Here is a 144,179-nt window from a genome sequence, read left to right as displayed (position 1 = left end):
CCTGTGTTGTGAAACCACCATACTTTTTTTCTTTTTCTTTTTACCGACCTCGGTGGCGTCATGGTTAGGCCATCAGTCTACAGGCTGGTAGGTACTGGGTTCGGATCCCAGTCGAGGCATGGGATTTTTAATCCAGATACCCTGAGTGAGTGCTCCGCAAGGCTCAATGGGTAGGTGTAAACCGCTTGCACCAACCAGTAATCCATAACTGGTTCAACAAAGGCCATGGTTTGTGCTATCCTGCCTGTGGGAAGCGCAAATAAAAGATCCCTTGCTGCCTGTCATAAAAGAGTAGCCTATGTGGCGACAGCGGGTTTCCTCTAAAAAACAGTGTCAGAATGACCATATGTTTGACGTCCAATAGCCGATGACAAAATAAAAAATCAATGTGCTCTAGTGGCTTCGTTAAATAAAACAAACAAACTTTACTTTTTTCTTTCTTTTTTCACAACGAATCCCCTTTGTGGACCCATTCTCTGATTGCATTGTTTTCCATCCTGCTATAACTCAGTTCTTGTTTTTTCACCACCACGATCAGTAATTCGATCATTCCAAAATGGCATCCCAGTAATGAAAACTGACACAACCAAAAATACACCTAACACACTTTCACCTGCACTCGAGATACCCAGGACACTAGTGCATGTTCTAGCCATGCCCTGTGGCTTTCCAAGAAGTTTTAGAGCTTGGCTTTCTCGCCTTAACGGTGAAGAGATGGGGAAACAAGATGATTAAGTTGGCCGTCTGCTGTCTGGCCGTATAACAGTGATATTTGGTGGTAATTAGGTTTTATCGTGAACATATATCAGAGATAACACACATGATGAAGATGTGTGACCTGAATAACATGGACATTTGTCTTAACAAAGTATAAGAAGTCTTCTGTGAAGTAGAACATTAGGATGTAGAGGGCAATTAGTGTTTGCCATACTCGTAAAACAAATCCCACTATATATATACTCAGAACATTCAATTAATTGGCCACATGTATATGTAGGCCTATGTAACTTCTACCATTTGACCACTTAATTAAATAAAAGATTCATGATTTTTTTTTTAACGATTTTAAAGTCAGTCATCAAGTTACTGAATTCCATGTAGTGGGTCAATTGATTATTATTAACCATGGTTTATGGCTATTAACTAGCATCTGTGTCTTTAGGAAATTAAAAGGTGGACCAAACTGTTATTGATTTATTTCAGAATGGCTGCCACCCAGCTGAGTAAAACGCGACACGTTGGGTTCCGCAGCGCTCCTCGTCTGCCGAGTCTGAGGAAACCCAGTAACACTAACCACACGGCCCTCCATGTTCCACACCCACCACATAACCCACGACAGACGGCCACGAACTCTAGACGATTACTCAGACCTTGGTTGCCTTAAATCATTTATAAACAGATTTAATATCATTTGTAGTCAGTAAAATAGACAGTGGATATATCTGTATGTAGACATATTTCAAATGTGCCAGTGTTAAATACTGGCAGATGGTGTACACATGTATATATTTTGCCATTGTTGAGCAGCTTTACTGACGGCGCAAAAGTGCCGTTGGTGATGCTTTCCACCTATGGCAATTTATATCTCAACGATGACAATATTAATTGCTGTCGATGCCGTCATTAAGTTCAAGCCCTGCAATATGCCCTCACGAGTGGAAAGAAAGAAAGAAATGTTTTATTTAACGATGCACTCATCAGATTTCATTTACGGTTATATGGCGTCGGACATATAGTTAAGAATCACACAGATATTGAGGGAGGAAACCCGCTGTCGCCACTTCATGGGCTATTCTTTTCGATTAGCAGCAAGGGATTTTTTATATGCATTATCCCATAGACAGGATAGCACCTAGCCTTTGATGTACTAGTCGTGGTGCACTGGCTGGAACGGAAAATAGCCCAATGGGTCCACCAACGGGGATCGATTGATATTTTGGTCGTAGTATTGAATCCGCTAGCTCCCTGGACCAATTTGCTGAATGTGTTTTTTTCCCACCCCAACCCACAGGTACCCCCAAACATAAACCCCAAGTACTAATACTATAGTTACATATAAAAAGTATTATTATATAACGTAACTATAACACATTCAGCGTTATTGGTTAACTATAACACATTCAGCGTACATGTGCCCCAATCAGTGTCCCACAAGTGGTATATCAAAGTCTGTGGTAAATGCTATCCTGTCTGTGGGAAATTGCATATAAAAGAATTCCTTAGTGCTAATGAAAAAAATGTTGCGGGTTTCCTCTCTAAGACTATATGTCATGATAATGACATGTTTGACATACAGTAGCCGTTGATTAAGATAAATCAGTGTGCTCTAGTGGTGTCACTAAACAAAACAAAATTAACATTATATGCCCGTATGAAATTGCAGTTTATCTTCCAGGGGATGGGACATAGCCCAGTGGTAAATCGTTTGCTTGATGTGCGGTCAGTTTGGGATCGATCCTCATCAGTGGACCCATTGGGCTATTTCTCGCTCCTGCCAGTGCACAACGACTGGTACATCAAAGGCCATGGTATGTGCTATCCTGTCTATGGGATAGTGCATATAAAAGATCCCTTGCTGCTAATAAAAAAAAGTACCTCATGAAGTGGCGACAAAGGGTTTTCTCCCTCAATATCTGTGTGGTCCTTAACCATATGTCCGATGCCATATAACCTTAAATAAAATGTGTTGAGTGAGTCATTAAATAAAACATTTCCTTCCTTCTACAAACTCAGGATCGATATAGTCCTTTTAAAACTTTCCACTTAATCTCCGTTTGTGTTCAGATCTTGTCTTGATGTTTTGCCGTAGTCTTCCTTATCAGTTAGATTAGGTAGTATTTGGGTTTTTGAAGAAATAAAAAAAGGTGTTACCTTCAGGGTCGTACCCAGATCAAAATCCTTGGGGGAGGGGGCACTACTTTTTATAAACAAATGAAACACTATACAAATTAAACCCTGAGATGTGTATGCTATTTTCTGGAGTAAAAAAAAGAGGAAAAAAGTGAGATTCTCAAGGGGGAAACTGCCTTCCTTGCAAAGCCCCCCCCCCCGAAGGATACGGACCTGACCTTTCCAGTGTTAAGTTTTTGTTTTTAGCTCCATTTCCAGTCCTAGTTTATGGTTGCATGCATCTATGTATGTTAATTTGGTTTTTTAAATTTTAAATTTTAAATTTTTAATACCCCCCCCCCCCCCCCCAAATATGCATATATATTCTTGTCATGTCTACACAATAATTATATCTGTTGTCTATATAATTATATATACATGTGTATATAGAGAGTAACTAGTTAATGACGTTGGATATTGGCTTTATTCTGTGAAGGTAAGAATGGGAAATTCAGCGAGGCACTGCCGAGCGGAATTTCTCATCCGGCTTTAACTGGATAAAGCAGATATTCGACATCATTAACTGGTTATTTTCTTTATCCTGAAGACCATAAGCTATTATATCTGTTATTTCAGCTACATGTACATTGTAAAATGACCTAGAGGTCAAATCATACTCAAATAAGCAATTTTGTAATGTAGTTAAATGCATGTAACATCACAAAAGTGACGTCAAAAGTCACATCCTGCTACCATACATTTATGACTTTATCCGTCCTTGTAATCTGTCAATAAAAATAGTGGTTGCAGGATAAATACCAGTATATATAATCTGAATCATGTTTCCCAGTAAAATACATGTCATTGCTTAAGTAGAGCCTAAGATGATACAAGATATTAATTTCAAAGATCTAGGCCATATAGTTTGTGAACTAATAGGCAACCAGACTTTATACTGAAATGGTTCAGGTTACCGTTTTTTTGACAATCAAACATTTTATATCAAACACAAGGCATGCATCGACTTGTGGCCTCATCTTAATTTACATCCATTTACATTCATTCATTTAAACTGAATGTATCACGTTCTTGTATAGTATAGCAATCTAAGACTGCAATAACTTTAAATAAATTTAAAACCCCCATCTCCTTCAGTCTTCTGCTATGAGTAAAATCATGTCGAGCTGAAACACATTTTTATGCGAGCAATCACATATAAAATTTCCAATAATTTTTTTTAATTTTTAATAAACTGTATTGCAAGGTGATTAATTTTGTTGCTCACCTAAACCATTACAGATGTACTGGGCCCTATTTCACAAAACATCGTAAGTTACGTCTGCTACTAGCAGTTACACTGGCCGTGCGTTTACACGTGTTTGGCATCAATTTCACGCAGAAACTTACATCATTACGGAAGCTGGAGTATTTTAAAGACAAAAGAAAATGAAATATGGGCTCTTCTAACTATATTTGTTGAACTATAATAGTAATAAGAATCGTAGATTTACATTTACGTTCAAAACGTAACTTACGATGTTTAGTGAAATAGGCTCCTGGTATACTGTAAATGATAAAATGTTAGTGATCTTAAAATTTAGCGAAATCCAAATAAGTGCCATATTAGCGACATACAACTTTAGCGAGGTCATCATATTAAAAATTAAAAAACCCAATAAGCGTAAGTTGTAGGATCAGCTGAAATAATGTTTTTGACATATCTTGATGTTATGCAGCTTACAGACATCTTGAATTTAGTGGAAAATTGCAGTAATGTGCCTGCTAACTAACTATTGTTTGCTATCCTTTTGGTTTCACCAATAATATGTGACCATTGTTGTGTGTTTAGTTAATCACAGACAAAACAATTGTACACAAGTTTTTTGGAACAGTCTGTTACATGTCTCTTTAAATTTATTGTCATGAAATATTAGCGTATTGCATGGCCTTGCTAAATTCGCTAACATTTTATGCTCACTAACATTTCCTGATTTACAGTATATGAAAGGAAACATGAGTAATCACTCACCTTTCCTGGTGAAGCGTGTCCTTGGTGAACTCCATAGAAAAAATTCAGCAAACACAGGCTGACAGTGTCATTCAGAACTGGTTATGTTCACTCTTTGTGAAAACAAAGAGTAGGTATATTCCACTATTTCATTTTTTGTTTTTAATAATGTTGTTTTTTTGGTGGGTGTATGCGTTGGAAGAGACATGCATGTAATAGCTAGGACTCGTTAGGAGTAATGCAAGGCTATATAATTTGAATAAATAAAATTGCTTAATTTTTCTAATTTTTCTAAATAAAAATTAACTGTTAATATTTTCTTCTTCTGAAAACCAGGATAGAGATTTTCGAAGCTAGCTTAGTGCTACAATATTGTAAAAGCATCATAGACTGACGTCATAGTATAGTGACATGATAGCTTACGATGATTTTACAATATTGTACCTTAGTGCTAAAACAGCTTTGAAAATATGGGCTTATGCTTAACTTCAGACATACATTGTACATGTAACGTGTTCAGGGCCCCGTTCCACGAAGTGATCTTAACCCTAAGATCACCTTAAGTGCATAGCTGCCTTACACACTAAGGTGATCTTAGTGCTAAGATCGCTCTATGGAACGAGGCCCTGGTAATCAACCCTTAACATGCAAGTTAACAGTTCAGTTCTAGCTACCTAGTACTTAGTGGAACTAAAATATTTATTTACACCACTCATACAGAATAAAAATCACTTTGGATAAACAAAATTATAAAAATGTGCAGATTCTGAAAAGAAAGGTGTTGCTGTCACCATACATAAAAGAATATGCATAGAAACAGTTTTCAGCTGTGGCTATAATACATGTATTTGGAATTCCATAAAAAATGTGGACGATTTTCATTTCTGCTCTTGTAAACTGTGATTTATTTAGTTACGGTTATAGTCTGTTTTTCCATTCTTGTATGAAATAATACATTGCCATTAATTATAGAAGATACTTCACTTGAACTTGAACTTTTAACTGTTTTATCATGCCCCTATACCTCTAGGGTTTCAGGCATGTTCATCACGGACGTGATCTCTGGATAGCCAGAGATCTGACTCGGGACATGAGATACTTCACTGTTTTTTGGAAATTCAAGTTCTTTATTTGCCTTCAGTTAAAAAAACTTTTCAACTTAAATACATACATATATATTCACAATATATATACAAATATACAAATACAGGTGGAGAGTGATTTAAGAATTAATGGAAAAATTAACATAGTATACTAGTAATAGTGGTGGGATGTACATATATATGTGCACTATAAACATTATCGTGGCATAGTAATAATTCTAAATATATATATAGAGGTTATTACCAGAGTGTTTTTCGGTATCGTCAATATCATATATTAGGAATAAAAATTGTATTATGCGAGCTTCTGGCAAGCATAATACATTATTTTTATTCCTAATATATGATATTGACGATACCAAAATACACAAGGGTAATAATCTCTTTATCATATAAGCTCAAGCTTAATACAACGTGTTTTTGTAAACTGTACACACAACTTTAATTCCAGTCCGCCATTACTAGATATTCAAATGACGTAAGAATATGTGGCGCGGTGTATTTTTGAATGGAAATGACGTCAAACTCGAATGATGTCATTTTGGATATCCTTACATCAAAATAAAGTTATGCCTAACGTTTTTTGTTTTCTGAACACTGGACAGGTTTCAGTGTCAAGTTGCCATTGAAATGTTTTTATTTGATGACTATAAATGCATACATCAATCATGGAGTGTCACCCAAGTACGTTTGCTTAAATGTCAATAAACCAAGTGCCGAGACCTCGACTAATTTACATCTAATTTGCAAAGTTATCAAATTCTCAAAGTATGTGATCTGAAAAATATCACATACTTTGATTGCACTGAAATTATATGATATGTATATATATATATATATATATATATATACACACACACACACACACACACACACACACACTCATGTATATATTGATGTATACCAGATGAAATATTAATATACTAGCTAATGAAACGGCAGGTTTATGGATGTCATATTTTAAGTAAGCTGCAATAAGTCATCTCTAACTTTATTTGCCAAAACTAAATATTTTCCCCGGTTATTGATGTCTTTATTGCTTTCAGTATAATAGCATTTTGCATACTATTTACAGCTGGTTTCTTTGTAATGATCACATTACTTACTGGTATATAACATATTATGTGCAACACACACCAGCTGATGGTCTGCACTAGTGCTAAGGTGCACAGAACACTGAATGTTTAAAGTTTGTTTTTTGTGTAACAACACCACTAGAGCCCATTGATTTATTAATCATCCGCTATTGGATATCAAACATTTGGTAATTTGGACATATAGTATTAGAAGGAAACCAGCTACAAGTTTGCAATAGTAGCAAGGGATCTTTTATATGCACCATTCCATAGACATGGTAGCTAGCCAGTCATGGTGATATTGGCTGGAACAAGAAATAGCCCAGTGGGCTTACTGACAGGGATTGATCCTACTACCTAAGTATCGTAATGGGTTATTTAAATTAGTTTAATATAAAAATCAGGAATTTTTTTCATTGAACTCATTTGTATGGGTTATTGTACAGTAAAATGTATATTTCATAGTACACATTACAGAAAACAATTTTATAGGTCACATTACAGCAAATTGTATTTTATAGGTCACATAACAGCAAATTGTATTTTATAGGTCACATAACAGCAAATTGTATTTTATAGGTCACGCAACAGCAAACATTTCACAGGTCATATTACAGCAACGACATACTTTTATTGGTCAGATTTACATCAAACAGTATATTTTAATAGGTCACAATACAGAAAGCAGTATATTGTTATAGGTCACATTACAGAAAACGGTATATTGTTATACGTGTGTAAGTCATATTACAGAAAGCAGTGTATTACTATAGGTCGCATTATAGAAAGCAGTATATCGTTATAGGTCACATATTACAGAACATATTATATCGTTATATACCCCTGCGTGTGCTGTAACCTCACCGTGGTGCAGGGGTGTAACATTCTCTTTGAGAATGGCCAATACAGCACAAATTGAAGTTTAGAGTAAAATTCGGTGTCCGTAAAATTCTGTGTTATTTGTATTTGTATTTTTGGCACAGTTCTTTACACTGTTTTTGTTTAAACCTTGAATTTTTATATTGATGTTGATCATCACTTTATTTATTTGCATTACCATAGTTTGACACCCAATAGCCGATGTATTTTTCGTGCTGGGGTGTCGTTAAACATTCTTTCATTCATATATCGTTACATAGGTCACACATTACAGAAAGCATTATATTGTTATATGGCAAATATTACAGAAAACAGTAAATATCAATAGGTCACATTACAGAAAACAGTATATTGTTATAGGTCATACATTATAGAAATCAATATATTGTTATAGGTCACACAATACAGAAAACAGTATATTTTTTATAGGTTATGTCACACATTACAGAAAACAGTATATTTTAATAAGTCACATTACAGAAAACAGTATACCATTATAGGTCACACATTACAGAAAACAGTATATATTTTAAAGTATGCATGGCCTATAAACTAATAGTTTTCTGATTACTTGCTTCTTGGTTGAACATTTATGAACGGTTGTGTAGATTGTACTGATCCGTGTGTACTCTATAGTCATTGAGTGTGATGTCATACAGCTGTGACACACTCCTATCTTAATGAGGAATTGGATTTTCCTCACTGGTAGAGCATCTGCCCCTTGAAACTAGATAACATTTTTTTTTATCAAGCTAAAATTGTTCCGAAACAGAAAAGAAAAAAATACCTTAATAATTACTAACAGGTACCATGGAAACAAAGAATTGTTGTCACTACTACACTGTTTGTTTATATTTTAATACAGATTAATGTAGCATGGTGGGGTTGTGGGGACTGACTAAGATCCAGGGGCCCTATTTTCGAAGCCATCTTAGCGCTACGAAATCGTAAAACCGTCGTAGGTTGTGACGTCACTACAGAGCACGCCATAGTGACGTCATAGCTTACGATGATTTCACGATTTCGTAGGCTAAGATAGCTTCGAAAATGGGGCCCCAGGGTATGAAGCACCCAATTTGTTTGTGCTTTTTTGTTTGTGCTTTTTTTTGTTGGGGATTTTCATTAGCCATAATGAAAATGTTTTAGCCAAAATTGTTTTGTGCAGTACTGTATAGAATATTTATACATGAATATGGGCGGGACGTAGTCCAGTGGTAAAGCGCTTGCTCGATGCACGGTCTGGGATCGATCCCCATCAGTGGGCCCATTGGGCTATTTCTTGTTCCAACCAGTACATCACTACTGGTATACCAAAGGCCGTGGAATGTACTAGCCTGTCTGTGGGATGGTGCATATAAAAGATCCCTTGCTGCTAATCAAAAACAGTAGCCCAACTTGGGGTTGGGTGCATGCTTCCTATGGAAACGTTTGAAAATTGGATGTCCTGAAATGCATATTTCTGCATTCTGCGTGTATAATTTCATCATGACAAAACTTACAAGGTATATGCCATGCCTGATTGACAGGACTTTAAATGTAGTATACGTAAATGTTATTTTATATGAAAAGGTGTCTTTTAATTATAAAGTGCCCGCTGGGGTGTTGTTAAACACTCATTTATTCATTCATTATAAAGTGCCCGCTGGGGTGTCGTTAAACACTCATTTATTCATTCATTATAAAGTGTGCCCGCTGGGGTGTCGTTAAACACTCATTTATTCATTCATTATAAAGTGTGCCCGCTGGGGTGTCGTTAAACACTCATTTATTCATTCATTATAAAGTGTGCCCGCTGGGGTGTCGTTAAACACTCATTTATTCATTCATTATAAAGTGTGCCCGCTGGGGTGTCGTTAAACACTCATTTATTCATTCATTATAAAGTGTGCCCGCTGGGGTGTCGTTAAACACTCATTTATTCATTCATTATAAAGTGCCCGCTGGGGTGTCGTTAAACACTCATTTATTCATTCATTATAAAGTGTGCCCGCTGGGGTGTCGTTAAACACTCATTTATTCATTCATTATAAAGTGTGCCCGCTGGGGTGTCGTTAAACACTCATTTATTCATTCATTATAAAGTGTGCCCTTTTTGTCTTGCTGGGGGGCGAGATGTATCCCAGTTGTAAAGCATTCACTTGATGTGCGGTCGGTTTAGGATGGATCCCCATTGGTGGACCCATTGAGTTGTTTCTTGTCCCAGCCAGTGTTCCACAACTGGTGTAACAAAGGCCATGGTATGTACTATCCTGTCTGTGGGATGGTGCATATAAAAGATCCCTTGCTGCTAAAAAAAAGAGTAGCTCATGAAGTGGCAACAGCAGGTTTCCTCTCTCAGTATCTGTGTGGTCCTTAACCATATGTCTGACGCCATATAACTGTAAATAAAAAGTGTTGAGTGCATCGTTAAATAAAACATTTCCTTCCTTCCTTTTGTGTTGCTGGAGAAAACCCTATATGCAGGATCTACATGTAACTCAGTTGGTGGAATCCTTTTGTGTTGCTGGAGAAAACCCTATATGCAGGATCTACATGTAACTCAGTTGGTGGAATCCTTTTGTGTTGCTGGAGAAAACCCTATATGCAGGATCTACATGTAACTCAGTTGGTGGAATCCTTTTGTGTTGCTGGAGAAAACCCTATATGCAGGATCTACATGTAACTCAGTTGGTGGAATGCTTTTGTGTTGCTGGAGAAAACCCTATATGCAGGATCTACATGTAACTCAGTTGGTGGAATGCTTTTGTGTTGCTGGAGAAAACCCTATATGCAGGATCTACATGTAACTCAGTTGGTGGAATGCTTTTGTGTTGCTGGAGAAAACCCTATATGCAGGATCTACATGTAACTCAGTTGGTGGAATCCTTTTGTGTTGCTGGAGAAAACCCTATATGCAGGATCTACATGTAACTCAGTTGGTGGAATGCTTTTGTGTTGCTGGAGAAAACCCTATATGCAGGATCTACATGTAACTCAGTTGGTGGAATCCTTTTGTGTTGCTGGAGAAAACCCTATATGCAGGATCTACATGTAACTCAGTTGGTGGAATCCTTTTGTGTTGCTGGAGAAAACCCTATATGCAGGATCTACATGTAACTCAGTTGGTGGAATGCTTTTTGTGTTGCTGGAGAAAACCCTATATGCAGGATCTACATGTAACTCAGTTGGTGGAATCCTTTTGTGTTGCTGGAGAAAACCCTATATGCAGGATCTACATGTAACTCAGTTGGTGGAATCCTTTTGTGTTGCTGGAGAAAACCCTATATGCAGGATCTACATGTAACTCAGTTGGTGGAATCCTTTTGTGTTGCTGGAGAAAACCCTATATGCAGGATCTACATGTAACTCAGTTGGTGGAATCCTTTTGTGTTGCTGGAGAAAACCCTATATGCAGGATCTACATGTAACTCAGTTGGTGGAATCCTTTTGTGTTGCTGGAGAAAACCCTATATGCAGGATCTACATGTAACTCAGTTGGTGGAATCCTTTTGTGTTGCTGGAGAAAACCCTATATGCAGGATCTACATGTAACTCAGTTGGTGGAATGCTTGCCTAAAGTGCTTGCATTGTAGGATTGAATCACCTCATTCTAATTTTTTCCCGTCCCAATCAGTGCACCATGACAGGTATATCAAAGGTTGTGGTATGTGCTGTACTGTCTGTGGGAAAATGCATATAACAGATCCCTTGCTACTAAAGGAAAAAATATAGCATGTTTCCTCTCTAAAACTGTTTTGTTTGTTTTATTTAATGACACCACTAGAGCACATTGATTTATTAATCATTGGCTATTGGATGTTAAAGACTATGTCAGAATTACCAAATGTTTGACATCCAATAGCTGATGATTAATAAATCAATGTGCTCTAGTAGTGTTGTTAAACGAAAGAAACTTTTACTTTGATTCTTTCATATTGTACCTACTCACCACCCCACAATTATTTTAAGCTTGTTACAGCCCTGACCAAGTTTCGTTTTTGATTTGTTTCCCTTTTTTCTGCATTAATAATATCTGTTAGGTACAAATGTATACACTTGTTAAAATGTATTGCTGTTTTATTTTTTCAACATTTATTCTATTACAAATATTTTGAATGTAATATTTCTCATTATTGAATATGTCTGAAAAGATGATATCTTTATATGTTTATTCTAATACAGGTACATACACCTACTATTTATATTTTTATTGTATTTTCCAATATTTTACTGTGATATTGTTTTCTATGAACTGTTACTTCAGGGATATTGTTATTTTATAATCAGGGATATTTTGAACACATTGAATTTTTTGCTCAAATATGTGTGTACACATGTATACATATTTTCGTGCAATAAATTGAATAAACTCCTCAATGTTTCACTCTCCCCCCTCCAAATATACTGCATATTACAGTCACTATACTGAAGAATATATATTGTTGCTCATCTACAGTTATATTTGTTAATGCTGTTAATTGTTTTATGATTATATATATACAGTCAACTCCACGTATTTGCATATCGGTTTATAGCATAATTCGGTTAATCGACTAAACTGCATGTGTTAACTATAATACTTCCGGTATGAAGTACACTGCACAGTGCTAGACTGTCTCCCATGCTTTTTTGTAGTTGGATGGCTGTTACAAAGTGAAAGTCGGTACTATCGGTTAATCAATTAACTCGGTTAATTGCATATGATTGATCTGCATCGTGGGTATTCAAATAAGCGGGTTATATATATATATATATATATATATATATATATACAAGATAGGTTTCTGAATCCTTTATATGTTGTTTATCCTGTTAATTTAATATATTGTATACTCAGGATCTCATGGAAGAACAGTACTTTTACTGAATGGGTTTTCTTTCTGAATATTTTCACTGTGATATTGTTTGTTTATATTTGAATAAAAATTATTGTAACATCAGTTTTACAAATTCTGTTATGTATATTGTGTTATTTATTAAAGATATTATCAGCCATTGTGTGATATTTCCAACTTTAGAACCTTTTTAATAACTTAAATGGCATGTTAATACAATCATTTTTAAAATTTAAAATATAAATGTTAGTTTATACAAAGTGGGTTTTTTTTTAGGTTGTCGTAATGTTTGTAGTAGCTTAAAGTTGATTACTTCCTAATATACTCTGTGTGGTCCTTAACCATATATCTGATGCCATATAACCATAAATAAAATGTGTTGAATGTGTCATTAAATAAACCATTTCCTTCCCTCCTAATATACATTTTGCGTACATGAACATACAAAATTAATAATATGAAAAATCTAGTTTAAGATACTACAAAGATTAGGATCATCAGGTATCAGATGGCCCCAAAAACCAATAACCCTACTGAATGTAGAATTATTTTAAAAGTATGGGAACTGTAACTTTAACTATAACTTTTATATTTCACACCCATTACTATATGGATATTTGCCACCTACTTTAAAAAATTTATGCCCACACTTTTAAAATAATTCTATATTCAGTACAGTTATCGTGTTTGTTTGTTTGTGGGGTTTTTTTTTGGTGTGTGTGGGGGATGGGGGGTGGGGGGTGGCACCTGATATATATAGTGACAGCTGCTCCAAGTTCAGCCAGCTAACATTTCACTAACATTAGCAAATTATTTGACTGGTTCCCGACATAACCATTTGGTTTACTTTGAAGCACATACATCAGTCTAGCAGACTTTTTTCTGCTCCGTCTGGCTGAACTTGGGGCAGTTTGACTGGTTCCCAGTATGGTTATTAGGTTTAACATGAAACATAAAAATCTATCTAGCGAACTTGGTCAAAATATTCATTGTATTTACAAACACTGACATTATAAAGACCATTTAAAAAAATTTAATATGTAATTTTTATTGTTAAAAATGCGCTATAAGTCAGAAACATGTTACAGTGTCAGACAACTGCAGCAAGTCTCTGTAATGTAAGTCATTGTAGTAATCAGCTAGTACATGTAGTAAAGGATATTCTGGACTAACAGTATTTTCTTGTCATTCATCTTTTATACTGTGGTGTACATTATGATTTTCATAAACTTCTAATTATATTCCACAAGTAACATAATTAAAAGTCAGATTTAATGTTGTTGACTGTGGGGATGCAGAAATCGAAAATATCTCACCAATCCACGGACCAGCATCATCAAAAATATACTAGTTCACCACAATTTCTAGTAGTCAATATGAAAGAGTTAGATATCTTTCTTACACACCCGTTGGTGAGAACGTACCTGTGTTAACAATTTCAAGACATATGACTGGCTGCTCCTAGGTGATGATCAGGTCACCGATGCCATACGTCCAATAAAAAAACAGCATGGTGGAAATCGATTACATTGTGACATATAGTTAACCTGGCAATCATGTTTCTGTGATGTGTAAGTCAGCTCCAAGTGCAAAGGGTTGTAAATATCTTTTAGTCAATAAAGATGTTAAAATTTGCTTAAAACCTGGTTTTTGAGGATATGTAAGAAATAGAATAATACATTCGTGTCCGCTATATACCATATATCTCACAACTCGTTGTTTAAAAGTGTATCAAACTCGCCTTTGCTCATTAAATATATTTTAAAACAACTCATTGTGAGATAAATGATATATAATGCCCACTCATGTATTATTCTTTCTATATATATAGTATACAATAACACAAATGTTAACGAATGCAAGCACTTTTTGCACCTCAGGAAATACCCCTTTGCCCAAAGAATACTACACATCAGATGGATCTGCAAGAAAGAAACTGAGAATTAACCAGACAAATGCTAGTTTCCGAGACATAATGATCCACACACTTGCATGCCATTGTTATTTTGCAAACAACCAGTATTGTTCAGATTGGTTAAATTGAAATAAAGTGATACTGCCTCTGTAGCATTCCTGCTGGGGTGTCATTCCTGCTGGGGGTGTCATTCCAGCTGGGGTGTCATTTCTGCTGGGGTATCATTCCTGCTTGGGTGTCATTCTTGGTGGGGTGTTGTTAAACATTCATTAATTCATTAATTCATTCATTCATTCATTCATGCATCCATGCATCCATGCATCCATGCATTCATTCATTCCCTAGCATTACTCATTTTCCTCCAGTGTAAACTGTAACTATGGCAAGAAACAGCAAGATGTCAAAGGTTGCCTTATGATTTCTACAACATCAAAATGCCAAGAATCATTGGTTCCCTGGAATCGATACCACTTGTAAGTATTTATATATTTTTTATATCCTCTGGTTGTTAAAGATTTAAATGTGAATTTCAGTGGGAAATGTTGATTATTATTACATTTGTGTATCATTATCTTGTCTTGTTATAGCAGTAAGAATTCTCCACAAGCCAAAACAGAGAAACCATCCATACTGTTGCAGTTGTATGAGAGCAAGGTGAAGGTCAGCACTGCCAAAGAGATTTATTCCAAAACAGCCAATCAAACTAAAGTATGTATTAGAATCATAGCTAATTAAAGGTACTGACCCTGTAGTCCATTTGTGTCAAAAAGAGATCTGTTGAATTGGCATGTTACTCTGTAATGCATAATACTAAAAGTTGTACAAAAACATATTATTAACTTTTAAACCCATACCAAATGGAATACAAAAATGTTCAAACTATTTTGGTGTACTATCAGTTTACAGAAGGATGAAATAATAGCATCAGATAGAACAACAGGCAATTGCAAACAAAGACCTTTAGCCTCTATATATGGTATTATCATTTACACAGTGGAGAATGAAAAATAATTAATGAGCCTCGTTAGGGCAAGTTAAGTTTTATTCATGAATCCATATTTGTGAGTGCATTTTCCAACTTAATCCATATATTCATTAAACAAAATTACATGACTGCTAAATTAACTTCTATTTTATATTATTTAATAAAAATATTCATTAAATTGGCAAAGAATATTTATGTGAAAAAAATTATATGTATTATAAGAATTTCTCAAATTGGTGGATCAAATTTCCATTATTCACTAAATGTTTTTAATTCATCATTTATTATTTTAAATTTTCAGATAACAGACTTGTCACCAGCTATTTCTAATTATGATAAGATTGGTACACATGTCATAACAGAATGTGATGTGTGTATGACACCACTGGCCAACAGTGATGACACAGCAGGCAGTTATATTATGCTGGAACCATGTCGCCATGGATACTGCCAAAAGTGTTGGCAAACCTATCTGTTTGAGAAAATTCTCTGTGGAACTACTGTCATTTATTGTATGGTATGTAGCTCTGTTATGGTTATATTTAAAAAAAAAAGGTCCATATTGTAAAATTATTATCTTAAAGAGTAAGGCCCTGTTCCACGAATCAATCTTAGCACTAAGATCACCTTAAGTCCATAACCACCTTATGCATCGTGGAATGGGGCCTATATCTTAAATAGCAAGAATGCAGTGGTGGTGGTGGGGTGGGGGCTGGGGTGATGGAGTGAGGTGGAGGAGTTGCCACTATAGATAATACAAACTGCCATTTTATTAGTTTAGGAGAATCCTGTTTGTTTAGCAAGGAAAGACAAAATATTACTGTGGCCACATTCTTTTGTGTACTTTAACCCCATTCACTTCGACTTGAAGAGTTGTATTAGTCTGTTTAATTATTTGGGGCAGAATCTAGCCCAGTCAGTAGAGGGCTCGCTTGAGCTGCTTGGGTCATAGGATGAAAGTTCCTTGGTGGACCCATTCTCTGATTGTTGTTTGGTATAACAAAGAAACAAATGTTTTATTTAATAACACACTCAGCACATTTTATTTATGGTTATATAGCGTCAGACATATGGTTAAGGACCACACAAATATTGAGAGAGGAAACCCGCTGTCGCCACTTCATGGACTACTCTTTTTTGATTAGCAGCAAGGGATCTTTTATATGCACCATCCCACAGACAGGGTAGTACATACCACGGCCTTTGATATACGAGTAGTGGTGCACTGGCTGGAATGAGAAATAGCCCAATGGGCCCACTGACAGGAATTGATCCCAGACCGACCGCGCATCGAGTGAGTGCTTTACCACTGGGCTACGTCACACCCCCTTGGTATAACAAAGGCTGTGGTATGTACTATCCTGTCTGTGGGATGGTGCATATAAAGGATCCCTTGCTGCTAATCAAAAAGAGTAGCCCATGAAGTGGCAACAGCGGGTTTTATCTCTCAATATCTGTGTGGTCCTTAAAGGAGAGGACAGTTAAGGCATTTGGCCTGGTATGCATATTCAACGATATATAATGCACATTATTGCTTAATATCAACACGTATAATCTTATAGTTAATTAATAAAATGGTTAAATGTGACGGCTATTATATATAACGGGCGCAGCCATTTTGTACCATCTCAGTGAGTACGCCCTCTGGCGAGCTGGTGGTTACGTAATACTTATCGCGTAACGTCAGGAATGAGCCTTAGAACTAGAGAAACACAATCTACCTGGTTTTTGCGGGATGATAAATAGTCATACATTGCAATGTTCTGTAATAATACACATCCCAGTAAGCCAGCAATAAGTATATCCAGCACTATATATATTATTCAATACAAACTAAAATACCATTGTCAAAGTGGCTACACAACAAGTCGAAACAATTAACAATGTTTTGCCCATGCATTAACCTACGTACTGAAATGATACACAGAGTGTTTTCTTAGTTAATTGATCTATGCTGTTAATTGCTACCTGTGATTCCTGATTGGCAGGTGTGTATTTGATTGGTAACCAGACGAGCCAATTAATTGACGCTGTCTAGACACAAAAATACATACCTGTATTGTGGAATATTACCTGTCGTCCCTAAAATGGTAATGGACATGGTTTATTACTGTTGATAATGATAACTAGTTTAACGTGCCCATATACCACTAGGGTTTTGAACACGTCCATCCCGAGTCCGACCTCCGATAAGATCGGTGGCCTGACTCGGGATGGAGGGGGGGGGGGGGGGGGGGGAGGGGGTGAAATGGGCAGAATTTTGAAAATAGCAATTAGTAAAAAAGTTAATAGAATAAATAAAAAAAATGAAAAGGTTACAAGCCAAAAATAAAAAGAATTGACTGCTCGGCCGAATATTTACATAATTTGGAGCATTTTAGAAGGACAGTCCAAAACTAAATAAGAGAAAGAAGAGAGGATCGGACTATTTAATAATATTAAAAAAAAGAAAGAAGTAATTTCGACATAAAATTTTGAACGCAGATCTAAAAGTTTAAAGTCCGATTGATATGTCCACGCGAGTGGCCTCGTTAAGGCCGTTTGGGTGCACAGCTTAAAGGGACGAGATGGGTTGCATCCCGTCAAGAAAACCCCTAGATTGACAGTCGATAGACGTTGAAGGTTTAGTGCTGTGCTGAAATACAGATCTTGAGAAGCCGGATCCATCTGAACGAGAGAGAGTATCAGACTAGGGTATAGTCCAGTCGTCATGGGTTGGTATAGTGGTGCAGACGGGCCCGACTCTGGAGGATACGAGATTATATCACTATAAAGCAAGGTAAAGTCTAGAAAAAGAGTAGTAGGGGCCGACCCCGCTTCCTATTTCTTCTTAGAGTGGGGCGGTCAATCTTCCAGTGCTGCTAGGACAGGCTCGGACATGTAGAGACTAAACGCGAACAACCGTGGCGTTCTGCAGAATGGCCATCATACAAGTCACAAAAAAATACCAAGTCGACAGTCAGACGGAGAAATGACGTGGAGGCAAGGAATCTCGCTAAAAAAGAATCCATCCAGGTGGTGCAGACTGTCGAAACGAGAAGCGTTCAATCAGTTCCAATGGCCGCATACATCCCAGTAGTAAACTTCATTTCGCTGACAAAAACAACGAAATGAAGGACCCCCAAGTCAAGCACACGAAAGCACGTGCAGTGTGCACAAGTGAAAGGGGGTATTACTGTAAATAGTTCTGTAAAACTATTGATTAAGTAGACTTTTCCATCTAAAACCATAGAACTGACCAATTACGTAGTCCCAAAGAAAAGAAAATTATCACTTGGGTATCGTGGGTTGTTGTTTTTGCTCCAACGTAGCATATCAATAGGCCTAATAGTGTACATTTTTCCTTTGGATTATTAAACAGAGAAAAATACTATAACCCCATTTTGTTCCGTTAATGCGACTCGAAATATATTTAGTTAAATAGTTTATTATATTATTACGTCATTTATGCTATTTTACAAGTCAGGTTGGTCAAAGAGAAGTGCCTTGTCGAAAATTACTGTCAGGAGCTGACGTCACTTCGCCCCAAGCTATCCCACCGGACGTCACAAAAACGAAACAAAATGGCTGCCCCCAGTTAGCAGGAATAATCATGTTTTTTTATTAACTCTAAAATTACGCGTTTTTCATTTGCTAAAGTGTCAGAATGTGTTGGTTGTCCGGGTATGCATCTTTCCAACACATACGGCTCTTGTTTGAGTTGACCCGACCTTTAACCATATGTCTAACGCCATATAACCATAAATGAAATGGGTTGAGTATGTCATTAAATAAAATATTTTCCTTCCTTCCTAATTGTTGTTTTTTCTGTCCCAACACGTGCCTCATGACTGGTGTATTAAAGGTTGTGGTTTGTGCTGTCCTGCCTGTGGAAAAGTCATTATAAAAGATTCCTTGCTACTAATGGGAACATTTAGCAGGTTTTCTCCGTAAGACAGAGTTGCCAAATGTTTGACATCCAATAGATGATGATTAATAAATCAATGTGCTATAGTGGTGTCCTTATTAAAAACTGTTTACTTGTCGATGGGACAAATTAAGTGATGTGTGATGCTATCTTTAATAGTGTGCTTGAATTTTCATTTTTTTTCTTTACTTTGGAATTTGTTGCAACACTGAATACAAAAAAAGTTATTTCAAATGTTCCTGTATTGATCTGTAGAGTCTGCATAACTAAAGTTTAATAATATTGTATGTTTGTTTTCTGGTTTTGTTTCCACAGGGTTACAAGTGTAAGATAGAGGTTGACTTTGTGACAGTTGCCTCCCTTATGCCACTGACAGTGTACCAGAGATGGCGCCGGTTCTGTCATGAACAAGTCGTGCTAGCAGACGGCAGCTGGAAGTGGTGTCCTTCACCTTTGTGTTCATACCTCATTCAACAGTCACAAAGTAAGAAGTTTTCCTTATTCAGTGTCTGTCTTTAGATGCCAGTCTTTCTGTGAATCTAGGATCGATCCCCGTCAGTGGACCCATTGGGCTATTTCTCGTTCCAGCCAGTGCTCCACAACTGGTGTAACAAAGGTCATGATATGTGCTATCCTGTCTTTGGGATGGTGCATATAAAAGATCCCATGCTGCTAATTGAAAAGAGTAGCTCATGAAGTGGCGACAGCGGGTTTCCTCTCTCAATATCTGTGTGGTCCTTAACCATATGTCTGATGCCATATAACTGTAAATAAAATGTGTTGAGTGCATTGTTAAATAAACCAATTTCCTTCCTCTATAAATACAGGTGTGGGATGTAGCCCAGTGGTAAAGAGTTCGCCTGATATGCCATTGGACTATAATCGATCCCCATTCGTGGGCCTATTACTCCACAATTGGCCTAACAAAGGCCATGATATGTACTATCCTCTCTGTGAGATGCTACATATAAAAGTTCCCTTGCAGCTAATTGAAAAGAGTAGCCAATGACATGGTGGCAGTGGGTTTTATCTGTCATTATCTGGTTTGGTCTGTAACCAAATGTCTGGCTCTATATAACTGTAAATAAAACTGTGTTGAGTGCATCGTTAATAAAACATTTCTTCCTTTTTTTCATAGAATGCATATCTGTCTATATGTATGCATGGTTGTCTTTCTGTGTCTGTCTGTGTATGTATGTTTGTGTGTGTCGGTGTACCTGCCCACTTGATTAAAATACACAATATGCTTTGTGATAATCAGGTTCATGAGCATCTTTTGCTTCCCATCTTTTCTGTAGAATTTATATCAATACCTGTAAATAAATATGTGTTCTAGAACCGCTTCTCAATTTATAGCTTTTACTTCCAGATTAACATTTGAGAAGCTAAGATTACTTTTATGATTATTATGATTGAGAAGATCTAGGGTCCTTGAGAAAATTCATCAGGTGTGTGTGCAGGAAATTATGCAAAGTGGGTCTAGACTACCATGCATGTTTCTAGGGGGTTCGAGTCATGCTCCCTGGAAAATATATACTAGTATATTAAAACAAAATCCCTTTGATCAAGAGGCTTTCGACCCAGAACCCTCCTCCACCTGCACTTGCACTTGTTGACAGATTTATAGAATTCATCACCTGTTTGTTTTGTATTGTAGATGACCGGCCCGCTGACAGCATCGTCCAGGCAACGTGCCGCTGTGGATTCAGATGCTGCCTGCAATGTCAGAAACCTGCTCACTGGCCTGCATCCTGCCAACAAGCTGACATCTATTACAAGATGCTGCTTCAAAATGGTTGGTGAAATTATTTAAATTTTCAATTCAAGATGTAGCCCAGTGGTAAAGCGTTCACTTGATGCATGGTCTGTCTGAGGCAACGTGCCGCTGTGGATTCAGATGCTGCCTGCAATGTCAGAAACCTGCTCACTGGCCTGCATCCTGCCAACAAGCTGACATCTATTACAAGATGCTGCTTCAAAATGGTTGGTGAAATTATTTAAATTTTCAATTCAAGATGTAGCCCAGTGGTAAAGCGTTCACTTGATGCATGGTCTGTCTGAGATCGATCCCCGTTGGTGGGCCCATTGGGCTACGGTATATCTTGTTCCAGCCAGTGCACCATGACTGTTGTATCAAAGGGTGAAGTATGTGCTGTCCTGTCTGTGGGAACGTGCTTATAAAAAAGATCCCTTGCTGCTAATGGAAAAATGGAGCTGGTTTCCTCTCTAAGACTTCATGTAAAAATTACCAAATGTGTGACATTCAATAGCCGATGATTAATAAATCAGTGTGCTCTAGTGGTGTTGTTAAACAGAACTTTAAAAAAAATTATTTGTGAGTAGTGTGGGATTTAGCTCAATCAAGTTGGTAGAGCTCTGACTTGAGGTGCTTAGGTCTTAGGATCAAAACACCTTGGCAGACCTTTTTTTATTTTTTACTGTCCCAACCAGTGTTCCATGACTGGTATATCAAAGGACATGGTATGTGCTGTCCTATCTGTGGGAAAGTGCAATATAACAAGATCACTTGCTACTGACAGAAAAATGTAGCATGTTTTCTCTAAAGACTTAAATGTCACAGTTACCTACATTTTTGATGTGCATTAGCGTTTGACTAATTAATCAATATTAATACTCTGGTGGTGTCATTAAATTAAACAAAACTTTTCTCCTTTTTTTAACAAAGAAATTAAATACTTTTGTAATCATGCCTAATGCGTGGTCAATTTAGGATTGATCCCCGTTGGTAAACCCATTGGGCTATTTCTCATTCCAGCCAGTGCACCATGACAAATGTGCAACAGAGAAATTAAATACTTTTGTAATCTTACCATATCATACTGTTACTATTACTTTATTAACGTACCTATATCCGAGAGAGGTTCAGGCAATGTGTATCGTACTGATCTTATTTCACATTTGATATTTTTAGGTGATGAACATGGAAAACCAATGCCAGCATCGGTAACATTCTTTGTAAATGTAAAACCGTGTCCCAAATGCCACTACCCCATGGAGAAGGATGGAGGCTGCAGTCACATGACCTGTAAATGCACCTATCACTTCTGCTGGGAGTGTCTGGGAGACTGGAATGACCACATGCAGGGAGGGCTGATTTGTTCTGCATCAAGGAGGAAGCCACTGCAGGTGAATATGAGCTACTATTTGGCAAACTAAATCAAAATTGCTCGCTTGCTCCATTTTTTTTTCTTTCGATGAACCGTTCCAAATTATGCGTCAAGATTACCTCGTGAAAATTGCGCAATCTTTTACTTTTTGACTTAATCCTTACGGCGAGGCATGGGATTTTTAATCCAGATACCGACTCCAAACCCTGAGTGAGTGCTCCGCAAGGCTCAATGGGTAGGTGTAAACCACTTGCACCAACCAGTAATCCATAACTGGTTCAACAAAGGCCATGGTTTGTGCTATCCTGCCTGTGGGAAGCATAAAAGATCCCTTGCTGCTAATCGGAAAGAGTAGATTAGTCCATGAAGTGGCGACAGCAGGTTTCCTCTCAAAATCTGTGTGGTCCTTAACATATCTGATGCCATACAATCATAAATAAAATGTGTTAAGTGCATCATTAAATAAAACATTTCTTTCTTTAATCTTTATGGAACATTCAGAATTCAATAGCACCAAAAATGCCCCCAGCCTGCTACCAACCCTGTTTTGGCTGCTGGTGCTCTCTTGCACCTGCCAGCGCGGGAAGTCCATCCTCCCACCCACCCCAAACCCTTTTTCTGTCCTGAACAGAGGAGCTGGCATGGGCCGACACCTGTGCCCATGAAAGACATGCACTACAACAGCTTGCTCTGAATGTGCTCGTTAAACCCTATGACCTGACCTGACTGCAGGTGACCTCTGCTATTAGGGACTGGTCATAGACCATTTTTGTTAGTGGGTACTGACCATTCCATGAGGGAGTACGGTACTATGCTCACTAGATACCACGAGGAACAGGGGCGGGATGTAACCCAGTAGTAAAGGCTTAGCCTGGTGCACGGTCAGTTTAGGACCAATCCCCGTCGGTGGGCCCATTGGGCTATTTATTGTTCCATCCAGTGCATCATGACTGGTATATCAAAGGCCCTGGTATGTGCTATCCTGTCTGTGGGATGGTGCATATAAAAGATCCCTTGCTGCTAATCAAAAAGAGTAGCCCATGAAGTGGCGACAACGGGTTTCCTCTCTTAATATCTGTGTTGTTCTTAACTATATATCTGATACCATACAATCATAAATAAAATGTGTTGAGTGTATCATTAAATAAACCATTTCCTTCCTTCCATGAGGAACAATTTGGGGCACCACACTTCAGTTAACTTGTTGCAGGAGATTCTGGGCATGCTATCTCAAGATAACTTTGACTTTTAGGTGTTCAAATACAGAATTCCCAACCCGAGCACAATAATGGAAAAGAGAGGGAGGGAGGGTATAGCATCTTTTGGAATCTGGTGGTTTCGAAAAACGACTACTACATTTATAAATATAGTGCCAGAATTTTTTTATGTTAGCCATGGACGATTTAGGCACAGTACAAATATAAGATTTAATAAAATTAATAAAAGATATATATTTTTAAAAAGTGTATAAAATGCATTACAGTCTACTCCACGATCCCTCTGGTGTCTACAATTGAAGACAGAACAAAAGTTGTGACACATTCTGAATTATTTTATTCATTTTAAAAGAAGAAAACATCTCACATCCCATGTTGGTTAATGACAAAAACAGTTCGTTTACAACACCCATCCTCATTTTCATATACTTTAGCAGGTGAACTCTGCGAAGAGGTATATACAAACATTGCTACTACGAGCAAGAAAAACTACATGCAATTTGAATTGTGAAAACATCTCTGTAGCAAAAACATTTTACAATGTCTGTAAAGTATACCGAGTGAAATTAAAAACTTCACAACCGTTTCATCTTGGCTAATTAGCAAATATGACAGAAGAACGTGTTAAATAAGGTGGGTTTTTTTTTATTGTATGACGTCCAAAGAAAGAATGGGAATGAATGTTGAGTCAAAAAATACCCACAGCATTCGTCAAAACCACAAACAGTTAAAATGGTAATTCACAAGCAGGGTCGTCTGATGAAATCACAGGTTCAGTAGCGTGTATGCCCTCCATGTGTACCCACAACTGCAAGGCAAGGCCTCCTCATTAACTGTCTGGTGCGTGTAAAGACTGCATTAGGGATACGGTACCATTGTTCCACTAATGAGGCACCAAGTTCCTGTGGAGGGTTCCAGTACGCAGGCGTCTTCCCAGCACATCCCAGATATGCTCGATAGGATTCAGGTTGGGCGACCTTGAAGGCCAATCCATGACATTGATGCCCGCGTTCCTCAGGTAATCCCTTGTCAAGATGGCCGTGTGGTGTCTGGCATTCTCATGCTGAAAGATCAGGCCTGGACCATGAACTGCCATGAAGGGCACAAGTTCCTGGGCCAGCACCTGGTCATGGTATGCAGCAGCGTTGTAGTTGCCACGGATGACAAGAAGTTGAGAATGTCCATTTCCACAGAAAGCGCCCCAAACCATTACACTTCCACCACCGAATCTGTCAACTTCACTGACACAACACTGAGTATGACGTTAACCACATTGTCTCTGCCTGCCATCGGCAAATCTCAGTGTGAATCTTGATTCATCGCTAAACACAACTCTATTCCATTCCCTATGAGTCCATCACAAGTGGTGTTGTGCCTGCAGTTGACGTTGACGCCAATGAAATTGGGTCAAGATGAGTCCAACATATGGGCGCCGTGCGTGGAGGTGAGCAGTTCGCAGCTGATTTCAAATTGTTTGTGCGGACACCCGATGTCTGAAAAGTTCATTACTGGTTGCTGTAGCTGTCATGAAATGGTTGCGGAGGTAACATAACACAATATGACAGTCATCTGCCTGTGACGTCACATGTGGTCTACTCGGTCGGGGGAAATCAGGCTGTGGTGCACGTTTGTTGTACTTGTGTCCACAGATCATAAATTACCCGTCGACTGCAACTCAGTGCCCTTGCAATGTCAGCTACTGATGTTCGTGCATGCAACATGCCGACGGCGTGTTCACATTTTTGAGGTGTGGCATCGAAACAGGTCGTAACAAATATCGTTTTAATGTAGGTTTTTTTTGTTGTGTCAGACTACTGTGAGCAAGTAACGATGAAAACATGTGTGCTATTTTAGTCACGTGACTAGTGGCACGTGCAAAACCACTTTTGCCTCAATGGTGCTGTGCACGTGCTATGGATCGGATCACGTGGGCTGTGATGGGCTTCAAATGGAGTGTAGACATTGCCATTACAATATTTATTCCTGAAAAATACTTGCTTTCAACTCTCATTTACTTTATTCAAATTTTAGATTTTAATTTGACTCAGTATATGTTAAGGAATGTCCCTTTTAATATTACAGAACTGGATGCTGGAAGACTCAATGACATATACTCTACGAACACTGTACTACAAGAAATCAGTTCATCACAGACACAAGAGACTGACATCTCCAAAGACATTTTCTGTGGAGCAAATTTCTACATATGTCCAGCTTCTAGCTGCAAAGAGGAAGCCAAATCATGTAATTTGAGCTTTAGATGTTTATATCTACTAATAGAAAAAAGATAGATATTTGTATTTAGAAGTAGAAAAAGAATACAATATTTGATTCTTTTATATAATAAGAAGATATATATTTTCACGTGCTACTAGATGAGATATTATCTAAAAGAAGTATATAAATAGGAAAGATAGATATTTGTATTTAGAAGTACAAGAAGTCCACAAATAGGAAACATAGATATTTGTATTTAGAAGTACAAGAAGTCCACAAATAGGAAAGATAGATATTTGTATTTAGAAGTACAAGAAGTCCACAAATAGGAAAGATAGATATTTGTATTTAGAAGTACAAGAAGTCCACAAATAGGAAAGATAGATATTTGTATTTAGAAGTACAAGAAGTCCACAAATAGGAAAGATAGATATTTGTATTTAGAAGTACAAGAAGTCCACAAATAGGAGAATTGTATTTCAGGGATAGATATTTGTATTTAGAAGTACAAGAAGTCCACAAATAGGAAAGATAGATATTTGTATTTCAGGGCTAGCTCTGGGTGAGCAAAACAATTCACTACATTGACTATTAAATTTCAAAAATTGCAGAAATTGTCAGTTATTTTCTTTAAAAATGTCAATTATTACATGAAATTATTTCGCCAAACTAAAATAAAATTCGCCAACTGCTTTCATAATTCGCAATTGGTGAATTTGGCGAGTGCCAGAGCTAGCCCTGTATTTAGAAGTAAAAGAAGTCTACAAATAGAAAAGATATATATTTGTATTTAGAAGTAGAAGTAGTATATATTTTAATCTTCTGCTAGAAGATAGATATTTTCACCTGCTACTAGATGAGATATTATGTAGTAGAAGTTGTCACTTGTACCATTTTCTTATCATGCATGAAACTCGGAACCAAGCTGATGAAATGAATATTGCATTAAAGTTAGAGGTCAGATTTATGTATGAAAGAAAATGAAGAAAACTTTTATAATTTCTCTTTTCATCAATACTTCAAAAACCCATTTCCTGTCTTGATCCACCAGGGATCCTTACTTTCATATTTCGTTGGTAACTTCAGGAAGGAAATTGAGATCATATGATCCTAAAGAGGTACCCTTGACACAGTGGGTGATTTAAGCCACTTGATTGGCTGGTGAGATGTTTGAACCAGTCCATAAGTTGGGGTTAGTGGTGATGGAAATGCATAAAGCTTGAGGTTAGGTTAAATATTTGTGAGATAATAAATAATTGTATTTTGATATTTTGATTGTCTTATTATTGTCTTTTGATATTTTGATTGTGTTGCAATTGTCTTTGTAGATGAATTTCTTCATGTCACTCTCTGGTATCCAAGCAGACTCTGAACTTCCATTTAAAGTATTTAAAATATTTAACGAGGCTGTGATATATGTCAAAGAGGTAAGAAAGAGTTTTACTGTTAACATTTTCTTTAAAATTAACAAAAATCTAAATTTATATAAAAAAATAATTTAAAACCCATGTGATATATAAAATATCCATTTTTAAAGCATTTCACTAGAGGCATTTAAAATTACATTATCTATGAATTCAATAATTATGAGTTAAATAGTTTACAATGAGTTTTGGGCAAATGCAATCCACTTTATTTAGTGGAGTTAAAGATGCCATTTATGTCTATCTAAAGCAAAAGTTTACTTTGTTTAACGACACCACTAGAGCACATTGAATCTATCTAAAGAAGACCATATATTACTCATTCTGATTAAAATTAGCTCTGCTGGTCTCACCAGTAGATTAACAGCATTACGTGGACTCCCATGTCCATGTGACATTTCATCTATAAATAACAATTTAAATATCGACCAATTACACTTCGCCTTTTATAGCGTTATTTGGGAGCATACAAATTCTAAAAATATTGGGCGAGACTATTTATGCAATAGGCGAACTTGTTGGTCTATTTCAACATTGAAAAACAGGTGTAAAAGTGCAGTAATAAACTCTGGATTGTATACTAGTATAAACACATTTTATGGCTATACCATCACATTTTGTTTTTTTTCGTCTTGAAATGAATTTTATATAAAATTTTATATTGAAATTAGTTTCTGGCATACTTCATAATTCACCTGAATCATTTTGTATACCCTCGGCATAATCACGAATGTTTTCAAATTCTTTTCAAATCACTGGCATGATTTTGCAAGTAAGGTTTTGATTGGTCGAATGAAAGGTCAACTGAACATGATCTCCAACGGGCTGCTGTTAGATCCACATGTAATAGTGGAGCTAATTTTAATTAGATTGTATATTACTGTACTCTGATTTGCTTTTTTTTTTTTTTTTTTGCAGTACCCCAAGTTATTTTAGAACAGTACCAATCATGTATGTGTATATAAATAGTTTATCTCACATTATAAAGCTTTATAAAATTCAGTTGCTTGTTCTTTTTTTGCAGATTAACATGCTACTTGAGAATGTGTTTGTTCTTCTGTCCAACACAACTCGCAGCATGAACTGTCGCAGTTTCTTAGGCTGGATCTCCCGACTGCAGTTTGTCTGTGCACAAATTGAAGAGGTAATTATCTCTCCAGCAAGTATGAAAAATGGGTTCTACTTTTGAATGCCTATAGCAAGAGATTATAAAAATAAATTCTTTCTTGCTATTATAATAAGGTTAAATTACAGGCCAAAACATTTTCTAGTGTTGTTTTTTGTTTTTTTAATCCATCTAATCTTAATGTGTGAACTCCTCATTTCAAATTACTCTGGCACTTTTATCTTCCATTCTTTTATTCCTGTCCACATCCAAATTCAAATTTACATCCCAGTCCTTGTCTCGCCAATTGTAATAGGTGCTATTTGCCAGTCTTCCTCTTCAGTTTTTGCTGTGAATTTTAGTTTAATCACTTTGAGAGCATTCAGTGATCACTTCTGGCATTGTTAAATGGTACACGCTTTCACTTTGATAAACTAAAACAAATCTCGATCAAAAATAAATAAATTACAATAGAATATTTATTGTAAAATTGTTACATTTCAGATGGTTTCTTTCTCCATAAAAGAGGTGTGCAATCAGAAGGATCGGCTACAACATATGATGGAACTAGCAGAAAAGCTGGTTAGAATCATTGTCAGGGATGCTCCAAAAATACGGGAGAAAATATCACAACACAAACAAAAACAAGCAGCCAATATTTCCGAGGGACATTAAAATTAAACTGCTAACAGAAATTTTTTTATATTTGTGTTTAAGAAACATGATAATGAATATTTCATAGCTCTCTTACGGATATTAATTTGCAATGAAAATTTCACTGTGTACCTTATTTAAGAATGTAAAACCTTCAGATTTTTTTTTTAATTCTGAATTTTAATACCACCCAAGAATTGTTTCTTTGTTCTTACAATGCTTACAGTAATCCCCGTTTTTCAGGACGATGCGGTGCGGTAAATTTTAACATGCTCATATACCACGAAGGTTTCAAGCATGTCCGTCCTGGGTCCCGTCCCTGGATAGCCAGGGACCCTGACCCAGGACAGAAAGAATGATGCAAAGATTTTGTGATTTCTTTGTCCAACATCATTTGCATCACTGAATATTAAATATACTAAAAAACATTTACTACATTTGAAGGGCTAAAGGCTGCAATATTACATACATGGCCATTTTTATCCACCAAATCACTTTTAGCTGACTTTCTATTTTGGCCTAAGTATATAAATACCATAATACAAAACAAACAGGGGTCAAAACATATATATAACACCTATATAAAGTCGTCTTTTTCTCCACCAAAAAATATATCTAAATGGGAAAGAGAATTAAATTTTGAACAAGAATACAATTGGTGGAAAAGTATCAACAGCAATGTGTTCAATATATCTAAGGAAACCAAATTAAGATGATTCCAATATAGAATAATCCAAAGAATTCTTCCTACAAACAAGTTTCTCTTTAATATTAGAGTGATAAGCAGCCTAAAGTGTAGCTTCTGTAATGTGTATATTGAAATGTATACCGGTACACATTTATTTTTTGATTGTGTACACATCCAAAATTTAATTGAACAAATCGAGCAATGGATAAAAGAAGCTGCAGACATTATAGTTATCTTCTCTCATACCAGTTTTCTTCTTGGCCTCTCAAAGAACAATATCATAATTGACATTATTGCTCTTTTGACAAAGCAATTTATATATAGTTCAAAATTTCTGAAGAAATCACTAGAAATTAAAATATTAAAAATTCATATACATTCTTATTATATATTAGAAAACAAAATGTATTCCAATAAAATCAAATATAATGAATTTATTAAAAGATGGAGTGTATACTGTAAGTTGTTTGAATAAATATCTCTGACATCATCCACCACTGACAGTATCTAAGTATTTATTACCATATATACATGTATAAGAAATTTTGAGTGTTTCGTGCCGAGTAAGGTTCAATGACGTGTTAGCAAGAGGTTTGTTGTTTTATTTTATATTAACCAATTTTGATCTGTGTATGTATGTATAAAAACATATATACTGTGTGAAAATATGACCAAAAATGAAAAATAATAAATTCAACCCCCCCCCCCCCAAAAAAAAATATATATACTATATCCATTAAATATAGTAAACAGAAAATACAGATTCTTCCATAGTAAAGTGTTCACATTATGGCATGTTCTTAAACTTATTGACTTGAAAAACAATTTAGAGCCAATAAGATGATAAGTATCATTAGGAAAGAACATGAAATAAATCGTTGCCGAATGTACCTTTAAGTAGTTTTCACCAATACATGACAACCCCACTGTATGTATTATGGGTCAATGGGTCACATTTTACTGAAACAATATTTAGAAGTCATGAGCGAAGAAAACTTACTAAGATAATGACACTAGCAAATAGTTACCAACAGTCTACTGGTCAGAGGATTTAACGTGCACGTTCAGAGCAAGCTGTTGTAGTACACGGCTGTCATGGGTGCAGGTGTCGGCCTCAGCTGGCTCCTCCGTCCAGGACAGGAAAGGAATAGTCTACTGGCCCTTGATTAATTTGATTGAGTATAGTGATGTAGCGTGGGCGAGGCCACTGGGGCCGTTGCCCTGAGTGCAAAATTCTGGACTGATGGAAGGGACTCGGGGAGTGCTAACGGTCCACTTGTTAGGGGGTGCAATACTTGCCTTGCCCCAGGTGCTGGCAACCCATGCTATGCTACTGATTGAGTATAATGGATCACTCTTGTTTTTGTACCAATATTAGTAATTAAAAATTAAATGAAGGGCCAATGTGAACAGTTGATTCCAATTGTTGAGAGGTAAATAAATTGATAGGCCCCCCTCCTTTGGACTAGTCTGGCTTTATATGTGCCTGCTTTATCATGTGTTAGTCATTGCATAGTTATTAATTACAGTCTGTGATGTTAACTTTTAGCATGTGAGATACATGAACTTTTTTTTAGCATGATCTATGGTGTTAACTACATTTTGTACATATATTAATATATGAATCATGATCTGTGATATATTAAATTTTTGAACATGATTCTATGAAATATTAACTTTTAAAGCATGATCTATGATGTTAACTACTTTTAATATATGATCTGTGTTAAATTAACTTTTAAAAAATGATCTATGATGTTAACTATTAACATATGATCTGTGATATACAGTATTAAATTTTTAAAGCATGATCTATGATGTTAACTATTAATATCTGATCTGTGGTATATTAACTTTTGAAGCATGATCTACTACTAATATCTGATCTGTGATATATTAAAATCTTAAAGAATTATCTACAATGTTAACTATTAATAAATGATTTGTCATTATTAACTTTTACAGCATAATCTATGATGTTAACTATTAATATCTGATCTGTGATATATTAACTTTTAAAACATGATCTATTAACTATTAATATATGATCGGTTATATATTAAAATTTTAAAGAATGATCTATGGTGTCAACTATTAATATATGATTTGTTAAATTCAAGTTAAAAGCATGATCTATATTGTTAACTATTAATATATGATCTGTGATATATTAACTTTTATAAAGCATGATCTTTGATGTTAACTATCAAATATATGTGTGATATATTAACTTTAAAATGTGATCTATGATGTTAACTATCAAATAAATGATGTGTGATATATTAACTTTAAAACATGATCTATATAAGTTTTAAAGCATAACTTGTGATGTGCTGATTTTGTTTTCCATGGTCCGTCATGTTAATGTTTTAAGCATGATCCATTGTGTGCTAACTTTGTAGCATGATCTTCAAGTTTGAAGTATTAACTTGTTGGCATAATACCGGTATTTGATGTTTTCAATGTTACTACGGTACCAATATAAAAACTTACATCTTACCATGCAACAAACTCAGGAATGTCCCTTTAATAGTTCTATTATAGGAATTGGGACCAAATTCAAACTGCTCAGTAAAGATATTTATTGTTTATTTTGATAAACATAGAAACCTAATTAACACTTAGTTTGAATGTTGAAATGACACATCAGAATGAAGAAAACATTTTGTAAGTTTGATTTAAAATAAAATTTTATATTGTTTGTGGTTTTGTTTTGATACTGGATTTTAACACTTTAGCTTTGCATTTAGTGTACCCTGGTTTAGTAGCTCGAACTATTTTTATAGTTTTCATATTTAAACCAGTGGAATTTTTATATACCTATAGTTTGTTTTGTATAATGACATGACTAAAGCACATTGATTAATTAATCATCAGCTATTGAATGTCACACATTTGGTATTTCTTACATACGGTCCGACGCCATATAACTGTAAATCAAATATGTGGAGTGTGTCTTTAAATAAAACATTTCCTTCCTTAACTGTTAAATATGTGATATTGTTTACATCGTGGTAGATTTAAAGTTAAAAGTTAAAGTTTATTTTGTATTGCTTAGCGATACAATTACAGCACACTGAAAGAAAGAAATGTTTTATTTAACGATGCACTCAACACATTTTATTTATAGTTATATGGCATCGGACATATGGTTAAGGACCACACAGATATTGAGAGAGGAAACCCGCTGTCACCACTTCATGGGCTACTCTTTTTGATTAGCAGCAAGGGATCTTTTATATACACCATCCCACAGACAGGGTGGTACATACCACGGCCTTTGATATACCAGTCGTGGTGCACTGGCTAGAACGAGAAATAGCCCAATGTTTGCTATATTGACTGAGCTCCTTAAAGTAAAATAACGTACTTTTTGGGACAATGAATGAATGAATGAATGTTTGAAAAATACATCGGCAATTGGGTGTCAAACTATTTTTGGGACAAAATAAATGTACAGTGAAAACCCCTCAAAAGCAGACACACTGTAAACCAGAATTTCATCAAAACAGTTTTCCATGGCCCTTTTTAAATATATCAGTAGGCCTACAGACCATAACCTCTTTATATCAGATACCTGTTAAAACTCGGGGGGCCGAATTCACAAAGGTCTCTTAGGCTCTGTTAGATAACAAAGCATCTTCTTTGTAAGTCTTTTAGCATTGCACTGTGAGATTGCAAAGTTGCGAGAGTTTAGTGAATTAGGCTCCAGATCTTTTACTTTATCCTTGTGGTATCCAGTTTAAAGGGGTTTCATTGTATATATATTTTCAAAAAAATACATTTGGGCTCTGTTTAGTACATCAACAGCTGTGCTACCCTGCGTTTAATTCATTTCATCTTGATTGAACTTTTGTCTTTAAAAGTATCTACAAATCCTAGTCAAAAAGTTAAGTTTTGTTTAATGACACCACTAGAGCAGAGTTATTGATCATCAGCAATTGGATGTCAAACATTTGGTAGTTTTTAACATGGAAGTCTTAAAAGAAACCCGCTACATTCTTCCATTAGCAGCAAGGGATCTTTTATATGAACTTCCCACAGACAGGATAGCACTTCCCACAGACAGGACAGCACTTCCCAGACAGGACAGTACTGACCAGACTGGACAGCACTTCCCACAGACAGGACATCACTTCCCACAGACAGGACAGCACTTCCCAGACAGGACAGCACTTCCCAGACAGGACAGCACTTCCCACACAGGACAGCACTTCCCACAGACAGGACTTCACTTCCCAGACAGGACAGTACTGACCACAGACTGGACAGCACTTCCCACACAGGACAGCACTTCCCACAGACAGAACAGCACATACCACAGACAGGATAGCACTGACCAGAACCTTTGATATACCAGTCATGAGCAACTGGTTGGGATGGGAAAAAAACCAATCAGAGAATGCAACCACCGAGGTAGTTCGATCCTATGGTGCAAGCTGCATGCAGATGAGTGCTCTAGTGACTAAATTCAAGAGAAGAACAAAAACCACGTGATAAAAGCTGTAACATTTATTCCATTACAAACTGCACCGCCATAATAATAATGTTGGACTTCAACACAGTTATATATAACATGTACAGCTGAAGTAACGCACACACACAAACAAAACAAAAAACCAGGAATAAATTATATAATTTCATAAAATAACAGCTTGGTAAAACTGGTGAGTTAAAACCCCCCACCGTAGCCATGTAAAATATGGCACTTTTCAAAATATGTAATAAGATATCAATGTGTTGAAGATGAATAAAACCCACTGTATCTAGGCCCAGTTGTTCCAGTTGTAGTTAAATTAATCCTGAGTTTGTTTTAATATTTTCCTTTTAATTAGTTGGATCCTACTTAATTAATACAAAATAAACTTTGGTTGTTCTAAATCATTTATTATTTGTAATGATTCAATCCTCGATTTTGAACGTTTCTTTTAACCACAACTGGGCCCTATTTTTTCAATACCCCCCCCCCCCCCCCCCATTAGATTAAACTAAATATAATGATTAGAAAGATATGCCATATATATATATATATGTTAAGATGTTGATGAATTAACTACAAATGAACCACCCCAAACCCCTTGCCCCACCCAAAAATAAAAATATAATAAAAATAATTTTAAAAACCCACACAAAAAAGAAAAAGAAAAAAAAAAACCCACCAGGGTAAAAAACACAAGAAAGTTTCTGATTTGCCAATAAACTAATACATGTACCGGTATTTGAAACTCTGTTCTGATATTGGGTACATATTTCTAAATGATTGTGAACGCAGTTTTAAATACATTCCTGAATTCTGATCTTAACTCTAATATAACTACTGCTTATCGAGATCATGTTTTGTTTTTGTTGAAATTATAGATCTAACTCTATCCTGGTACACTGAAAGCAAGATAAAATACTGAGAGGCATAAATAACGCACTAGGTATTTCGCTACTTTCTTATAGAATTGTTATTTCATCTATATTAAGGGGGGGGGGGGGGGGATGTAGCCCAGTGGTAAAACGCTCGCTCGATGCGCGATCGGTCTGGGATAGATCCCCGTTGGTGGGACCATGACTGGTATATCAAAGGCTGTGGTATGTACTACCCTGTCTGTGGGATGGTGCATATAAAAGATCCCTTGCTGCTAATTGAAAAGAGTAGTCCATGAAGTGGCGACAGCGGGTTTCCTCTCTCAATATTCTGATGCCATATAACCGTAAATACAATGTGTTGAGTGTGTCGTTAAATAAAACATTTCTTTTTCGATATTAAGGTTGCAAACAAATGACATATTGGTAACAACTGTAACTGAAAGAAGATATTGTTCAAATTGGGAATTTTAAAAAATAAAATGTGGTTTTTGGTTTTTCAGCAATAAAACAGCAATTTTTTAACATTACTTACCGTGGCATATTAAAAAAAGACAGAAAACACAAAATATTGTTGCTTTTATAGGGAAACAAGAGCAGGCAATGCACATGCAAAAAGATTTTCATATGCAATGCTGTGTTGTTGCAACAAACACCCAAGTTATGCTTTTTACTGAAAAGTCATTTTATTCAACTGTTTTCTGATCTGAACAAAATCCTCTTTCACTTACAGTTGTTACCAATATGTCATTTGTCCGCATACTCAATATATATGATTTGATAATTCTATAAGAAAATATTCAGTGAAATACTCATTGCATTATTTATGCCTCTCAGTATATGATACAGATAGACGGAGTATTTGCTTGAGCAGATTTGACTGTATATTGAAGTAGAAGATACTTTGGGAGAGGAAAACAACCCAAAACAACCCAAAAGCCTGCCATTTTTGTTTAGCTGAAAAAGACTATTACTGTGCCACAAAATCCCCACTTTCATTATTTAGCTTAGCCTACTCTGAATTAATTATAAAAAAAATTTAATAACAAATATTACATAATTTGGATGTAATAAAATAAGAAAAGGTGTAACATTTAAATGGAACAAGTTTAGCAATTAAGAATTGTATTATAATTATTTACTAACATATTGTTCAATGATTAGCACACCTGTATAATGATTACACTTTACCATACTGTACTAGATTTTAATGTAATCATTATTAAAATTGTGACATTTTGTACCAGATTTTATTGTAATTAATATTATAATGTTGACATTTTTTACTAGTTAGTTTTTGTAACAGACACATGTGTACAATAAAATTACCATCAAACTCAATTACACACAGTAACACTTAACAAAAAGAAAATTGAAAAACAAATTCAAAACCTTTCACCAGTTATTAATAGATATTCTTGGTTAATGTTCCTTTAAATTATAGAATATCAAAGCAGATATTTGTAAACTAATTTAATCCTGTTTCTTAATAATCTGGCTCAGTGTTTATAAAATGTTTAGAGTCTGGACTCAAGACTCCAACAGACACTGAAACTTTAACATCCTGGCAACACCATACAAATTGTGATGTCATTAAAGAATAAGTCTAGACTCTAAATGTTTTATGAGCAGAGGTCCAGATAAAACAAGAATTCTGCAGAATCATTCAATGCCTTACAGGGCCATACCCTCTGGGGGGAGGCAAGGGGGGGGGGGGGGCAGTTGCCCCCCCCCCCCGAAAATCTAATTAAAAAAAAAATAACAGCATACAAATCTCGGGATTTAATTTCTATAGTGTTTCATTTGTTTATAAAAAGTAGTGCCCCCCCCCCCCTCCGGATTTTGATCAGGGTACGGCTCTGCCTTGCCTACCATAACCATATCTGGTGTCACTAATATATAGTTACATACCTATATATATATCCATCTGAATATATATGACCAAAAAACAAAAAACAAAACAAAAACAAAACAAAACTAAAAATTCCACTTTGACAAGTTAACATTGGAACTAGACATAGAAGTTGACAACATCACCGGAAAGGTAATACCTATATCTCATCAAGGTGAAACAAATGATTGAAACATGCATATTCTGTCAGTATCACATCAAGAAAATCTGTCAACTGAAATAGGTTTTATACTCTCTATCATTATATTAATAAAAGTGGGGAGGAGAAAAAACTCACTGTCTTTGTATCTATATACAATGTAGGTTAAGGAAAATTACAAAATGAATAAATTGTTTAATGACACTTTAGAACCCGAAAAATAAATTGGCTATTAAAAAGGAACAAAAAATGAGAGAAAAGTATACTGTCCTTACAGGATGATATATTATGAATAAAACACTCGCCTATGTGAGTGAAATTCTGCTATGGCAATTAGAGTTTACAAAACAATTTTCTTTTGGTGAGTAGATTATTTTGTCAAACCTGGCTGTCGTTATATGACATAAATATTTATTTTTCAAAATCAGTAATACCAGTAACTGATGATCAAAACCACAAAACATTAACTTCCTGTTTATAGGACTATTTGTGAATAACATATAATCACGGGTGGGAACTGGTGAACTGTAAAAAAGAGGAAATCTAAAGGGTCCCGGAAATTCTTGAAATCCTAGATTAAAATCTGTACCATCTGACACATTTTGGAGGAAAGGACGATTAAAATGCGAGGAAATGCAATGTTCCATGACAGGAAAACAGATGATCCGAGGAGAATTCCCACCCCTGCATAACGTCAGATAACTGAAGTCGCGCAGTATGCTGAATGTGAAAATATCACCAGTGGTGGTTCTAGAAAATCCATTTTAAAAGGGTCTCAAAGACATATGGCCGAAGGTCACAAACGTTCTGAAGGGACTCCTCGGATTCTCCAACGTAAAAATAAATGAAAAAATAAAATAAAAATATAACTTGTCGCAAAATTTAGGGTTGGCCCGGTCCCCTAGGGCCCCCTTAGATCTGACACTGATCAAACTCAAGAGTTTTGGCTAATTTGACGATCTGTTGAATGTTTTATTAATCACAATAATTCAAGTACATTGTATATCCATATTAATACTTGCTATGCTGCCTGGCGAGTAACCAGTGGCATAGCCAGCACCCGGGGCAAGGCAAGTATTGCGCCCCTAACCAGTGGACCCTTAGCACTCCCAGAGTCCCTCCCACCAGTCCAGAATTTTGCATCCAGGGCAACCGTCCCGGTGGCCCCACCCACGCTATGCCACTGCGAGTAACAATCCCCAGTTGGCTAGTGATTTTTTTTTATCTACTAGCCAACTGGCGAGTAAATATTAAGTGCTTTTTTGTGCCTTGCCTTATTTGTATAGGTTAAGGAAAACTATATGAAATGAATGAATTGTTTAATGATACCTTGAAACCAAAATATAAATTGTCTATAAAAATAAACATTATATTTTATATTACACAGAATCGTATATTCTGCTTCTTACAAGTACACTAATATTGCCAGTAGTGGGTTTTCTATCTCACAGTTTATTAAACCAAGTGTGAAAATAATCATGTTCGACCCAAATATTGATATTCCTATTTGGTGCAATCTGATGATGAATAATTAACATTGTATTAAGAAAAGAACCATATATTCCCTTCTTATGATGTCAAAATTAAGTCTACGGCCAAAGAAAAAAAAAAGTCAATCTCTGGTCAGACCAAAAATTCAGAATTGATACGGTGATGCTGCTATTTTTTCCCCCCATATATACATGTATATATATGTATTTTTTTAAAGCATGGTTGTACAGAAAAGTTGAGTATATTTGATCCCAAAATAAGGGACATATTTAAACTGAAATCAGAATGCACGTCCTAGTTCATGCAGGATGGCATTTTTGCTTCAAATGTGGTTTTACATCATGGCAAGAAAAACCCGGTAAAACTCATAACGTGGGAAATAAAAAACAGAAAAAAGGTTGATGCGTGAAGGTCAAAATCGATGCCTTCACTGACCAGAGACCAGATATATATTTTGTTTGGCATAATTATAATTAACAACAATATATTAGTACTGCCCCTTAAAATATTGTACACGTAAGTCCAATCCAAACAGCAACAATGTAGCACAACATTCAGCACCAACAAGAAGATATTAACCAAATACCTGCACCTGTTAATTGATATATTCAAGATAACATTTCACCATTATATACATCCGATATTATCACGATATTGCAACAGATATTAAATTTACAGCAAACACATACAGCTCAAGCTTTTTCATGGGTCACAATATACAATAAAAACAAAAACAATTCTAGCTTCCCATTCCTATGTAGTATATGTATCAAAATTACTTTGTTCGTAAAACGTACTGTAAAAAACACATTTTAAAAATATTCAGTATTGTCCTTTAATAATGTTTCTCAGTTTTTCAAGCTGTCATACAAATGCTAATAATGTACAAACTATATCCAACAGGTCTTGGTGGGGTGGTTACCTAAGCCCAAAACACACCGCAGCTGGATCTGGATCTGGATCTGGTGTGTTTCGGACCTAAGGTCGGAAGGATCTGGCTTTGCATCCCAGTTGATCAACAAACTCAAAAAAACACAGCTAGCTTTAAACAGTTCAATGGATAGTTAAAACCATTAATTACTAAAGCTTCTCTCTTAGTAACGACTAAACATTAAAACCCATTCTGGCACCCGCGCTTATTAAACTTTTAGAGTCTAAACTCAAGTCTCAAAAAAATCTAAAACTGGCCTCGGTGGTAGGTACTGGGTTCGCATCCCAATACCGGCTCCCATGCTGAGCGAGTTTAACGACTCAGTGGGTGGGTGTATGGCTACTACACCAACTTATCTCTCACTAACAACAAACTATTAACCCATTGTTCCAGGACAGACAATCCAGATACATGTAGATGAGGTACATGCCCAGGACAGCGTGCTTGAACCTTACTTGGATATAAGCACGAATAGAAGTATAAACAACAACAGAGTCTGAGATTTTAATGCCATGGCAATTAATCTAGACTACAGTTTTATAAGCACGGCCCTAGACAGATAGCCCAGATCAGGCCTTCTAGAATTTTTTAAAACTCCACTAGGCGTGGAATCAATGATTTTAAAAATGTACTAGCCATGATTAAATATTCACTAGCCCTACTTCAACTAAATACAATTTTACTAATAGTAATAATCAGATGTGTCACCTAATGAGTGAAATTGAGCTTACAAATCCTTAGAGGGTAAAAAGAGGGGGCAGGATATTCATAAATTTACAAAATATGTGAATGTTGCATTTGACAAGGATTTTTTTTTTCTCCACTAGCCGTCAGGCTAATTATAGTAATTATTTACTAGCCCAACAGTGAATATCACTAGCCATGGGAGTGGGGCTACCATAATCTAGAAGCCCTGCCAGATAGATATACAATGATGGAAGTATTCATTCTACCCAGATAGAAGAAGTGTACCCAGGATAATGTGCTTGAATCTTATTAAGTGTAAGTACAAACATAAACAAAAACACTAAAAGTTTTATATTTGTTTTTACATGGCAATAATATATATATACGTGCTGCAATCCTAGCTTATAACGTGTGAGGGTTCAACACTTGACTCCACATACAATAATATACATAATGAAATGTAACAGTGCACTGATATGTAAATTATAAATGTGCACCATCAATGGTTAATAAAACTGAATTCCTAATTGCATACAATGAACTACGCATGTAACACAATTTAATACATGTACATCTAATGTATAAACAAATTGTTCTCGACTTCAGGAGTTCTTGGTTAAACATGACACCCATCTCTCTCTTGTCTATCTGTGTACTATTTCTGCCAGCTTCTCAATCTTAAGTAATTTTTAAAACAGGCCTCTGAAAATTACGAGACCGATCATTTTGATCGCATGTCGGTCACAGTACTCTAATTCTGCGTAACCTATTTTTCGTTTGTACCCTAAATTTGGGACATCATTTACATGAACATAACAGGTTATGCAAGAAGAAAATGGGTTACCGGAATTTATTTTTGCGTAACCTATAAATGGGTTATGCAAAATGTTCTATTCTCGGAGGCCTGTAAAATATACACACATTGTACTTTTGCTTGCTTTTAAAACTCTGAATGACTTCATGTAGCAATCTGACACCATATAACCGTAAATAAAATGTGTTGAGTGCGTTGTTGAATAAACCATTTCCTTTTCATATAGCAAAGCTGGACGTAACCAATTTTAAAGTAACTTGTAGAGATGTAGTCTGTTAAATCTTGTTGGTTGCTATTTATAATTTGAATCTAGAACAAATATTAGTACTATATTGTTTTAGAGCTCAAATCTTCTTTGTTTTGCTTTAAAAATGTGTGGATCAAAAAAGGTAGTATCATAAATTAGTATTTTATTATATATATATATACATGAATAAAAGTGATTTCACATGTTTATTAACTGGCCTAGATTAATATAAGAATGGAAGGATAGGTGACAAACTTGACTTTAATGCCATTTGATAGTTTTTGTTTTTGTTATTACAGTTTTTATATAAAACAAATAATAACTTGTCGTGCCATGTTTTATATGAACTGTAACTACATAAATATAAAAAATAGCTTCCAACACCATGAATTATTGTCACTAATAATATATAACATTTTCTCAACAGGAATACATAGATCAATATAACATTGTTCTAATATCTGCCAATAATAGTATTGAACATAAAGCAACATACATGTAATTAGTAAAACATGAAATAAGCACACAAGAAATATGAAAGCCACTGACACTACTTATTAGGAGTGTAACATATTTTGGGCTCTTACAAGGTTTTTTTCACAGCACGATTAATGCTGCCTTCATTAGAAGTCATTAATATCGTCTTACCCAATTCACAAGTTGACAAGAGCCTTCATTTGGCGAAATAACCCGTGAGCACAACTTGTACACTGCAGTAGGATTTTCAGAACAAATGGCAGTCCAATTACTAGTAACAAATATCAAAAGGAAATTAATTTCATAATCTTGAGCTTGGTGGTGATTTAAGACTGGCAGGTTTCAAGTTCGTGTGCCACCTGAGACAAAAGAGAATTTTTCTTTTCATACTGTAATGTAGGGTGGGATTTAGCTCAGTCGGTTCCGTTTGAGGTGCTTGTGTTGCAGTATCGAACCATCTCGGTGAATCCATTCAACTGATTGGATTTTTTATTATTTCAACCAGTGTACCACAACTGGTCAAAGGCCGTAGTATGTGCTTTCCTGTCTGTGGGAAAGTTCATATAAAAGATCCCTTGCTGCATTAGGATGACTATGTGTCAGAATTACCAAATAGCCGATGATTAATTAATGTGCTCTACTGGTGTCATCAAACAAAACAAACTTCTTCATTTAAGGACTGTCTGTTATTTCTTTTGTGTTCCTCGGGGTATGAATAAAAAAAACCCACCCGCAAACTGTGTGAATCAGCGAAGCTGTTATCACATAAGTTTGTTGATGATTTTTTATGTTCATATCCAGATGAACATAAAAAAAATAACAGACAATACTTATAATCATACTTGCTAATAATAACATAAAAACTTCAACTGCATGTGTGACCCCTACAGACAAGACGGCACATGCCATGATAAGTCAGTTGTGAATTCCTAGTTGGAATGGGAAAACCCCATACGACTCAAATGTTGGGGAATGATCTTCCGACTCGGTACATCTCAGACAGGAACTCGGCAACCAAGTTAAATGCCTGAACCTCTTTTTGATATAGGCACGTTAATAAAGTTAATAATACCAAGGTAAATCCAGCTCAAAAGCTGTATTCCCGTTAAGACAGAGTCCACTGTTTTAATAATACAAATTAAAAAGCAAATATTTCATTAAATTTTCACAATAATAAAGAAAATGACACCCACAAAGCTCCAAATAAATGCACAATACATACAACTAGTCACATAAATTAGACTATAAACATGCAATAAGTAAAAATGAAATACAACTTAACTACACATACGAGAATTAAAATATGTAACTTAATTACTAAAAAAACTGACATTTCACCGATGAGACAAATCAGGGTATTTTGGCACTATATTCAGTATTATCATAATGACCAGATTTTCTTATTTAGAAATTTCCTTAAAAATGGCACAAATAGGTCAACACTCAATAATTAATGTATATCCAATTTCTCTAATATACTTATAAATGCCTTTAAAACGAATAAAACAATATGTTGAAATAACTGATGTATATAGAGGATAATAAACGAGTTACCAGTTATTATCAAATTTATGTCCCAAGTGAAATAATTTTGTTGTCACAAGCTTTAGGGAGTGACAACTGAAAATTATTTCACAAGGGACATAAATTTTATAATAACTGGTACTGAGTTTGTTATTCTATTTATTACCTCAGTAATTTGTTGTTGTTTAAGAACCTTCTATTTTCATTATGACTATATTTATATAGAAATGGCGTTATCAACTTTACACACTATTGTGAGTATTGCCATAACTGTCTTTTATTGAAGATCACAGATAATTTTTAAAAACCAAAGTTCTATTTATTCTGTCAAATTTCTTTTAATGAACTGCATTAAACTAACATTTTATTACAAATTTAACAATAAAAACTGAGAGACGAAAATGCAAACACTTTAAAGTAAGTGATGTCATTTTGTATTTTTGTCACATTGTGTTGACGTCAAATTTAGTACTGGCAAAGTCACTGGTTTATAAACATCAAATCGTCCAATAATAGTGTACGTTACACCAATGCATAATCATTTTTCATTGAGAAATTATAATTTTTATTTTCCCAGTTATGAGTGCCTGCTGTAGTAATAATATTATTTATCTTATTATTATTATTAATTTTTTATATAGCAAACAAATTTATATTTCACATATTTATACTGATATCATGACAGTTGTACTAAAGAAGTACATTTCATCTTACATACCAGTTTGAATTATTATTTTTTGTATTAAGCATTCTTATAACTACATGTAATGTATCAAGTTAGTTATGGTTTGGTTTACAATGTATTAACAGTTAAAATTTATTCTGGTCACATGCATAATTCTATGCAAAACATCAAATGACATAGTTTAATAAAAACAGAAACAGGCACAAAAATATTTTTTTTCCCTGAACATTTGATTATACTGCTCAAAACATGTGAGCTGAAATGTGCATTACAGCTGTTCTCATTACAGGTCATGGGGTTTCCCCATCACTATTTATAGAATATTGGCATACCTCTCATAAATATGTGTATGTTCGTGAAGGCTTATGTTAGCAAAAATAAAACAATTTAATAATGTAATCTATATGTAGATACGCAAAGGTGGGTTTACAAAATACAACAGAATTATGAAATGACATTCAACATCACTGCTACGGTAAATTGAGAAATATTTAACCTTTTTAATAAACAGATAAACATTCTTTGTACTGTAATCTGAAAGCAATTAAAAATAAATAAATACAGAGGCCCACAGTAATAGTGGTGGTGGTATGCTATGCCTGTCTCCACACCCTTTATGTATTTTTAATTTTTTTTGTAATATACAGTAGAATCTCATTGGGTTGAACGCGGAAGGGTTGAATACACTGCAATGCTCGAACCAAAAATGAAGTCCCGAGTCACACTTACACAATGGTTAGGTCAAACTACCTGATGGGTCGAACACTTTCTCGAGCACCAACGGGGTTCGAGCCAATGTGATTCAACTGTATATAGAGGCTTCCTCTCAAGTGGTCCTTTTAAACATGGAAAATATCAACAGAGTCTGTTAATTGGTGTTTGTTGTGACTCTGCCGAGACAAATATCAATTAGCAAGACGTGGTTGATATTTTACATATTAAAAAAAAACCCATGACTAGTGAATTCTATTTATCTTATAATACTTCTAAAATACATATTTATTTATTTTGCTGAACAACAGCTTAAAGCCTGAATACTTGCATTTTTGAGCTGCACCATGCTCATCTCTCACTAAACAAATATATTACAAAATAGAAGGCATTAAAACAAATTACAAAAATGGTCGTTCGGGTTACCAAGCCTAAGTCCAGCCAGTGAACATTTCGCAAAGGTTTGTGAACTATTTGATTGGTTCCCGAAGTGGCCATTTGGTTTAACGTGAAGCACATAAACAATTCTAGTGGACGTTAGCGAAAAGCGGTTGACTGAACTTACCCCAGGTTACCCCAGGTTACCACATGTTCAAAAAATAAAAGAAAAAGAGAACAGTACTTCCCACTTCCTACAATTGGTTTGAACAAAAATGCCCCCACCTAGTTACAGTGAGAACAATGATATCAATGAATAACAAAATATCAGCGACTTTATGAAAGGAATGATAATGGGAATAATAAATTAGATAAATGCGTCGAAACCTATAGGTTTCCAGGCCTATATATATACTTTATTATAACCTGTAGGAATATTCTTTTGACCCGCAAATGACAAAACTACCTTCAACATTACTAACTACAACATTGTTCACAACAAATCCAAGAGTGTTTGGTAGACGTAATACTGTCTATCAGTAAAACACTATACCGTTAAATGAGGTATAAATTTTGAGGATCTCAAAAATGGCATTTTTACATTTTTTTTTTTTTAAAAAGTCAGAAAAAATTAATTAATTTTAAGCACAATTATTTTGTTTTTTAAACAATTTATTTCATCTTTATGATATATGTATAACAATTAACAGAAAGAAACTTAATTTGATAAAAAAAAAAAGAGATCCTTAATTGTACATATACATGTACAGAGGACAATATTATTTTTCAAAATACAGTCAAACTTCGATAACTCGATCTTGAAGGGGATGAGGGAATAGTTTGAGTTTCAGGGAGTTTGAGTTTTTGAAATTAATATATAAGAGTTCAAATTTGAAACAGGAAATAAATGACATAATGAAAGTTGATGTATTTTGCAGATGTCAAAATATGGCGGAACGTAGCTACAAATAAAACACTGAATGTTGAATAACACTTAGTACATTTGTTTTTTACAAATTCTTTTTAATTATTTTAATTATTTTAAATAAGAAGAACATTAAAAAGCATTAATGCAAATCAGGAACTAACATTTATAATAATGAAACAGCGCTAACAATTATTACAAGTGCTCTTTGAAGTTATCTGTAATTATGTATTATGTAGCGAGGCTTTCCACCATGGACGACCACCGACAACCATACACATTTTATTTTCAACTTATTTTTCGTCCTGATATCCAATTAAGGTTCAAGCATACTGTCCTGGGCACACACCTCAGCTATCTGGGCTGTCTGTCCAGGACAGTGGGTTAGTTGTTAGTTCGTTAGTGGTTAGTGTGAGAGAAGAGGGTGTAGTGGCCTTACATTGAGCCCTTAAGAACTCGCTCTGGGTTGGAGCCGGTACCGGGCTGCGAACCCTGTACCTACTAACCTGTAGACTGATGGCTTAACAACTGCGCCACCGAGGCCGGTCAACCACACACAGGATCAGTTCATTCCGCTAGGCCATCTATTCTATAATTATCACTGTAATCCTCAACAGCCAAGACCACCTGAGACGGGCGCACTTCGTCTGATTGACCAGAATAACAGTTCATTTTTCTTTAACATACTATCGGCAATGACAGTTTGATCAATCTACACACGTCGAGTTTTAGAGGTGAACAAACTATTAAATCTTTATGACGGGACCAAAAAATTAGGTCGAGAGATCAAGTTTATCGAGTATTCTAAGTTTGAGTTTTCGAAGGCCGTTATTACTACTTTGTATAGCAATTCGGCCAGGGCCATCACTTCAGGTCGAGAGATCAAAATTTTCGAGAGATCGAAGGTGGAGTTATCAAAGTTTGACTATATCGTGTAAGCAAAAATTGATTCACATGACTTTCCCCTAGGTAAGCGATTGTTGAGTAACATGAATTATATTTGTGTAAACAATGAACTGCCTAATCAGTTACCTCAAACTTGCAGTTAACCGATTGGCAGTGTAAATATAAGCTGTGTAACTGACATGCAAAGAGAATGGCGGTTTGCACAAAATACTGTGCCTTATATATACCAGTATACTGCAGGACTAGCTCTAACACTCGCCAAATTTGCCAATTGGCGAATTTCATTTTCATTTGGCAAAATAATTTTCATATAGTTAAAAATATCTGGGTGCATATCAAAGTGATATGTCCCACTAGAACACCAAGTGGGACGTAACACTTCGACGCTAAGTGATGGCGTCATCAATTGGCGCACTACAACCTTACAGGAATGCCAACCAAAAGAGTTGAGTGATATAAATTAAGATATGGGTAATAAATAAGATATTAAACTCGTTACCATTTTGTATCATGTTTATGTCCCTCGTGGAATAATGTTCATTGTCACTTGCTAAAGCTTGTGACAACTGAAAATTATTTCACTCGGGACAAAAACATGATACGAAATGGAAGTTCGTTTAATATCCTATAAGTATTAATTGATATTCTGTACAAAATAACTGGGATTCTGCAGGTTTTTAAGTTCAATAGATAATTTGGTGAATATTTTCTGTTGATGCAGAGCTAGCCCTGATACTAAAAGAACAAAACTGCCAAATGAACAAACCTGAAATATTAGACGTAAATATAGTCGTCCCCATACTTAACAAAACTTTTAAAGTCTAGACTCACATCTCTAATAATGTCCTGAGACTTTAACGTCATGGCAACCCAGACAAATTGCATGTGGGTTAAAGATTTCAGTCTAGATTCTAAAAGTTTTATAAAACACATGCCCAATCCTTCGAGACCACCCAAAATATTGCATTCATGAGATGAACTTGACACATGCACAACAATGCATAAATGTTTTTGGCATAGGAAACAAAGACACATAATGTCGTTTATGGCGGTTGGATTAGAATCAGGGTCAGAAAGTGATTTTAATGTGCTTTTATCACTCTTAAAGCACATTCATCGAGAACAGACAATTTGGTCTAGGTTAACCTGTTTATTCATGGCTGAGGAAGGCAAATGGAGAACTGCAGGCTTTCGGTCAGAGGGTAAAATGGGTACGGCACCATACCCAAATGTTTTTGCAGATTTTATTTTTTTAAGTTGACCTTTTGACAAAATGAAGGACTCTTATCATTACTGGATGATTTTCTTAACCCTAACCCCAAACCTAACCCATTTTTTTTCTTGGTGAGGCCCCCTAACACATTCAACACACATTGTAAATATTCAATTTCATAGTGCCATACCCAAAATATTCTTTCTTGCAGAAACACTGAGAAGGGTTAAGACAGTATAACACTGGTTCCCCTTTAGAGCAAGTCATAGACATTGGAAGCTGCCAGCAACTGAGGATGAGACAGTTAGATTTACCTTTAAACTAAGACAGGGGGCAACATATAATCAGCCCACCTCAGCTTCATTTAGGAGTGTCAGTACCCTCCCCACCCCCATCTCCATCACATATGCTAGTTTGACCAGCTATATACATTGTCGTCTTATTAATTCAATTTCAATAATTCACATGAAGACTTCCAAGAGTTTTAGCCATTTTTCCCTGTCTCATTATTCAACATATTTCTTCTTATTTCCATATCCCTTTCAACTTAAAAGCTTTACAAGTTATAAAATTTCAAACATACAAATCATACAAAGATATCTGGCAGTAGTGTAACTAGTTGGTCAAATAAATACTGTATTCCAAGCAACTGTTTCTTGAAGAGGTTCCTAACGACTGTTGCCTAATGTCACCTCCTCGTGAAGGGTACTTTGTCCGCTTCAAAGGCTTCGTGTGTTTGAAATGCTTAAAAAAAATCAAAAAAATTATCTAATTTCTTAAAATTAATGAGATAAAAATTAAAGGAAAATGAAGAACTCTTTTTCAGGAATACTTAACCTGACCTCTAACCTAAGTGCATTCCTCCACCCTCAGATTTCATGGACTGGTCCAAACATCTCATGGTGTCACAGGTACCTGTTTCTCCAGTCATGTAATCACCTCTTCCATTTTCTCCTTTGATCATTACTTTGTAATTTACTTTTTTTTCTCAAACTATCATGTTCTTTTTTCGGTTTAGGCTCTTTTTCTCTATTATGTATTCTTTATATACTTCTTCTTTCCATTTGTCTTTATTGTTTTTGTCTTTTTGTTTATTTTTTTAAAGGTGTTTTGTAAAACTTTGTAACTTTTAATGTCTGAATAGAAATTTATTTTGCCAACTTTAGTCAATGTGTTTTAAAGGATGAAATGAAAGAAAACGTAGTATTTCATTTACAATATATGATTATATACAAATAAAATAACACCCCCCCCCCCCCCCCCCCCACCAAAGAATACGAATTATTAATTTTTTTGATGAAAATCTTTACCTTTATAAAATAATGCTGGAAAGGTTACATTGGGTAGTAGCTCTTTGACCTTGGAAATAATGGTAGATTGTTCTGATAAGTCTGACGCAATGTTCCATATCTGAACAATGTCGTCACGGTCTCTGATACTGACGCTGATTCCACCAACCTCATCTCCTATTGGATCAAAATGTACATAGGTTTTTTTTTTAAAAACAATGGAAAGGAATGTAGTTTCAACAACACATCAACACATTGTGTAATCAATGAGTATTAAGTTTCTAACATTATGTTAATTGCTACATAATTACTCTTATTATTAACTAACAATTAGTATGTGGTGTTTTTTCATATCAATGGCTGACAACTAGAACTGATTATGTCCATTATTTGCAAAAATGAGGGTAGTCCATTACAAATATCTTGCAAAAATGAGGTTAGTCCAAAACATTTATTTTGCAAAAATTATGGTAGTTCAAAACATTTATTTTGCAAAAATGATGGTATTCCACTACATGTATTTTGCAAAAATGAGGGTAGTCCAAAACATTTATTTTGCAAAAATGAGGGTAGTCCAAAACATTTTTTTTGCAACAATGATGGTATTCCACTACATGTATTTGGCAACAATGAAGGTAGTCCAGTACATGTATCTCAGAAAAATGAGAGTAGTCCAATACATGCCTTTCACAAAAATGAGGGTAGTTTACTTTATGTATTTCGCAAAAACAAGGGTAGTTCGCTACATCTAATTTGCAATAATGAGGTAGTCAATAACATATTTTGCAAAAATGAGGGTAGTCCACTACATGTATTTTGCCTTTTAACTTTTACATAAAGTGGGGGACATATATTTTTCAATCATCATCATTGTCATCATTATCAATGTATCAACATTTACTAATTATGATAGACATGTAAGTGTCAGTAATGAAAAATAACAATCATACCATCTGCCATGCAGTCCGACATCTGTTCTCCTATAGCAGCGAGGAGCAGCTCTTTCCAAACAGTGGGCTGAAATATTTAAATAATAACAAGTCACAAACATTCAGTTTAAAATCAGACAGCTGTTCTCCTATAGCAGCGAGGAGCAGCTCTTTCCAAACAGTGGGCTGAAATATTTAAATATAACAATAGTCACAAACATTCAGCTTAATATCAGACAGCTGTTCTCCTATAGCAGCGAGGAGCAGCTCTTTCCAAACAGTGGGCTGAAATATTTAAATATAACAATAGTCACAAACATTCAGCTTAATATCAGACAGCTGTTCTCCTATAGCAGCGAGGAGCAGCTCTTTCCAAACAGCGGGCTGAAATATTTTAATATAACAAGTCACAAACATTCAGCTTAATATCAGACAGCTGTTCTCCTATAGCAGCGAGGAGCAGCTCTTTCCAAACAGTGGGCTGAAATATTTAAATATAACAATAGTCACAAACATTCAGCTTAATATCAGACAGCTGTTCTCCTATAGCAGCGAGGAGCAGCTCTTTCCAAACAGCGGGCTGAAATATTTAAATATAACAATAGTCACAAACATTCAGCTTAATATCAGACAGCTGTTCTCCTATAGCAGCGAGGAGTACATGTAGCTCCTTCCAAACAGCAGGCTGAAATATTTAAATATAACAAGTCACAAACATTCAGCTTAAATTAGACAGCTGTTCTCCTATAGCAGTGAGGAGCAGCTCTTTTCAAACAGCGGGCTGAAATATTTAAATAAAAACAAGTCACGAACATTCAGCTTAATATCAGACAGCTGTTCTCCTATAGCAGCGAGGAGTACATGTAGCTCCTTCCAAACAGCAGGCTGAAATATTTAAATATAACAAGTCACAAACATTCAGCTTAAATTAGACAGCTGTTCTCCTATAGCAGTGAGGAGCAGCTCTTTCCAAACAGTGGGCTGAAATATTTAAATATAACAATAGTCACAAACATTCAGCTTAATATCAGACAGCTGTTCTCCTATAGCAGTGAGGAGCAGCTGTTTCCAAACAGCGGGCTGAAATATTTAAATAATAACAAGTCACGAACATTCAGCTTAATATCAGACAGCTGTTCTCCTATAGCAGCGAGGAGTACATGTAGCTCCTTCCAAACAGCAGGCTGAAATATTTAAATTTATTACCCATATGGGCAGTGAGATGCGGGTGAATATATTTTCTATTTTTCTCAAGGGGAAGACAGAAGCTATCTTTTCCCCGCTGGCGTCATGACATTAGTGTGGTGACGTCATCGGTTTCCTCAACTGTCAAGTCTCTCGTTGATGAGATTTTACAAACAATAGTGAATGTTTAGATAAATAAATTTAAAATAAAACAAATCAATGGCATACGCCAATATTTATTTATTTTGAATGGTACCTTCCCACTAGAAACATCAGTTCATTACGAATGTGACCTCTCTTGCTCACATTAGATTTGTGTACCTAAAGATAGCTTTTGACGTCATTGCTTTTCTTTAGCGACGTCATCAGTTTCCTCAGACTTTCATGTCTTGTATATTATATAGTTTGTGTCATATAAGAAGTTTAAAGTTTAAGTTTCTAAACTATTTACACTATGGGTAATAAATACAATAACCCACTTGATACTTGGAATTACGGATTATCTGTCCCTCGTGAAATTAATGACAACATTAATTTCACTCGGGACAGATAATCCCTCATAACTCGTAAGTTATTGTCTATATAATAAGCACAAACATTTAATTTTATAAGTGTGTGTGCGTGCATGTGTGTGTGCGCGTACATGTGTGTGTGTGCGTGCGTGTGTCTACATGTGTGTGAGTATCTGTATTCGTGTTGGTGTGGCACATGGATGCAGATATTTGTATTAGATCTCTGTTGCTATTACATTGTATTATAACTACATGTATTTTATAAGTGTGTGTATGTGCGTGTGTCTACATGTGTGTGAGTATCTGTATTCGTGTTGGTGTGGCACATGGATGCAGATATTTGTATTAGATCTCTGTTGCTATTATTATAACTACATGTATTTTATAAGTGTGTGAGCCTGCGTGTGTCTACATGTGTGTGTGTGCCTGCGTGTGTCTACATGTGTGAGTATCTGTATTCGTGTTGGTGTGGCACATGGATGCAGATATTTGTATTAGATATCTGTTGCTATTATTATAACTACATGTATTTTATAAGTGTGTGAGCGTGCGTGTGTCTACATGTGTGTGAGTATCTGTATTCGTGTTGGTGTGGCACATGGATGCAGATATTTGTATTAGATCTCTGTTGCTATTATTATAACTACATGTATTTTATAAGTGTGTGAGCGTGCGTGTGTCTACATGTGTGTGTGAGTATCTGTATTCGTGTTGGTGTGGCACATGGATGCAGATATTTGTATTAGATCTCTGTTGCTATTATTATAACTACATGTATTTTATAAGTGTGTGTGCGTGCGTGTGTCTACATGTGTGTGAGTATCTGTATTCGTGTTGGTGTGGCACATGGATGCAGATATTTGTATTAGATCTCTGTTGCTATTATTATTAACTACATGTATTTCATAAGTTTCTTTTTAATGAAAAACATGTCTCCTTAACCAATGCATACACACAAAAAGGTTGCAATAAAGATTGTATTGTATTGTATTGTATTGTATTGTATTGCATTGTATTGTATATCTGTGTTGCATAAAGTCAATGCCTAAGTAATTCCTCTGTTCTGTAGTGTACAGAAAACGTGGGGTGGGGGTGAGGCGAGAGGTTCGAACTCTCTAAGCAGATCCATTCTCTTACAGGGTTTTTTGGTTCATCCCAAACAGTGCTCCAGGACTAAGATATCAACAGCTATGGTATGTGTTGTCCTGTCTGCAGGGTTAGAAATTAATATGAAAACCATGGTCGCCAGAAGGGCCAGTTTGCAAAACATCTTACTGGCCCTTCTCAAATTCAACTAACCCTCCAATTATCACACTGAAATTTAACTGCACAGCCAAAATCAAAACAATAATGCTTTTCACAGGGAACGCCTTTTTCATTCTATGGAATTTACTAAGTTATTTATTTCCAAAAAACTTTTACTTTAGTAAAGTAGTCTGGGAGTGGCAGTCGTCTTTCATGCAAGAGGGATGAAATTCCCAGTAAAGGATTTACTTGGGAGTGGCTGTCCTCTTAGATGAGGCACTAGATAGAGATCCATGGAATCATCGACTACTGTGCCAAATGCCCAATCGACTGCATTGACATACAGAGATACAGCCCTGATGATGTATTAAGATTTTGTCGTTGAGATTATATTGCCTTAATATTAATCAATATCCATCAATATTGCCTTAATATCCATTAATTGCCTTAAAACCTGTATCAGAAAAGACATTTTAACCTGTGTAGTTTGATGGTAATCAGTAAAGAACTTTTTTTTTTATTTACACTAACTTATTTGTCCTAAATCAATGGTCGCCCAACGGACTATCTTTGTAAAATGCTTAGTCACCCTTAGCCAATAAAGGTCACCACGGGCGACCGCTAATTTTCAACCCTGTGTCTGTAGGGAAGTGAATATAAAAGAGTCCTTGCTGCTAATGGAAAAATATAGCATGTTTCCTCTAATACTATACATGAATGTAAAAATTATAAAATTATCAAATAGCTGGTGATTAATAAATCATTGTGCTCTAGTGATGTGTTTAAACAGAACAAACTATAAAAATTTTTTATAAAAACATAACTTTTCCATAATCATAGGTTCAATGAATTCCACATAAAATGACCCCCCCCCCCCCCCCCAGTAAGAACCTGTATTTTCAGCAAATAAAAATAATATATAAGAATAAATCTATTACATTAGAACTCAAAGTGAAAGTACAAACCGTATCCTGTTTATGAACTTTGAATCTCCAGTATCCGCCACGACAGTTGGATTCATCTTCCCTAAAACACAAACAATAAAACTAATAATTCACCTATCAAAGGAAAGGAATGTTAAATAAAAAACAAAAAACAAGAGTCCAAACTACATGTACCTAAAATCTACTTCGGGCAGATCTAGATCAGTCAATAGATCACTCGCCCGAAAAGCTTGGGTCGAAGGATCAAATCTCCTCTGTGGACAGATAGACTGGGGTTTAATCCCATCCCAACCATAAATGCACGAGATGTGGGTTGGGGGTCAACTACCTCCTGCCTAAAACGAGTGTGGTATTTTATTTATTACCCACCATCAAATAATGTAAAGTCAGACAATTACGTCCAATGTTACTCAATGAGTTATGCAAATTAATGCACACAGCTAAGACCAGGGAAGATATCACTTACTGAAATAACGTCATTTAGCAACTGGTGCATACAAAATTTGTATGACACACTCAGATGTTCACCAGGTGGGTAATAAATCCTGTTGTACACTATTGTGCTGCTTACCAGACAGGTCTGTGTTCGTGTCTCATCAAGTGGTAACTGTATCGAGTGCACATTCTGCTCGGGTCAGGGATGTTGTTGTAAACACTCCAAAAACTCTGGGGAAAAAACCACCAACGGTTAATAAAGGGAATCTTTTTAAATAGATGATACCCTAAACACACAGGTACATATAGGAATGAACTATATATAGAGAATACTACACGACTTTCAGTTTAATACCATTTTATTTTTATAAATGAGTACATTAGAAAATGGTATCTAGCGAGCGAAAGTGAGCTAGATCCCATTTTCTAACATACATGTTCATAAAAATGGTATTAAACTGAAAGGAGTGTAGTATTTTATTTATTGCCTACCTATAATTATTGCTTAGAATTCGTCAAAAAGTAACAAAAGTAAACACACAGAGCAGCTGGTGTTCGAGTGTCAGTATAGGCCCCTCCCACAATTGAGGTTAATGACCCAGATTTACATTTCATAAATAGTTTATTCGATGGTGGTTTTAAAAAAACTACTTCGTGTTACTGAAAGTAAAATCAGCCCTAAGTTCAGCCAGCCGTTGTTTGCTAACGTTTGCGAACTATTTTGACTGGTTTCCGAAGTAGTCATTCTTTTTAACCAGTTTGGCAGATGTTTTTCTGCTCGGTCTGGCTGATCTTGGCACTGCTTTCAATAAGAAATGTACAAAATCATATGTCACATTGTGTTGACCCCATTCTTCCTTAATGTGCTGTTGGCCAATCATATTGGCATTTATATCCCAGCTTTGTTAAGGAAAATGGTATCTCAATGTGAGATTCCCAGTCTGGAGCTCGACACGGTAAGACATGTTTGTTTCGCTGGTGCACACTGCATGTGCTTTCGTGTGCTCGACTTGGGGATCCTTCATTTCATTGTTTTTGTCAGCGAAATGAAGTTTTCTACTGGGATGTATGCGGTGATTGGAACTGATTGAATGCTTCTCGTTTCGAGAGCCTCCACCACCAGGTTGGATTCTGTTTTAGCGAGATTCCTTGCCTCCACATCATTTCTCTGGCTGACTCTGTCGACTTGTTTTTTCGTGACTCGTATGATGGCCATTCTGCAAAAAGCCACGGTTGTTCTCGTTTAGTCATGTCTGAGCCTGTCCTAGCAGCCTGTTGGCCAATCATATTGGCATTTATATCCCAGCTTTGTTAAGGAAAATGGTATCTCAATGTGAGATTCCCAGTCTGGAGCTTGACGCGGTAAGACGTGTTTGTTGATGGTGCACATTGCATGTGCTTTCGTGTGCTCGACTTGGGGATCCTTCATTTCGTTGTTTTTCGACAGCCTGCACCACCAGGTTGGATTCTTTTTTAGCGAGATTCCTTGCCTCCACATCATTTCTCCCGCTGACTCTTGTCGACTTGTTTTTTCGTGACTCGTATGACGGCCATTCTGCAGAACGCCACGGTTGTTCACGTTTAGTCTCTACATGCCTGAGCTTGTCCTAGCAGCACTGGAAGATTGACCGCCCCACTCTAAGAAGAAATAGGAAGCGGGGTCAGCCCCTACTACTCTTTTCTAGACTTTACTTTGCTTTATAGTGATACCATCTCGTATCCTCTGGAGTCGGGCCTGTCTGCACCACTATACCAACCAATGACGACCTGACTATACCCTAGTCTGATACTCTCTCTCGTTCAGACGGATCCGGCTTCTCATGATCTGTATTTCAGCACAACACTACAACTTTAACGTTTAATGACTGTCAATCTAGGGGTTTTCTTGACGGGATGCAACTCATCTCGTCCCTATAAGCTGTGCACCCAAACAGCCGTAACGAGGCCACTCACGTGGACATATAGATCGGACTTTAAACTTTTAGACCTTCGTTCAAAATTTTATGTCGAAATTACTTTCTTTTTTTAATATTATCAAATAGTCTGATCCTCTCTTCTTTCTCTTATTTATTTTTGAACTGTCCTTCTAAAATGCTCCAAATTATATAAATATTCGGCCGAGCAGTCAATTTTATTTTTGGCTTGTAACTTTTTAATTAAAAAAAAAATTCTATTAACTTTTTAACTAATTGCTATTTTCAAAATTCGGCCCATTTTGAACTCTACCCTCTCCCTCCCCCACCCCGAGGCAGGCCACCGATCTTATCGGAGGTCGGACTCTGGATGGGAGTGTTCGAAACCCTAGTGGTATATGAGCATGTTAAACTACTTTTTATAAACAAATGAAACACTATACAAATTAAACCCTGAGATGTGTATGCTATTTTCTGGAGTAAAAAAAGAAGAAAAAAAAAAGGTGAGATTCTCAGGGTGGCAACTGCCCCACCCACCCCCACCCCATCCCCCCCAGAGGGTACAATCCTGGTTTCCATGTTACGTGCTGTAGTTTATACCTGAACTGTGTTTACTGTATACATGCACATGTATGTAGCTTCCTGACTAGAACACCCTCCCAAATATAATCCTCGATCTACCCACTGGTACACCCTCCCAAATAAATCCTGGATCTGCCCCTGAACCTTTCCATTCCTGAGTTTCCAAGTTACATGCTGTAGCTTATATCTGAAAATTTTGTGTTTACTGTGTATGCATGTACATGTAGCTTCCTCAATGGTACACCCTCCCAAATGAAATCCTGGATCTGCCCCTGAACCTTTTTGTTCCTGATAGTCATGATGCAAAAGCTGTACTTTATACCTGAACTGTGTTTACTGTGTACAACTTCCTCAGCGTTGCCTCGTACTGTGCGGCGGAGGTTCCTCGGGATGTCCTTTAAAAAATTGGAAAACGGAAATGTACAAACTGAATATTTCATGTCATATTTCATGTCATAAATGCAATTAAAAATAAATCAGTGCTCATGGATTGAAAGTCAATGGTGATCCATAAATTGCTCTCCTGAAATTATGTGGACAAGCAATTGCTCTCAGCGTTAAATTCACGGTAATTATGAGTAAAAGAAGTGAGGAATATCAGTATGTGATGAGGCGAGTTGGTTTTTGCCTATGCAAAACAAGAACAAAAGGTCACAGCAAACCATAAGGACAGATAAATGTGTACAATTCACTTATCGACCATTCACAATTTCAGACAGTTTTTGAAGCATACAAAAACCTAAATATAAAAAGGTAGATTATTCTGTAGCCATTTTGGTACAATATTACATTGTGGGGATTTACTTGCTTTTAAAGTGAACCTAATATATTTTAATTTCAACAATTTGTCTCATGCATGGTGAGTGTGTGTCCATATAGACATACATACACCCCTTGGTGCATCCCTGTCACAGCCAGCTCTAGGCTTTGGGAATCGGATGAATAAATATTCAGGGCTTCTACATTATAGTAGCCCCACTCCCATGACTATTCAACATTGGGGTAGTAAATAACTACTATTGCCATGTTAGTGAAAGCAAAAGTCAAATGGTGCAATAAAGTCTATTTTGTAAATATGAATATCCTGCCCCCACACCAACCCCTCAATGTTTGTGTTTTTATGCTCTATCTCCCTCTTTAGGCGGCATATCTGATTATTACTATTAGTATTATTTAGTCAAATTGTATTAACTTAAAGTAAAGTAGGGCTAGTGAATTTTTAATGGTGGCTAGTAATTTTTTTTAAATCACTGATCCCATGTAAATTCCACAGTACTTATGAAAAAGGCGTTCCCAATGGGAAGAATTATAGATTATTCCAGGATACCCATAGACTGGTAATATAAAAGCATTGAGTTACGCTACATCAACAAGCCCCAACAAAACGAATAAGTACGTGACCAGTCTACTGAAACTGACAGGTTTAGATTTTAACGTTAGCATCGAAACGTGTTATCTCCCACGAAATGCTTACTTGTCAAGCCAGAATGTCCATGGCGTCTGTAAAGGCACACCGGTGTCTTCTGATGTGTCTATTTCACTGATCGCGCGCCGTACCAGTTCGGGACTGGATAAATTACCACTTTCTGCCGCCTCACTCTCAGTGTCAACATTGAAGGCAGCCATTTTTTAACCACCTGACTGCATCTGCATTACAAAAGTATGACGTCAGGAGACAATTTTTTTACAGAACATATTTTAAAATACCGGACTATAAATATGAAGAAAAAAACCCAAATCTAATTATTATGTTACTCACTCACTGGCTAACAAAACGTTTTTTAAACATACTTCAAAGTATGAATACAAAAAATAAAAATAATTTAACTCCGCACATATTAAACCTATTCAAAATCTACAAATTCATTTATTCATTTCAATTTAATTTATTTACGTTTATATCCAATTAGGGTTCAAGCACGCTGCCCTGGGCACACCTCAGCGATTAGATTTAACAGCTTATGTGTGCGTGTGTGAGAGACAGAGAGAGAGAGAGAGAGAGAGAGAGAGAGAGAGAGAGAGAGAGAGAGAGAGAGAGAGAGAGAGAGAGAGAGAGAGAGAGAGAGAGAGAGAGAGAGAGAGAGAGAGAGAGAGAGAGAGAGAGAGAGAGAGAGAGAGAGAGAGAGAGAGAGAGAGAGAGAGAGAGAGAGAGAGAGAGAGAGAGAGAGAGAGAGAGAGAGAGAGAGAGAGAGAGAGAGAGAGAGAGAGAGAAACTTGAATTAAAATTGAACTTGCTGTACTTCTTTTACTAATTAATGGAACCTGCAGTCCGTCCTCACCTCATCCAAAAAATGTATCTATTGGTGGCAGATCATCCCCCTTCCTCACCAAAAAACCCAAACCGTACCCACACAACGAAAAAACAAACACCTCCAATTCAATTCAATTTATTGCATATTACCAAACAAGCTGGTGTCAGCAAACAGATAAAAAAAAAAACCCCAAAACATACATCTATATAACAACAACAACAATTAATAATAATAACAATATTAATGTACATGCCAGACGGAGAAACAAAGTTTGTATTATATTTGTAGGAATAAAGTATATTATAAAAAATAAATGGTTAAAGTACTTGGAAATAATTAAATTAAATTAGCTGGAACAAGAACTTTACGTTTAGAAATACAGCCGTCAATAAATCTTAATACAATATACATGGTTAAGAATTTTAATGTCACCATTATTGTATGACATGATAAATATAAATTGTAAATTGCTATTTAGAGTAGTACTAGATAAGTCGGGAAAGGAGTTTAACGTATCAAATAGTTGTTGCCTTTCAACATAATAAATAGGGCAGTCTAAAATAAAATGTTTTTCATCTTCCACAGCTTGAGAATTACAAACAAAAGAAGTCCTCTGTTCAATTAGTTTTTTTAGGTTTACAGAATCTTCCAAGTTCACAAAAAATGCTCACCACACACACACAAAAAAACCCACACAAAAAACACCACCAAAATCCAAACTATTTGACGGATGTGCATTTTTGTGCTGGAGTGTCTTTAAACATTGATTCAGTCTGTTCCAGAGAATTAGAATGCCATTTTCATACTATGGAATTTACTACAAGTTATTTATTTCCGAGCCGATTGTTTTGTTACTTGCATACAAAAATAGGTTGTACACACAACAACATAACGAGTTTACAACTGTCAAATGTCCCTGTTATACCGAATACTCAGCCGTTCGAGAGCTAGACGCACTTTTGGACGGTTATAACAGAGCGGTCCGTCTAACTCCCAAATAGCAGAGTACTCGGTCCGTGGTTCATGTTCCGAATAATAGTTTGGTTGGTTACCGGAAGTTACACCTTTTGTGTTTTCTAGTCACATGATCAGCTGACGGTCACATGCTTTTGTTTCGGACAAGATGGAGGTAACGAGTAGTTGCGAGTTGATATTTTTGGTTATCGCTTTGTTTATTCCAGGCGTTTCAGCATTTGACGCCGGGGATGCGATAGCTCTTGTTCTTGGACTTGTTATTGGACTGCTTGGCGTTTGTGCGTGTCTTGGTTACTATGCCAGAAGGAGAGGGTCTGCTTGATTCTCGAAGTAACATTGAGGAAATGAAAAAAAACAAAATCCAGTTTTAAAAATTAATTTTATGAAGAACTAACATGTGATGGAAAATGTGGATTGCTTCCCCACAAGTGTTCCTAAATTTTTTTGGGGTTTTGTGCCACACGCTAAAACATCATATAAAAAGGAATGTCGGATTCATTGAAGATGCCTCCATGATCAATCATCAATCAGTCCATTGTTTTCTTCTTTCATGTTAATGATTGCAGAAAATTATAATAATTATAAATCAAAGAGTGGGATCAAGTATTCATTTAAAAAAGAGGGATGTGTTATGATTAAAAATATATTTTGAAGATAGTTCCTGGAAATCAACAGAAGAACATGAAACCATCTTTTAGTTGGATGGGATATACAAACAAAACAATCACAATGAAGGATTATACTAATTTTCAGCATTTTTGAAGTACCCGTTTTGACAAGAATACTTGACATTGACAGAAGAAGGAAGTAGTCGAAATCCTCTTAAAGACATTTAACTTATTGGGTGAATGGAATTTTAAAATAATGAAGAAACAATGAATTTGTTCAGTTTCAACTACAAACTTTTCTACTTTCAACTTGGTCTTTATTGAGAAATAAGACACAAACTCGACACATTTAAGTTTTGTGTTATGAATTAAGAATTAAGAAAAAAGTGTACATTGTTTTACATTAAAGTGGTAATCATGTATTTAATAATTTTAGAAGAAACAAGAAGTTAAAGAACTCCAATGAATGACTTTGAATGACTGATGATGTGGAAATGTGAAGTTATTGCAAGGAATTGTTCTTTTACATGGATGAAGTTAACAGATACACATTTTTTTATGTTTAGTTAGGCAGTATTAAGAAAAATTTGAAAAGTATCATAATGTTGTGAATAAATAGAATGGATCAAAATCAAAGGCCAGTTGGCCAAAATACATGTCAATATATATTAAATTTATAATCGTATGATTTTGTGTGAAATGGCTCCAGATAATTGGTGAAAAACAACAAAACAACATAATGGACCAACAAAATATTATTAATTTGTTAGGTCTTCTTTTCAAACTTACTTATTTGCATCTTATTTGTTTAAGAAATAAACAATAACAACCATTAACACATTAACTACCCTTCTGATTGCCAAATTAGCCAATTGCTAATGTTTCTACAAAGTGGCAATAATTTTTAGTCTTTTACTGATAAAATATCCCTTAAATTAATCACAAATTTGTAATTTTATGTTATTTTGTTAAAGACACTACCAGGGTGATTGTTATAAATTTTTATGCCATGGTACGATATGACTTTCAGTTATGGTACGAAATTACCAAGGTATGAAATGACTAGCGTACGAGATGACTTTTTGCAATGGTACTAAATGACCAGGGTACGAAATGACTGATACGAAATGACCATGGTACAAAGTGACTAGCAACCAAACAAGCAAGCCTGCCTTTAGTTGTCACTTGAAAAATTCAGGAACATTCCTAAAAAATATTTTTAAATACTTGTTATTTTAACACATGGCTAAGAGTAAATATTTGTATAAATTGTTAAATGTTTTGCTGTGTTGAAAATTAACTTTTTGGTTGTTTGAATGGATCCTTCATAACATAACAAGGATGACAAATATGACGTTTGGTCCATTTATAAATTGCATGACACTGGTACATGTATAAAAATCCAAGTTTATCTTACATGCATCTACAGGGCTCGAACTTAACGACGGCACCGATTTGAGATATAAATTACCATAGGTTGGGAGCATTACTGACTGCACAAAAGTGATGGTGGTAAAGCTCCTCAGTGATGTCAAAATGTTTACACCTGTTTATTAAAATTAGCTGCCAGTACAGGGGTTCAAAAATCCCATTGCCCGACGCCCGTGCCAAGTGGAATTTTCATGCCGGGCAAGTAATTATGTTAACTGCATATGCCCGATGACAAGTGACTAATGTAACACCTAAAACATTTTTTAAATTTTGTTACAAATCTTGCTAAAACCTTTGGAAAGAATTCCGATCGTACGAGCATTTACATAGCTCTGAGGAGAACTAACCCTAAATGCTGGAACGATCGGAACTCTTGCCAATGTGTTGACACACCAAAACAATGTGTTTAAAAGTTCGATAACAACTTTAGAGTTATTCCCCTTTTACTATCGACTAAGATCGGTAATTTCCGCCACAGAACGTTCGACTGAATTCATACAAATAATCGGTTCGATGATCTTCAGAGAAATAGCGTTCAATACGCTTTATAGCTTATATAAAATAAAGTATACATGCCATGTGTGTGCAATCATAATGTTTAATCCTTGCAAACATGGTAAATGACATGGGCGGATCCAGGAAATATTTTTAGGGGGGGGACCAAAAAAGAAGGGCACATTGACTCGTTAAAAGGGCACCTTACTACAAGTTTTGATATTTACAATTAATATGAATTCCTACAGTTCTACGTCATAATATACTAGCAATAATGAAGTAAATTGGCGTCACTCGCGTTAGAACCTCAATGGGGCCCCATTGAGACTCAATAACACAGACACTTATCTGCAAGCTTGCGCATGTACACGAAAATCTTGATTTCATTTATCTACAATATAATTATTGTTTACTTAAAAAAAAATAATTCTACAAACAAAAAGGGCACTTGGACATTTTGAGGGCACTTGAACAATTTTTTTGGGGGACGCGTCCCCCTGGTCGTCCCCCCCCCCCCCCCCCCCCCCCCCCTTGGATCCGCCCATGAATGAGGTGGGATAAAGTTTATAATTGTTATATTCAAATTAAATTAGACGTTAACGTGGTTCCGGAATCTGCTCTTTGCAAATAAACGGGGACGTAAAGCAAGTTTATAATGTCCGAGTTCACTTGAACAGAGCATACATATTATGAACTGTATTCTTATAAAAGTTGCAAGACATTTTAGTTTAGATATAATAAACCTTGTAGCAGAACATACTTAATGTTTTTTTCAGTACTTTACAAATTTAAATCTACGTTCGTTGAGGTGAAGTTATTTTTCATCAGCCTACGTCATAATCGTGACAAGTTAGATTTCATTAGCCCTACGTCATAATCGTGATGGTGCGATGCCCTCTATGCATACATGAATATATTCATTGTTTCTGCTTTATTAATAGTTTTTAACAAATAAATTATGCTCAACAAGTTAAAAATACAAGGCTGCAATCAATGTACACCCCCTCCCCGGCTGTTCTTTACCAAGCCTGCACTATTTAAAAACATTTCTAAAGTAAGAGCTCATGTTTACTTTGAGCCCAGCTACGATTGTTTGCGAGAGACTTTTCTCAGCTATGAACCGGGTAAAAACACCTCAGAGAAGGTTTTTGGGGCAAAAAATGTTAAATAATATACACACATGGGCCAAAATCCCTAAATATTTTTGAACCAATGCCAGCCATAAAAGAATGGCTCACAAGTGGAAAGGGATCTCACAACATCCACAGCCATACAAGTGGTCACCAAGGCATACATCAACACAATAATTATATTTAGATGAACAAGTGGACACTACCAAATTAAACCAATTTCAAGATTATTACACTATTAAGCACTGTATTAAATTAAATAGGAGTAACACAATTGGTTACCTTAAAAAGTATGGGCACATGGAAAAATATATAGGGCAAGTGAATATCTGATTGGCACTTGCCCTGTGGCAAGTAATTTTTTTTGAAAATTTTTGAACCTCTGTCAGTATATAGCATTAGTACATTTAAAATATGTCTGCATACAGCAAAATAACGTTTCAGTCTTATTTATTTGCTGCTAAAGTCTCCTGTTTTCAATTGCCATGTGCAGGGTTTAAATTGCAGTCGGTGGGCCATTTCACCCACAGCAATTTTGTTATTAAATTGCCATGGGAGACAAATTCTTAAGTTCGAGCCATGCATCAAAGTAGAACATTTTGTAGATGTAATTGTCATAGGAATACATGTATCAGGGTTTCTGCCAGAGGGTGAAACGGGTATGGCGCCATACCCAAATTATTCTTTTTTTAAGTTAACATTTTGACAAAATTAATGATTCTTATCTTTATTGTATGATTTTCTCAACCCTAGCCCTAAATATAACCCATTTTCTTTGTTGGGGAGGCCCCCCTTACCCCCTGTTGACTGTGGCTGCATTCAATTTCATAGCGCCATACCCAAAAATTTCCTTCTGGCAGAAACACTGTGTACAGACCTCTGGAAATTGGCGAGAACGATTGTTTCATTCGCACATCTCTCCTGCATACCTAATTTTGCATTACTATTATTTATTATTGCATTAAATGTAGGACACTATTTACATGGACTTACTTTGTTAAATGCAGAAATAAAATGTGTAACCTGAATGTATTTTTCCATAACATATAAAATATATGGGTTATGCCAATTTTAATATTAATTCTCAGAGGTCTAAACCACTATATACCACTAAAATTGCTTCAAGTTATTAGAAGTTTAAGGCTTTAAGTTCTTTCTTATTAATATTGCAACCCAACATCCACACATTGATAGTCCTTCAGTGTATTATTTATTAAAATATTTTAAAGTATTACCTAACAGGAATATCTAACAGTTGGTGTAGTAAAAAGGATTACTACATAATAATTTACTATGTTGGTGTTGGTTGACTTTCATTTCCCAGTTCATGTGTAAATTGTTCACGTTATTGTATTGGTTTACTTTTGCTATGTTTTACTGTCACTATGTATTAAATATCATTATCCCCTTATTGTCATTTTTATTTGTTGCTCATGAGCAGCATCTTCTAGAGTCCGAATTGACAGGGAGCAGGCAGCAAAATACACAATATGTACCGACTTCGGTGGTGTGGTTAAGCCATCGGACATAAGGTTGGTAGGTACTGGGTTTGCAGCCCAGTACCGGCTCCCACCCAAGCGAGTTTTAATGACTCAACCACTTACAACTGACCCATTGTCTTTGACAGATGGCCCAGATAACAGAGTTGTGTGCCCAGGACAGCATGCTTGAACCTTAATTGGATATAAGCATGAAAATAAGTAATTACACAATATGTTTTATTATACATGTATATTGATAATTGGTTTCACAAGACGGTTTTGTTTTCCATTTTATTTTTGTCAGTATTCCAGTTAGAGAATTCTTGATGTTTTTTGGACTGATAATATGAAGAGGTTTTTCCCAAAACTGCTTAACACGATACATGTATATCTACCGGTATCCATTTACGTAATTTTGATATAATCTTGATATATCATAGAAAGCAGTTTTAAGATCCTGTTTAGTGGACATGGATACCATTTTGAGGGAAACTACAGTATTGATAAGTTGTACCAGGGAAGTAGCTAGGATTTTTTTTGGGTGGGTGGTGTGTGTGTGTGGGGGGGGGGGGGGGCAGGTAACTGAGTAGTTAAAAGTCTAAAACTCCTTAAACGGTAAAGAAGAGAATTTTCTTCAAGTTTATATAATTTTTTCCGGATTTCCCCCCCTTGCCACCCTGCTAACTACGGCTCTGTTGTACTACATCATACATATGTATACCTTCACTGCTAACTCCAAAATTTGAAAATCGTTGCATATCTCATGTTAGATATGATCTGAGAATCTTGTACTTTTATCCACGTTTGTCTCCGTTTTCAGCAATCAGCAATGCTTGTATCAAAACCGGCCTCAGTGGCGTAGTGGTTAGGCCATCGGTCTACAGGCTGGTAGGTACTGGGTTCGGATCCCAGTCGAGGCATGGATTTTTAATCCAGATACCGACTCCAAACCCTGAGTGAGTGCTCTGCAAGGCTCAGTGGGTAGGTGTAAACCACTTGCACCGACCAGTGATCCATAACTGGTTCAACAAAGGCATGGTTTGTGCTATCCTGCCTGTGAGAAGCGCAAATAAAAGATTCCTTGCTGCTAGTCGGAAAGAGTAGCCCATGTAGTGGCGACAGTGGGTTTCCTCTCAAAATCTGTGTGGTCCTTAACCATATGTTTGACACCATATATAGCCGTAAATAAAATGTGTTGAGTGCATTGTTAAATAAAACATTTCTTTCTTTCTTTTGCTTGTATCAAATAAGTTACATTACATGTACAAGTTTAATTTTGAGACTAATTTCAACAACTATTTCTCAATTTCTAGCATTTGCATCCTTAAAATTTGAGAAGCAAAGATTACTTCCAAGGGGGGATCGAGGATTTTGTAACAAGCTGGGATGGGGTTGGGGTGTCGCAAAAATCTAAAACTGGCATTTTGAGTTTGTCAAAGGCAAATGAGCTGAGATCACAAAGAGTGAAATGTGTAGGTGGGTTTGGGGGACATACTGGTGTGTGTGTGTGTGTGTGTGCTTGCTGCCTGGACAATTTTGAGATTTTGAAATGGATATGCTTAGAGGCATGTTTTTATGGCAGTTAAATGATAGTTATTATGGATGATGAATTTACACACACACACCACAAAAAAAAAAAGTCATTAAAAAGAACACTTCAAATGGGCGGTGGTGGAAGGGGTCATAGGACCCTTATGATCCCCTCTAAATCCACCAATGACTTTCTACTCCTTGTACAGAATGTCCTGTTAACATCACCTGTTGTTAACAGTTTAAAACTGTTACATGTACATGTATAATAATACAAGGAGTATTTGTTTACTCAATAGGAATGCTATCAGCAGCAGGTTTCTTCTCTCACAATATACAAAAGAACTTTAATAAGCAGTATGAAAACAACAAACTAACAATGAAGTCCATTACAAAAAATGGCGGCGGGACGTAACCCAGTGGTAAAGCGTTCACTTGGTGCGCAGTCGGTCTGGGATCGATCCCCGTCGGTGGACCCATTGGGCTATTTTTCGTGGAATGGTGCATATAAAAGATCCCTTGCTGCTAATCGAAAAGAGTAGTCCATGAAGTGGCGACAGCGGGTTTCCTGTCTCAATATCTGTGTGGTCCTTAACCATATTATGTCCGACGCCATATAACCGTAAATAAAATGTGTTGAATACGTCGTTAAATAAAACATTTCTTTCTGTTTACGCTGTATGTTGGTGTACAATTTAATCCTTTTATTTGAAACTATCTATACAAACTGAGTCCTCAGCATTGCGAATATACATTATATTAACAGAAGTTTGCTTTGTTTAACGACAATACAGGCTGGTAGGTACTGGGTTCGGATCCCAGTCGAGGCATGGGATTTTTAATCCAGATACCGACTCCAAACCCTGAGTGAGTGCTCCGCAAGGCTCAATGGGTAGGTGTAAACCACTTGCACCGACCAGTGATCCATAACTGGTTCAACAAAGGCCATGGTTTGTGCTATCCTGCCTGTGGGAAGCGCAAATAAAAGATCCCTTGCTGCCTGTCGTAAAGAAGAGTAGCCTATGTGGCGACAGCGGGTTTCCTCTAAAAACAGTGTCAGAATGACCATATGTTTGACGTCCAATAGCCGATGATAAGATTAAAAATCAATGTGCTCTAGTGGCGTCGTTAAATAAAACAAACTTTACTTTACTTGTTTAACGACAACACTAGATCACATTGATTTATTAATCATTGGCTATTGAATGTCAAACATTTGTTAATTTGACATATAGTCTTAGAGAGGAAATATGCTACATTTTTTCATTAATAGTAAGGAACCTTTTATATGCACCATTCCACAGGCAGGATAGCACATACCATGGCCTTTAATATACCAGTCGTGGTGCACTTGCTTGAGCAATAAATAGCCCAAATGGGCCCACTGACAGGGATTGATCCTAGACCAACCACACACCAAACCCCGTTTTAACTATGTAATTCAAATTATTAGTTAAAATAAAATAGTGGTTGAAAGCATTTCAATATTTTAGTCAGGAAATACGTGATAGCATTATAACTGTCCACATGCCCGCCTGACTCTCTTACGCTGAGTCATTAAAAGCTCTCCCGATTCGTAGATTCAGGCCTCCCAGGCGTGTAAGCAGTCTAGGTGGGAGGTTCGAGGTTCGAATCCCCCCTGCTCGAGCAAATGTTTTTTTCCTCAATAAATTTGCCAGGGAACACGACTCTACTTCCTTATATACTTCGCTCACCACAGTCCAACCTCCCATCCCCCCGCTAAAATCCTGCATTCGTTCCTGCCTCCCCCAACTCTGACGATTATTTACTGACCCCTTAGCATTTGAAAACCAGTTGCAATGTAATTTCCGAGAAGAAATTGCATGTTGAGAAAGTTAATCAGTGATCATTGGATGTAATTTACTTGGGATTGACGAATGTTTGCGACATAATGAAAACAACACATCAGCGCACTGTATTACAACGGCCTACTAGCCTACTAGTATACCTGTTAGGATGGTAAAATATACCCCCTGTCCCACCTACCTCCCTAGCATAATATACGTTTTAATCTACATTTGTATCTGAACACAATGGAAGACCGGAAACGAGAACTGCACGTAAAGCACTGATTGGAATGTTAAATATAATTATGTACATTATGTGTTATATTATTTTGTTTTATTCTGTGTGTGTATATATATATATATATATATATATATATATATATATATATATATATATGTGTCCGTCCAGAAATCTTGAGTTCGGGCTTGCTGGTACAGGTTCTTTCTAATATGATAATATTTAAGTCAACACAAATTAGCTTGTGTTATCTTTTATTGTCAACAACCAGGAAGAATATATAATTATTTATTATTACAAAAGTCACAAAGTAATATAAATTAATGTAAAAACTAAACCTCTACATATAATGTAGCATTAACATATATGGGTAAAAACACATGCATAGACGGCATGGTTATGGCAACAAACATGAAAATTGTAGTCCTATAAAATACTAAACTGTTACATAATATATTTATACTACTATCGTATTTCCAAAAACAAATGAAAAAACCACAAGGTGCATCGTATTGTTTATATAGATTTTAAAGTAATTAATAATCTAATAATATATTCATCAAATGTAATGTTAATACACCAACAATAGTTTCTTTATAACAGTTACAGGTTTTGAATTTCATCACAATTAAATAATTTTTACATGTATAAAGATAATTCCTTTTATTTGTTTCACAATGAAACTTATTATTTAGAAATACGAACTATACTTGTCTGTTAACGTACATATTATAATCAAACTACACGAGGGAAATAAACACAACGTTCATGTGTAATAAAAACCAACACAATGACGTATTATATAAATACAGTCGAACCAGTTAAAAGGTCACCTTGTCTAACCCGTTAACTGAATGAAGCATATACCTCAAAAGAGGCCATTTGTTTATAAATGCCACATATAGCTGATCCCATGGGTGACCTTTATAGACAAGTCCGACTATGTTTATATGCATATATTTTAAAAGAAATAGACTAAACAGGAGACAAATACAATATACAATAAAGAAAATGCCTATAAAAATACCAAATTTAGCGATTTTATACTCCAAAGATTCTCCGAGTAATATTCGTAACTATTCAGTTTCAGTATTATACAATCTAAACAATATGTTAGTCAGCTGTGAAGAAGAAAAAAGGGCCAAGGAGGGGGTGGTATTTTACACAATGTATCATAATTATGATGTTTTACTCACACATAGTTTGTCACATATTCCCTTGCATATCTGCCCCATCGTTGTAATAGTAACATAGCATGCTAGTATTGCATTCCGAAATTCTTTATTACTTGTATTATTATATTTTATTTATTTAAAAACAAAATCATAAAAGCTGTGTTGGTTATTTTCTATATGCATTTTGTTATAGGTAACATGGACTAGAAATACAATAAAAACAACATCATTAATATCTATATAAAATAAGAAAATTAATAGCACTTGAACACCTATCACATTAAGCACTTTACTGCTATCATATATCATAAATTGATGAACCATATATATTATCTCCGGATTTTTTTCTCGATACAAAATTATCGTCTGCTCAACTCTGACATACCCTGTCAATCATATATTTAGACTTTATTCCTTTGGTCGCCATGTTCCGGCATCTTTGATATTCAGTTTATTGTTACACGATTCAAGTTTTTCAGAAACGTGTGCAGGGGGTGGGGTGGGAGGTTCGGGGTCAAAATCACTCCTTACATATTTTTCTTTTGAACGATATATTTTTAAGGAAGCATGACACGACCCCTGCCCACTATAAACTTCGCACGCCAGTCTAGACCCCCACTGCATTCGTGTGGTATAAATAATCTGGAGAATGCACTGGATATATTATTATATGCTTGCATACAATCGAAGCTGGTAAACTGACATCTTGTATAACGACGACGTGTTTATAAAGGGCACTCGAGATGTATCGCGTTTGTACACATATATCGATATAATATAAAAGTTAAAGCATGTTTTGTTTAACAACACCGCAAGAGCACTATGACTTATCAATCATTGGATGTCATCGAATATTTGGATGTTAAACGTGATAATTCCGACGTGCCTAAGTTAGTCATACCTCTGATGGGCACGTATTCCGAATAACTGTTTCCCGTCCCTTTGTAAAGTTTGCCGCGCTCGTCTTGAGCACGTGTTCCAAATACCCTTTTGCCTGTCTAGAACACAATTTATTTATTCCTTCAAGTGGTGTTTATTATGTGGGGGTCATACTTAAAAATTGGTCTTGGCAAGGTGTCTCTCATTAATATCAGATGATCCCAAACAGTTAAACCAATTTTATCAGTCATCCATGTAAATCTTTTATATACAGTTAGAAAGCGATGGATATCATTCCTGCGAATCAACTAGCTGGACATTTTTGTTCTTCGACAGAACAAAGTTTTATAATTAAAATAGACTACATTACTGCATATAAGATTCAAATGATGTTAAAACATAATAGGAATAAATAAAATGAAGTGAGAATAGTTATCATCAATCAAACAAATAGGCTTAATGCTGCATGCAACACATCAAATAACACGAGTGTACTTATTTTACTATGTTACAATTAACAATGAATAATTAAGGTTGCACACCACCATTTATTTTTGCATATATTTTAAAGCTATGTGAACATAAATTCTACCATATTAAGCCACAACATCGATAGAAATATACCACTGCTATTTTTTTGTTGTTGAAAAGTACAATTACTTAGAAACTGACATGCAAAAAATCAATATAAATTATCAAACTTTTTAATTAATTCAAATTTTATTTTATTAATATTTTAATTATTATTATTATAATTATTTTATTTATGTATTTTTTATATATTATTATTATTATTTTTTTTTTTTTTTTTTTTTTGGGGGGGGGGGGCTTTTCATTTTTAAGCTAGATCTCATTCTATTGTTATACACCTATTTACAAACCACAGCATACCACATGCATAGTTATAAAAGTAGAAGAATAAATAACTCCAAAACATTGGGTTATTTAAATACTAAATACACTGAAAAGATCAACCTACTTCTTAGAGTATAGTCAAGGAATACAGGGGCACGGTGTGTATGTAATACACGAGTGTAGGGTTTTATTGCCTGTCTGGTTACACTTTGATGTTATTCGCCAACAAATATTTAATGACTTATATGTCAACATGTTTATGTAAAAAGATTCTTAAAACTAAAATGTCGAACATCTCAACCTTTTATTTTCAGATAGTGACAAGAAACACATTTCAGAGTTTATTAAAATTAGCTCCGCTATTACATGTGGATCTAACAGCAGCCCGTTGGAGCTCATGTCCAGTTGACCTTCCATTCGATCAATCAAAACCTTATTTGCAAAATCATGCCAGTGATTTGAAAACATTCGGGATTATGCCGAGGGTATACGAAATGATTCGGATGAATTACGAAGTATGCCGGAAACTAATTTCAATATAAAATTTTATATAAAATTCGTTTCAAGACGAAAAAAACAACAACAACAACAAAAAACACCCCCAACGTTATGGTATAGCCATAAAATCTGTTTATACTAGTATACAATTCAGAGTTTATTGCTACACTTTTCCCCCTGTTTTTTTCAATGTTGAAATAGACCAACAAGTTCGCCTATTGCATAAATAGTCTCGCCCGATATTTTTAGAATGTGTACGCACTCAAATAACGCTATAAAAGGCGAAGTGTAATTGTTCGATATTTAAATTGCTATTTATAGATGAAATGTCACCTGGACATGGGAGTCCACGCAATGCTGTTAGATCTACTGGTGAGACCAGTAGAGCTAATTTTAATCAGATTGCCAAAACTTAGAAATTTGTTAGAAAATGTGTAGCCATACTCACGTTTTAGCAGCCAATCTAAATTAAGGCTCTTTGAACACTAGTACTTGTATTTATTTGATTTGCAAGTACATGTAACTTTTTTTTTTTGCGATTTAATAAAAAAATATATATCTACCAATTCAACTTTAATTCACATTTGACAATTTGGCGAGCGACAGCTTGAACCATGATTACTACTTGAATGTTTTGAAAGGTAACGTGAAAACACCAAAGGGTGAAATAACTATATTCCCAAAGTTGAAACTGTCAAGTCAAATTCCACAAATGTGACACATGTTTAATAAGAATTAGAACATATCAAACGTAAATATTAAGTCTAAATTATGCCAAGGGTTCTGCGAAAAACAAGGATTTACCATTGGTAATATATCCATGTATTAAATAACACATGATTGTACTGTATTGGTGGGGACAGTTAAACAAATACACTGTTATGAAGTAAAAAAAAAGAGGTAAAATTCGTGAGTTTGGTTTAGAAATTAAAACAATGCTAATGGACTAACTGCATGTTAATACAAAATGAAATTATCAGTTTTAAAAGCAGGCTACAAAATCAACTCAAATGAAGCTCGTTAATAACCATGGCGGTCTTATTACACTATAACCTGCTGTAGAAAAACAGCTATACCATGTTAGAGAAAGTCGGATTGGTTAAAAATAGTACAGCAGATCTGATTAATCAAAAATGATGTTGCATATTTATTTAATCATAAGATGGAAAAGCAGATCTGATTGGTTAAAAGATAGAACCTAAAATATGATTGGTCAACAGAACTGGTTGGTTACATCAACTCTGACTGGCTACAGAATGGTTCAGCAGGGGGCCTAGTTCTGTGTGGTTACATAGTGGTATTGTAAATAGGACTGGTTAACGGTTGGTACAACAAAGCTGCTTGATTAAAGGCTGGTATAACCGAACAAGGAGATACACCAGACATGGCTTGTTACAGGATAATACAAGAGAGTTCATTTTTTTTATAAGTTGGTACAACATAACTGATTTGTTATAGTTTGGTACAATAAAACTAGATTTGTTATAGTTTGGTACAACAAAACTGATTTGTTATAGTTTGATACAATACAACTGATTTGTTATAGCTTGGTACAATAAAACTGATTTTTGTTTGTAAGTTGGTACAACCCAGCTGATTGGTTAAAAGGTAGTAATCAGATCCGATTGGTTACGAGGTGGTACAGCCGAGCTGAGTGGTTACAGGATGGTACAGCAGAGGAAGCCAGGGCCGGTGTCTTTGAGCTTGCTTTCCTTGATGAGAGGAGACTTTTCCGATTTCTTCACCGGTTCAGCGATTTCCATTGGCTTAACCTCGGGTCCTTCGGGATCTGTAGGTTTTTCTCCTTCGGTCTTTTCCTTCTCATCCTGAAGGAAATAAATAAATAAATAAGCTAGAGTTTAAATTGCTTTAATTAGAGGAGAAAACTCTGCGAGTATAGTAAACACATTCAGAGACATATTTTGGGCGTGTACTCTCTCCCGGGCCCTACACATGTCCTACAGCAAGCTAAGTGTACCAACTGACTAATTTAACGCAAACTAATTGCCTGATATATGCTACTTTAAAGTTGCACCCCCTCCCATAAAATCATGGACCCCCCCCCCCCCCCTTAAATAGGAGTAACTTATGTGTCGGCATCAATTTCTTTCTTAATGCTAAATCACATTTAACATTTCTCATGTTTGACACCTGAGGGCCGTTTTCCACGTGCATGGTTTTTAACGCGGTTAATAAAAAAGAAAAAAAGAAGAAGAAGAAATGAAAGCAACAACCTCCAGCCATTTATATGAAAATGCTGCTATTTATAGACACAAAATTGATTTTTAAAGCGTCTGTTTTATACGTTCCGCGCCCGTAGAACGCCCGCTAGTTAAACAATGTTCTGAGTTGTCGAACAGCCCGTCCTTTTATTGATCGAAATATACATGTATCAGATGTGGAAACCTTTTAATAATAATTTTTATTATTATTATTATTATTATTATTATTATTGTTTTTTTTTGTTTTTTTAAATAAGATGCCTTTTTAAAATATAATAGTGAGAAAAGGGGGTGCAATCAGTCAAAAAAAATATTAAAAAAAAATATTCCGATGGAGCATGACTCGATGCCCTTATAAATTTCACTCATCGCAATCTAGACACCGCCTAACCCCCACTCCCTCCTCCGAATAAATTCCTGCACACACGCCTGGGGGTGTTGATTAACTCTGCATCCAGTCGGCTGGAAATCTGGAAATGCTGCCAGCGTTACATCTACATTTATCATACGAACAAATAAAATGAATGAAAACCACTTACAATATTTTAAATAACATTGCAGCTGTTTATTTATTATTCGTGGTAACACTCGGGACTAGTTTGTTCTAGTAAAACGATTGTTTACTCTCTTATCTTTATTACAAAAACAAGCCTGCAACCCCCTCCCAAAAAACCAACCCCCAATCCCCCCGAAAACCCCCCAAAACAAAACAAAAAAACAAAAAACAAAACAAAAACCCCAACCAAACCCAAACCCTCCTAAAAATGTCCTCTATCTACTTGTAAGTTAATTTTAACAATGTACAATTGATTTTGCAAAGCATATATTTATGTACATTTTGTTGTTGTTTCGTTTTAAAAGTACACGCTAGCATTAATCAACATGATAATAATCATAAATAAATAAATGCCTGATTTTGAGTTGTTAAAAACTGTTATACACTTTCTAACTTTCATACAAAAAAAAAAAAAAAAAAAAAAAAAAAAAGAGAGAGAAAGTAATGAGCATAAGCATAACAATAGAATTGCTAAAACATCTGTTGCATCGCACCAACACAGAAAGCGCGCAATTACTACAGTGATTTTAAGGGAGTTCTTTTATTGTTATCGAAACCGTTATTTGATACAACCTATATAGAAATGAGAGAAAAGAGGAATTTCATAATGATTTACCGTGGAAACCCGCCTCAGCTCACGCTAGGTAACTCACAACATTTAGTTATTATATATATTTATATTCATAGCCCCTGAAAACCCCTCTTCAACGTGTTTGCCATTTATAAAACCGCTTTTTATCAATTCATTTTATTATTTAATTAAGTTTGAAACACAATACCCTAGGAATATATATCAGCTATCTGGGTAGAGGTGAGAGAGAGAGAGGGAGAGAGACAGAAAGAGAGAGAGAGAGAGAGAGAGAGAGAGAGAGAGAGAGAGAGAGAGAGAGAGAGAGAGAGAGAGAGAGAGAGAGTATTCAATCCCTGTCCTGTCTAGATAGTACTTTATATAACGGTTTGTCAAATTTCGACAACTAAATGGTCGCCATGGCAGTACTGTTTAAATACACCATGGCAGTACTGTGTTTTAAATACACCATGGCAGTACTGTGTTGTAAATACATGGCAGTACTGTGTTTAAATACACCATGGAAATACTGTGTTGTAAATACACCATGGCAGTACTGTGTTGTAAATACACCATGGCAGTACTGTGTTTAAATACACCATGGCAGTACTGTGTGTAAATACACCATGGCAGTACTGTGTTGTAAATACACCATGGCAGTACTGTGTTGTAAATACATCATGGCAGTACTGTGTTGTAAATACACCATGGCAGTACTATGTTTAAATACACCATGGCAGTACTGTGTTTAAATACATCATGGCAGTACTGTGTTTAAATACACCATGGCAGTACTGTGTTTAAATACATCATAGCAGTACTGTGTTTTAAATACACCATGGCAGTACTGTGTTGTAAATACCATGTCAGTACTGTGTTTAAATACACCATGGCAGTACTGTGTTTATATACATCTGTGTTTAAATACACCATGGCAGTACTGTGTTTAAATACACCATGGCAGTACTGTGTTTAAATACACCATGGCAGTACTGTGTTTAAATACACCATGGCAGTACTGTGTTGTAAATACACCATGGCAGTACTGTGTTTAAATACACCATGGAAATACTGTGTTGTAAATACACCATGGCAGTACTGTGTTTAAATACACCATGTCAGTACTGTGTTTAAATACACTATGGCAGTACTGTGTTGTAAATACACCATGGCAGTACTGTGTTGTAAATACATCATGGCAGTACTGTGTTTAAATACACCATGTCAGTACTGTGTTTAAATACACCATGGCAGTACTGTGTTTAAATACATCATGGCAGTACTGTGTTTAAATACACCATGGCAGTACTGTGTTTAAATACACCATGGCAGTACTGTGTTTAAATACATCATGGCAGTACTGTGTTTTAAATACACCATGGCAGTACTGTGTTGTAAATACATCATGGCAGTACTGTGTTTAAATACACCATGTCAGTACTGTGTTTAAATACACCATGTCAGTACTGTGTTTTAAATACACCATGGCAGTACTGTGTTTAAATACACCATGGCAGTACTGTGTTTAAATACATCATAGCAGTACTGTGTTTTAAATACACCATGGCAGTACTGTGTTGTAAATACATCATGGCAGTACTGTGTTTAAATACACCATGTCAGTACTGTGTTTAAATACACCATGGCAGTACTGTGTTTATATACATCATGGCAGTACTGTGTTTATATACATCATGGCAGTACTGTGTTTAAATACACCATGGCAGTACTGTGTTTAAATACACCATGGCAGTACTGTGTTTAAATACACCATGGCAGTACTGTGTTGTAAATACACCATGGCAGTACTGTGTTTAAATACACCATGGAAATACTGTGTTGTAAATACACCATGGCAGTACTGTGTTTAAATACACCATGGCAGTACTGTGTTTAAATACACTATGGCAGTACTGTGTTGTAAAACCACTGGCAGTACTGTGTTGTAAATACATCATGGCAGTAGTAAATACATGGCAGTACTGTGTTTAAATACACCATGGCAGTACTGTGTTTAAATACACCATGGCAGTACTGTGTTTAAATACATCATGGCAGTACTGTGTTTAAATACACCATGGCAGTACTGTGTTTAAATACACCATGGTAGTACTGTGTTTAAATACACCATGGCAGTACTGTGTTTAAATACATCATGGCAGTACTGTGTTTTAAATACACCATGGCAGTACTGTGTTGTAAATACCATGTCAGTACTGTGTTTAAATACACCATGGCAGTACTGTGTTTATATACATCATGGCAGTACTGTGTTTAAATACACCATGGCAGTACTGTGTTTAAATACACCATGGCAGTACTGTGTTTAAATACACCATGGCAGTACTGTGTTGTAAATACACCATGGCAGTACTGTGTTTAAATACACCATGGAAATACTGTGTTGTAAATACACCATGGCAGTACTGTGTTTAAATACACCATGTCAGTACTGTGTTTAAATACACTATGGCAGTACTGTGTTGTAAATACACCATGGCAGTACTGTGTTGTAAATACATCATGGCAGTACTGTGTTTAAATACACCATGTCAGTACTGTGTTTAAATACACCATGGCAGTACTGTGTTTAAATACATCATGGCAGTACTGTGTTTAAATACACCATGGCAGTACTGTGTTTAAATACACCATGGCAGTACTGTGTTTAAATACATCATGGCAGTACTGTGTTTTAAATACACCATGGCAGTACTGTGTTGTAAATACATCATGGCAGTACTGTGTTTAAATACACCATGTCAGTACTGTGTTTAAATACACCATGTCAGTACTGTGTTTTAAATACACCATGGCAGTACTGTGTTTAAATACACCATGGCAGTACTGTGTTTAAATACATCATAGCAGTACTGTGTTTTAAATACACCATGGCAGTACTGTGTTGTAAATACATCATGGCAGTACTGTGTTTAAATACACCATGTCAGTACTGTGTTTAAATACACCATGGCAGTACTGTGTTTATATACATCATGGCAGTACTGTGTTTATATACATCATGGCAGTACTGTGTTTAAATACACCATGGCAGTACTGTGTTTAAATACACCATGGCAGTACTGTGTTTAAATACACCATGGCAGTACTGTGTTGTAAATACACCATGGCAGTACTGTGTTTAAATACACCATGGAAATACTGTGTTGTAAATACACCATGGCAGTACTGTGTTTAAATACACCATGGCAGTACTGTGTTTAAATACACTATGGCAGTACTGTGTTGTAAAACCACCATGGCAGTACTGTGTTGTAAATACATCATGGCAGTACTGTGTTTAAATACACCATGGCAGTACTGTGTTTAAATACACCATGGCAGTACTGTGTTTAAATACATCATGGCAGTACTGTGTTTAAATACACCATGGCAGTACTGTGTTTAAATACACCATGGTAGTACTGTGTTTAAATACACCATGGCAGTACTGTGTTTAAATACATCATGGCAGTACTGTGTTTTAAATACACCATGGCAGTACTGTGTTGTAAATACATCATGGCAGTACTGTGTTTAAATACACCATGTCAGTACTGTGTTTACATACACCATGTCAGTACTGTGTTTTAAATACACCATGGCAGTACTGTGTTTAAATACACCATGGCAGTACTGTGTTTAAATACATCATAACAGTACTGTGTTTTAAATACACCATGGCAGTACTGTGTTGTAAATACATCATGGCAGTACTGTGTTTAAATACACCATGTCAGTACTGTGTTTAAATACACCATGGCAGTACTGTGTTTATATACATCATGGCAGTACTGTGTTTAAATACACCATGGCAGTACTGTGTTTAAATACACCATGGCAGTACTGTGTTGTAAATACACCATGGCAGTACTGTGTTTAAATACACCATGGAAATACTGTGTTGTAAATACACCATGGCAGTACTGTGTTGTAAATACACCATGGCAGTACTGTGTTGTAAATACATCATGGCAGTACTGTGTTTAAATACACCATGTCAGTACTGTGTTTAAATACACCATGGCAGTACTGTGTTTAAATACATCATGGCAGTACTGTGTTTAAATACACCATGGCAGTACTGTGTTTAAATACACCATGGCAGTACTGTGTTTAAATACACCATGGCAGTACTGTGTTTAAATACATCATGGCAGTACTGTGTTTTAAATACACCATGGCAGTACTGTGTTGTAAATACATCATGGCAGTACTGTGTTTAAATACACCATGTCAGTACTGTGTTTAAATACACCATGTCAGTACTGTGTTTTAAATACACCATGGCAGTACTGTGTTTAAATACACCATGGCAGTACTGTGTTTAAATACATCATATCAGTACTGTGTTTTAAATACACCATGGCAGTACTGTGTTGTAAATACACCATGGCAGTACTGTGTTGTAAATACACCATGACAGTACTGTGTTGTAAATACACCATGGCAGTACTGTGTTTAAATACACCATGTCAGTACTGTGTTTAAATACACCATGTCAGTACTGTGTTTTAAATACACCATGGCAGTACTGTGTTTAAATACATCATGGCAGTACTGTGTTTAAATACATCATGGCAGTACTGTGTTTTAAATACACCATGGCAGTACTGTGTTGTAAATACACCATGGTGGTACTGTGTTGTAAATACACCATGACAGTACTGTGTTGTAAATACACCATGGCAGTACTGTGTTGTAAATACACCATGGCAGTACTGTGTTTAAATACACCATGGCAGTACTGTGTTTAAATACACGATGGCAGTACTGTTTAAATACATCATGGCAGTACTGTGTTTAAATACACCATGGTAATACTGTGTTTGAATACACCACGGTAATACTGTTTGAATACATCATGGCAGTACTGTGTTTAAATACCTCATGGCAGTACTGTGTTGTAAATACACCATGGCAGTACTGTGTTTAAATACACCATGGCAGTACTGTTTAAATACACCATGACAGTACTGTGTTTTAAATACACCATGGCAGTACTGTGTTGTAAATACACCATGGTGGTACTGTGTTGTAAATACACCATGACAGTACTGTGTTGTAAATACACCATGGCAGTACTGTGTTGTAAATACACCATGGCAGTACTGTGTTTAAATACACCATGGCAGTACTGTGTTTAAATACACGATGGCAGTACTGTTTAAATACATCATGGCAGTACTGTGTTTAAATACACCATGGTAATACTGTGTTTGAATACACCACGGTAATACTGTTTGAATACATCATGGCAGTACTGTGTTTAAATACCTCATGGCAGTACTGTGTTGTAAATACACCATGGCAGTACTGTGTTTAAATACACCATGGCAGTACTGTTTAAATACACCATGACAGTACTGTGTTTTAAATACACCATGGCAGTACTGTGTTTAAATACATCATGGCAGTACTGTGTTGTAAATACACCATGGCAGTACTGTGTTTTAAATACACAAATTGTCCTAAATTTGACGCAACAGACCTTTAATTTGATCTAAAAAAAATTGTTTACTCTAACATTAAACTAACATGTTTGTGGACACAACAAGAAGAAACCCAACATCCGAACCCGAAAGCGGCTGACCATCGAACCATCAATGTTGATGTTTTCAATCATGTCGAAGGGATAGTGTTGTTTAGTGGTAGTGGGGTGGGAGTTGTGGAGAGTGACAAAACGAAAACTAAGTTAGAACCGACGCCCCCTAAAGGTTTCATATTTCTCTGTTCAGTAGTTTGACAAGAACAGAGGTTCGAAACACACCAGCAATGTTTATTTTAATTAAAGGAATGCTTAAGGAAGGCTTTTGGACTTGTATGCATATTCAACGATATATAATGCACATTATTGCTTAATATCAACAAGTATAATCATATAGTTAATTAATAAAACGGTTAAATGTGACGGCTATTATATATAACAGGTGCAGCCATTTTGTACCATCACAGTGAATACGCCCTCTGGCGAGCTAGTGGTTACGTAATACTCAACGTGTCACGTCAGGAATATTGCTTAGGTGGGACCAGATGCTGAGATCGGTAAAAACAAATGATGTACTCTTTTAGCAGGTTTTATACGTCAATAAAGGGACCGTGACAGAACAGACAATTTAAATATTCAAATTAAAATATATTTCATGACTATATAACTAATTTTATTTTGCGTTATCGGGTTAAATTAATTTTCTTTCAATTAATAAAAGTATTATTTTCTCGTTTTGTATCTGGTTATATTGCATACATACTAACGCAGTTTATCCTTCTCCATTACTGAAGTTACACGATTGCAGTCTTATAGTGTTACTAGCAAAGTTAATATTGTTCCGTTTAGCACACATATTTTTCCCTTCACAAATTAGAGCTAGGATACAACGTGTTTTTCAATTTTCTCTGAATTCACTTTATGAAGTAAGTCCATTTAAAACAACAGTTCTGTGACTGACATGAAAGCATATATTACACTGTGTGTGTATGTTTATTCTTTTCCGTACCAATCTAGTACTAAGTAGTATTTTAAAATAAACACCAGATATTTGTTTATGTTTTTAAAACATAGATATAATCCTTCTTTTAATGTCAAAATGTAGCGGGTTTCCTCTCAAGAATATATGTGTCAGAATTACGAAACATTTGACGATTAAATAATTAATGTTCCAACGGTGCCATGAAATAAAAACCAACATTAACTTTATAATCCTTCTTTCCGAATTTGTGTTCTTTCGTTTTCCGTATATTAATCTGTTTATATTTTAAACGTCAGCTACAGTATCCGTTAAAGACAACATGCACATGCTTTGTGCACCATCCACTGACTACACGCAATGTCTGATGGGAGAAGTAGTTCTCTACCTGGGTCTCCTCCGTCACGTTAATGATGTCTTCAATTACTGTCTCGGGAGGTACATAAGTCTCGCCGCCATCAACCACATTCTGTTCCGCGTCTGGGTCCGGGTCCGGGTCCGAGTCCCAATTCCGAGGCGGATCTGGTAACTTCGGGACAGTTTGGGCCAACGCTGCCAGTGTTCCGGGTTTTACGCCAGGTCCTTGTTCTTTTGACTCCTGTTGGTCGGTGTTTCCATCTGCTGTTGCATTTTCGTCGGCGGCTTTTTGTAATTCTTTCTCTTTCTTTTTCTTCTCCTTTTTCTCCTTTTTCTCTTTCTTTTTTCGAGTAGTTTTAAAGAAATCTTTGATTGGCATCTATTATCAATGACATTGAAAAGAAATATAAAGAAATACATTTTAAATGATAAAACGTAGGATGTAAATGTAAAAATATTTAATGTTTTCGGATTTGTTTTGGTTTGTTTTAGGTGCACTGTATTTAATCTAGAAATTTCTTTTAAATATTTGTTTCATATATTGAAGATAGGGAGATTCTTGTTTTGACAATAGGCCTACCCACCGCTTATAGGCCCAATTTCTTAATTCATTTAGCGGTACGTGTAATTACTTTACAACAGATGAATCAGGAATAATTTTTTTTTATTAATTTAAGTTTGAAGGCATCTGAATCGAGTATTTTAATTGTACATTAAAAAAAAAACTTTGAAATTTATTTGAATACAAATACCCGTAGGTATTTCTGCTTAACTAATGGAACAGGCATCCCTCAAACTGAATTCACCAATGATGCATCTTTTTTCAAATAGCTCTGATACTTAGAATTTCTATAAAAATTATGAAAATATCCAGTTAACAAAGGGACAGGTTAACCAGGTCAATCAGAATATAAACTTGTTGATGCAGTTTTTCAAGTCAAATCTCAAGATATTAAACGAAGAGTAATTCCGTTCATGTATTTCAGGACAAGACGTTTTAACAGATTACTGTTACATGGAACTGTCCAGGGAACTGGTTGTGATCGACCCTTGCAAAGTAACCCCCAATACCTTATTTGGATGGATATTTTCCTTGTCTTGTTCTGGGCTGACAACAGGCTCTTGGCCCTGGTCAAGGTCAGGGTCAGTCCCTTGTTCTTGGTTAGCTTCAACCTCGGACTTGGTGTTACTCTTCACTTCGTTTTCTATCAAAGGGCTTTCGTCTGCAAAAACAAAATACATATTTTTCATATTACAGAATTATGTCTTTCATTGAGTATAATTACAGAAGTACACAGGTTACATATGCTGTATATAGCCAGTCTCGACTTGTTTTGGTTTAACTTCATGACATAACTTGATGACCTTATCAAATCATCCCTTTGACTTTTATTTTGCGCATAGATACGATTTAGAATCAGAATTCAGAACTCGTGATTATGTCTAAATTGTTTTTCAAACATGATGAAGTCCAAGAAATTTAGGTTACTAAATTTGTATCTTCCGAAAGGCGTTGACTGATGCCTTGGCGCCAACTTACTTTCAACAAAGACATCGTTCTCAACGTCCCCGTTCTTGGCCGCATCCTCATGCTCAGGGACATCAGCATCTACTATTTTCTGACCATGTTCCTTTAGGTTCTTCTGTAAGGACAGTCTCAGGCCCTTGGCTTCCTTCTTGGCGGACTCTGTGCCATCGTAGCGACTGATCCTGTTCAGCGCTCTTTCGCACTTGTTGCAGAGATTCACAGACGCGTAGGTATCGCGTACTTCAACATTCAGGATCTTCGCAAAAAGCTTGCGCATGTCTGCGGCATTATCTTCAGTAAGCAAGAGGAAACTACGGCCATCCACCCTGAGGTTGACCCCGCATACGAGGCACCAGGGGTCTGCGCCAGAATGTTTTCGGTTCTTTTTCTCCGACGTCTGCCTGGCGAAAACGCCTTTCCCGCCCCTTTTCATGATTTCGTTAACAGATTATTATATCATGCACTCTTGTATTTCTATCCTCCTCTCAAGACACGGCGTAGATAAATGAAGCTTATAATTGTGGAAAGTGTAGAAGCGACTCACGCTATACGCCATATGTTGCCGTATCAACGATTTCCTGTGTGGCTTGACAAAGCAACACATTTATTACAAAGATAAAGTCATGCTGAGTCGAGAAATATCCAGACACCTGATCAATATGATTCATGAATAATATGTAGACATAAATATATTTCGACAATTCCTGTGGAGAAAATTGATGAATTTCTGCGGGCTCGATGACCTTGGTGATAAAGCCAAGGATGGGATTAGCGGGGTGAGGATCGGGGGGGGGGGGGGGGGGGGGGGGGGGCACATGCGTGATCGTCGAGTTCGATTACTTTTGTGATGAAACTAAGTTAAAGGGGATTTGGTGGGAAACAGTAATTTAATGTAAAATTATTTCAAAGGGTTCGGAATGGACGTCATAATAAAACAAGAATGGGTCATGGATCCCTATTTGGAGATACAAAAAAAGAGAAGTTTTGAGGGATCATGTATCATTGGGAAAGATCAAGGGAGTCATAAGCGTACGAGGCGGTGCTGGAGAAAATCTTCAAATTCCTGCAAAAATGATAGAGATATTCGGGCAAATTACTCTACCTGAAACCTTTTCACCATGTATTTCCATCATTCTACCCACACTATTAGTTGTAATCCATGTAAAAAGCGCAGTGATTCCTTTGCAACTTTGCATTATTGTTTGGCAGCGTGTGCCAAATTACCAAATGTTTAATATCCAATAGCCAATGATTAATAAATCAATGTGCTCTAGTGGTGTTGTTAAACAAGACAGACTTTTATATCCTTTACAAGGGGGCGGAACGTAACCCAATGGTAAAGCAGGGTATGACAATTGTTTGGAAAAGTCACTAGCCGCAGGGCTACAGGTTTGTAAATTCCACTAGCCCACCAAAATATAGCAATAACCCAATTTTTTTTTTATCAAGTACAACAAACTTTTTTATTTGGCTGAAAAACAATATATGTTTCCATGAACCCAACCCCTATAATACTTAGAATAAAGAGCCGGCCTTCCTTTTTATTTTTCGATGTACATGTGTATCATTTGTATCATACATTAAAAAGGTGAAAATGTATCTCGACCTGTAGAGGCAATTGAAGTTTAAAAAAAACAGGTTTTGTTATTTTTAAACCGGCCTACGCTACGTAATTTTCTTTTCAACCTAATTTTTTAAAGTTGGATTCAAAATCATTGTCCCGTTGTTTTAAAATGTATCTAACTAGCGAAAGCGAGTTGAATACGTTTTTAAACGACGAGTTGAAAGATAAATGGTATCTAGCGAACACGAATGTATTATTCTATTTCTTACATATCCTCAAAAATCAGGTTCTAAGCAAATTTTAACTAAAAGTTAGTTACAACCCTTGTACTTGTGGCTAACGTACGCGCCACAAACAAATGATTATCAGGTTAACTATACGTCACAGTGTAATCGATTTCGACCGTACTGTTTTTTTAATTGGATGGTATGGCATTGATGACCTGGCCATCACCTATGAGCAGCCAGTCGTATGTCTTGAAATTGTTAAGAAACGTGCATGTGTAAACAAGTATGTGTTATCAAAAATATCGAATGATGCTCTCACCAATGTGTAAGAAACTAAGTTTACACAGAAGAGAAACACATATGTATTTAGCTGGGTCATTTGATATCTGTTGAGTCAGTTGACATTTGACAATTAGTACTTAGAAAGTATTAGATCCAGAGGGACGCCACATCCTTACCCCTCCCCTACCCCCATACCCTCCCCCCAAAGAAACACACACACATACACACACACACACACACACACACACACACACACACACACGCACGCACACACACACACACACAATTGTTATGCTTGTAAATACGATTGCAATTAACAGTGATCTAAAAATGCGAAAAACCCCAACAATATAGGGCCAAATTTATGATGCCTGTTTTTTCGTAAACGCAGGTGTTTAAGCATTGCAAATGTTTGTAGTTACACGCGTGTAAGTATCAAACGGACGTTGTAAATTCGGCCCTTAACTTCTAAAATCCGATCATATCAGCACTTTAATATGTTGGTATAAACCCAGCTTCCCACCATGGTCAATTCTACACTTTGAGCTTACCCTCACACTTCTCCCTCCACCCAATCTTGGTTTACTGACCAGTACCGAAAAGCGTGCAACAAATATAACTATACAACTACTGTACCTCAAACAGTATATGCCATTACGTCCTCGAAAACGATGTGTATCTGCGATTTGAAGTATCCTTATTTCCATCGAGTAAATCCATGAGCTCTAAACTGCATACTTTGTAGTCGATTAAGTGTCATTAATACAGGCCATATTGTGGCTAAGTAGCGAAATGGCAGCCTTTTGATGCCAATTATATATATATAACTTCACCGACCTCGACCGTTCAGTGGTCATGTCATCGGTTCATGTGTAATATAAAACACTGCTAGACTCATTGGGGAGTTCGTCTGAGGTCTGATGAGCTATAGGATCGATCGCTAATTCCCCTCGGTGGACTCTAATTTTTGATGTATCTCTCGACCAAGATTTTAAATACACATTATTATGCTAGACTTCAAGTAGCCGTACTTTGAAATGTGCTGAGGTGTAGTTAAACACACATTCCTATGCTTGCTATTGGGGAATTAACCAGTTTGGGTTTGCAGGCCAAACCTGGGTCCAACTTGAAATGCTTCAACGACACACCGACGAGACGGAGAAACAAAACCATATGTAGTTAAGTGTTTGAACCTCAAGTAGGTATACAAACACAAAATAAATGAAAAAGGAAAGAGAGAGAGAGAGAGAGAGAGAGAGAGAGAGAGAGAGAGAGAGAGAGAGAGAGAGAGAGAGAGAGAGAGAGAGAGAGAGAGAGAGGGGGGGGGAGAGAGGAGAGGGGGAGGGAGAGAAAGACATACAAAGAGAGAGAGGTAGGGAGAGGGAGAGAAAGACATACAGAGAGAGAGAGAGAGAGAGAGAGAGAGAGAGAGAGAGAGAGAGAGAGAGAGAGAGAGAGAGACACACACACAAAGGCAAACAGAGATAAAGAAAAACAGACGAGAAAGAGATTAGTCAGAGAGATGTGCGAGAGGGGACGAGAGAGATAAACACACGCACACGCACACAAACACACACAGAGACAGACAGAGAGATAGATACACATATAAACCTCAGAGAGATTGTACTGGTAACTAATTATAATTTTTGTAGCATCTACGTTTATATCATTTCCTAAAAAAGAAACGCTATATATATATATATATATATATATATATATATATATATATAACACGCACGCACGCACGCACACACACACACACACACACAATGTACACTTTACACATAACATAACGTATACATCATAAAATGTCCTTTGGTGATCCAAAAATATAGATCACAATCGTGCTTATCTGTCTAAACGTCCAACGTGCAAATCACGTTACCTGTTCACGTGCGCATTCTGCACGTGAAACATGAATACCTGTGCTATAAAAATAAAGGGTTTTCGATTACATGTCCTCGTTATTTTGGTTACTGCACAACATCAAACACATGCCACGACTGAACGAAGCACAACCAACGACGCTATCAGTCGTTTACAATCAGGCAATTGATTCAAGTTGGGCATGGCAAGGATGTTGCATGCATTCCCAAACACCATATTGTGATATCAGTTCCAGTCACAGACAGCAAGGGACATTCACAGATCAGGTAGACCACGTTAAAAGTAAGTTTGTTTTGTGTAACGACACCACTAGAGCACATTGATTTATTCATCATCGGCTATTGGATGTCAAATATTTTGTAATTCTGACATATAGTCTTAGAAAGGAAACCCGCTACATTGTTTACATTGCAATACATGTACATACCAAGGCTTTTGATACACCAATCGTGTTGTATATATAGCTAGTATCGTAACAGCATACATACACAACTACCGGCCTCGGTGGCGTCGTGATTAGGTCATTGGCCTAAAGGCTGGTAGGTAATGGGTTCGGATCCCAGTCGAGGCATAGGATTTTTAATTCAGATACCGACTCCAAACCCTGAGTGAGTGCTCCACAAGGCTCAGTGGGTAGGTGTAAACCAATTGCACCGACCAGTGATCCATAACTGGTTCAACAAAGGTCATGGTTTGTGCTATCCTGCCCGTGGGAAGCGCAAATAAAAGATCCCTTGCTGCTAATCGGAAAGAGTAGCCCATGTAGTGGCGACAGCGGGTTTCCTCTCAACATCTGTGTGGTCCTTAACCATATGTCTGACGCCATATAACCGTAAATAAAAAATGTGTTGAGTGCGTCGTTAAATAAAACATTTCTTTCTTTCTAAGTTGGGCATGGCAAGGATGTTGCATGCATCCCCAAACACCATATTGTGATATCAGTTCCAGTAACCGACAACAAGGGACTTTTACAGATCAGGTAGACCACGTTAAAAGTAAGTTTGTTTTGTGTAACGACACCACTAGAGGCATTGATTTATTCATCATCGGCTATTGGATGTCAAATATTTTGTAATTCTGACATATAGTCTTAGAAAGGAAACCCGCTACATTGTTTACATTGCAATACATGTATATACAAAGGCTTCTGATATACCAATCGTGTTACACATATAGCTAGTATCGTAACAACATACATACACAACAACAGTTAGGACCTGGCCTGACCCGCTAGATCACCGGATTTGAATCCCATAGAACATCTATGGGATGATTAGGATACATAATTGAGACGGCATCAACCACAGCCACAGTCTTTCACAGTAGGCACTGACACTACACGCAGACTGAGGTGTAATTCGTAATCTTATAGCTTTCATGGAAAGGAAATGTCAGGCAGTTCTCGACTCCCATGGTCGACACACAAAATATTGTCTGCACACCGTTATGACCTTGAACTTTGTTTATTTTTATATATTATTATTATTATTATTTGTTTTTAAAAGTATCGGTGAAACAATTTCAGGGAATAAGTATAAAACAAATATTCTGAGAGTACTGCTAAATTAATACATGTCCACTTCTGGTCCCAACAAATTTGCTTATCTCCTAAGTTCAAAAGCCATAACTCTGTGAAACAGGTAAATCGCTACGAAAGTCAGAATTGATCTGTAACGATACATGATAAAGTCATACACAAAATTTCAGTTCGCTATCTTGAGACACTGCGAACAAATTCCGGAAAACTATATGTGGACAGACAGATGGACAGAAGGACGGAAGCGAAACCTATACCGGACTAATAACTGACTGAATTTCAGATATTATCATAGTGGAACATTTACAACTATTTATTCAAATGAAAATAATATATAGTTAGCTGTATATATACGATTCAATTAATTGTTATTGTGTCACCTGCATTTACACAAGAACTTAGACATTAGTTAATTTGGGGATAGCAATCAGTCCAATTAATGTGAAACTTCATTACAGCAGTTAAGAACACTGTGGCTTTTATTTTTTGCCACCAGCTCATCAGCTAAGGATTAAAACCAATGGCAATTACGAGTCAACAAATGTAAAGATTCGTTTTTCCATACATGAAAAGAGAGATAGAGACTCAAAGATAGTCCGAAGAGAGAGAGCGAGACTCAAGGGGAGACCCTAAAAGTCTGTCGCAATGTCAGCTCTATCGTTCAACTTGTTAATCATGTTTCATGTTGGAAAGGAAAATACAAGAACCTACTTTACCAACTTGCGACTTCTATTCATTCAAATTCATTGATATTCATTAAAAAAAAACTACGCTGTGTTAATATTATATATTAGAAATTCAATTTCCAGGCGTTATACCTATTCCTGATAATACGTATTCGCTGTTCATATACAGACATTATGCGGAAATTATGACATCCTTAATATTTTGGGGGCAGACGTTTTCCGTTCTCCCATTAAAATTGTGTCCTATACTTCTATGGTTAGACTACTTGACACCGAAAGTTAAAAACGTTGAATAATACTAGTTCAAGTTGATGTTGGAGTTAAATGTTCAACGTTTGAAACACTAGTTCTATTTGATACCGAGGTCAAACAACGGTGCAACAATAGCTGTAGTTGATCCTTAAATAAAAAATAAAAACCGTTGTAACACTAGTTCTAACTGATAGGACTACAGTTCAAAGAACATGGCGACTCAAGCTGTTGATAGTGAAGTTAAAAATGTTAAACAACGTTAAGGGACATAGCCTAATTTTTAAACACTAAGGCATATTGTTTTTACTATTAGAGCCGTTTATGATCACTGAAATCAAACACTACTTATATACTCTTCAAAAGAAGAAACGCAAAACCACATTGTCGTAACATTTGGAGAATTGATTTAATTATTGAATGGTGAGTCCGATAATTACCAAATGTTGCAGGATTGTTCACAATTCACTCTAGTCCATTGTGAGTAAGTGATAGGACACACCACCAAGGTCAAGGTCATCTGGAGTCAATACCGGGTGTGGCCTCCGCGTGTGTTGACAACTGCCTGGCACCGCCTGCCCATTGAAGCAACCAGAGTACGGATGACGTCCCAGGGGATGGTGGCCCACTCGGCCTGCAAGGCTGCTGCCAGCTCGGGCAGGGTCTGGGGCTGTGGTTGTCGCTGTCGGAGGCGTCGGTCCAACTCGTCCCATAGATTCTCAATTGGGTTCAAATCCGGTGATATCGATGGCCAAGGAAGGACATTAATGTTGTTCTGTAGGAAAGCCGTTGTGAGACGTGCTGTGTGAGGCCTGGCGTTGTCATGTTGGAACACTGCGTTGGCGTTGGCCATAACTGGAACGATGTGTGGCCGGAGGATCTGGTCAGTGTAGCCCTGTGCATTCAGGTTGCCCTGCACGTGGACCAGGTCAGTTCTGCCAGTGTGTGAGATGGCTGCCCACACCATGACACTACCCCCGCCGAATCTGTCCACTTCCTGCACGCAGTTTGCCGCATAACGTTCACCACGACGCCTATACACGCGACATCTTCCATCATGACGTCGGAGCAGAAATCGGGACTCGTCACTGAACCACACCTGTCTCCATCGCAGTTGAGGCCATTGTCGATGAATCTGGCACCACTGCAGTCGGAGTCGACGGTGTTGTGGTGTTAAGATGACACCTCGAACTGGACGTCTGGCACGAATTCCTACCTCACGTAGGCGGTTCCGTACGGTCTGGTCGGATATCCTGCGCAAACCTGGTATTGCTGCGGCTGTGGAGGTGGCAGTAGTCAATCGTTCCCGAAGGTGGCGTACCCGGATGTAGCGGTCCTGCCCGGGGGTAGTGACCCGTGGTCGACCGGATCTAGGGAGATCATGTGTTGATCCATGTTGCTGGTAACGGTCCCACAGTCTGGAGATGGTGCTTGGGGACACATGGAATGCCCTGGCAACGGCCGTTCTGGATTCGCCTGCGTCTAGTCGGCCGATGGCATTGTTTCTCTGCGGTTCACTGAGACGTGGCATGTCCTGGATTGTCAACTGTCGGCCAGATACAGAGGCCAGGCAAGCGAACACCCTGCACTTTTATACTGTCGGTGTTCATGTTGCACGTGCAGACAACACACGTGCAGTGGTGACATGGTTTGCACGTGGCTGCGTTTTTGCGAATATTCACATTTTGGAACTTTATTGTACAGTAGCTGCGTTTTATCGAATGTAACCGTGGGAATGTGTTTGGGACATGCAATGACCTTATATTCACAAAGCATGAACCGGTAGGAAACATAAAATCGGAGTTATAACCCATTTGTACCTTTTTGCGTTTCTTTTTTTGAAGAGTATATTTTATTGTTTAGATTATCCATTTTCGTAGTGTTTCTGGTCATCCTGGTGTTTCTAATATCACATAATGCATTTTTAATATTTTTAAAAACGCACGTGCGTCTGAGAAGTAATGATTAGTTAATCGCGTTTTAATCTATTTTAAGGGTATTTCAACGTCACAGACTCTATTGTATCCAAATTTGTTACAGGTTTGTAAATTAACCAAATTTAGTGTCCATTGTTATAGGTTGAAACTAGGGTTTAGGTGAAAAATATGCCTTAGTGTTTAAAAACTAGGGTCTGTCCCTTTAAAACACTAGTTCGGATGTTCGTCACAAAGCTAAACATTTAAAGACGCAGACCCTAGATTCAAACCGTGAAAATGGACTCAAAGTTTGGTTAATCTACAAACCTGTAACACATCTGGATAAAGGTACAACAGAGTGAAACAAGAGTCAGTGACGTTGACACGGGGAAATATACCCTTAAAAATAAACCAGAGCTTGTCACCATAACCGTTACTTCTCAGAAGTACGTGCGTTTTTAATAAAGAAATGCAGTTCGTGATAGTAGAAATACCAGGATGACCACATACACTTCGGATGTAATGCACGCAAATGAATAATCTAAACAATAAAATCTACATGTTATAACTGATTTTAATTATCAAAAAAAAAAAAAAAGAAGAAGAAGAAAAAAGCTTCCAGTAGTGAAAACTACGCCGCAGTGTTTATAAACTAGGGTCTGTCACTTTAATTAATACTGTAAATACTTCCAGTGCATTCAGGTTATAAATTATTTTATCCACTATGTTGTTGAATTTGCACCATGTCACGATGCACGTACAAAATGAAGCAAACGCTAATTCCTAGGCGCACGGTGTCAGAGGTTCTTGATGCAATTAGAGTAATCGTTCCTGATTGCCCACATCTGGGAAAAGAAGATAATAATCACCGTCGGATTGAGGGTAATGAGGGGTGGGGGGGGGGGGGGGTGGGGGGTTGGCTGGGGAAGGGAATATGGCGCGCAGCCCATATTTCGATGCTGAATGTATAAGTATTAATATACATCCGCAAATTGTAAACAATGGAATCTGTATATAACAATCACTAATAAAAGGACAAACTTTTAACACAATGTGGCTATTATAAGCAGGTAAAACAAAAAAGGTGTGTTTTTGTTTATCGACACCACTAGAGCACATTGATTAATTAATCATCGGTTATTGGATGTCAAATTCTGACACATAGTCTTAAAGAGGAAACCCGCTACATTGTTCCATTAGGTAGCAAGGGATCTTTTAGACAGGATGGCACATATCATGGATTTTGATATATCAGTCATGGTGCACTGGCTGGAACGACAGGTAAAAGAAACCTCCACATATTACGATCATCTACTGATAAAAGAAACAAGTATTTACAACCGCCAATGAGACGGGACGCTTGATGTGCGGTCGGTCTTGGCTCGATACCCATCGGTGGGCCCATCGGGCTATTTCTCGTTCAATCAAATATCAATCAATCAATCAATAAATCAATCAATCAATCAATTTGACGCGTGCTTACATCCACTGAAGGTTCAAACACGTCTCTCTGTCAACTTGTACCAGGACCAGTCTCCTTCATATTTCATAGTCAAGTAATTATAGAATCCTGTTGTGGCAGGACATCCGTTGAAGATAACCCAAGACCTGGCATTCTAACACATCAATAAACCAGAAAAACAACGAGGCCGTGGGGCGCATTATGATGGAGGATCAAAGAGAGACGGTGTGACAGATAGAATACATTCTGGGGATCTTTTATGGCTGAGTCCATTGTCCATAAACACTGGGTATGAACAAAGTCTGTGCTCATAGGGGCCGAGAATTTGTCCTTGCTACCAGGGATGAAACGCGAACGTCTTAATCAACGTTTGCTTACCAGGGATGAAATGCGAACGTCTTAAGCAACGTTTGCTACCAAGGATGAAATGCGAACGCCTTAAGCAGCGTTTGCTACCAGGGATGAAACGCGAACGCCTTAAGCAACGTTTGCTACCAGGGATGAAACGAAACGTCTTAAGCAACGTTTGCTACCAGGGATGAAACGCGAACGCCTTAAGCAACATTTGCTACCAGGGATGAAATGCGAACGTCTTAATCAACGTTTGCTTACCAGGGATGAAACGGGAACGCCTTAAGGAACGTTTGCTACCAGGGATGAAACGGGAACGCCTTAAGCAACGTTTTCTACCAGGGATGAAACGAGAACGTCTTAAGCAACGTTTGCTACCAGGGATGAAACGCGAACGCCTTAAGGAACGTTTGCTACCAGGGATGAAACGGGAACGCCTTAAGCAACGTTTGTTACCAGGGATTCGAGTTGTTGCGCCCACCCTATTCCCCAGACCTGGCGCCGTATGACTTCGACCTGCTTACCAATTTGAAGGGCCACATCCGTAAAAAGCGTTAAGAGGATGCCGATTATCTCAATTCAGCTACAGAAGAATGGTTTATCAAGGAAGATAAAATATTTTATTGGAGTGGCATAGAAAAGCTTTGTGAACGTTGTGAACAAGTCTATAGCTGTTCGTGGTGACTATTGAAAAATAAAGTCAGTTACGTTTTACCGCCTTTCTCTTAATTAGTTAGGCTTGGGGCATTTTGATCACCCATCTTAGGTGCACAGTCCTTAATATCATTGTTATGTTTGTATAATTCTATCTGATCGTGTAATCGAAAGTTGATCAGTTGGTGCACACCGATTATAACCGATTATCGATGACGAAATTCCAACAGATACGAAACCGTACTATTACCTGTAGCTCTATCCCGGCTACTTTCTCCCAAGACCATCCGGGTTTGAATATTCTGACCATATCTCACCCCCGGAGATATGGTATGATGATAAAAGGGACACGTCTTGTAAAGCTTAATCATATTGGCAAAGTAGTTTAATATAGTACAATGTATAGGTGTTAACAACGTTAGAAAAAGATGGCGTCATTTTGACCTTTTTTTGACGTTACCGTTTGAAGTACGAACATTGTGCGTAACGTCTTAGATACACTGGTTACAATGTCATATTAGTATTGACTACAGAATTGATATAATGAGATTCATTAATTATATGAAATATCAAAATTGAAATTAGGTCTGAGGAATATACCAGACAGACGTTATGAGAGAACAGTCACAGAAAATATTATGATTGAATTTAGCTTGTTGAATATATTATATTCTGCACTATTGTGGCCATATCGAATGTTATCTGTATACAATGGTATTTTAATAATATGTATATATATTAGTAAAGCATGGATTGTGTATTTGTATAAATGATTAACATATGGTGTTATATCATGTGCATTGTGAATCTGTTGTTTTGTGTGAACCATGTATTAATAATATGTGATTCAGAATAGATGTACAATTAATTATCTGCGACGATATATGAAATGACATATACGTATTTATTATCGAATGTCATGTACCGTACTTTCACTGGATGTATTGTTTTGATTGTTTCAGATTTAAAACCCCCAGCTTAATGCTGTTCAATATACTGCATTTAACCTGAACCCTGCAGATGTTTGTCGTATTTTTTGTAACAAACCTAATGCTGTTACACTATTTCGGTCAGACCGGCCTCGGTGGCGTAGTGGTTAGACCATCGGTCTACAGGCTGGTAGGTACTGGGTTCGGATCCCAGTCGAGGCATGGGATTTTTAATCCAGATACCGACTCCAAACCCTGAGTGAGTGCTCCGCAAAGCTCAGTGGGTAGGTGTAAACCACTTGCACCGACCAGTGATCCATAACTGGTTCAACAAAGGCCATGGTTTGTGCTATCTTGCCTAGATACTAAATTAACCATCGCTGGAATTTTTGCGCCACTCCCCTAATGGCACCAGATGTGAACGGAAATGTTGTTTATGTCACGATGATGTTGTTGGTGATCAATATCACTTTCTATTTGAATGCTATTTTTTCCGAAATGAAAGATGCAAGTACATACCAAAATATTACTATATAAAACCAAATGCAATTAAATATCATGATCTATTCTGTAGCACGAATATTACTTTATTAAATAATACTTGTACATTTTTAGATAACATTATGAGAACATTTATGCCCCCACGTTAATCTTGTATTATTATACTATATATGTAAAAGCGCTGTATTATTATATTGCACATACTGTAACTATGTGCTCATGTATCACTTGTTATGTGATCTGAGTGTAAATAAAGATGACTGTGTTCTGTTCTGTTCTGATTAAACTCTTATAACCCTTTGGCGTCACTCTTCAAGTGACGCCGGTTTAGGAAGTTACAATAACTTCCTAAACAACTAGTAGGCTGCCAGGATTGGACTGAACTGCGGTTGGACACGGTGGGGGGTGGGGGTGATGGGATGCCGGGAGTTAGGGCATTCTTTGGGGCTATATGCGTAGGCGGTTCGGCCTTAGGTTTTGAGTAGGAACGGCCTCCCCTCCCTCCCAACCCTCACCTGGTCACACCAGTGTTTAAAATATGATTGGCAGCCCCTTTCCTCTTAACCTCCCATGGGCTTAATGAATATTGTTTAAGAATTATTATTAATTTTAGACCAGCCCATCTAAATTTGCGCCGAAATTATATTATATTAATAATTTATGTAGGTTAGGAATGTTGATATTGTTCTTTAAGGGCGCAGCCAAAACTTATCAACACCAATTTCCCCCTTTTTATACTTTTGGCCTTAATATTCAAATTTTAACACTGACCCTATTTGTTAGGTTATCCCTGTCCCGAGTCAGACCCCCGATCCTATCGGAGGCCGGACTCGGGATAGGCGTGTTCGAAACCATAGTGGTATATGGACACGTTAAACTAGTTACTAAGCTAAGATATCTTGCCTGTGGGAAGCGCAAATAAAAGATCCCTTGCTGCTAATAGGAAAGAGTAGCCCATGTAGTGACGACAGCGGATTTCCTCTTAAAATCTGTGTGGTCCTTAACCATATGTCTGACGCCATATAACCGTATATAAAATGTGTTGAGTGCGTCGTTAAATAAAACATTTCCTTCTTTCTCTCTATTTCGGTCACTGGGTTTGAGCTTTACATCAGGGGGCGGGATTTAGCTCAGTCGGTTGAGTGCTCGCTTGAGGTGCTTGCGTCGTAGGATCGAACCATCTCGGTGGATCCATTCAGCTGATTGGGTTTTTCTCTCGTTACAACCAGTGCACCACAACTGGACAAAGGCTGTAGTGTGTGCTTTCCTGTCTATGGGAAAGTTCATATAAAGGATCCCTTGCTGCATTAGGAAAAATGTAGCGGGTTTCCTCTGATGACTACGAGTCAGAATTACCAAATGTTTGACATCCAATAGCCGATTATTAATTAATCAATGTGCTCCAATGGTGTCGTTAAACAAAACAAACTTCTTCTGAACCTTATCAGATCACACTGAAAAACATGTTCTCAAATAAACCCATTGTTTTTAAATTGTTTATTTTTTTAAATAGCAAATTTCAATGAAATCAATCACATGTTCCAGGGCAATCTGTATATAGCATTGTTAGCATGACATCAGTATAACAAGTATACAGTGATAAGTGCATAATTTTTATGAAATCATCTTGAAAAGTGGTTCAGAGTATACCACCAAAACATGTTATGATACTAAAATGATCTGAAATATTGCCACAGATATGGCTATTTTTAAAATGTAGGCAGCCATCTTGGGAAATGACCGCCATGCGAAATGCACACAGGTAGCGGTATACAGTTAGCTCCCTTGTGTACCCGGGAGTACAAAGAGTTCACTTTTTGGTTTTGCACAGATCCATGTTTGAAGACTAATAATTTGGAATAGGAAGTAAATTCTTAAGCTTAGTGATAGCCAAGGAGTTCTCTTTAAATATGACAATTGGTTTGTCACCAGCAGTGTAAACTGTTTAGCTGTAATGAGGCTTGGTATTCATACACCGGGCTTTCCTTGAGACAAAAGTGGGGTGTGATAATTTTGGGTACTTTTCAAACAAGCTGATTTTATGAAAAATTGAATAGCTAAACCTTTATTCAAATGAGGGTTTATGTATGGTTGGATGAGCAGAGTTTCCATCAATATATGTGTGATATCCGCCAACTCCCGCTGGGGTGTGGTTTGTATGGGTGTGAACATTGTCAATAATGCACCCAAAACCATGCAGTGTGAACACATTATGATGAAAGTAACACACACATTCAGCTAAAAGTATTTAAAATAAATCCTCTTTATAATTATGACCCTTTTTGTAATTTCCTTGAGACAAAACATACCTGTATCTTTCTTTATTTTTAAACCATAGGTGGGCATTCAGGATGTCATAAATCTCAGCCGAAGATTCACAATTAACTGTGGTCTGCTACCACAGTTTCATGATACCCACACCATAATGAATAAGTCTAGTCTAAAGATGTGGTCCTGTTTGCAAGACTATTAGGCACATTTTTCGAATTCTCCGGCGCGTGTGTCCATAAAATCAAACATAAAAAAACAATTTGTTTACATCAGACTTAAATATGGAACAAATTAGTTGTAAACAGATCTGGCAGCCAAAACGATCAAAGTAGTAGAATCGTACTAATAAAACATATATAAATGTTCTAGTACATTGTACAAAAGACCCAGGAAGCCATTTCAGCAGCAAAAATGTTAAAACGTTATGTCGAAACATATTCAGTTAAAAAGCCAAGTAATATTAAAACAGCATTCATTAGGTTAAGTCGAACTACATAATATTAAAAACATATTAAACCCTCTCTCCCCCCCCCCCCCCCACAAAAATTCAAGTAATAACACATCCAAAACTATTATTTATAATAATTAAAACTTATGCAAGGCACCAACAAACAACTAATATGCACATTCGACGAGGTATTACTACCATTGGTACCAAACAGCTATTTGGTAATCTAAGAGAAAATGTATTGCATACCAAGTTAAGACACGGGTGTATTGATTTAAAAGCAGACTTATATGAGTTGACCGTAGCACCGATTCCTCGTGTTGTTGTGGATATTATTTCGAAAACGATTTTTATTCTTTTCTGTAAATGCATTTTATATGAAGGCCAAATACGCATTCTCTGGAGTTCATTACAATGATTTCAGCCGATAGATTAAGTGAAGAAGACAACAAAGAAATATGTTGTCATGTACATAAGTATATGAATGAAACAAACCGTTTCCCTTAATTACTAAATAATGTATGGATTATTATTATTATTATTATTATTATTAAAATTTCGTGTAGCCATTACGTAATCATTGCGATGCCTTGTTGGTGTTTTGTGTTTTCTTTTAGCAAATCTGCTGCTAATTATCGACCACATAGAAAACTTTATTGCGTCTTATCTCTGTTTCCTTCATTCTTTCCTTCCTTCCTTCCTTCTTTCATTCTTTCCTTCCTTCATTCTTTCTTTCTTTCTTTCTTTCACTAATATATATATTTCTGTTCATATTTAAATTGCAAAAATATATTATTGTCGTGACATGTATGTATTATGGAGAAGGCCTAGTAAGTTGTATAACTTGTGCCTAATCCATTTGTTCTTTTTAAAAAATAATAAAATATGTTTCAATCAAACAGCTATATAATGTAGAGTTGCGAAAAAATAACTACGCATTTTTACATGGATTACAACCAATATTGTGAATAGAATGATGGAAATATGTGGTGGACAGCTAATTGTCCCCGAATGTCTTCATTGTTTTTTCCCGAATTCGAGGATTTGCTCCGGCACTGAACGGAGTGGGGAGGCGGTAGATCCCCCAACCCCCTGTCTCATACGCTTATGTATATGAAAAATATTGCTAAAGAGTCACCTGTATTTCTGTTTCTGTATTAAATTATCCTGAAGAGTTTCCATGAGAGCGTACTTGAATCTTAATTCAATATATAGTCGAATATAAGATTTGGGTTTTCTTTTCATGCATATCAGCGAAAATAAATATTAAACGTAACATTGGTAAAAATCGTAGGATTTAAATAACTTTAGTACTTTACAGTTTTGACATGCAAAATCAACTCGGGACGTAGTCCACTGGTAAAGCGCTCGCTTGAGGCGCGGTCAGTCGATCCCCGTGGATTGGTCCTATGGGCAATAAAATATCCCTAGCTACAAAGAAAAAATGTAGTGGGTTTAACATCCAATAACCGATAATAAATCAATGTGCTCTAGTGGTGTTGTTAAACAAAACAAACTTTAACTTTAACATGTAGCGAAATATTGCACTTGCATCTTTGGGAATACACCTAGTAACAGTTTTCTACTATTAACTAGAACGGAAGTTCCTATTAAAACATATGAACTGTTTGTTGTGCCGCGTATTATACAATATTTTCAAATCATACTTACATTACTGCTAGGACATTATATACAACATAATTATCCACTTCTAAAACATCACGACGTACACCATCAATAGAGACACTAATATTATTTTCACAAGACTATAATTAACGAAAAATATTGTTACAGATGCGCCCGGCTATTTTTTCTTGTTGTCAAAATTGATTGTCTTTCGTATATGGATATTTAGGTCGTCACACATCGACATGCAAATGTTCGATGAATGCACAATATCCTACAAGCTGTTTCCACGTAGATGAATTAAGCTGCTAAATGGACACTTCTGAATGTTATTGGAGCGATATAGATTTCTGTTGGAATGGGCGTTATTAAGAACATTCCGGCATTCTATAAAATATTGTTTAAAGGAATAATGATCGAAGTATTCTTCATGTTAAAACAAGACACAAGAGGTTAGTATACATAATTCTTCCGGCACTTGTTTAAAAACTTGAGCCCAGGACAGACGTGTCTGAACCTTAAATGGAGAGAGGCTTAATGAAATGGAAATGGTTTATTTAACTAGGTACTCAACACATTTTTATTTATGATTATATGGCGTCGGACATAATATGGTTAACGACCACACATATATAGAGGGAGGAAACCCGCTGTCGCCACTTCATGGGCTACTATTTTCGATTAGCAGCAAGGGATCTTTTATATGCACCATCCTATAGACAAGATAGCCTTTGATGTACCAGTCGTGGGGTACTGGCTGGAGCGAAAAGTAGCCCACGTCTCGCCCCTGGGCATAATAAAAACCTATTAAAGTGGCAGATCCTAGTTTAAAGCCGTAAAAATTAAACCGGACGGGACGTAGCCTAGTGGTACAGCGCTCACTTGATGCGCGGTCGGTCTGGGATCGATCCCCGTCGGTGGGCCCATTGGGCTATTTCTCATTCCAGCCAATGCACCACGACTGGTATACCAAAGGCCGTGGTATGTGCGATCCTGTCTGTGGTATATGGTGCATATAAAAGATTACTTGCTACTAAAACAAAAATGTAGCGGGTTTTCTCTCTAAGAATATATGTAAAAATTACCAAATGTTTGACATCCAATAGCCGATGATTAATAAATCAATGTGCACTAGTGGTGTCGTTAAACAAAACAAACTTCTTCAAAAGTTAATAAACTAGTTATATATAATTATATGTGTCGCGTACTTACAACTTCTTGCAGTTATTCCTTTTCCATAAATATATTATAACATTGTAGTTCGACCAGAATATATGTACAGTTGTTATTTGGGTGTGTTGACTCATTCCACGCATTGGGTCTCTACCCATATCAATGTTTGCCTTTTCAACCAACATAAATGTTTAAGTGGACAGATTATAGGATTTCGGTGTGACGACATTGCCAATTTTAAAGATTGTAGCAGAAATATTTGACTAATAGGTGTTGTATACATGCATCAAACATACCAGGGACATGACAACTGATTTGACAATACGTGTGCACGATTGTGATTAATGAATTAAAGTACTAGCCAATGACGTTGTTAATACAAGCCTCGCTAGTGTACTAGCGAAGTCATCGGTCATAAAGCTGGTAGGTAATGGGTTCGTACCCCGGCACCCGCGTCCAACATCAACTCTTCAACTCTTCAACTCTCTCTCTCTCTCTCTCTCTCTCTCTCTCTCTCTCTCTCTCTCTCTCTCTCTCTCTCTGTCTGTGTGTCTCTCTCTCTCTGTCTCTCTCTCTGTCTGTCTGTGTCTCTCTCTCTGTCTGTCTGTGTCTCTCTCTCTCTCATATATATATATGACATACATAAACAAAAACATGCTTGTGCCCCCCCCCCCCCCCCCCCCTCCAAACACACACATTAAACCATTAAAACGTGTTCTATGGGTCTGAATAGCCATGTCGGTAGTTTAAAATGCGCCGAAAAGAAATATTATTTGCTTCCTCTCCTCATTAAAACGTTTTACTTACAGTAGTATATCATAATATTACGACTGCAGACGAAATTGGCCTCGGTACTCTATAGATTTTGCCGTGGATAACGAGAATATACATGAGGGTCTGTCGACATATTGTGAGTTAATGGCATTATTGTTTAAATATAATTACGCCAACGTTAAAGCTGCAGTGTTGAGTCAAGCAAAACATAAACAGTGGAGAGCTTATTAGCGGGACCCTGTTATACTATATACTCAGGCGTGTGTACAGGGACCCCCTTCTGCTCCACGTACATTTTCTGTCTTTTTTTCATTATATTTGTGGGGGTAACATGCCCCCCTCCCACTAAGTATTTCACTCCCCACAGTAGAGTACAGACCCCTCCCCTGCACAATTTCCTGCACACGTGCTTGATATTAACATTATATAGTTACGTGAAATAGATAGTAAACCAACTTGTTACCAAAACGGTTATGTTTTAAAAGGTTGGCCTCAAAGGCATCTTAATGCAGAATTATGAACATACAAAAGGTGACTTATAAATACAAAGACCAATGGTAGATTGTGATATCATGCTTGAATTGGGCAAGGCGTAGCCCAGTGGTAAAGCGCTCGCTTGATGCGCAGTCGGTTTGGGGTCGATCCCCGTCGATGGACCCATTGGGCTATTTCTCGCTCCAGCCAGTGCACCACGACTGGTACATCAAAGGCCGTGGTATGTGTTATCCTGTCTATGGAATGGTACATATAAAAGATCTCTCGCTGCTCATCGAAAATAGTAGCCCATGAAGTGGCGACAGCGGGTTTCCTCTCTCAATATCTGTGTGATCCTTAACCATGTGTCCGACGCCATATAGTCGTAAATAAAATGTGCTGAGTGCGTCATTAAATAAACCGTTTCCTTCCTTTATGCTTGAATTAAATTGAACAACCAAATAACACTGCAGTGGCATTAAAATCTAAACAACCCGTTTGAGTCTTAATATTCCATTGTTGCAGTTACAGGTGCCATAGTTTTTCTATTTTTACATTGATCTGTTACAAATAAAAGCAAATTACTTGTTATATCACACAATCTATGCAATAGATGTAAATAGTGTTTTCCCTAAGGATTCTGGAAAGTAGACAGACAATGTATGCCATTGTCTTCTGTCTAAATCGTTTTCAATTAACACAAAAGTGATGTCACATGTCTCCTATAGAATTTCCAATAAAAAAGGAGAACATCTTGTACCAATAAACGAAATTATTTTGTTATGACTTTTTATGACCATGTAGTTGAAAGTAAAACAAAAATCAATAAATAATTTACCAGTAAGCCGCCAATATGCAAATTTGATTGAGTCCGTTTTAAGCAAGACTAGTTTTAAAAGTGCATTCCTCAAGAGCTACAACAAAATATATCATATTCATTCATGACATACATTTTTTCCCCAATAGCTGGAACTCCTATATCCTTTATCAATAATATGAACTTAATATTAATTTATTCCTGGTTTCAACACTATAGCAGCAATGTGGAATACGCGAATGACGCGTTAACTCCGGAGCCGGTCTAGTTAATTCACAGTCGTGACTGAATACATGAATATATTTATCTGGCATTCCAGAGGGTGTGTTACAGGCACGAACACTGTATGTGAGTATCACGACCAACTTAATAGTCTAGTGGCCAGATCGACCCTGACCTTCATGATGTCGACGTAATTTAGCATAATTGTCTTGCAAATTATCTCCCCTAATATAACGAACTTTAAATGTCAGATCGTTACTATGGCTGTGCCTTGATGAAGGAAAGAAGGAATGAAGGAATGTTTCATTTAATGACGCACTTAACACATTTTAATTACAGTTATTGGCGTTACAGTTATATGCAGCACCCTGTAGATATGGTAGTACATACCAATGACACTTAAAGTAGTGTCGGAAATAGAATAAAAATTATTTTCGTCAATTATTTCTTTCATATTAAACTGGCAGTAAATATTTTGTAAATACCTATTTGATGATACTCTACCTAATTTAGAATTTACTTGTTTTGGCTCTCACTGATGTACAAGGTGGTGTTTACTCTTGAAATTAAAATAAAGATGTCAGTAAACAGGAGATTTGTGACCTTTATTGGAACAGACTATAACATATTTTGATGACGTGTGTCAATTTCATTTACCCTTAAACAAACTTTTAATTTAAAACTGCAAGTTAACTGATTATTTTGAATTGCAGCATAATTGATTAATTATGACCAACATATTTAGTGAATATAAATTCAATATAAGTACATTAGAAATTTACACAATGTTGGACCACTTAAAGGTGCTACATCATAGTTATATGTGAGCATCTGTTTGTGATAAAGATTCTCCAATAAAAATGTATTTTCTACTAGTAGATAAAATTATTTCCTATAATCAGTATGGGCATATAGTTAAAGGAATAGTTTTTTAAATGTTAAAGCAAAATTTAATAAAAACATGATTTGCAATAGCTGTCATTATGCAACTTTGAGATGGCACCTTTAATACCGGTATAATACACCAGAAACTCAAAATGGTTCTTGACAGTTTTGCTCAAAGGTTACTCATAAATGTCTACAAATATTTAGTTTTGGAGAGAAATAGGGGAAACTGTCATCAGAAACAGTCCCTCACATATTGTAACAGCAATGAAACTGACACATTGACCAAAATGTGTTATAGTCTTTTCCAATAAAGTGCACAAATCACCTGTTTACCGACATCTTTCTTTTAATTTCAAGAGTAAACACCACCTTGTACACCAATGAGAGCCAAAACAAGTAAATTCTAAATTAGGTAGACTATAATTAAATAGATATTTACATAAAATTTACTTGTCTGTCTAATATGTCGACGAAAATCGACGAAAATAATTTTTATTCTATTTCCGACACTACTTTAGTTCAAATTAAATTACAAGACATTTTTTTAAAGGGACATACCCTAGTTTTTAAACACTAAGATATATATTTGACTATTAGAGCCGTTTTTTTGACAACTGAAATCATACTTTACTTAGATTTTATGGTTTAGATGATCGATTTCCGTACATTCGAAGTGTTTTTGGTCATCCTGGTGTTTTTAATATCACAAATTACATTTCTCATATTTTTAAAAACGCACGTGCGTCTGAGAAGAAACAGATATGGAGTCGAGTTTTAGTCCATTTTTAGAGGGTATTTCACCATTTCAAAGTCACAGACTCAGTTTAACTCAATTGTAACTTTATCCAAATGTGTTTCAGGTTTGTAGATTAACTAAACTTAGTGTTAATTTTCACGGGTTGAAACTAGGCTATGTCCCTTTAATGGCCAGATAAAACATTTTATGACAAGTCCTGTCAGTTATCGAGGCCTGAGAATTACAAGGTTCTATCTGCAATGTTTCCAAAATTGAGTTATCCATCCTATTTGATAGAAAATTAAATTATCTACATAGTAAACATCCTAGACTATAGTATTTTAAGACAGTTGTTATATTAAAACTATTACAGAGACCTCTCTATGACTTAGATATGGCAGCTCCAAACTTCAAGTGGCGATTTCTCAAAATGAGGTTTTGTGCACATATAACCTTATAATTTTCCACCCACGATATTATCTCCCCAATAGCAGGCGTAATTTTATTTAATACGATATTCAAAGATAAGCGCACTTTGAACTTTGACCCGGTGAGATGACATTTGATAAACATGGTTACTGCCTTAGCTACTATACTACTGAGACTGAGTGTCTATTTCGACTTTGCTTTTCACATTGTTTACAATTCTGTGATTATAAATCTCAAGATAAATTTCTTGAACAATAGATGTATGCATGCACTCACCATCGCATCTAAGTGTGATGTTTGTAACATGTGTACAAGAAAAAAACACTCCCTGTAAACAACCTATACTTCACAGTTGGTATATCAAAGGCCGTAGCATGTGCTGCTTGTCAGAAAATGCATATAAATATCACTTGCTGTTAACAGACGGGGGGAAAAAAAGAAAAGAAAAGAGAATGATCTTATTTTCTTGCACTCGTTGAAATGAGGAAACCAACGGTTCCAGGAAGATGGTTAAACCTTTATATTTGGACTGAACACCATAGCACATTTTCATTTCAAATTAATTTCGTGTTTATATCCAATTAAGGTTCAAGCACGCTGTCTTGGGCACACACCTAAGCTATCTGGACTGTCTGTCCAGGATGGTGGGTTAGTTGTTAGTGAGAGAGAAGAGGGTGTAGTGGTCTTACACATACCCATTGAGTCGTTAAAACTCGCTCTGGGTGGGAGCCTGTGCCGGGCTGCGAACCCTGTACCTACCAGCCTTATGTCTGGTGGCTTAATCACGGCACCACCGAGGCTGGTACCATAGCACAAAGAACACATAGGCTGTTGGGTGTTAAGCAAAGGTATGTACATGAAAAAAAGTAATGATCAATTACAACATTTATGAGAGTTAGCTCCCCTTTCAACATTGAATAAAGACAAATCATATGCGCACGAGAGAGAGAGAGAGAGAGAGAGAGAGAGAGAGAGAGAGAGAGAGAGAGAGAGAGAGAGAGAGAGAGAGAGAGATAGAGATAGAGAGAGAGAGAAATAAAAAATTAAGCATGGTGCGTTTCTTTTTTATGACACACAGAGACATTCATTTAAAATGACCTGTTGTAATCCATGTAAAAATGCGTAGTAATTTGTTTGCTGCCCTATACAGATTTTTGATAGTAATGCTAATTGATACGAATAAACGTTGTCACGCAGCTTCGGGCAGTTTCGTTAAATTCAAGAAAATTATTGTAGCCAATGAAAACACAGAAAAAGGATACTCTTTTCAATGGAACTATATTCAAGCTGCTGATGTGATCCCTGTAGTGGCTCGGGGCGGGACGTAGCTCAGTAGTAAAGTGCTCGCTCATTGCGCGGTCAGTCTGGGATCTATCCCCGTCGGTGGGCCCATTGGGCTATTTCTCGTTTCAAACAGCTCGCGATCAATTTGACTGGTTTCTCATCTCCGAGGGACAGGGCATAGTAGCATGTGGATCGATCCCTGTCGGTGGGACCATTGAGCTATTTCTTGTTCCAGCCGGTGCTTCGCCACTGGTTGGTCGTGATATATACTATCCTGTCTGTGGGATGCTGCATACAAAAGATCCCTTGCTGCTAATTAATCGAAAAGAGTGGCCCTTGGATTGGTGGCAGCGAATTTCCTCTCTAATTGTCTCATTGGTCGTTAAATATGCCGGCCTCGGTGGCGTCGTGGTTAAGCCATCGGTCTACAGGCTGGTAGGTACTGGGTTCGGATCCCAGTCGAGAAATGGGATTTTTAATCCAGATGCCGACTCCAAACCTTGAGTGACTGCTCCGCAAGGCTCAATGGGTAGGTGTAAACCACTTGCACCGACCACTGATCCATAACTGGTTCATCAAAGGCCATGGTTTGTGCTATCCTGCCTGTGGGAAGCGCAAATAAAAGATCCCTTGCTGCCTGTCGTAAAAGAGTAGCCTATGTGGCGACAGCGGGTTTCCTCTAAAAAACAGTGTCAGAATGACCATATGTTTGACGTCCAATAGCCGATGATAAGATAAAAAAATCAATGTGCTCTAGTGGCGTCGTTAAATAAAACAAACTTTACTTTTTGGTCGTTAAATAAAACATTTCTTTCTTTCTTTCTTTCCATATTATCCTATCAAGGACATTCGTTTAATGCTTGTCTCAGGCTGTCAACTGTCACGACGATTCTCGTCGTATATGTTGTATTATACCAAATTAAATCCCATAGGCGACCACGTTAACGTTTGTGTTAAAAACACTATATGCAATATATCAACCAAACTATGACCCATAAATATCAGTACAACAGCCCCTACCTCAAAGTATTAACTGAAGAAAATGGTACTTTTCATGGCTTATTTTTGGTATTACAAAATTTGAATACTTTGTTTTTTACATATACCCCATACATGGTTAAAACACAGGCTACTTGACACGTGGTACTAGATGAAATAACATTGCATACATTTTTAGCCCAGATGAAACTAATGTTTTTTACAACCAACACACTCACATTTATAACGAATCACAGGACTTGTGGTGTTATCTTCTCTATCAAAAGTTCGTTGCTCCTCGAACTTCGACTCAGACGGAAGTTATTTGGTTTAGTGCTACCTATAATCCGCATTGGTCGTAGGAATGCTAGGCCAATTCGTCGGTTGCATTGTAATTTTCCCAATTCCCGACTTACAACAGGTGCACTCAGTTTATCACCTAATGGGTTATACAACGAAAATCGAGTTGTAAGAGCGCTCAGACTAGCAACTGGATAGTCGTAGAAGTCGTGACATTTGGTAGTCTGATCCTAGAATAACATGCGGAACCCCCCCCCCCCCCCAAAAAAAAAACCACACAAAAAAACACACAAAAAAACCAAGAAGAAAAAAAACAAAACAACAACCCCACCCCACAAAACAAACATTCTGTAGAGCGACCACAAGCACGAAACCTCCTGAACCAGCCTAATACCTTACCATAATTGTCTTCCTGGTTGTTCCACTCTCCTAGAGCACCACGAGTCTTCCCTTCTTCCTTCTTCGCATTCTTCTTATTGCGAGCTGAAACAAAGTGTAGTGTCAATATACTGTATCCGTCATCCAAGTTTGTTACATCAATATATGCAATATGATTACTTCGTGCTATTTGCATAACTATTTAGATAGCGTGTTTCGGGGTTTTTGTAGCTGTAAAATATTTGCGTTTATAGAAGGATATTATAACACATAAAATACGATTTCTCACTCGGGAAATTAAATTCTGTACATGGAGCATATATCAACTAGTCCTGTGATGTTATTAGGACGGCGAGCAATCGAAAACCATAATATTTGATATATAACGTTAGGTGCAAGAGATACCCCCCCCCCCCCCAAAAAAAAAAAAAAAAAAAAAAAAAAAAAAAAAAAAAAAACCCATAAAATAATTAATAATAAAATAAAATTTAAAAAAAATAAACAGCAAAAAATACCCCCCCCCCCCAACAAACAGTCAAAGAAACAAATAAAAATTAAAAATTAAATAAATAAATAAATAATAAAACAAAAACACAAAAACACAAAAACAAAAAAGGAAAGAAAAAGCAATAACAAAAGTAAAAACAAAAAGCAAAGCAAAGCAAAGCAAAACACATTCGGAAGAACGCCAGAGATTTTGCATGTGATCTTACGATATAAGTGTGTAGCAAAACATTCCCCAAAACCATTAAAGTTTTTGTCAGTTGGAACTTGTTGGTTTAGATTTAGACTTGCCACGATACCTTTCGAGCTACTGAGGCATCTATGTATGTATGTATGTATGTATGTATGTATGTACCTATGGCACCGAATCGCCTGCAACTTGGCAGACTTTGTTTGTTTTTTGTTTTTTTAAAACAAATTTTAATTCATAATCATACATTTAATACAATAACTTTACATAACAGATCCAATGTTTATAAATAAATATATGAATGTGAAATGTATACACAAAATACTAATAACAATATCAATACTAGTCCTGTCCTTAAACAGTCCTAAAAGCAGTATTCAAAATATAGAAGAAAAAAAAGTCCACCCCCACAACATATAAACATTATAAATTAAAAAGATCTATACAGTCGGATCTCGTTATCTCGATCTATGTAAACTCATTATTCCAGGCTAGTTTCATCTCAGTCCACAGTTACCTCAAATCTTGGACCATTTTGTTCGTTCCCTTCAACATCGAGATAACAACGTTTGACTGCATACATATAATTAATCCTTGAATAAATTGTGACTTACAGACCAGAATTTTACAAACTTATCATAATTGCAACAAGAGAGTGCCAAGCTTTTTGTTACATTTTAATATAGACTCAGCTCCTTTTGTATCCATGTAAAATCTGGGATGAGACACTTTAAATGACTTTTAAATATTAACTCTTTAGTTATTAATATAATAGCATTAATAGGATCATTGTTACTCGTCTTAAATCCCTAATTTTCTTTTGTAAAGTTCATTATTATACCAGTTTTTTGTTGCATCCAAAGCTTTAATTGTTCCCAAATATGCCTACCGTCACTACATTCCCAAAATAGGTGTATTAGTGTTGATATTTCATGTTTACAGAAGGAGCAAAGAGGTGAATCAATATATCCTATGTTATGTAAAAACTTATTTGTAGGCAATATCCTATGGATAATCTTGTATTGAAACCATCTTAATTCTGTACTATCTGTGCAGCGAAAAGGTATTGTATTCATGGGCGTATGAGGACTCTTTGATTTAGGGGGGGCTGGAGGGGTTGATTTGCCCGCAATTTTACCCAGATAAAATTTGCCCGAATTTTCCCCACTGTTTTGCCCGAATTTGAGGGGGGGGGCTTATGCCCCCTACCCCCCCCCCCCCCCTCGGGTCGTACGCCCATGATTGTATTTACCGTTTTCCAATCATCATCATCATATTTGAAATTTAATTCTTTTTCCCATTTTAAATTAAATTTATATTTTAAAAATCTCGAATCCAATAAAACATTGTAAAACTGTTTACTGCCTTTACAATTTATCTTAAGATTCGAATTATTATAGGGAAAAATAGGATTTTGCAACTTTCTTTTAAATTTTTTTATTTTAAATGTATTGCAATACTGCTTCACTGCACTTAAAAGACCATGGTATTTTAAAAAGTTGACATCAAGATTATAAATGTTTTTAAATTGTGGGAATGTAATAAATAATCCACTGTCATCTAATAAATCATTTATAAATCTAATTCCTATCTTGTGCCAACTGTCATAAAACACTGATTTATTATTTACTTTAATGTCATCATTAAACCATATATATTGAGACTGGACATCATTTTCACTAACAATTTTATTTTTACATTTTTTAAGATAGATGCACCAAGATAAAAGAGTATCTCTCCAAAAATTATTTTTTATGGTTGGTAAAATATTTTCTTCTATATATTTTGAATCAAATTCCATAATATTTTCTAACATATTGACTTCACCAAAAATAAGAGATCTCCACTTAGTATAATAGTATAATTCATTTGTATACGTTTAACTCTGTCAGGTTTACCCTTCCAAATAAAATTTAAAAACTTTTTTGAAGTTCTTGAATACCATTAATAGGTGGATTTGGAATAGAGAAAAATAAATGATTTAATTTTCCAAGAACAAGAGATTTAATACTGTGTTTCTTCCCAATGGAGTAAGAGTTCTACTTGACCAAATGTTCAAAATAGATTCAATAGCTTTAAATTTCTCCTTAAAATTACTTTCTATCATATTTTCCAAGTCAATATCAAAGTTAATCCCCAATAAAGTAAATTGTTCTGTCCAGTCAAATTTCCAGTCCCGACATATTTTATATCCACTACGTTTTTTCGACCCTATCCACATTAGTTTTAAGTCTTGTCCACATTTACTTTAAGACCTGAAAAACGAGCAAAAAATGCAAGGGTGTTTAAAGTGGTATAGAGACTTTTCTGTTCCATCTAATATCACTGTTGTATCGTCAGCAAACTGCGTAATTAGATATTCTATATTTCCAAGTTTTATTCCTTTTATGTTTTTATTGTTTTTCAATAACTTGGCTAATATTTCTGAACAAAAAAGAAATATATATGGGGAGATTGGATCGACCTTTCGAGCTACTGAGGCATCTATGTATGTATGTATGTATGCATGTATACATACATAGGTTCCATTTGTGAGGCCAGAAAGGATTTAATTATCCCCTGCGCCAGTGCGTTAATATCTTATGTGTGTAACAGTCAACCTCGACATACATACAATATATTGATATGCATACATCAATACATACATACATATGTATGTATATATATATTAATTTGTTCATCTCCAAAATCTTGTTTTGTTTTGTTTTGTTTTATAAACTAGAGCCGTTCATTCATCAGAGTTTTTGAACTAGAACATCGTGAAGCTATTTCCGGTTTCAACATAACCTTGCTGACAGTTGCATCATACGCAGAAAACGCTCGCAAATTGGAACCAGTGCCAGGAATGTGTCGGTATTCTGCAGCAGAGAGCACCGAGTTCTTTAACAACGTAGCGTAGTTCTATTTCAGTAGAAACCTAACAGCAACACACGCGTGTAGGACTCTTCATTACCACGTGGTATGCACGCACTCTCGAGATTTTTAACAAACAACAAGAATACAGTCACGCCATGTTGTTGTATTTCATCTTTTTCTTTTTAATTATTTTTCTCTCTTTCTTTTTCCTTTAATTCCCTTCCCTTCTTTCTTCCCATTTTCATTCAATCATTCATCATCCTAATATGTATAATTTCCCATTAGTTAATTCATTCATTCATTCATCCTTTCACTCATCCATCCATCCATCCATCCATCCATCCATCCATTCATTCATTCATCATCCTCATATCCCTAAGCTCATTCATTAATTAATTCATCCATCCATCATTTTATCCATTCATCCACCCATCCTTCCATCCTTCATTCATTCATCCATCCACCCATCTATCTATCCATCCACCCATCTATCTATTCATTCATTCATTCATTCATTCAATCATTCATTCATTCATTCATCCATCCATCCATCCATTCATCCACCCAACCACCCATCCATCAATCCACCCATCCATCAATCCACCCATCCATCCATCCATCCATCCATCCATCCAAACACACCCATCCATCCATCCATTTTCAAATCCCCCCCCCCCCCCTTCACCTCCGACTCACCACTCTTGTTCTTGTTTCTCTTCTTCCTGTTCCGCCTCCTGCCCCCCACAATGAGAGCGCCATACTGCAGCTCCTTGTCCGTTAGCAGAGCCTTGTTAATCGCATTTTTGATGGTTTCTCCTAGCGGCTGCCGCATGGCACGACCCACGGGGTGAGAGGCGAGGCTCTTAGAACAGTAGCATGACGTACCTGAACAAAATATAAAAAATATAAACACTGGGGTGAGAGGCGAGGTTCTATAGAGCATTAGCATGATGTACCTAAAAGAATATCAAAGACAATACTATGTAACAAAGCATAGGCGTACGGGCTCCCATTTTTGAAGGAGGGGGGAGGGGTGGCAGGCTCATTTTTGCCCGAATTAAACCAAGGTGCCCGAATCTGGATTACAACGTTTATTCATATTAGCATTACTGCTAAACAGCTATATAGGGTTGCAAACGAATCGCCACGCATTTTGAAATGGGTTACAACTAATGTTTTAAGTAGAACAATGAAAATACATAGTGAAAAGTGTTCCGGCCAGTTAATTTAACCCGAATTTCTCTATTGTTATTGCCCGAATTTAAGGATTTTCTTCATTTTGCCCTCTGTCTTATACACTTATGTATCAAAGTAAAGGACGGACGGCTATGTTTCAAAGAAGCTAAATCTAACAAGAATCCCCGAAAGACGCAAATAGTTTATTTAACTTTTAGCCAGTAAACTATGGCAGTTTTAGAGAGTTTTATTTTATTTGAAATAAAATAATTTTTTTAGAGTCGAATTTACAAAGCCTGTTTATGACTTACACGCGTGTAACTACATACGTTTACAATGCTTGAACACCTGCGTTTAAGAAAAACAGGCTTCGTAACTTCAGCCATTAAAGTTTATTCTTAAAATCATATTTTGACAAAATACGTGAAAATTGTATTAAAAAAGATATTTGTATATGAGAATAATCGTTAATACGTGTTATTTTTTAATCATATGATTTCAAGTATAATATAAGTTAATAAGTGTATAGTAGAATGAATCCATTAATAATCATACGCACACACACACACACACACACACACACACACACACACACACACACACACACACACACACACACAATCTCAAACGGCAATGAGTATGTTTGAGTACATGAATCACATACAGCGCATACTACATGACTGTAAATGAATCATGGCAAAAACATCACATTAATTTTAAATTCAGAATACATATTAAACAATGTACTACTTAGATAATGTGTAAATAGTTCAGTATTAACGGTAAATAATGATACAAATGAAGATAAACTTACGTAAAGTTGGGAGTAATATTTTGCGTAGCACACCTACAAATTTTGTCTCATAGCGATCTTGTAACAAGCCATGAATGCGAATCTCGTTCATACCTGGGGAAGCTGCCAAGTCTCGCAAACTCTCGCTTTTTTTTTTTTTCATACTCCGAAACCAGATATAACATGACTGGCTACACTATTCTTCTTTAGAGCATTCGTCATTCATTTTACCTCAGAGTTCTTACGAAGGTGATGTGATCTATAGTCCGTCTCATAGGGAACACCTTTTTTCATACTAGGAAATTTACTACAAGTTATTTAATTTTGAGCCGATTGATTCGTACATTTCAAACAAAAATAGTATTTTGTTGTTATTTCCAAAACACTTTTAGTTTTCTTTTTTACGTCACACCAAACTGAAATTATTTACAAAAAAAACATTTTTATAAAATGATGGGACGGACTATAGTTTCGATCTCCTGAGGTGCTTCAGTTATAAGATCGAATCCCCTTGGTGGACTCATTCTGTGATATTTTTTTTCCGTCCTAATTAGTGCCTCACCATTGGTATATCAAAGGTCGTGGTATGTGCTGTCCAATCTGTGAAAAAGTGCATATAAAAGACCCCTTGCTGCTATTGGGGGAAAATGTAGAGAATTTTCTCTATGACTGTGTGTCAGATTACCAAATGTCTGACATCCATAATCAATATGCTCTGGTGGTGTCATTAAGCAAAACTTTAGTACAGTACTTGATATAAATACTTTTAATATACAGAAATACCATGAAAATACAAATACGAAAGTATAGGGTGGGCGTGGATTTGGGGTGTAGTCACATGCATACGTGCGTTCGTGCATTTAATGTACCCTCTTTAATACTAAGACATTAACTAGAGTGTCCTCTAGTCCTGCATGTTTCATACTTGAGGATTCTAGCAAGACAGAATGCGAGATCGAAACAATTGTTCTCGTATTTTCTCCCTTTTCCTCCCCCTTCCCTCACCCCCTCCTTTCTCCCTCCCCCCCCCCCCCTTCTTCTCTTTCTTCTCTTCTTTTCTCCCTCCTTGACCCCTTCCCCCTTTCCTTTTTCCCTCCCCCTTCCTCCTTTTCTCCCTTCCTTTTCCTTTTCTTCCCTTCCTTCCCCCCTCCCTCTCTCTCCCTTTCCCCCTTCCTTCCCCTCTTTTTTCTTCCTTCTTTTCTTTCTCCTCTTCCCTTTCCTTTTTCCCTTTCCGTTCCTCTCCCCCCCCCCCTTTTCTTCCCCCCTTCCCTCCTTTTCCTCCCCCCCTTTTTCTCCCTTCCCCCCTTCTCTTTCTCCCTTTCCCTTTTTTCCCTCTCTTCCCCCTCTCCCCCTTCTTTTCTTGTCCCTTCCCCTTTTCCTCCCTTCCCTCCCTTTCCCCCCCTTCTTTTCCTTTCCTCCCCCTTCTTTTTTCTTTTTTTCTTCCCCCCCCCCCCCCTCCCCCCCCTTTCCCCCTTTCTCTCCCTCCCTTCCCCCCCTCCCTTTTCTTCTCTCTTTTTTTCTTCCTTTTTTTCCTTTCCCCTTTCTTTTTCTTCCCCCCCCCCCTTCCCCCCCCCCCCTTCCCCCTTTTTTTCCCCCCCCCTCTTCTCTCCCTTTCTCCCCCCCCCCCCCCTCTTCTCTCCCCCCTTCTTCCCCCCTTCCCTCCCTTTCCCCTCCCCTTTCCCCTTCTTTTTTCCCTTCCCCTTCCTCTTCTCCTCCTTCCCTTCCTTTCCCTCCCCCTCCTTCCCCCTTCTTTCTTCCCCCCCTCTTCTTCCCCCCTCCCCCCCCCTCCCCCTTTCCCTCCCCCCCCCCCCCCCCCCCCTCCCCCCTTTTTCCCCCTCTCCTCCCTCTTTCCTTTTCCCCCCCCCCCTTCTTTTTTTCCTTCCCCCCTCTCCTCCCCCTCTTTTTTTTTTTTCTCCCCTTCCCTTTCCTTTTTTTTTCTTCCCCTTCCTTTCCCCTTTCTCCCCCTCTTTCTTTTCCCTTTTCTCCCCCTCCCTTTCTCTTTCCCCCTTCCCCCCCCCCTTCTCCCCCTTTTTTCTTTCCCCCCTCTTTTCCCCCCCCCTCTCCCCCCCCTTCTTCTTCTTTCTTTCCCCCCCCCTTCCCTCCCTCTCTTCCCTCCCCCTTCCCTTCCCCCCCCTTTCTCTTCCCCCTCCTCCTCCCCCTTCCCTTCCCCCCCCCCTTCTCCCCCTCCTCTTCCCCCCTTTTTCCTTTCCCCCTTTTTTCCCTTCCCTTCCCCTTTCTTTCTCCCTTCCCCCTCCCCCTCCCTTCCCCTTTTTTCCCCTTTTCCTTTTCCCCTCTCTTTTCTCCCTTTCTTCTTTCCTTCTCCCTCCCTTTCTCCCTCCCCCCCTTTTCCTTTTCCCTCTCCCCCCCTTCCTCCCCCCCCCCCCCCCCCTCTTCCCCCCCCCTTTTCCCTCCCTTTCCTTTCCCCCCCCTCTTCCCTCTTCCTTCCTCTCCCCTTCTCCCTCTCTTCTTTTCCCCCCCTCTCCTCCTTTTCCCCCCCCCCTCCCTTCCCCCCCTTCTTCCCCTTTCCCCCCCTCTCCTTTTTTTCCCCCCCCCCTCCTTTCCCCCTCCCCTTTCTTTCCCCCCTTCCCTTTCTCCCCCCCCCCCCCCCCCTCTTTCCCCCCCCCTCTCCCCCCCCTTTTCCTCCCCCCCCCCTCTTTCCCCTTCTTCCCCCCCCCCTCTCTTTCCCCCCCTTTTTTCCCCCTTTTTCCCTCCCCCCCCCTTCCTTCCCCCCCTCCCTTCCCCCTCTCTCCTCTTTTTCCCTCCCTTTCCTTCTTTTTCCCCCTCTTCCTCCCCCTTTCTTCTTTTCCCCCCCCTTCTTTTTTTCCCCTTTTCCCTCCCCCCTCTTTCCCCCCCCTTTCCCCCTTCTTTTCCTCCTTCCCCCCCCTTTCCCCCTCCCTTTCTCTTCCCCTTTTCTCTTCTCCCCTCTCCCCCCCCTTCCCCCCCCCCTTTTCTTTTCCCTTCCCCCCTCCCTCCCCCCCCCCCCCCCCTTCCCCCCCTCCTCTCTTTCCCCCCTCCCCTCCCTCCTCCCCCTCCTTTTTCTCTCCTCTCTCCTTCTTTCCCCCCTTCTTTTTTCTTCCTTCTCTCCTTTCCCTCCCTCCCCCCCTCTTCCTTTCCCCCTTTTTTCCCCCCCCTCCCCTTCCCCCCCCCCTCCTCTCCCCCCTCTCTCTTTCCCCCCCCTTTTTCCCTTTTCCCTTTTTTTTTCCTCTTTCCCCCCTTTCTCCCCCTCCCCCTCCCTTCCCCCCCCCCCCCCTTCCTCCCCTTCTCTCCCTTCCTTTTTTTCCTTCTTCCTTTCCCCCTTTCCCCCCCCTCTTCTTCCTTCCCCTCCCCTTTTTTTTCTCCCCCCTTTCCTTTTCCCTTTTTTTTCTTCTTCCCCCCCCCTTTTCCCCCCCCCCCCTTTCCCCCCCTCCCCCCTCTTTCCCCTTTCCTCCCTTCTCCCTCCCCTTTCCCCCCCTCCCTTTTTTTTCCCCCCTTCCCCCTTCCTTCCCTCCTTTCCCCCCCCCCCCTCCTCCTCCTTTTCCCTCCCTTCCCCCCTTTTTCCCCCCCCCCCTCCCCCCTTCCTTCTTTTCTCCTTCTCCCCCCTCCCTTCTCTTCCTTTCCCCTCCCCCTCCCTTTTTTTCCTCCCCCCTTTCTCCTTTTCCCCTCCCTTTCCCCCCCCTCTCCCCCCCCCCCCCCCCCCCCCTTCTCCCTTCCCCCCCCTTTTCCCCCCCCTTTTTTCTTCCCCTTCCCCCTTTTTCTTTCCCCCCCCCCCCCTTTTTTCTCTTTTTTCTTTCTTTTTTTCCCCCTCCCCCTTTTCCCCTTCCCCTTTTTCCTTTTTTTTTTTCCTTTCCCCTCTTCCCCTCTCTCTTCCCCTCTTTTTCTTCCCCTCTTTTCCCCTCCTTTTCCCTTTTTTTCCCTCTCCCCCTTCTCCCTTTTCCCCCCTTCCCTCTTTCCCCCCCTTTCTTCTTTTCTTCCCTTCTTTCCCCTTCCCCCCCCCTTCCTCCTCCCCTCCCCCCCTCTCCCCCTTCCCTTTTTTCCCCCCTCCTTCCCCCCTTTTCCCTTCCCTTCTCCCTTTTCTTTTTCCCCCCCTTCCCTCCCCCCCCCCTTCCCCTCTTTCCCCTTCCTTCCTTTTTCTTCCTCTTCTCCCCCCCTCTCCTTCTCCCCCCCTCCCTCCCTCTCCCCCCCTTTTTCCCCTCTTTTTCCCTTTTTTCCTCCCCCCCCCTTTCCCCCCTCCTTTCCCCTTTCCCCTCCCTCCTTTTCCCCCCCCCCCCTTCTTTCTTTTTTTTTTTCCCCCCCTCTCTTCTCTCCTCCCTCCCCCCCTCTTCTCTCTCCTTTCCTTTTTTTTTTTTTCCCCCTTTTCCTTCCCCCCTTTTCCCCCCCCCCTTTTCCCTTTTCCTTTCCCCCCTCCCCCCCCTTCCCCCTCTTTTTTCCCCCCCCTTTCCTTTCTCCTCCCCTTCTTCCCCTTCCTTTCCTTTTTTTTCCCCCCCCCCTTTCTTTCCCCTTTCCCCCCCTTTCTTTTCCCCCCCTCTCTCCCTCCCTTTTTTCTTTCCCCTCCCCCCCCCCTTCCTTTTTTTCCCCCCTCTCCCCCCCTCCCTCCCCCCTTTTTCCCTTCCCTTCTCCTTTTTTTCTTCCTTTTTTTTTTTTTCCCCCTCCCCCTTTTCCCTCCCCCTCCTTCCTCTCTTCCCCTCCTTCCCTTTTTTTTTTTCCCCCCCCCCCCCCCCCTTTTCTCTCTCTCCTTCCCTCCCCCTTCCTTTCCCCCCCCCCCCCCCTTTTCCTTTTTCCCCCCCCCCTTTCCCCCCCTTCCCCCCTTCTCCCCCTCCCTTTTTCTTCCCCTCCTTCTCTTTCTTTTTTTCCCCTCCCCTTCTTTCCCCCCCTCCCTTTTCCCCCCTTCCCCCCCCCCCCCCTCTTCCCCCCCCTCCCCTCTCTCTTTTTTTCCCTCCCTCCTCTTCCTCCTTTTTTTCTCCCCCCCCCTCCCCCCTTTCTTCCCCCTTTCTTCTCTTTTTCCTTTCCTCTTTTTTTTTCCTTTTTCCTTTTCTTTTTTCCCCCCCCCCCCCCCCCCCCTCCCTCTTTCCTCCTTTCCTCTTTTTTCCCCCCTTTTTTCTTTTTTCCCCCTTTCTTCTCCCTTCCCCTTCCCCCTCCCCCCCCCCCTCTTCCCCCCCTTCTTTCTCTTCTTTCTCCCCTTCTTTTCCCCCCCTTCCCCCCCCCCCCCCCCCCCTTTCCCCCTTTCCTTCCTTTTTTTTCCTCTCCCCTCCCTTCTTCTCCCCCTCCTTTTTCCTCCCCCCCCTTCCCCTTCTCCCCCCTTTCCTTTTCCCCCCCCCCCTTTCCTTCTTCCCCCCCCCCCTCTTTTCCCCTTTTTTTTTCCCCCCCTCCCTTTCCTTTTCCTCCCCCCCCCTTCCTCCCCTTCTTCCCCCCCCCTCCTCCTTCCTTTCCCTCTCCCTTTTCCTTTTTTTCCTTTTTTTTCCCCCCCTTCCCCCCCCCTTTTTCCTTCCCTCTCTCCCTCCCTTCTTCTTTCCCCCCCCCCCCCCTCTTCTCTTCCTTCTTCCCCTCTTTCCCCCCCCCCCTTTCCCTCCCTCTTTTTTCTCCTTTCCCCCCCCCCCCCTTTCCCCCCCTTCCCCCCCCTTTCCCCCCCTCCCTTCCCCCCCCCCCCCCTTTCCTTCCTTCCCCTTTTTTCCCTCCCCTTTCCCCCCCTTCCTTTTCCCTTTTCTTCTTCTTCCCTCTCCCTTCTCTCCCTTCCTTCTTTTCCCCCCCCCCCTCTCCTTCTCCCTCCCCCTTTCCCCTCCCCTTCCCCTTTTTCCCCCTTCTCCTTTCCTTCTTTCTTTCCTTTTTCCTTTTCCTCTTCCCCTTTCTTCCCCCCCCCCCCCCCCCCTTTCCCCCCCCCCCCCTTTTCCTCCCCCCCCCCCCCTTTTTCTTCTTCTTCTTCTTTTCCTTTCCCCCCTTTCCCTTTCCCCCTTCCTTCCCCCTTCCCCTTTTCCTCCTCTTTTTCTTCCCCCCCCCCCCCTCTTTCCCTTCCCCTTCCCCTTCTCCCTCCTCCCCTCCTTCCCTTTTCCTCCTTTTCCCTCTTCTTTTCCCCTCTTCTTCCCCTCCTCTCCCTTTTTCCCCCTCCTTTTTTTTTTTCCCCTCCCCCCCCCCCCCCCCCCCCTTTCTTCCCTCTCCCCCTCCCCCCCCTTTCCCCTTCCCCCCCCTTCCTTTCCTCCCCCTTTCCCTCTCTTCCCCCCCTTCCTCTCTTCTCCTCCTCTCCTTTTCCCCCCCTCCCTTCCCCCCCCTCCTCCCCCCCTTTCCCCTTTTTCCTCCCCTTTTTTTCCCCCCCCCCCCCCCTCCCCCCTCCCTTTTCCCTCCTTTTCCCCCCCCCTCCCCCCCCCCCTTCCCCCCCCTCCCCCCCCCCTTCCCCCCCTTCCCCTCCTTTTTCCCCCCCCCCCCCCTTTTTTTTCCTCCTCCTTCCCTTTTTTTCCTTCCTCCTCCCCCCTTTTCCCCCCCCTTCCCCCCCCCCCCCCCCTCCCCCTTTTCTTCCCCCCCTTCCCCCTTCCTTTTTCCTTTTTCCTTTTCTTCCCTTTCCCCCCCCCCCTCTTCCCCCCCCCCCCCCCCCCCCCCCCTTTTTTCTTCCCTCCTTTTTTCCCCCCTTTTTTTCTTTTTTCCTCCCCTTTTTCCTTTTTTCCCCCCCCTTCCCTTTCTTTCCCTTTCTTTTTCCTCTTCCCCCCCCCCTCTCCCCTTCCTCCCTTTCCTCCTTCCCTTTCCCCTTTCCCCCCCTTCTTTCTTCTTTCTTTCCCCCCCCTTTTCTTTTTTCCTTTCCCCCCCTTTTCCCCCCTTCCTTCCCCCTCTTTCCCTCCCCCCCTTCCCCCCTTCTCCTCCCCCCCTTTCCTTTCCCTTCCCCCCCCCCCTTTTTCCCCCCCCCTTCTTCCCCTTTTTTTCCCTCCCCCCCCCCCCTCTTTCCTCTCTTTCTTTTTCTCCCCCCCTTCTTCCCTTTCCCCCCCCCCCTTTCCCTCCTTTTCCCTCTTTCCCCTTCCTCCTCTCCCCTCCCCTTTCCTTTCCTTCCCTTTCCCCCCCCCCCTTCCCCCCCCCTTTCTCTCCCCCTTCCCCCCTTTCTTTTCTTTCCCCTTCCTTCCCTCCCCCCCCCCCTTTTTTTTTTTCCTCCTTTTCCTCTCCCCCTCTTCTCTTCTCTTTTTTCCCCTTTCCTCCCCCCTCTCCTTCTTCCTTCCTCCCCTTTTCCCCTCCCCCCCCCCTTTTCTTCCTCCCTTCCTTCCCCTTTTTCTTTTTTTCTTTTTTTTCTCCTTTTCCTTCCCCCTCCTTTCCCCCTTTCCCTCCTCCTTCCCCCCCCTTTCCCCCTTTTCCTCCTTTTTCCTTTTTCCCCCTTCCCCCCCTCTCCCCTTTCTCCCCTTTTCTTCCCCTTCCCCCCTTTCCCCCCCTCCCCCCTTTTCCTCTCCCTTTCCTCCCCTCCCCCCTTTTTCCCCCCCCCTTTTTTCCTCCCCCCTTCCCCTTTTCTTTCTCCTTTTTTCCTCCCTCTTTTTCCTTTTTTCCCCCCCCCCCCCTCCTTTTCCTCTTTCCCCCCCCCTCTTCTTCCTCTTCTTCCTCCTCCCCCCCCCTTCCTCTCCCTTTTCCCTTTCCCTCCTTTCCCCCCTTTTCCCCTTCCTTCTCCCCTTCTTTCCTCTCCTTTCCCTCTTCCCCCCTTTCTTCTCTTCCTTCCTTTCTTCCCCTTCCCCCCTCTTCTCTTTTTCTTCCCCCTTTTTCCTTTTTTCCCTCTCCCCTTTTTTTCCTTTTTCTTTTTTTCCCCTCCCCTTCTCCCCCTCCCCCCTTCCCTTCTTCCTTTCCCCCCTTCTCCCTTTTCTCTCTTCTTCCCCCCCCTTTCCCCTCTTTTTTCTTTCCTCTTTTTCCTTTTCCCCTTTCTTTCCCTTTTCCCCCCTTTTTCCTCCCCTCCCTCCTCCCCTCCCTTTTCCCTCTTCTTTTTTCCTTCCTTCCCCTTCCCCCTTCCCCCCCCCCTTCCCCCTTCCTTTTTCTTCCTCCTCTTTTTCTTTCCCTTTTCCCCCCCTTTCTTTTTTTTTCCCCTCTCCTCCCTCTCCCTCTCTTTTTCTTCTCCCCTTTCCCCCCTCCTCCCCCTTCTTTCTTTTTCTCCCCTTCTTTTTCTCCCTCCCCCCTCCCTTTTTTCCTCCTTTCCCCTCTTTCTCCTTTTCCCCTTCCCTTTTCCTTCCCCCCCTTTCTCCCCCCCTTTCCTTCTCCCTCCCCCTCTTTTTTCCTTTTTCCTCCTTCTCTCTCCTCTCCTCTTTTTCCCCCTTCTCTCCTCCCCCTTCCCCTCCTTTCCCCTCCTTCTCTTTTCCCCCTCTTCTCCTCCTTCTCTTCCCTTTCCCCCTTTTCCCTCCTCTCTCTTTTTTTCCCTCTTTCTCCTCTTGTCCCCCTTCTTTCCCCTCTCTTTCCCCTCTCTTTCTCCTTTCCTCTTTCCCTTTCTCTCTCTTCTCTTTTCCCATTTTCTCTCTCTCCTTCTATCTGTGTCTCTCTCTCTGTCTCTCTCTCTCTTCTCTTTTCTCGTCTCTCTCTCTCACACAAAGTTCTGCAAATTTTATCCTGTGGCATTTTTTAAAATTCAAGTTGGCCGCCATAACATCAGAGAAAAATGGGAAAACTCCAAAAGCATCATAACTGCTCAACCATCAGCCTCAGAACAATAATTTTAATGTGTAAATTCATATTTGATGTGTGCTGAATCCAATGAAGCTATATACATTTGTCTTGGAGCTCAGTTAATTAGCATAAATCCAAAATGGCCGCAAACGAGACCAATATTTGGCTTCGAAATCAAAATATTTGCATAACTTTATAACTATATACTACAGAAATATTATATTTGCATCTTTATACTATAAAAGAGATTCCAATAAGCAATTAAAACCAACTTTTGACTAATTAGCTTATATAAGTTTCAGTCTGGGAAGACTAATCAATAACATCAGTGTCTGCATCAATAGCATGAGACTTTGTACAGTTGTGTCCACCACAAACAGTACACAAGAAGGTGCACTCCAAATCGGCCTTGTAACAGCCACACCGTTTTCCGCACCCTCCCTTGTAGGCACAGGATATAATTTTCAGCACTTTCTCTGGAGCAACCGGCCTGTTATTTTCCATTGGAACAAACAACCATCCCCATTCAGTTGGCGACAACTCTTTCGCCTGCCATTGTTGGACAGTATGGTATTCTCTAAAGCTATGATATTTTACAGCTACTGGAGTTGGAGGGAGTGATTCCAACTTAAAACCAGATGACGATAAAGAGACATATCGAAAATACTTGACATAACAATGTTTGTTCAGTGATTTCGATCTAACTGTTCTCTATAGCTTTAGCAGAAAAAACTCTCCAACACTTGCTATATCATTGTGAGTGCTGTTAGATTGAGAAAAGACACTAAAACAGTCCCAGTTGTCGTCATCATTAGTCTGTGCAAGAGCCTTCCTCTTCCCTTGATTGTAGAGGGCAGACACTGTATCACACCCTTTGATTGCATGCACAAACACCAGGTGCTGTTTGAGGTTGCTAAAAGCTGCTTGAATTTCATCTATACAGTATACTTGCAATAGGTTATGCCCAGAAAGCATATAGAGATCCATGTTCGAGGTGGCTTGTGCAACCATCATCAGCAGCAAATCAGTGTCAGTTGCCACAACAACAACAGGTAAATTTTGTGTTTAGGCAGTATCCATGACAGTTGATGCAATCGACCATTCAGCATCTGCGATGCTATGCTTCACAGTCAGATCTACTCCCTCAATTTTCCAATCAACGTTTTAATAAAGCGATGTTTATTTTTGCCATTCCCCCCACCAAAAAAAAAGTTTTTAGATGTGAGTTTCATTTCCAAATCAAAAACTATATCAGCTAATGTGTTTTGTTGTGTTCATTGCTGTTCAGGAGATTTTGGTTGAGGTTGCACTGCCATATCCACTGAAACACTAAAGACAGGAAACACTAAGGTCTATGCCCTAGTGTTGAAGCACATATATGCTACATAGTGGTCACAGACTTGGTCATAATGTGCATCAGTAGGCGAAGGCAAGCTTTTGGAGGAGGTGACCTCCATCAAGGATGAAGCATGCGTCAACAGGACGGAAGTTGAAGGTGGACACTTACTTTCGACTTTAGAATGTTACCAAGAACACTCTTCGTGTTTGTTTCTCATAATCCCTTTAATCAAATGAGGGTGGCTATTTGGCAAACTCGCGAAGGAGATAAGCTTTTTCCATCCAGAACTATCCTTAAATCACCACATGTAACCCTCATGAATAAACAATGTGCTATTCACCTCCAACTGAACACCACGGATAGTGATACGTTTGTTTTTTACCACTTATGCTGTATTTTCACTCTGTCGTTTTCTCTTCAATCTCATGTTGGCATACGTTTTTGCCCAGTAAGAGCCGAGCAAGCAGCATTTTATGCCAATGGAGCAAACAGCTTGATCCGCACTGACACACTTCCCAGCAATGACACCACTTGCTACACAGATCAGCGAGTTATTGTGCTCGCCATAGGAGAATGGAAAATGCATTTCCAGCCAATGGAGGAAGGTTTCATAGTCTTTTCTATCTCGGGCTGTGCTACTGGCATGAAGGCATGATTGTCAGATGTGTTACTATGCACACCCATAAAAGTTTCCAAGGCATCACAGATCGGGATTCAGCGGGGCATAGCATGCACCCATTTGCCAGTGTGCTGTCTGTAATTCCTCATTAATGTGTCATACCTCCAGAGGTTTACAGCAATTGCATCAAATCTTGTTCTATTGTTTGGTCACTGAAGTTTCCACTCCAGAATTTATCTGTTGTTCGAATGGAAAAATAACCTCTCTTCGTGAAGGCATAATACTGCTCAGCAGACATGATATCCATCAGCCATTTCATCTGATCAAGGTAGAGATGGGCAGATACCCTATATCCAATATCCATATGTAATATGGTCGTTTTGATAGACTACTCATCATAAGCAGTCTTTGGATACAAAACATGCTTATGTTCTGCTAAGTTTCTGAGACATATTTTCGCTCACATTGATGCCATAAGTTAAATTTGTGTCCTGACCTTGAACTTTATTATACAAAATGGCACCATATGTGTTTTTAAATATACAACCTATAACCTTAGCAAACATAATTGGTTCAAAAAATTAACATGAAATTCCCACAGATTTACATATGCCCCTAAACTATATGTGATATTGACGATACAGAAACACAGAAGGGAAATAATCTCTTTATCATAAACTCTCAAGCTTAATAAAACGTCTTTGTAATACTTTAATTCCAGTCAACCAGCCAAATGGAGTTTGAATATTTGGTGCCGTGTCTTTTCAAAAGGAATATCCTTACATTAAATAAACTAGTACCTAGCATTTGTATTTGTTCTCAGAACGGTGGGCAGCTTTCAGCGTAAAATAACTCTATTAAGCGTTTTTGTTTTATGATTATGAATGCATACGTCAATTCTGTAGTTTCGCCGTAGCACGTTTACTTACATGCTTAATTTACATCTAATTTGTAATAGTATATATATATATGTGTGTGTGTGTGTGTGTGTGTGTGTGTTGTGTGTGTGCGTGTGCGTGTGCGTGTGCGTGTGTGTGTGTATTTTATATGGGGGAAATGTGTGTCATCTATATGTACGCACATGTATGTTTAATAGTAGATGCATATGTCAATGTCTGCAAAGATTTGTGTATGTATATGCAAATGATTTTATGTGTTCTTATGTCTCTGCTTATACATACTTGGGAATGTATTTAAAGTATATGTTTTGTTATGTTATATAACATTACTTGAAATAAGTATTTTTAAATAAATAATTAGTTAAATGTCCCAGCCCAAAATACTCATTTGTTTGTAATCCAAAGGTATGTATGTGTGTATGTATGTATGTATGTATTTCTAAAAGTTAATACTTTCTAATTTTGCCCCAGGGCTTAGAAATACATTTTAAGTTGACCGTTGTTATATCCAAAATATAACTGTCTTCCGATCATTCTTGTTTTAAAGTGTTTGGCTAGTACTATGTTTTGTTCATTAGCCAAATAATATTAATTTTGTTTAGAAATGAATTAGGAAAAGGGCTGGGCAATGGACTGGGTTAGAGGGTTACAGGCATAGACAAATAGTTCGGCGGAGACTAAAACATCCCTGAGACTTGGATTTCTTTGGTATGCAATAACTAGACGAGTTGTAATGGGTTTTTTTTTTCTCTTAACAAAAAAGAAATGTTTTAATTTTGCTAATATTTTGTCTCTCTCTACGGATTTATCAGACTCGACATTAACTCCAGATGTTTTAGTGTTTTTTTTGTGTTTGTGGGTTTCTTTTGTTGGTAATGTACGAATGCAGAAGGCCTCTCGTTCAAGTCTCAAGAGGTCTGTTTCATCTTTTGAATCAAATATCGGGAGTTGTTCAATTGGAATTATTTCAAAGTTTTCATCTAGTGAATGGTCAGGTAGATTGAAATGATTGGCATTCCGTTTGTTTGTTAAAACTGATAAAAGTTGGAATGGGAATTTGTTCTCCATGTCCTGTTGCGCATTGACAGCGATTTTGAGATGTTAATAAGCAACATAACATATGGAAAATAAAGTTTATTACAAAACGGCACTTTAGCGCTATTGCTCCAAAAACACCCTTAACGCACTTACAACAATATGGATAATTTCCCAAGTCTGTGGATCGACAAACTAATGAAAAAAATATGCCAAATTTGGTCTGCTGGTACATATTTCGGCCCCAAGATTAAGTTAGAGTAGATTAGAATTAAATAAAAAAAAGTTATTTTATTTTATTACAATTCGACACTTTATTACAAAACGACACTCTACAGACCCCCCTACCCTTTCTCCTTACCTCTGGGGTCTAATAAAATTTTCTTTATTATTATTAATTTATCTATATTTAGATCACCCCATCTAAATTTGCGTCAAATTAAATTGTTATTAATTATTTTAGAGTAAGTATATTTATGTTTAAGAACGCAGTCAAAATTTATTAATGTCCCCTCTCCCTATTTTATTATTTTGATATTAATTTTCTAAATTTCCAAATTGTCCTAATATTTAGGTTTTTCCTGCCCCGAGTCAGACCACCGATCATATCGGAGGCCGCACTCGGCATAGGCGTGTTCGAAACCATAGAGGTATAGGAGCACGTTAAAACCGTATCTAAGTCTAAATCTAATTTGGCGCTCCTAACGATTCATTATGACCAAGATATAGATGTGAACGAGGCCCAACAGCACCCGAGGAAAATGCAACTCGACTCTGTATTCATACAATGAAATGATATATCTTATGCAAGTTAGGGAGCGGGACGTATCAAGAACATCTGTCTGAGGTTCCATTTGCTGAAGGTTCGATCCTCCTCAGTGGGCCCGTTTGATTATTTCCCGTCCCAACCAGTGGTCCATCAAAGGACGTCGTATGTGCTATCCTGTGTGTGGGATGTGGGAAGTCCACATAAAGATCCCTTTCTGTTATTTGGAAAGATTAGCCATGAGTAGTAAGGAGGCCTGTATGGGGCCATGACCTACTTTCCTGTGATCACGTGACCTTGGTAGGAGACAATGGGCTTTTGTGTAGGAAACAATGGCCTTTGTATAGGGGGGTGCAGGTGTCTGACCTTGGTAGGAAACAATGGCTTTTGTGTAGGAGACAATGACACAATGGTCTTTGTGTAGCAAACAATGACACAATGGCTTTTTTGTGTAGGAAACAATGGCCTTTGTATAGGGGGGTGCAGGTGTCTGGTCTCGGTAGGAAACAATGGCTTTTGTGTAGGAGACAATGGCACAATGGCCTTTGTGTAGGAAACAATGGTCTTTGTGTAGGAGACAATGACCTGGGTACAGGTGTGCGATCATGGTGTATTCAATTCAATGTATTGCATATTTACCAAACAAACTGGTGTCAGCAAACAAATAAAAGCAAAAGAAACAACAACATTAATAATAACAATATGTACAGGCCAGGTGTAAGTCTGACGTTGGTTTTGGCTTCATTGTATAACGTCTACTGTGTGTTGTATTTTTGTATTCACAGTGGACATAGACGTGGAATGTTTTGTCACAGTGTTTTATTCTAGACACCCAAAATAATAGCCGTTAAAAGATTTCTCGTGGGGAAGGACTGTAACTGTTTGCTGACTGTTTGGTTAAAGTGAGGCTTTCATGTCGCCAGACAAAATGCGTGTGTGATGATTTTTCATTCATTTGTATTTCTTTAGCACATTGTCGACGTTTTCTTTTTGTTGCCGTCATTCAGCCATTCATTCAGCCATTCATTAATTCGCTTTATAATAGAGGAGTACTTTATCAGACCTCTTCATCAGCCCTCATACAAAGGCATTTTATTACGCCTCTCCGAGTGTTTATGAAATCAGGTGAACTGTAAAAGACATACCGACGCGTGCCCGTCTTAAGTAGCAGAATAAATTTGTTATGGTTTGCACACTGACCGTCAAAGTTTGTTTGTGTTTAGCGACATCACTAGAGGACATTGATTTATGAATCATCGGTTATTGGATGAAAAACATAATTTTGACAGTTTTAGAGAGGAAACCCGCTACATTTTTTCCATGAGTAGCAAGTGATCTTTTATATACACAATCTCATACCCCTTATGGGGCCAGTATTTCATAATTAAATACAAACTTTTGTGTGTGTGTGTGCGTGCGTGCGTGCGTGTGTATGTGTGGTGTGTATTGTGTGTGTTGAGTGTGTGTGCGTGTGTGTGTGTTTGTGAAACACTACAGCCCATTCCTATGAAGAAAGAACGCGTGACTGCAACTCAACGTTCCCAACCTAACCTATGCTCTTTTAACTACATTTTAGACACGAGTATTTCCCAAGACTACAAGCCTTTATAGACAACCAGTGTATTATGTCTGGTATATCAAAGGCCGTGGTATGTGCTGTCCTGTACACACAACTCTTGATACTATAAAGTAGCGGCAGAAATATTAAATCACAAATCTAGTTATAGAGTAGAATACACAAAAAACAAACGCAATGGTTGAGAGAGAGAGAGAGAGAGAGAGAGAGAGAGAGAGAGAGAGAGAGAGAGAGAGAGAGAGAGAGAGAGAGAGAGAGAGAGATGTCACACGTGATTAATCCATTAGTGTAAGTCGGCGACACGCGCGCCGCCATGGGTTTAACAAGTAATACGTGTTAACCAAAGGGAAATAGCTGCATTTTTAAACAGAAAATTTCTCTAGAGTACTAGCCTTCGTACAGGGCTTTTTAATTACCAAATGGGTAAATACAGTGATCGATCTAGCATCGATCCCCATCGATGGCCAAATAGTCTATAGCCAACCAGTGCATTATGTCTGGTATATCAAAGGCAGTGGTATGTGCTGTCCTGTACATACAGCTCTTGCTACTATAAAGTAGCGGGGTAGAAATATCCAATCACAAATCTAGTCATAGAGTAAAAAACACAAAAAACCGCAATGGTTTGGTTTTTCATTTTTTATTTCTAAATGACAATCACTATAGACAACTACACATGCAATGGACACACATTGGGTTACATCGAGAGGCCTTAAGGGTGACACGTGAATAATATGAGTGTTCATTTCTGTTCATCTTCGTCGTCCTCCTCATCGTCGGTATCGTCGTCGTCTTGTTCGTCCAAATATTCGCCAATCCATGAACGATACTGATTTAATTTAGAACGAATCTGAGGTCTGAGATCTCTGTCTGGATTCACAAACTGTAGAATTTTTCTCGTGTTGGGGCCTTTGTCAAAGTAATGCATATACGTCAGAAAGCGAGAGTACGTGTCTTTAAATAACTTCCATTGCAGTGTCTTCATGTTTCTTTCGATGGCATCTTGGGACATGTTTTTTTCTTCGTAGCGTTTCCTCTTGCTTTCGAAATAGTCACGATTGATGTCGAATTCACGCTCGATCATCAGACGTACGCCTTCGTTTTCCAGATCGGACGACGGCTCTTCATTTCCCTCCTCGCACGTTTTTTCACGTGTCGCTGCAAGTCACTCCCGTCTTTAAAGACCAGACCGCACGTATCGCAAGACTGCATCCTCTTGACCTTTTTCAGATAGGGCTCTACCTCATCTTCTTCTTCGTCGTCGTCACTTTCGTAGGCGGGGTATGCCTGGTAGTTTTCTCTTGAATGCGTTTTTCTTTGCATGATTTGCACGTAGAGCTCTTTTTCTCCGACGGTGGTTGAAACTCTTCTGAGACATTCGCCGTTACGCTCGTGCTTTTATACCATTCGGACGGCCCCGTCTCTAAACCATTAGGTCGAAGGCGCCAATGTTCGGGCGTGGTCGGTTTCAAGTCCACCAAGAGATGTCCGTAGGGCCTGTGGGTAGCTTCCTCAAACCGTTGCATGAAATGACCAGTATTTTCCGGATACATCTGCCGTGCCAAGGTTAGGACTTGCTGCTTGTCGATGGGGTTGTTGAACAGTGCCAGGTAATGACAGTTTCTTCTCTGTGTCGGGTCTTTGCTGTTATAGAGGTTCTGGTTGATGGCAATCACAGAGAGGTTTCTGTGATGACTTCCTTCTGTGAACAGGTCGGTGATACGAGAATCTTTTCCAGCTGTAGACATCAGGTCATCCACCACGATGAGATTTCTGACTCTGGGATCCAAATAATGATCCTTTTCCAAATTCTCGGGTATGCCTTGAACAAATTTCACTCGAGCAACCATTTTGATCGTATCATAGAGAGGTTGCCATCGTTTGTAAAGCCAGATGATGCGCTGAGGAGGCGGCTGGATTTTACCATCCCTTAGCAGTTTGTACAACAAAAATGTCTTTCCACACGACGTGGGTCCCGACACGATCATGGTGAAGGGATGTAGCAATCTTAGGGGATGCTGCTGCTGTGGTGGTGGTGGCGGCTGCTGTGGTGGTGGTGGTGGTGGCTGCTGTGGTGGTGGTGGTGGTGGTGGCTGCTGTGGTGGTGGTGGTGGTGGTGGTGGTAGACATTTAGCATGTTTTTGTTGAAAATGTCTTAACATGGCGTCTCTCCGAGAGAATGTGAAACCACATTCTGAACATGTGCTCTGCATGACGACTCTAAATGAAATGACCATATCTGACCCACATAGTTCCTTTTATAGTTTATTTAGAAATGCTTCTGCAGTTTCGGGGCTTTCCAGCCCGTACCACTTTGTTGTTGTTGTTGTTGTTTCCGTTTCAGATCGGCCTTGGCTTGCTCTACCACCTGTTGTGTTGGGGACACCATGACGACTTTGGGTGTCGGAGGCTTGTTCTGTTCCTCTTTTTCTTTTTTCCATGTAGGGTCATACAGTTCTAGACATCGATCTACACTGTACATCATCTGACTTTTTCCACCACGTTGCACTGGAAAATGAGGTTGAAGTTTACCTTCTGCCTGCAGTTTATAGAAACGGGTCCACTTATCCACGTCGGGTACATATAACTTGTACTGGTCTGACATGTTGCTCCTCTGAAGGTTCTACCTCAAATGACGAGTTTTCCAAAACTATTTTACATATATACCTTATGACGCATAAAGATATGGTACAGGAATGTTTGAATGTGTGTGATACGTATGACCAGTGCCCCTCCTCCCAGGCACAAATCCCATCGTGCGAGCTCCCAAAAAAACATCGTTACCAACATATTACCCTTTACCAGTGTCACTACCATAGGGACACGTCCAGAGACACACTCAAGGACTCAGGACATAACTAAAAAAAGCTGTGTTGCAGTCACGCGTTCTTTCTCCATAGCAATGGGCTGGGAGTGTTTCACACACACACACACACACACACACACACACACACACACACGCACGCACGCACACACACACACACAAAAGTTTGTATTTAATTATGAAATACTGACCCCATAAGGGGTATGAGATTGTGTATATAAAAGATCACTTGCTACTCATGGAAACAATGTAGCGGGTTTCCTCTCTAAAACTGTCAAAATTATGTTTTTCATCCAATAACCGATGATTCATAAATCAATGTCCTCTAGTGATGTCGCTAAACACAAACACACTTTGACGGTCAGTGTGCAAACCATAACAAATTTATTCTGCTACTTAAGACGGGCACGCGTCGGTATGTCTTTTGCAGTTCACCTGGTTTCATAAACATTCGGAGAGGCGTAATAAAATGCCTTTGTATGAGGGCCGATGAAGAGGTCTGATAAAGTACTCCTCTATTATAAAGCGAATTAATGAATGGCTGAATGAATGGCTGAATGACGGCAACAAAGAAAACGTCGACAATGTGCTAAAGAAATACAAATGAATGAAAATCATCACACACGCATTTTGTCTGGCGACATGAAAGCCTCACTTTAAACCAAACAGTCAGCAAACAGTTACAGTCCTTCCCCACGAGAACTCTTTTAACGGCTATTATTTTGGGTGTCTAGAATAAAACACTGTGACAAATCATTCACGTCTATGTCCACTGTGAATACAAAAATACAACAACACAGTAGACGTTATACAATGAAGCCAAAACCAACGTCAGACTTACACCTGGCCTGTACATATTGTTATTATTAATTGTTGTTGTTTCTTTGCTTTTATTTGTTTGCTGACACCAGTTTGTTTGGTAATATGCAATACATTGAATTGAATACACCATGATCGCACACCTGTACCCAGGTCATTGTCTCCTACACAAAGACCATTGTTTCCTACACAAAGGCCATTGTGCCATTGTCTCCTACACAAAAGCCATTGTTTTCTACCGAGACCAGACACCTGCACCCCCCTATACAAAGGCCATTGTTTCCTACACAAAAAAGCCATTGTGTCATTGTTTGCTACACAAAGACCATTGTGTCATTGTCTCCTACACAAAAGCCATTGTTTCCTACCAAGGTCAGACACCTGCACCCCCCTATACAAAGGCCATTGTTTCCTACACAAAAGCCCATTGTCTCCTACCAAGGTCACGTGATCACGAGAAAGTAGGTCATGGCCCCATACAGGCCTCCTTACTACTGCCATGTGGCAACAACGGATTTCATCTGTGACCAAGTGTCGATATAACTGTGCGTAGGCTTAAATGTGTTACAATTTTTGCCATGTATCATTTATTATAAATACATTGGTACGACTGAAAACAAACCGTTTCTTGTCGTGGCTCTGTGACCAGGCCATTTCACATGCATACCACAACTTGATGCAACTTGTTAACGTATATTTCGCAACAAAAGGTAGTGTATTATTCTCGAGTGTAACCGGCGTCATCACATTGTTTGCCAAAGGGTGTTATATATATATATATATATATATATATATATATATATATATATATATATATATCAGAGATGGGGAATCGTAATCAGTAATCGATTGTAATCGATTACATGTTTTCATGTAATCGCAATCGTAATCGATTACATTGTTTGAGAATGTCATGATTACTCATAATTATTTACTAAACTTAGATGTGTTTAGCATCAACTCCAGTAACAGTGCCTATAGTTAGAAGCAGTACTGGTCAGTCAGTAGAACTGATCTCCCATTGTCTACTACTCTAATAGTAGAACTATTATTTGCCTTGAGAAACAGGGGATCATAACGTCTGGATTATCAAAAGAATGTTACCCAGGGGATGGAGACACACATTCACATGATGGTATCTATCGTGTTTACGTTTTCTATAAAACCACTTGAATGAATACAGTGTTCTAGTTAGCAATAAATAAAAGTGCGCTGCACCATGCCCCAGTTTTGTGTCCTAATTCATGGCCGTAAAAAAATGAATAAATATATATATATATATATATATATATATATATATATATATATATATACATTTGTTTTTATAATAAAACACTTGCGTTCCTCTGAATGCATATACAGCGTTATCACGGGTCTGAATTCAATTAAGAAACGCTTGACAATATCTCGTTTTGTCACAGGTGTGAAAGTCCACCAATGGTACCGTGGCAAACTTTCTTTTCTTTTGTTAGTGGTTACGACTGCAGACGGGCAGCCAGCCAGTCGTATCAAGCTTGATTCCATGTGCAGTCGTCCCCACCCTGTCGCAACCACAACCACATATAACGTAACTAATTAAGCAAACACCCAGCTGAAAGTAGTCTATCACGATAAACCTTGGTTTATTTTCCTTTAAAATATCTTAAAATATTAATACGTCTAATAAAAATTCCCGAAAGCCGATTTTAATAGATGTTCTACGAAACGCGGCGCCAAAACAAACACACCCAGACCAAGATACTTGTAATTTTCACCGATACAATTGGATCCTTATGGCACAAAGCAAGCATGACTGCAAATCGATTCATTAATAATAGTCATTTTTAGAATGTCAACAATTAAATGCAATGAGCAATTTGTGCACATGTATATGTATGCAGATATCAATTTAATTATTTATTTACTTGTTTGTTCTTTTCTTTCGTTCTTTATTTCTTCATTTATAGATTTAAAAAAAAAAAAAAAAATTGTGGATGGTATTAAATGGTATACCCCAACAAGTAATAGTGATCAGACAGTTCTAATTATGGCTTATTTCAATAATATAACAAAAGATATATGTTATGCATTGATACAATAATTATACCTATGGTTATGGGTACCTTTTCGTCAATAATCCAAATTTAAGAATAATAAATCTGGTTTTGGAAACTGATTCCCTCCCTGCAGTATACATACGTTTATAAATGTTTGAAATAATTTAATAAATAATCCAAAATTATCTGTTATGTCTTTCAATGAATGAAATCGGTATGGTTGTAAAATAAAGTGCATAACGTCATGGTGGTAACATCATTTCATTATTTGTGTAGATTTGTGGAAATGTAATCATGATTACATGACAATGTATTCGCAATCGTAATCGTGACATTCTAAAGTAATCGTAATCGTAATCGATTACTTTTGTCAAGTAATCGCCCTACATCTCTGATATATATATATATATATATATGTATATACCGGTACACACACACACACACACACACACACACACACACACACACACACACACACACACACACACACACAGAGAGAGAAACACACACACACACATTATTGACATTTAATCAAATGTACTACGGTTACATTCCATAATTGACGTATGTTTTGATAGTCATCAAACAAAACCATTTCAATGGCAATTTTACACTGAAACCTCTCTCTCTCTCTCTCTCTCTCTCTCTCTCTCTCTCTCTCTCTCTCTCTCTCTCTCTCTCTCTCTCTCTCTCTCTCTCTCTCTCTCTCTCTCTCTCTCCCGGGCTGTTTTCATTAAGAATGAACTAAAGGACAAAATATTGATAAATGGCAGCCATCTTGAAACTAGCTGAACAGCACCATAGAAGCTTATTTCATGTGTGCTTGTTGTTAACAATCATTCTTGAAAGATATTGGTTGTAGGAGCCAATAAAATCAAATCAAATCGTTGAGATTTTCACCTAAGCCACCCCACCCCATAGGCTTTTAGAACGTAGAGTACCACCTATTAATACTGTCAACATATATAAAAAAAACATCTCTTAAAATCAAATCCAGTTTGTACATTACATAAGTACAAACCAAATCATATTCTAAATGTGACAGTTATTGTCAAAAATACTTTAAAGTGTAAAATAAAATAACATTCGGCAGTCAAATTGATAAATGGCTGCCACCTCCAAAAGAAATTCCATATCCATATTCAACTAATTGAACAGCAAAATAAACATTTACTTCATATGATATGATGTTAACAACAATTCCTTAGGAATATTGACTGTAGAAGCTGAAAAATCAAATCAAAGCCATCCCTAACCCTGTTAGAAAATAGGCTGTCACCTATTGTTGCTGCCACAATTCAACACTACATCAGGGCTCGAAATGTTCCTGAGGCATCCTCCAAAAAACCAGGAGTAACAAACCAACTGTGTAGTGGGTGTTGTGTTCAACAATTTTCTAGGCCTCTTTTATAATATACTCTTCAAAAAAAGAAACGCAAAAGGGTACAAATGGGTTATAACTCCGATTTTATGTTTCCTACCGGTTCATGCTTTGTGAATATAAGGTCATTGCATGTCCCAAACACATTCCCACGGTTACATTCGATAAAACGCAGCTACTGTACAATAAAGTTCCAAAATGTGAATATTCGCAAAAACGCAGCCACGTGCAAACCATGTCACCACTGCACGTGCGTTGTCTGCACGTGCAACATGAACACCGACAGTATAAAAGTGCAGGGTGTTCGCTTGCCTGGCCTCTGTATCTGGCCGACAGTTGACAATCCAGGACATGCCACGTCTCAGTGAACCGCAGAGAAACAATGCCATCGGCCGACTAGACGCAGGCGAATCCAGAACGGCCGTTGCCAGGGCATTCCATGTGTCCCCAAGCACCATCTCCAGACTGTGTGACCGTTACCAGCAACATGGATCAACACGTGACCTCCCTAGATCCGGTCGACCACGGGTCACTACCCCCGGGCAGGACCGCTACATCCGGGTACGCCACCTTCGGGAACGATTGACTACTGCCACCTCCACAGCCGCAGCAATACCAGGTTTGCGCAGGATATCCGACCAGACCGTACGGAACCGCCTATGTGAGGTAGGAATTCGTGCCAGACGTCCAGTTCGAGGTGTCATCTTAACACCACAACACCGTCGACTCCGACTGCAGTGGTGCCAGATTCATCGACAATGGCCTCAACTGCGATGGAGACAGGTGTGGTTCAGTGACGAGTCCCGATTTCTGCTCCGACGTCATGATGGAAGATGTCGCGTGTATAGGCGTCGTGGTGAACATTATGCGGCAAACTGCGTGCAGGAAGTGGACAGATTCGGCGGGGGTAGTGTCATGGTGTGGGCAGCCATCTCACACACTGGCAGAACTGACCTGGTCCACGTGCAGGGCAACCTGAATGCACAGGGCTACATTGACCAGATCCTCCGGCCACACATCGTTCCAATTATGGCCAACGCCAACGCAGTGTTCCAACATGACAACGCCAGGCCTCACACAGCACGTCTCACAACGGCTTTCCTACAGAACAACAACATTAATGTCCTTCCTTGGCTATCGATATCACCTGATTTGAACCCAATTGAGCATCTATGGGACGAGTTGGACCGACGCCTCCGACAGCGACAACCACAGCCCCAGACCCTGCCCGAGCTGGCAGCAGCCTTGCAGGCCGAGTGGGCCACCATCCCCCGGGACGTCATCCGTACTCTGGTTGCTTCAATGGGCAGGCGGTGCCAGGCAGTTGTCAACACACGCGGAGGCCACACCCGGTATTGACTCCAGATGACCTTGACCTTGGTGGTGTGTCCTATCACTTACTCACAATGGACTAGAATGAATTGTGAACAATCCTGCAACATTTGGTAATTATCGGACTCACCATTCAATAATTAAATCAATTCTCCAAATGTTACGACAATGTGGTTTTGCGTTTCTTCTTTTGAAGAGTCTATATATAAAAGTCTAAAATAACATGGCTTTTGGCAGCCATATTGGTAAATGGCGGCCGTCTTGAAATAAATTATACTCATATCGCTGCTAGCTAAACAACATTGAAAAGGCTTACAACACTGACATAGTGTTAAGATAAATTTGTGTAGGATATGTGTTGCGCTCAATAATTTTTGTCTGGTCTTGGCTCCCGGCCTAAAACTGCCGTGCGCTAAAACAAACATAAAGGTATATACAATTTCAATAAATTTTGGCATCGCATTGTTTTACATGCACTTTTGCTGCTATGTTGCTATGTTAACAATATTTTACCTACGGGCCTACACTTTTCACTGAAAAGCCTCAGCCGGCTCCTCCTTCCAGGACAGGTAAGGGGTGGTGTGTGTGTGGGGGGGGGGGGGGGGGGGGGGGGGCTTCACTGGCAGGTGCAAGGAAGCACCAGTAATCTGACCGTATCCGGTAACAGGCAGAGGGTGGTATAGTGCTATGGAATTTGAAATGTCCCAAGAGAATGGGTGCACACCTTTGATGAAAACAATATATATATATATATATACACTACTCAAAAGAATTTAAGGGTCAAAAATTTATAACCAAATAAGTTTCAGAGTGTATTAGATTGATGATGTAAACTACACCAAATTTTTTATTTATTGTTCCATATTTACAAAAAACCACAAATAAACGTCACTGTATACAAGAAAGTCACATGACATGCTGTCAAAGTTGAAGGTTGTCAAACATGGATTTTACACATTAGAACATTCGTTTAATAGTGTGTGAATCCACCCCTGGCGCGAATACACTCGACACATCGTTGCCTCATGCTGTTGATCAGACGTCTGAAGAACTCTTGGGGAATGGCCTGCCACTCTGCCATAAGAAGTTGACCCAGATCATGAAGGTTGGCCGGAGGGGCATGGTTATCCCGAACTCTCCTGCCTAATTCGTTCCAGGCGTGCTCTATTGGGGCCAAGTCAGGCGAATATGCTGGCCAATCCATCCTGGCGATACCTTGTTGTCTGAGAAAGTCCTTACCACCCTGGCGCGGTGGGGATTGGCATTGTCATCCTGCAGAACTGCCCCGCCGCCAATCTGCTGAAGGCCTGGGAGAACCAACGGCCGGATAATCTCATTCAGATAGCGGATTCCATTCAGATTGCCATCCACCACATAGAGGGGGGTCCTGTGGTGGATAGAGATGCCGCCCCACACCATGACGCTGCCACCACCGAACCGGTGACGTTGTCTAACGTTAACGTCAGCGAAGCGCTCCCCAGGACGTCTGTAGACACGAACCCGACCTTCGTTGAACTGAAGACTAAACCTGGACTCATCAGTGAACATCACTCGACCTTACTGAACACGTTGCCACCGCAGATGAAGCGTGCACCAGTGACGTCTGGCCGTTCTGTGACGTGGTAGGAGTGGTGGTCGAACAGCCTGGCGACAGCAGCGTAGATTATTGGCTCTCAGACGATTGCGTATGGTTTGATCAGACACTCGAGTTCCAGTCGCAGTCCGCAGATTGTCACGTAATCGGCGTGCAGTGGTTGTGCGTTGACGTAGAGCCATATTGGTGATGTAGCGGTCCTCTCTATTTGTAGTGCTTCGGGGTCTTCCCGAACGTGGACGATTTCGAACAGAATTCGTTGCTTGGTACCATTGCCACAGTCGGCCAACGACACTCTGACTGACACCAAGTCTCAGAGCAACATTTCTTTGCGTATTGCCATCCTGAAGCCAAGCAATAGCCCTTCCTCGATCTTCGATAGTCAGCTGAAGTCGTACCATTGTCGAATTTGGAGTGTGTACCGTACACGAACGCAAGCTCCAATTATACGGAAATTAGCATTGGGAACATGGAATACACGTGCAAAGCGTGCAAATGAAGCGCTTTGTGAAAAAGCAAGTTATGGGCACTTAGCAGACCTTTCGCTTTCGCCCTAATTTACGTGCAAATGTAAGCATGTTTTCGCCAGTAGAACTAGTCGACAGTGTCAATGACAGTGGATTTTAATTCATTTATGGGTTGCTTAGACCCACTTTCGTCAAAATGGAACAATACCATGCGTGACATTATGGTCTAGCTAATATAATTGACATTCAGAAAATAATGTTGAAAATATCGTCTGACCCTTAAATCCTTTTGAGTAGTATATATATAGAACATGTGTAATACAATATCTCGCACGAGTAGTCGTATGACGTCATGACCTTTGGACGCTCAGCGTTCTGTCTATTCTACAAAATTTAACTAACTTTCCAGTCGAAGTAAGGTATTTAATTAAACTGGTTAATCACAATATGCAAAGGTGGTATGTAATAAATACAGAACCACATACCAGTTGTTAACTACTGCACGCGATCACAGTAAACTTATGCAATAAGCAAATGGCGTGCAGATAGCTATATGCTTAGCTAGTAACAAGAGATAATCAGTTCACAATGAACAGGAACAATATTGTTGTATTTATTACTCAAAACCATTTTTATTTCTTAAAAAAAACATTTTTTTTTATATTCAGCTACATAAACTACTCGCAGACCGTAGACTGTTCTCAGTATTAGTATAAATTAAATGTAACCCATGCTTTGTAGGGGGAAGTTTATATGGGGTATGGTGGCGCATACTAGGCTTTCGTCCCAAAATATTACCCGCCGTGTCGATGGCCAGGCCTCATTATTTGAGGCTATTTACACAACCTCCGTGTTTATAGTCACTTCTATGCTACGAGCTAGAGATGACGGCGTCCATTGCTGTTTTATTTAAGGAATTCATCTTTGTACGTACTATTTAGCACGGTGAATGTACGATAGTATCGATAAATATATTTTGTGTCGAGATTTTTGTTTACTCTATTATTTAAAATTTTTGCTTGGCGTTTGGAAGAGAAATAAATTGGTACGTACAACATTTAAGCCACTAAAACTATTACGATAGCCAGAAATCAATGGATATATAAATATTCATTCGACGAAAGAAAACGAAGCTTTAGTCATTTGTGAGTTTAATTTTTAAGAGAGGTTAGTTTAGCCTAAAACGTCGTTAAATGGCATTACATTCAGGATCTTCCCTTTAACACAAACTCACGAGGATTTATTAAACGCAATAATATGTAGCTAGTTTCAAAGTGGGAAGCAAAATTGTTACTAATCCTTTATCAAACAATAAAAGTAAGCAGAGTGGGTAAAAGGAAAACAAGTTTTAAAAATATTTCAGTCGGAGGTACAAGAGATTTCAGAAGTTGTATGCAACTGCCTCAGAGATGCAAATGATACTGAGGAGTAAATAAATAAATAAATAAATAAATAAATAAACATAATTATAAGTTTAGCGTATGCCTGTTGCAATGATTACTACTCGAAACCTTTTTTAAAGGAGTGAAAGAAAAATTAAAAATATAGTTGTAATTAATGTCTATGTGAGATTATTTTTGTTTATACGGAATAAATTTAAAAAATTTTTTTTTAAATACTTATACAGGTGGGGATTTAAATATTTTATTTCATAAATATTTGCACTGGAAATCAACATGAACATTTAACTATGATTCTAATTGTTAAAAGCAGCAAATACATTTCAATTTAATTACTTTTATTGTACGTGGCTTTCATGGCGGTTTACCCATTTTCAACAGTTTTGGTCCCTGAACATAAGAGATATAAAAACGTGTTTTTCGAACTCTCTTTCGTTTTTTCGCTATGATTCAATATATTAAGCTGACATTTTGTGTATATAGCTTTATCATGTACTCTTACAGGTCAAGTTTGACTTTCATGTCGATTTTTACATTTGGCATAGTTTTATGGCCCTTGTACTTAGGAGATACGAAAATGTGTTGGGCTCGGTAGGGGACACGTATTGCTTTAGCAGTACGCTAAGAAAGGAAACAGAGACGCACGAAAGAAACTCTCTGCACTCAGGATATACACTCCAGCCAGTGCACCACGACTGGTACATCAAAGGCCGTGGTATGTGCTATCCTGTCTATGGGATGGTGCATATAAAAGGTCCCATACTGCTAATCGAAAAGAGTAGCCCATGAAGTGGCGACAGCGGGTTTCCTCTCTCATTATCTGTGTGGTTCTTAACCATATGTCCGACGCCATATACCGTAAATAAAATGTGCTGAGTGTGTCGTTAAATAAATCATTTCCTTCAGGATATACACGTGATACGCAAAACGAGTCACGGACGACATTGATAATCACTTTTATTGGAAAAGATAATAGCCGGACTAAAGTTGTTTGTTATTTGTTTTTTACAGGACGTTACATGGAATACATTATTCGGCTCACTGAAAGAAATCACCATGTCAATCAGATCAAAAGGAGTGGTTTAAAGAATTGCTGTCTCCAGGTTTACAGTGCGGAAATAAAAGAATATTAAATTAATGAACCGTTCTTCTGTTTTACTGTCTTAAATAGATACATGGATGGATGGTTTGGTGATAGATAGACGGATGGAGGAATGCAGAGATCCAGTTAGGTGCGCTAATAAAATGTAATGAATTAAAACACTACATTCCACATGATATAAATGTATAAAACAAACATATGCATTAATTGATCTGTAGCTAGTAATATATTAGTAGTAGCTAGAAATACATTAGCTTTGACACAGTTTTGTACAAAAACATATTTATTTACTATGTATTGTCGTTATTTTGTTTTAGCTATGTTTTTATTGCAATTTATTACATACCCGTTTAAATTTACTATAGTAATAAAGACCATTCTGACCGTGAAATAAAAAACGATGTTTTATTTAACGTATATGTAATACAGAATCGCGCATGTGAAGGTAAGATGTTCACCTGTATATTTCATTCATTTCGACTTATTTCCGTGCTTATATCCAATTAAGGCTCAAGCACGCTGTCCTGTGCACACACACCTCCGCTATCTGGGCTGTCTGTCTAGGACAGTGGGATAGTTGTTAGTTGGTTAGTGAGAGATAAGAGGGTGTAGTGGCCTTACACCTACCCAGTGAGCCATTAAGAACCCGCTCTGGGTTGGAGTTGGTACCGGGCTGCGAACCCTGTACCTACCAGCCTGTAGTCCGATGGCTTAACCAGTGCGCCATATCCCTTTCCAGGACGTTCAGCGTTCTGTCAATTCCACAACATTCAACTAGCTTTCCATCGAAATAAGTTGTGTTATTTAATTAAACTTTTGTTAATCATTATATACAGTTATTTCCCCCATATTATTTAGTGCACTCATGTATAATGCGCAATATTTATACCAGTCGACCGCTGCGTGGTTTCGTGACATAATAATCTTGCACACTATAAACTCGTGCAATAAACAAAACGAACTGGTAGTATATTATACACCGTTACATGTATTTATTCACAATGTAAGGCTAGCAGAAGCTAACACAAGTATTGTTTGTACTATTATCCTGTTCAATTATTTAGACCCAAAGTTTTTTGCAAATGTTACGTTTATTTCCTATTCGATATTTGTTTTCTTTGCATTTACATGAAAACAAACCCAATCCCCGACAGGTTTTATATACAAATCATCATATAAAATGCACGAAGTTGACTTAATTCCACTTTTTAAAAACCTCTGTGTCTTTTGAATGCACGTTATTTCTCCTATAAATAACTAAGGTCATTTGCATATCAAAAGCATCATTCTATAGTGCGTTTCAAACTAATGTTCGGTTCTATCGTCCTATCCGCACAAATCGTAGTATGACCTATATTTAAGAAAATATCTGTAAACATGAAGCAGGCGCGGATTCAGGTGGGGAGTTCAAGTGACA

The 144,179-nt window shown here is 38.0% G+C and overlaps 3 protein-coding genes and 1 long non-coding RNA gene across 6 annotated transcripts; 2 read left to right on the top strand and 2 right to left on the bottom strand.

Moving 5' to 3' along the window:
• The first annotated feature begins 15,268 nt into the window (after positions 1 to 15,268).
• LOC121392520 (E3 ubiquitin-protein ligase HEL1-like) lies at positions 15,269 to 30,646 on the top strand. 2 transcript variants are annotated; one of them, XM_041523709.1, is made up of 9 exons: positions 15,269 to 15,332; positions 15,911 to 16,126; positions 19,832 to 20,000; positions 21,174 to 21,499; positions 22,449 to 22,663; positions 25,944 to 26,105; positions 27,407 to 27,505; positions 28,527 to 28,646; positions 29,112 to 30,646. In XM_041523709.1, the coding sequence occupies exons 4-9, from the start codon at positions 21,373 to 21,375 to the stop codon at positions 29,280 to 29,282; spliced, it is 894 nt and encodes a 297-aa protein (XP_041379643.1). In that variant the 5' UTR covers positions 15,269 to 15,332; positions 15,911 to 16,126; positions 19,832 to 20,000; positions 21,174 to 21,372; the 3' UTR covers positions 29,283 to 30,646. The 2 variants fall into 2 exon arrangements, with proteins under 2 accessions (XP_041379643.1, XP_041379647.1); XM_041523713.1 differs by lacking the exons at positions 15,269 to 15,332; positions 15,911 to 16,126; positions 19,832 to 20,000 and having other exon boundaries at positions 21,288 to 21,311.
• Positions 30,647 to 47,722: 17,076 nt separating this feature from the next.
• Positions 47,723 to 59,022, bottom strand: LOC121392509 (eukaryotic translation initiation factor 4E type 3-like). Its single transcript, XM_041523699.1, has 7 exons — positions 58,850 to 59,022; positions 57,698 to 57,770; positions 55,017 to 55,111; positions 54,467 to 54,527; positions 50,581 to 50,647; positions 49,652 to 49,807; positions 47,723 to 49,085 (listed from the first exon to the last, which is right to left on the bottom strand). Exons 1-7 carry the CDS (start codon positions 58,999 to 59,001, stop codon positions 49,030 to 49,032), a joined length of 660 nt encoding a protein of 219 aa, XP_041379633.1. The 5' UTR covers positions 59,002 to 59,022; the 3' UTR covers positions 47,723 to 49,029.
• A 13,989-nt stretch (positions 59,023 to 73,011) lies between these two features.
• On the bottom strand, positions 73,012 to 115,110 carry LOC121369067 (FACT complex subunit SSRP1-A-like). Of its 2 annotated transcripts, XM_041493898.1 has the most exons (6): positions 115,012 to 115,110; positions 113,718 to 113,906; positions 109,493 to 109,576; positions 83,972 to 84,123; positions 82,932 to 83,279; positions 73,012 to 74,556 (listed from the first exon to the last, which is right to left on the bottom strand). In XM_041493898.1, the coding sequence occupies exons 1-6, from the start codon at positions 115,100 to 115,102 to the stop codon at positions 74,389 to 74,391; spliced, it is 1,032 nt and encodes a 343-aa protein (XP_041349832.1). In that variant the 5' UTR covers positions 115,103 to 115,110; the 3' UTR covers positions 73,012 to 74,388. The 2 variants fall into 2 exon arrangements, with proteins under 2 accessions (XP_041349832.1, XP_041349831.1); XM_041493897.1 differs by lacking the exons at positions 109,493 to 109,576; positions 113,718 to 113,906; positions 115,012 to 115,110 and adding an exon at positions 84,441 to 84,945.
• LOC121369068 lies at positions 88,495 to 142,798 on the top strand. The gene is made up of 2 exons (XR_005957551.1): positions 88,495 to 88,670; positions 142,672 to 142,798. It is a non-coding gene; the product is annotated as an uncharacterized LOC121369068 (long non-coding RNA).
• The last annotated feature ends 1,381 nt before the right edge of the window (positions 142,799 to 144,179 follow it).

The sequence above is a fragment of the Gigantopelta aegis genome, chromosome 3 (assembly GCF_016097555.1).
Source record: "Gigantopelta aegis isolate Gae_Host chromosome 3, Gae_host_genome, whole genome shotgun sequence".
In the NCBI taxonomy this organism is placed as follows: Eukaryota; Metazoa; Mollusca; class Gastropoda; order Neomphalida; family Peltospiridae; genus Gigantopelta; species Gigantopelta aegis.
The sequence above is the reverse complement of the archived record's forward strand: the minus strand, read 5'-3'. Positions and strand labels throughout refer to the sequence as shown.

What these genes read in the sequence shown, in the direction of transcription:
- LOC121369067 (XM_041493897.1), bottom strand. Translation starts at nt 84,861, where the DNA reads ATGAAAAGGGGCGGGAAAGGCGTTTTCGCCAGGCAGACGTCGGAGAAA. An exon ending in AAAATATCCATCCAAATAAG is followed by an intron (nt 83,280 to 83,971) that starts GTATTGGGGGTT and finishes CATTGATAATAG; the next exon opens with ATGCCAATCAAAGATTTCTT. An exon ending in ACGTGACGGAGGAGACCCAG is followed by an intron (nt 74,557 to 82,931) that starts GTAGAGAACTAC and finishes TATTTCCTTCAG; the next exon opens with GATGAGAAGGAAAAGACCGA.
- LOC121392520 (XM_041523709.1), top strand. Translation starts at nt 21,373, where the DNA reads ATGCATGGTCTGTCTGAGGCAACGTGCCGCTGTGGATTCAGATGCTGC. An exon ending in CAAGATGCTGCTTCAAAATG is followed by an intron (nt 21,500 to 22,448) that starts GTTGGTGAAATT and finishes TGATATTTTTAG; the next exon opens with GTGATGAACATGGAAAACCA. An exon ending in CTGTGATATATGTCAAAGAG is followed by an intron (nt 27,506 to 28,526) that starts GTAAGAAAGAGT and finishes CTTTTTTTGCAG; the next exon opens with ATTAACATGCTACTTGAGAA.
- LOC121392509 (XM_041523699.1), bottom strand. Translation starts at nt 59,001, where the DNA reads ATGGCTGCCTTCAATGTTGACACTGAGAGTGAGGCGGCAGAAAGTGGT. An exon ending in CACGAACACAGACCTGTCTG is followed by an intron (nt 54,528 to 55,016) that starts GTAAGCAGCACA and finishes TTTGTGTTTTAG; the next exon opens with GGAAGATGAATCCAACTGTC. An exon ending in TCCAGCATTATTTTATAAAG is followed by an intron (nt 49,086 to 49,651) that starts GTAAAGATTTTC and finishes ATTTTTTTTAAG; the next exon opens with CATTTCAAACACACGAAGCC.